At 47.2% G+C, this 122,263-nt stretch overlaps 3 protein-coding genes across 3 annotated transcripts in view; all 3 read left to right on the top strand.

Moving 5' to 3' along the window:
• The first annotated feature begins 1,452 nt into the window (after window positions 1-1,452).
• Window positions 1,453-25,157, top strand: LOC144487381 (SLIT-ROBO Rho GTPase-activating protein 2-like). The gene is made up of 7 exons (XM_078205469.1): window positions 1,453-1,577; window positions 3,778-4,002; window positions 5,253-5,332; window positions 16,387-16,567; window positions 18,330-18,476; window positions 19,314-19,647; window positions 23,990-25,157. The coding sequence occupies exons 1-7, from the start codon at window positions 1,546-1,548 to the stop codon at window positions 24,371-24,373; spliced, it is 1,383 nt and encodes a 460-aa protein (XP_078061595.1). The 5' UTR covers window positions 1,453-1,545; the 3' UTR covers window positions 24,374-25,157.
• A 17,775-nt stretch (window positions 25,158-42,932) lies between these two features.
• On the top strand, window positions 42,933-98,089 carry LOC144487382 (serine/threonine-protein kinase TBK1-like). The gene is made up of 21 exons (XM_078205470.1): window positions 42,933-43,033; window positions 51,588-51,706; window positions 53,789-53,929; window positions 56,011-56,140; window positions 57,104-57,285; window positions 57,800-57,960; window positions 58,654-58,764; window positions 59,522-59,701; window positions 66,156-66,352; window positions 68,718-68,776; window positions 69,855-69,946; window positions 73,200-73,301; window positions 77,280-77,343; window positions 78,157-78,269; window positions 87,496-87,572; window positions 88,546-88,585; window positions 90,290-90,391; window positions 92,411-92,507; window positions 93,962-94,065; window positions 95,767-95,838; window positions 97,231-98,089. The coding sequence occupies exons 2-21, from the start codon at window positions 51,620-51,622 to the stop codon at window positions 97,259-97,261; spliced, it is 2,142 nt and encodes a 713-aa protein (XP_078061596.1). The 5' UTR covers window positions 42,933-43,033; window positions 51,588-51,619; the 3' UTR covers window positions 97,262-98,089.
• Window positions 98,090-110,261: 12,172 nt separating this feature from the next.
• LOC144487380 (synaptophysin-like protein 2) overlaps window positions 110,262-122,263 on the top strand; it is a 23,582-nt gene continuing 11,580 nt past the window's right edge. The window contains exons 1-3 of the mRNA XM_078205468.1: window positions 110,262-110,473; window positions 110,577-110,648; window positions 120,762-120,880. Coding sequence (XP_078061594.1) covers window positions 110,450-110,473; window positions 110,577-110,648; window positions 120,762-120,880 — 215 coding nt within the window. The 5' untranslated portion in view covers window positions 110,262-110,449. The remainder of the gene's footprint in view (window positions 110,474-110,576; window positions 110,649-120,761; window positions 120,881-122,263) is intronic.

Genomic DNA, 122,263 nt, shown 5'->3' with positions numbered 1-122,263 from the left:
AGGCTGGGTTCGGAAGTCTAGGATCCAGTCGCAGAGGGAGGAGCCGAGTCCCAGGCCACAGAGTTTGGAGATGAGTTTCGTAGGAATAATGGTGTTGAAGGCTGAGCTGTAGTCAATAAATAGTCTGACGTAAGTGTCCTCGTTATCCAAGTGTTCTGCGGTTGAGTGAAGGGCCGTTGAAGTGAAGGACTGTCCCTAAACCTTGCCCTGCTCATACACTTCAGAAAGGCTACACTGCAGAGTGTGAGCACAATGCAGGCTGACGCTCCAGTGCAGCATCACAGGAGCACTGTGCAGTCAGAGGATCAGTACTGAGGGGGTACCACACTGTCAGAGGGTCAGTGCTGAGGGGGTACCACACTGTCAGAGGGTCAGTGCTGAGGGAGTGCCGCACTGTCAGAGGGTCAGTGCTGAGGGAGTGCCGCACTGTCAGAGGGTCAGTGCTGAGGGGGTACCACACTGTCAGAGGGTCAGTGCTGAGGGAGTGCTGCACTGTCAGAGGGTCAGTGCTGAGGGAGTGCCGCACTGTCAGAGGGTCAGTGCTGAGGGAGTGCTGCACTGTCAGAGGGTCAGTGCTGAGGGGGTACCACACTGTCAGAGGGTCAGTGCTGAGGGAGTGTCGCACTGTCAGAGGGTCTTGGTGCTGTGAGGCAGTGGTGCTAATGACTGGATTTCTGTTCTGAAATTATTCGCTCTGTGGACACGCTGTGCAGCCAGGCCTCAAAATGCTGGCATCTTCTCTCTCCAATTCTTTGTTTGATCTCACACACCGGTTCGCAGCCTCATCGACTGGAAGTTGAATCCTTTCCACCTGATCTCCATTCGACAGCCTCTCTGTTTTGGGGCAGTTCAACTCTCCTCACTGTCACCTCAGTGAGGAAGAGAAGCCGATGGCTCAGAATTCCTAATCACAACTGACCACCAACGTGGTGGTGTGAGTGTGTAGTGTGTGTGTGTGTGTAGTGTGTGTGTGTAGTGTGTGTGGTGTGTGTGTGTGTGTGTGGTGAGAGTGTATGTGTGTGTAGTGTGTGTGTGGTGAGTGTGTGTGTGTGTGGGTGGTGAGGGGGTGTGCGTGTGTGTGGCGAGTGTGTGTGGCGAGGGTGTGTGTGTGTGTGGGGTGGGTGGGTGGGGTGTGTGTGTGTGGCGAGTGTGTGTGTGGCGGGTGTGGGTGTGTGTGTGGTGAGTGGGTGTGTGTGTGGGTGTGTGGCGAGTGTGTGTGTGGGTGGTGAGGGGGTGTGTGTGTGTGTGTGGCGAGTGTGTGTGTGGTGGATTCCATGTGCCAAAATCCTGTCTGGCCTCTGGCATGAAGGATGTTTCTTGGACAAGGTATCCAGTCCTCATCGAGTCTTCTCTCCAGTATGAGTCAGTGTTCGAGAGGAGGGAGGGTGGAAGGCGGGAGTGTGTTGCCATCTTGTGCTCTCACAGGTGGAAGCTCCAGTTCAGTGACATGTTTTGTTCTCACTTCCTGCAGCGATTGAAAACCTGGCTGACCGAGCTCTTCAAATCCGGAAAGTTCTCCTGAGCTTGTCAAAGCCCACCATCATCATGATGCGTTACCTATTTGCATTCCTCAGTCAGTGAGTATCGATGGCAGCACCGGGGCGGGGGGGGTTGCTCGAGGTCCCGTGTGAGGACAGCCTCCCTCCTCTGAGAGCGAGGGGGAGGATTCAGTTTGGAATCTTGCTGACCCTATTGGCTGCTTGTTCTCAGCAATTTTGATTTGATTTATTATTATCGCGTGTATTAACATACAGTGAAAAGTATTGTTTCTTGCGCGCTGTACAGACAAAGCATACTGTTCATAGAGAAGGAAACGAGAGAGTGTAGAATTTAGGGTTACAGTCACATCGAGGGTGTAGAGAAAGATCAACTTAATGCAAAGAAAGTCCATTCAAGAGTCTGACAGCAGCAGGGAAGAAGCTGTTCTTGAGTCGGTTGGTACGTGACCTCAGACTTTTGTATCTTTTTCCCGATGGAAGGAGGTGGAAGAGAGAATGTTTGGGGTGCGTGGGGTCCTTAATTATGCTGGCTGCTTTGCCAAGGCAGCGGGAAGTGTAGACAGAGTCAATGGATGGGAGACTGGTTTGTGTGATGGACTGGGCTTCGTTCACGACTGTTTGTAGTTCCTTGCGGTCTTGGGCAGAGCAGGAACCATACCAAGCTGTGATACATCCAGAAAGAATGCTTTCTATGGTGCATCTGTAAAAGTTGGTGAGAGTCGTAGCTGACATGCCAAATTTCCTTAGTCTTCTGAAAAAGTAGAGGTGTTGGTGGGCTTTCTTAACTATAGTGTTGGCATGGGGAGGACCAGGACAGGTTGTTGGTGATCTGGACACCTAAAAACCTGATGCTCTCGACTATTCCTACTTCGTCTCCGTTGATGTAGACACAGGCATGTTCCCCTTTTACACTTCCTGAAGTCGATGACAATCTCCTTCATTTTGTTGACATTGAGGGAGAGATTATTGCCGCTGCACCAGTTCACCAGATTCTCTATCTCATTCCTGTACTCTGTCTCATCATTGTTTGAGATTCAACCCACTACGGTGGTGTCGTCAGCAAACTTGAAAATCGAATTGAAGGGGAATTTGGCCGCACGGTCAAAGGTGTATAAGGAGTCTAGTAGGGGGCTGAGGACACAGCCTTGTGGAGCACAGGTGTTGAGGATGATCGTGGAGGTGTTGTTGTTGCCTATCCTTCCCAATTGCGGTCTGTGGGTTAGGAAGTTCAGGATCCAGTCGCAGAGGGAGGAACCGAGCCCCAGGCCATGGAGTTTGGAGATGAGTTTCATAGGAATAATGGTGTTGAAGGCTGAGCTGTAGTCAATAAATAGTCTGACGTAAGTGTCCTTGTTATCCAGGTGTTCCGCGGTTGAGTGAAGGGCCGTTGAAGTGAGGGGCTGTCCCTAAACCTTGCCCTGCTCATACACTTCAGAAAGGCTACACTGCAGAGTGTGAGCACAATGCAGGCTGACGCTCCAGTGCAGCATCACAGGAGCACTGTGCAGTCAGAGGGTCAGTGCTGAGGAAGTGCCGCAATGTCAGAGGGTTAGTGCTGAGGGAGTGTCGCACTGTCAGAGGGTCAGTACTGAGGGAGTGTCGCACTGTCAGAGCGTCAGTACTGAGGGAGTGCCGCACTGTCAGAGGGTCAGTACTGAGGGAGTGTTTCACAGTTGGAGGTGCTGTCTTACAACCCCTTTGAGACCCTGACTGATTGCTTAAGTGAATGCAAAAGATCCCATAGGATTGTGTCGAAGAGTAGGGAAACTCCCTGCCTTTCTGGCCAGAATGTATCCCTCAATCAACATGACAAAAAGCAGATGCTGTTGTCATTTTCACATTGCTTTTGGTGGGATCTTGCTGTGCACAAGTTCATTGCCACGTTTCCGACATTTCAGCAGGGACTGTGCGGTGAGATTCTCCAGTCGCGCATACTCCGGAGATTCCCCCTGGAGCTCATTCGATCTTTGGTCCGCCGGATTTTCTGTCTTGCTCACTGCGATTCCCGCTGTGGGTGAGACGGGAGAATTTTGGCCAATATTTAATTGGCTCTAAAGCACTTTGGACACACTGCGATTATGAAAGACAATGTAAATACCAGTCATCGTCTTATTGGTTTCCCAGGTGCTGATAATACACGTTTAGTTGGAAAGTAAGCCTCAACTTTGAGCCAAGTTATCACAGGCCAGAAATTCCTTTCCTATTCAGCAGTTGGTTTTATTGATGGAGTGGTTTCATTTGAAGAAAGAATGAATATTTTCTGTGTTTTTCTGTGAAGCTTGTCCCAGTTCAGTGAGGAAAACATGATGGATCCGTACAACCTGGCCATCTGCTTTGGACCCACCCTGATGTCAGTTCCGGAAGGTCATGACCAGGTCTCCTGTCAGGCCCATGTCAATGAACTCATCAAATCCATCATCCTCCATCATGACACCATCTTCCCGGGACAGAAGGAGCTGGAGGGTCCTGTGTACGACAAGGGGATGGCAGCAGAGGATTACTGGTGAGTTCCCGCCCTACTTGTGCCCCCAGAGATTTGAAAATCCCCTGACCTGGGTTACTCGCTGAGTGTGGAACTGAACAGCACAAGAACAGGAATATCCCAGGCTGTGCTGAGCGCTCATTCTGGGGACTGTAGTTGGCCTCAGTGCTTGAGTGGGGGGGGGTGGAAATTGACCCTGTTTCGCGCTCCTGATCGCTGGGGAAAGTTCAAATGTATGAACCTTAGAGAAAGCAAAGGCCCTGGTTTTAACCTGTTGCCCAGTGGGGAATGGTGTGAGAGGGGGATTCTATCCCGTCCAGTCCAACGTACTGTCTTCTTGGATGTTTGTTATTAACCACCTCAATTTGGGCCATTGATGAGGCTGCCACACCGTGTCCTAGTTAACATTGGGACTCGCACCCAAATCACACTGATGTAGAATGAACTCGATGTTTCCCACGCCGTCAGTTGCCTGGCAACAGATCTGAGACAGGAGGTGTTGACTGGCCAAAACAAATGTTAAATATCTGCTCCTTTCAGCACTGCTTGTGGGTCAGGAATCACAGGAGCCTGGGACAATCTCCACAACTCTTGTTCCTGATGCGTAATTTCCACTCTCTCTCTCTCTGTCAGGACACGTGTCAGGTGAGAGTTGGAAAATAATTATTTGAGGTCAAAGCAGCCTCCACATCCCCAGCCTCGCTGAATTCCTCACCTGCTAAAGGACTCTCCCTCACCGCCCTCCTGGGCCCACACTCGCCCCACACCCACCGACACACCGAGACATAAGAACACAAGCACTAGGAACTGGAGTAGGCCACCTGGCCCGTCGAGCCTGCTCCGCCATTCAATAAGATCATGACTGATCTTTTTGTGGACTCAGCTCCACTTACCCACCCGCTCACCATAGCCCTTAATTCCTTTATTGTTCAAAAATGTATCTATCCTTGCCTTAAAAACATTCAATGAGGTAGCCGCAACTGCTTCACTGGGCAGGGAATTCCACAGATTCACAATCCTTTGTGTGAAGAAGTTCCTCCTCAACTCAGTCCTAAATCTGCTTCCTCTTATTTTGAGGCTATGCCCCCCGAGTTCTGGTTTTACCTGCCAGTGAAAAAACAACTTCCCTTATCCATTCCCTTCATAATTTTATATGTTTCTATAAGATCCCCCTCCCCTCATTCTTCTGAATTCCCCCCCCAACAAATGCAGTTACCTTGTGTGTGCACGTACATGATTTCCGGCTAATTCTGAATCTCTTTATGTTTCAGTGACAGTCCTCATGGGGACCCGGCCTCTGTGGAAGATGTTGTGCAAGATGTTGGAATTGAGCCTCACACCAGTGAAGATGGTACGTTGCCCTTTTTAAACTCGAATTCGCAGCGGGGGTGCTGGGAGAGGCGGGACAGGGCCCTGGGGTAGATCTGGGGAAGTGCACCGGGGAAAGCTGTGACCCGGGTAGTCGGCAGCAAGCTGTTGTAGAGAGAGATGGATATTGAGTCCTGAGTGAGTTTACCCTGCCTGACACCGGTTACACCAGGAAAAGCCCTGGTAACCAACCTCACGCAGTGCGAGTGTGCGAAGAATTTCAGACTATCGACCCAGTGACAGCGAAGCAGGAGATGATGGATATCCACACAGGGGCTGTGTATAAATTGAAGGTGAGAGGGTTCCCGTGACACTCGCTGCTTTCCTGCCTCTTGTACCAATGTACATCACTGGAAGGGCACAGTAAGGAGTCTCACAACACCAGGTTAAAGTCCTTAACCTGATGTTCTGAGATTGCTTACTGCACCCATCCCAGTCCAATGCCAGATTCTCCACGCCATCACTGGGAAAGATAAGGGCAGCAAGTACTCCCAGAGTCACACACCAGCAAAACTCAGAAATATCATCAGCGCTTCTCCATCAGAGAGTTAAAACCCTCCCTAACAGCACTGTGGCTGTACCTCCAGCACCTCCTGCAGTTCAGGAAAGTAGCTCGCCATCACCTTCTGAAAAGGAAGTTAAGACTAAACGCTCGGCTCATCATTCTGCTCACATCCCAAAAACAAATTAAAAACTGTAAAATGTGTGTGGGAATTGTATCACTGTTTTAATAGTGTTAGATTAATAATGATGTGGAGATGCCGGCGTTGGACTGGGGTAAACACAGTAAGAAGTCAAACAACACCAGATTAAAGTCCAACAGGTTTATTTGGTAGCAAACGCCACTAGCTTTCGGAGCGCTGTCCCTTCATCAGGTAAGTGGGAGTTCTGTTCACAAACAGGGCATACAGAGACACAAACTCAATTTACAAAATAATGATTGGAATGCGATTCTTGACAGCTAATCAAGTCTTGAAGGTACAGACAATGTGAGTGGAGAGAGCATTAAGCACAGGTTAAAGAGATGTGTATTGTCTCCAGACAGGACAGTTAGTGAGATTCTGCAAGGCCAGGCAAGTTGTGGGGGTTACAGATAGTGTGACATGAACTCAAGATCCCGGTTGAGGCCTTCGTCATGTGTGCGGAACTTGGCTAGCGGTCTCTGCTCAGCGACTCTGCGTTGTCGTGTGTCGTGAAGGCCGCCTTGGAGAACGCTTACCCAAAGATCAGAGGCCGAATGCCCACTTCAGCAGTCACGGGCATTCGGCCTCTGATCTCCGGGTAGGGTAGACTCTAGATTGTGGGAGAGGAGGGATTGTTGCCCAGTTCCTGCCCAGAGTAAATGTTGCAGCACAAACAGGGTAACAGAGACACTGTGTGAATGTCTAAGCTCCATAATATTTACTCTGCTTTCCCTCTGCTGAGCACTGGCTTCTTTGGGACTGAGCATACAAACTGCATGCCATTGATAAACGTAAATAAACTGCAGCTTCTGGCAGCAGAGAGGGAGTTAGTCAGATTCCCAGCCTCTGTTTATTTACATAGCTGCTGTACCTGGTGCCGATAAAGAATCTCCTTATTCTGCACAGGAAATTAATGTGGGATTTATCCACATTTCCCACTGTCCGCTGACCCCATCCTGCAACGACACATAACCCGGTTTAAGCTGTTATCAGTTTTTTTTAATATGGGACATGGGCGTTGCCGGCTGGCCAGCATTTATTGCCCATCCCTAGTTGCCCTTGGAGGGCAGGTGAGAGTCAACCACATTGCTGTGGCTCTGGAGTCACGTGTAGGTCAGACCGGGTAAGGACAGCAGATTTCCTTCCTTAAAGGACATAAGTAAACCAGATGGGTTTTTTCCACAATTGTTTCATGGTCATCAGTAGATTCCTAATTCCATATATTTTTTTATTGAATTCAAATTCTGCCATCTACCGTGGCGGGATTCGAACCCAGATCCCCAGAACATTAGTTGAGTTTCTGGATTAATAGTCCAGCGATAATGCCACTAGGCCATCGCCTCCCCTTCTTAGACAAGAGGAGACCATTTGGCCCTATGTGACTTTGCTGGCAATCCGGAATTGTCTTCTCGCCCTCCCTATCGCAGAGATTCTCAAACTGAGAGGTGGGAAGTGAGGAGGTTATTGGGGTTTTGGGGAATGCTGGATGGTGGCAGGGAGGACACCAGAGGGAGGGTGGGGAACAGTTCCGAATTGCCAGCAAAACCATGATGGGCCAAATGGCCTCCCCATGTCAATGGGCATCTGATAACACATGGTCTGGAAGTTCCTCAGATCTGCTCCTACTCTGTAGGTCTCATGTGCAGAGAGGCGGCAGATAATCTGAGGGTCTTTCCCAGTTTGTGAACTTTAATGTTCAAGCTGAGGTTCATTTTAGAAAACATCGAAACATAAAAAATAGCTACAGGAGAAGCCATTCGGCCCTTCGAGCCTGCTCCACCATTCAATATGATCATGGTTGATCATACACTTTCAGTATCCCACTCCTGCTTTCTCTCCATGCCCCTTGATCCCTTTCGCCACAAGGGCCACGTCCAGCTCCTCCTTGAACATATCTAACAAACTGGCCCCAACAGCTTTCTGTGGTAGAGAATTCCACAGGTTCACAACTCTCTGAGTGAAGAAGTTCTTCCTAATCTCAGTCCTGAATGGCTTACCCCTTATTCTGAGACTGTGACCCCTAGTTCTGGACTTCCCAACATTGGGAACATTCTTCCCGCATCTAGCCTGTCCAGTCCCATCAGGATTTTATATGTTTCTATGAGATCCCCTCTCATTCTTCTAAATTCCAGTGAGTACAAGCCCAGTCGATCCAGTCTCTCTTCACATGTCAGTCCTGCCATTCCAGGAATCAGTCTGGTGAGCCCTCGCTGGACTCCCTCAATAGCAAGAATGTCCTTCCTCAGACTTAGGAGACCAAAACTGCGCACAGTGCTCAAGGTGTGGCCTCACCAAGGCCCAGTATAACTGCAGCAAGACATCTTCACTCCTATACTCAAAATCCTGTTGCTATGAAGGCCAGCATGCCATTAGCTTTCCTTAAACTCAAATGTGAAAATGAGCAGAATTAAAACGTAAATTAACTCTGTCACACCACCCCGAAAGCTCATGTTCTCTGGAAATCAGTGAAGACTGAAATGATAGATTTTGTTGAGTAAGACTGTTGAGAGATATACAAATTTTACAGGTAATCTGGTATGCTGGCCTTCACAGCAAGAGGATTTGAGTATAGGAGTAAAGGTATCTTACTGCAGTCATGATGTGGAGATGCCGGTGTTGGACTGGGGTAAATACAGTAAGAAGTCTCTCAACATCAAGTTAAAGTCCAACAGGTTTTATTTGGTAGCACGAGCTTTTGGAGCGCTGCCCCTTCATCAGGTGAATGAAGGGACAACACTCCGGAAAGCTCGTGCTACCAAATAAAACCTGTTGGACTTTAACCTGGTGTTGTGAGACTGCTTACTGTTGAGTATTGTGTGCAGTTTTGGTCTGAGGAAAGACATTCAGCCATGATTTGATTAAATAGCAGAGCAGGTTGAGGGGCTGAATGGCCTTCTCCTGTTTGTTATGTTCCTGACCCATTCTCTTGATCAATTTGGGAATTACAAGTTCAGGTGAGGAAGGGTTAAAATAAGTGTGTGTTTCTTACCCCTTAAATGAGAAACACATTCGACTCAACAAGAGTCCACTCACACAGCAAAGACATCTTTAAAAATTGACAAAAACTAAAGGGAGAAACTTCAAACACAGGCTGCCAGCAGGAGGCTTTATTGATGCATTAAGTGGGGATGTGTGTGCGAATCAGCCATCGACAGACACTCAGCCTTCAGTGGAACACAGCCAAAAATCCAGGAGCTGTGGCTTCAGCCTCCTGCACACACAGGGAAAGGATTTAGTTTGTACGTTAATTTTAATCCCCTTTTTTCGGAGTGATCCTGTGATAGGACAACACCTCTGATGCTGCAGAACCCCTTCACTCCAAGAGGCTTTAAATCTCAGCCTAGGTTTTGGGAGTGAATGCGTATTACAATGAAAACAAGCTGTACATCAGTTCTAGACTGAAGTTGGTAAGTCATAAGGAAACTGGCAGGATAGCAGAGGTGGGATTGGACTGTGATAGTGCAGCCTAATGGCCTATTGCTGTAAAATGTTTATCAGTGCTCCCTGACCCCGCCATCTCTCTAACAGCATGTCTCAGTGTTACGGTGCTCTAGGTGTGATCCTGCTCTGGGGATTGCACCGTGGGGAACTTACAATTCCAATCTGCGCTAGGCTGGATCTTTATACATCCAGATGCCACCTGTAGTGTTATTTAGTTGTTTACCCTCACCACCGAACTGCTGGTAGAGAGCTCCAGAGAGGAGGATGTTGGTGTACAAATGGGAAAAGGTGTTGCTGGGAGGAACTTCCATTCATTAAGGCACCGAATTGAAGAGCCCAGAATCAGAGAGATGATAATGAAGGAGAGGGCGAGGAATGGGGGGCCAAGGGAAATGAGGGCTCCCATAGTTTTGAGGTGAGCAGGAAGGAGTGAGGCCATGAGGCAAGATGATATGGATTACGGTCTATTTAGAATCCCTACAGTGCAGAAGAAGGTCATTCGGCCTATTGAGTCTGCACCGACAACAATCCCAGCCAGGGCCTATCCCTGTAACCCCACATATTTACCCTACGAATCCCCCTGATACTAAGGGACAATTTACCATGGCCAATCAACCTAACCCGCACATCTTTGGATTGTGGGAGGAAACCGGAGCACCCGGAGGAAACTCACGCAGACACGAGAACGTGCCGAATCCACACAGTCAGTGACCCAAGACAGGGATTGAATCCCGGGTCCCTGGCTCCGTGAGGCAGCAGTGCTAGCCACCGTGCCGCCCACCTCGACAACATGACCTCACTCCAACCCTCCACATTCCATCTACTGAAACCATCATCATACATTTGTTATCTTCATCCTCAGTGATCCCAGTGTATTCTTGGCAGGCCCTTGTCTCTCTGTAGACTTGATCTAAACTTCTGTTGTCTCTCTCTCCTAACTCACACTGTCCCTTTCACTCATCATTCTGCCTCACCTGTCTCTGGGTCCAGTTTGAATTTAAAATTCTCATCCTTGTTCACAAATCACCTGTTGACCTCATTGCTCCTGATCTCCATATCCTCCTGCCGTCCTCCGAAATGTCTGTTTCTCCACTTCATGCCTGATTTTATTCACTTCTTCGTGGGTAGTTGGCTCTCCAGCTGTCTGAGGCCTAAGCTTTTGAGTTGCTTCCCTAAACGGGAGGCACGGTAGCACAGTGGTTAGCACTGCTGCTTCACAGCTCCGGGGACCTGGGTTCGATTCCCGGCTTGGGTCACTGTCTGCACATTCTCCTCGTGTCTGCGTGGGTTTCCTCCGGGTGCTCCGGTTTTCTCCCACAGTCCAAAGATGTGCGGGTTAGGTTGATTGGTCATGCTAAAAATTGCCCTTAGTGTCCTGAGATGTGTAGGTTAGAGGGATTAGTGGGTAAATATATAGGGATATGGGGGTAGGGCCTGGGTGGGATTGTGGTCGGTGCAGACTCGATGGGCCGAATGGCCTCTTTCTGTACTGTAGGGTTTCTATGATTTCTAAACCTCTCCGCCTCTCTTTTGCTTCTCCAGCAAGGTCATTCCTTCAATTTATTCTTTGCCCAAGCTTTTAGCCACTTCTTCTAATACCTCTGTAATGATCTCAACAAGGCCCATAAGATTGACCCTTGGAGTATGAGCTCCCTGATTGAGTAATGATTGATTTGATTTTTGATTTGATTTATTATTGTCACATGTATTAACATACAGTGAAAAGTATTGTTTCTTGTGTGCGACACAGACAAAGCATACCGTTCACAGAGAAGGAAAGGAGAGAGTGCAGAATGTAGTGTTACAGTCATAGCTAGGGTGTAGAGAAAGATCAACTTCATGCAAGGTAGGTCTATTCAAAAGTCTGACAGCAGCAGGGAAGAAGCTGTTCTTGAGTCAGTTGGTACGTGACCTCAGACTTTTGTATCTTTTTCCCGACGGAAGAAGGCAGAAGAGAGAATGTCCGGGGTGTGTGGGGTCCTTAATTATGCTGGCTGCTTTGCCGAGGCAGCGGGAAGTGTAGACAGAGTCAATGGATGGGAGGCTGGTTTGCGTGATGGATTGGGCTACATTCACGACCTTTTGTAGTTCCATGCGGTCTTGGGCAGAGCAGGAGCCCATACCAAGCTGTGATACAACCAGAAAGAATGCTTTCTATGGTGCAACTGTTAAAGTTGGTGAGAGTCGTAGCTGACATGCCAAATTTCCTTAGTCTTCTGAGAAAGTAGAGGCTTTGGTGGGCTTTCTTAACTATAGTGTCGGCATGGGGGGGACCAGGACAGGTAGTTGGTGATCTGGACACCTAAAACGTTGAAGCTCTCGACCATATATATAATATATAAATAAGAGTATCAGGGCTACTGACACTCCGAATTCTGACTTTGTACCTGAAGGAGGTACAGAGGAGTGGACTTAAAAGTTTGTAAATAAAAGGAATCTGGTGAAGGGACACTGGCCCCTGAGGAGTTATTTCAATCTCCGTGTTTGACTTATTCTCCTGAAAATTGCCTTTGGACTCTTTAACCACGTCAAAGGTGCTATATAAATGCAGGTTGTTGTTGCACTGGAAGAGTCAGGCAGGGTTACTGTGCGACTCAATCCCTGTCCCATCCCCCAGAGCCTCTTCCACAACTTGGCCCTGTCCCAGGGTGACAGGAGGAATTGAGACGATTCAGTATCTCGGAGCCACGGGGGGGCTCCTCTGCAGCTGTCCTGTCACAAAAGCCGAGAGGCGGGGGAGGGATTCAATCCGACTGAGCGGCTTCCTTTTTGTTTTAATGAAGCCGCGGCGTTTCGGAATTATAAATTCATCCTTTGTGAAAGCTGTCGGGAATAGTTGGAATTCTTCTCTCCGTCTTTGCTGTTCTTGGCACTGAGTCTGGGGTGGGGGAAGGGAATAGCGTGTGGGTACACGAAGTGCACAAGCAGGCGTGTGCAGTGGGATTGCAAGAGTGTCTGTGACGCACTGGCTCTCTCGGATTTCTCTCGTACACTGCGCTGAGAGCCATGTGACATTCTGACGTGCAGTACAGCAACAGGAACAAGGCTGTTTTTCATCTAGCTGACCCACTCTGAAAGAAAGGGTCACCTTCCTACAACATGGTTTGTGTCCTTTAGTTCCTCTGCTAGTGAATGAGTCACTGTAATCAGCTCTGTTCCCTCACTGATTGTCCACTCCCGTCAGTTGGCAGGCTGGAGATGTGTGTGTGTGTGTGTGAAAGTGTGCGTATGTGACTCTGTGAGCTTTAGTTCAACAGCCGGGCCTGACCTGGCCACTCCTTAACCCTCCTGCTCTCAGTAACAGGAATGTGGCTCATGTTCGCACTGATTTAACCCAATGGGTTACTGATGCAAGTGCATCAGCTGCTGTTGCTTCAATGGGATGGGTCGAATGGCCTGCTACCATGTTGTAAATGACTTGAATCAGACTGTAAATGAATGTATTCATAGAATCTCTGCAGTGTGGAAGAAGGTCCTTCGGCCCATCGAGACTGCATCGACCCTCTGACACATCATCTCACTCAGGCCCAACCCCCCCAAGCCTTATCCCCATAACCCCTCATATTTACCCCGCTAATCCCCCTAACCCACACATCTTTGGGACACTAAGGGACAATTTTAACATGGCCAATCCACCTAACCTACACAACTTTGGAGTGTGGGAGGAAACCAGAGCACCCGGAGGAAACCCACACAGATACGGGGAGAACGTGCAGGCTCCACACAGACCGTGACCGAGGCTGGAATCGAACCCGGGTCCCTGGCGCTGTGAGGCAGCAGTGCTAACCACTGTGCCATTGTACCCACTGTGCCATTGTACCATCCTGCCCCATTTTTACGCCAATTTAAAATGGGGGCCTGTTTAAATCAAGTAGCCAGTCTTATCTTTCCAGTTTCCCCATCAGGGGAGATGAGTTTAAATTACCCTCAAATATTTATAACTGAACATTTATATAAAAAACACAGTTCTCACTAAATATTTCTATTTTGCTCTATTTCGTGGAGACTTAGTGAATTTAGTTTTCCATTGCTGAGTATGATACAAAGTTCCAGTTGCAGTGGGCAGTGGTTACGTTCACTGAGTGAATGCAGTGCGTCGCTGCTCAGTCTGAGGTTGTGGGTAACAAACTGGGACAGGGGCTGAGCTGCTCACGGGACAGAGACGCAAGTTTTCAATTGTTAACTTAGCTGCTCCATCCATAGAGACTTATAAAATTCTAACAGGACTAGGCAGGGTAGATGCAGGGAGGATGTTCCCGATGGTGGGGGGAGTCCAGAACCAGGGGTCACAGTCTGAGGATCCGGGGTAGACCATTTAGGACAGAGGTGAGGAGACATTTCTTCACCCAAAGAGTGGTGAGCCTGTGGAATTCATTACCACAGGAAGTAGTTGGTGCCAAAACATTGAATGTATCCAAGAAGCGGCTGGATATAGCACTTGGGGCGAATGGGATCAAAGGTTATGGGGAGAAAGCAGGATTAGGCTATTGAGTTGGACGATCAGCCATGATTGTAATAAATGGTGGAGCAGGCTCGAAGGGCCGAATGGCCTCCTCTGGCTCCTATCTTCAATGTTTCTCTGTTTCTATCATGGATTAGTGTTAGGGATGTAAAGACCAACCTCGAGCCCTTGTGTTCGATAGGGGAGGAACCAGCCGGTGTCTCCATTCCCCTCTTCACCATCCCTGGCCTCCTGCTTATTAAAAGGAGATGCCAGGTGAAAATCGAATTCATTTTGGTTTTTGTGTCAGATGCACATCGAGTCCTCCTGCTCTCCAGAAACAAACACTTGTGTTCATATAGCGCCTTTCATGACCTTAGGGTGTCCCAGAACCAATGAAATACTTTGAAGGTATAGTCACTCCAAATGTGGAAAATGTTTGGTTTGATTTGATTTATTATTGTCACAAGTATTGGGATTCAGTGAGAAGTATTGTTTCTTGCACACCATACAGTAAAGCATACCGTTCATAGAGTACATAGGGGAGAAGGAGAGGGTGTAGCCAATTTTCACACAGCAAGATCCCATGAACAGCAATGTGATAAATCGCCAGATCTCCAGCCTGCTAACAGATGGGCCGAATAATAAGAAAACTGGAACTGGGTTGGTTATCGTAACTCAGTCACTGGGAGAGTAACTAAATCCTGAGGACACCTGTGTTTCAGTGCTGTGGGTTGATGAATGGATATTGACTTGGGATAAGGGTCTTTGTGTCACACAGGAAGATGTTTGCTGCATTCCCACAGAGGAGGGGAGGGGAGAGATTGGCAGGAAATCCATCTCATTGGGGGCAGGGTTTGAGCTGGCAGTTTCCCGCTCTGTCTGCCCTGAGCTACGCACACACACACAGACTTCACACACGTTCCGTCTCCCCCACATGATGTCATCTTTGTATTGCCTTCAGTGATGAGGAGAGGCTGGCTGAGAGAGTGAGCGCAGCCTGAAGGAATGTTCTTCACCAAACGCTGATGTCTGCTGTAATGCAAATCATTGTGCCAACATGAATATTGAGTACAGGAATGTTGAGACTCCTGAACTTGGTGAAACAATGCGTCGCTTGTAGCTGACAGCCCACACAGTGGAACAAAGCCTCTCGTTTTGTCCTGTGTCACCAGCATTCATTATTCCCGCCTCCCCTCAGAGTCTGATGGGAACATCGCTTCACCGATTCATCCAGTGACGTGTCTTTCCTACCCAGCAAGAACAAAGATCTTACAATGTTTTTTAAACGGGGCACCTTAAAGGCTAACAACTTTAAAACAAATCTCTGGATATGGGTGTTGCTGGCTGGCCAGCATTTATTTCCCATCCCTAATTGCCCTTGAGAAGGTCGTGATGAGCCGCCGCCTTGAAACGCTGCAGTCCATGTGGTGTAGGTACACCCACAGTGCTGTTAGTGAGGGGGTTCCAGGATTTTGACCCAGTGACAGCATTGGGACTGGAAGATCCTGTCGCCAGTCAATAGCAGGCCACCACTGCAAAACACGCCATGTGTGGGGGCGAGGAGTCCTACCCTACAACTGAAATACGTCAGCGGAAATGAGACATTGTTGTGGTTTTCCTGGCCCGCTGCGCTGCTCGAGTAGAGGGTCGGTGGGGATGGAGGGGAGGTAGGGGGGCTGGCTGGCCGGGGAGGCTGGAGATCCGAAGGAGAGGGGGTTGGCGTATGTGCAGTGACCCGCTCAGCGCGTTGATGCCAGCACCTCGGGCGAGATTAGGCCCCACCCGTCCCTTACTGGCGTGAATCCCCCGGCAGACTCTGATTCACGAGAGTGCGGGAAATCCATCCTGCAAAGTGCGTCCAAAAAATGGGTGGGAAAATCTTCTGTTTTCCCGCCCTGTGGCACTTGGTTTTTTATTTTTGGGAAAATCGCCCCCGCAGAGTGTAGTGGCAAGACCAGTAATCCATCCAGTCTTGCATTCACACCCCCCATCCCCGCGCTCCCCCCACCCCCGCCCGCCCTCCCCCCCCACCCCCGCCCTCCCCCCCCCGCCCTCCCCCCCCACCCCCGCCCCCCCCCATCCCCGCCCCCCCCACCCCTGCCCTCCCCCCCCCACCCCTGCCCTCCCCCCCCCCCCCACCCCCACCCTCCCCCCCCCCCACCCCCGCCCTCCCCACCCCCGCCCTCCCCACCCCCACCCCCGCCCTCCCCCCCACCCCCACGCTCTTTTCCCCCCCGCGCTCTTCCCCCCCCCCCCCTCCCCAAACCTCCACACTTCCCCTAATGCACCCGTGCGGGTATTCTATTGGATTGGAACCATGAGGTCAAGGTTCAGCGCTGTTGTTGGTCCCTGCAAGATTGTGCCCGGAAGTATTGGAATTTGGGATGAGGGACCTGTGGAACTGTGCCCCAGCCTGGGGGCAAGTGTTGTAAATAAAAATAAATCTTTTGCTTTCTCTTCCTTTTGCAGAAGGGGAGCCAATAGAAGCCATTGCGAAGTTTGATTACAGCGGGCGCACAGCGCGGGAGCTCTCCTTCAAGAAGGGTGCCAGTTTGCTGCTCTATCACAGAGCTTCCGACGATTGGTGGGAAGGTCGACACAATGGAATCGACGGCCTTGTCCCACATCAATACATCGTGGTCCAAGACACGTAAGTTTTCATTAAGCCTGTGATAGACGTGTGACAGAGCTGCGTAACCCTGGGTTACACCACACAAGAGACCATTTTCTCCTCTCGCCTGGCGTTGGCTTTTTGCTGAAGCAATTCTTGTTTTCTCCCTCGAGCCCAGAATCCTCCTCCACTGGCAATATTACTCCTTTTGCCTTAAAGCTGTGATGGTGTCTGCTTCCAGCACTCCCTGTGGCAGAATATCGCAGGCTCCAACAACCCTCTCTTTAAAAAGGAAAACTCCTAACTCCTCTCTGTGGCAATTTTAAAATAATGATCCATCCATCGACACTGGCTCCACAACCAATGGGGCACAGCCTTTCGCAATTCACTTTATCAAATCTCTTTGTGGTTTAATAAATCATCTCCCAACACCAGGTTAAAGTCCAACAGGTTTATTTGGTAGCACGAGCTTTTGGAGCGTTACCCCTTCATCAGGTGAATGAAGGGGCAACGGTCCGAAAGCTCGTGCTACCAAATAAACCTGTTGGACTTTAACCTGGTGTTGTTGGACTACTTACTGTGCCCACCCCAGTCCAATGCCGGCAACTCCACATCATGGTTTAATAAATGTCATGAAATCTTCAGTCAAACTTCTCTCCTCCGCTGGATACAGACCTCGTATCTGAAGTCCATCTTCAACTATCAGCCCTGGCATCATCCCAGTGAATCTGTACTTGATCATTTCTGTAACCGGGGAGTCCAAAGCTGCATCTATCGCTCTAACTGGAGCCTAACCATTGCTGTGAATAAATTCATCAGTAACCTTCACCCTTGTACCCTGTGCCCCGATTTACAAAACCCGGATGCTGGATATTCATACGGAATTCCGTACTTGAAACCCCGGGATCCCTCTGTTCATCCAAAGTGTCCGGTCTCTTTCCAATGAGGGCACATTCCCATTCCCGCTCCGGCCTCCCTCAGTATTTCGTCATGTATACATCCACATTTAATCAATTGTATTTGCCTCCAGCCTGTCCAGTTCTCAAATCCCTCTCTCACCCTGTGGGATTTTCACATCTCCTTGCTGCCCGAGTGTATCTGCGGCATCCGAGTGTCGGCTTTGAGGGAATGAAGGGAAATCAGACTGGAGCTTTGAGTGTCAGTTAGGGCGGCACAGTGGTTAGCACTGCTGCCTCACAGCGCCAGGGTCCCGGGTTCGATTCCGGCCTCAGGTGACTGTGTGGAGTTTGCACGTTCTCCCCGTGTCTGCGTGGGTTTCCTCCCACAGTCCAAAAGATGTGCTTGGTTAGGTGGATTGGCCATGCTAGATTGCCCCTTGGTGTTAGGGTGATTAGTGGGGTTACGTGGGGTTGTGGGGGTAGGGCCTGGGTGGGATTGTTGTCAGTGCAGGCTCGATGGGCCGAATGGCCTCCTTCTGTAGGGTTTCTATGATTCTAATCCTAGGTTAAAGCAAAAAAATACTGCACTCGCTAACCCAGACACTAGCAGAAATTGTAAGAAATATCACTCAGTTATTTTTATACTTTAAACAGTTTTAAATTGGTGACTTTGTTATGTGCAGGTGACGTTTATACTTATCTCTTTCTCTCTCTCTCTCTCTCTCTCTCTCTCTCTCTATTTCTTCTACTCTCCTCTCCCCCAACGATCCATCCTCTCCCCTCATCTTAAATATCCAACCCTCACTTTCCTTTTCCTCCCCTCCTCCCCCCTCCCTCTTAACTCCCTCCCATCCTCTTCTTTCCCATTCCCCCCCATCTCTCTCCCTCGCTCTCCCACTCAGCGATGATACGTTCTCTGACAGGCTCAGCCCAAAAGATGACGTTGAACCGAGCAGCGCGCCCCCCCTGGTGGAGCAGCCAGTGTCCAAGAGCAACGTCAGTTCGCCAACGGGTCACGTTGCTGACATCTACCTAGCAAATCTGAACAGGTCAGACGCAGTCTGAAAATACAAACACACGGGTCGGGATTTTACCAGCCCGCCCGCCACGGGAATCAGAGCGGGCGAGAGGCAGACCATGGGAAGGTCCACTTATATCGGGCGGGATTTTACTGTTTGGGACGAGCAAGGCCATGCTGTGACTGACAACTGTCTGACCTGGGCCAGCTATAACACCAGCCCTGAGAGAGAGAGAGAGAGAGAGGCTCCAGTGGTTTGGAACTCTGCCCAGCTACAGTGAGACTAGCAGGTTGCCACTGTGGGGCGGCACGGTGGCACAGTGGTTAGCACTGCTGCTTCACGGCGCCAGGGACCCGGGTTCGATTCCCGGCTTGGGTCACTCTGTGTGGAGTTTGTACATTCTCCCCGTGTCTGAGTGGGTTTCCTCCAGGTGCTCCGGTTTCCTCCCACACTCTGAAAGACGTGCTGGTTAGGGTGCATTGACCCGAACAGGCACTGGAGTGTGGCGACTGGGGGAATTTCACAGTAACTTCATTGTAGTGTTAATGTAAGCCTCACTTGTGACTAATAAAGTTTACTGTAGGCCAAAGGGCCGACTCTCAAAGTGCTGTTGAAGGCTGTCTACAGAGAGGGTTTCGTTTGGAGAATGATTTTGCGCTGGCAGTGTGCTGGGGATTGGCACAGTTCCAAGTGTAGATTTGACAGCGAATTAGATAAATCGAGGAAAGAGAGAACAGTTTCAGGGCAATGGGGAGTGGAACGAACAGAGTTGCTCTTTGAAAGAGCAAGCACCGGCATAATGGGCTGAATGGCCTCCTCTGCTGAATTCTATGACATTAAGCTGTTTCTCTTGTATCGTTGACCCAGGCAGAAGAAGAAGTCCGAGTCCGGGAGCATTCGGCGCTCGTTCCGATCCGGCGAAGGACATGGTGTGGCTGGGCACGGACTGCTATCCTCGCCTGCAGATGCTGCACCGCAGGCCTCGGTCAGTCCCCGGAGTTCTCCTCAAGCAACCCAAAATAGCAGCAAGGAAATAGCAGCGGACAAGCGGCCAACGGTGGCTCACGGCAGCCTGAACTCGGTTACCCGCCGGCCGTCAGCTAACCGGGCCGACAGTCCTCAGGTCCGGAAGGCGATGGCTGCAGGCAGATCCAGGAGTTTCAGTAACCACAAACCACTGGACCCGGAGTCTATCGCACAGGTACGGCACTGTCCCTCCACTCTCTCCCATTCAACTGCACAGGTTAGCTATTGACACAGGTACAGAGGCTGGGGTGTATCTCTGCTGCCTCTCTCGGTTGAATATCTTGCTGATACTCAGTCTCATCTCTCACATGGGGAGCAGTAACTTGCTGATGTTTTTGGGGACTGATCACTCTGAGCTTTACTGGGGATAACAGCCTTTATCCTGTTCTGAGAAGATAGGAACAGGAGCAGGCTGTTCAGCCCCTCCAACCTGTCGATAGAATAGACATGACTCCATTTATTAACAGGGGGTTGGAGTTTAAGTGCCGTGGGGTTATGCTGCAACTGTACAGGACCTTGGTGAGACCACATTTGGAATATTGTGTGCAGTTCTGGTCGCCTCACTATAAGAAGGATGTGGAAGCGCTGGAAAGAGTGCAGAGGAGATTTACCAGGATGCTGCCTGGTTTGGAGGGTAGGTCTTATGAGGAAAGGTTGAGGGAGCTAGGGCTGTTCTCTCTGGAGCGGAGGAGGCTGAGGGGAGACTTAATAGAGGTTTATAAAATGATGAAGGGGATAGATAGAGTGAACGTTCAAAGACTATTTCCTCAGGTGGATGGAGCTGTTACAAGGGGGCATAACTATAGGATTCATGGTGGGAGATATGGGAAGGATATCAGAGGTAGGTTCTTTACGCAGAGAGTGGTTGGGGTGTGGAATGGACTGCCTGCAGTGATAGTGGAGTCAGACACTTTAGGAACATTTAAGCGGTTATTGGATAGGCACATGGAGCACACCAGGATGATAGGGAGTGGGATAGCTTGATCTTGGTTTCAGATAAAGCTCGGCACAACATCGTGGGCCGAAGGGCCTGTTCTGTGCTGTACTGTTCTATATTCTATGTTCTATTATGGTATGTTGCCATCCTGGTGCCAGAGTCAAGGATATCACAAAGTGGCTACAAGACATTCTTAAGGGGAGGTGAACCGTCAGAGTCTGTGCATCGTGTTGGTGCCAACAACATAGGTAGACAGGGGGTGAGCTCCTGGAGGTGGATTTGAGGGAGCTGGGTAAGACATTAAAACGCAGGGCCTCATAGGGGCAATCTCCAGGTTCTCAACACTCCCATGCTGGTGAGCAGAGAAACAGGAGGTTCGAGCTGATGAACGTGTAACTGGAGTGATGGTGGAGGAGGGAAGGATGCAGATTCCTGGGAAATTGGGACTGGTTCTGGGGTAGGTGGGACCTGCATAGACCAGACTGTCTGCCCCTCAATGGGGCTGGGAACAATATCCTTGCTGGGAGGTTTGCCCGTGCTGTTGGGGAGGGGGATGATAGACTCAGATGGGGCAACATCAGAAATGGTAACGGGAGGCAGAGGGACTCTGGAAAACTGAGGAAAGAGAAGCAGAAAATAAAAGACAGAGTTTGATAGTGTTTAAGGGTCTATACTACAATGCAAGGAGTATAGGAAATAAAACTGTGGGCACAGATAGAAACGTGGCTGTTTGATATCATAGTCATTGTAGAAACATGACTTCAAGAGGGACAGGAATGGCAGCCCAACATTCAACATTTACCCCACTAATCTAGACATCTTGGGACACTGAGGGGCAATTTAGCATGGCCAATCCACCTAACCCGCACATCTTTGGACTGTGGGAGGAAACCAGAAGAAACCCACGCAGACACTGGGAGAATGTGCAAACTCCACACAGTGACCCGAGGCTGAAATACCACGTCCCTGGCGCTGTGAGGCAGCAGTGCCAACTAACCACTGTGCCACCGTGCCGCCCTAAAGTTATATTTTCACAAATTAAAAATCAAAATTATATTTTTACAAATAATTTACAGCGCAGGAACGGGCTGTTTCTCCCGATGGACTTTCAGCTCCACACAAACCTCTCTCCCCCACAGTGCTCCGTTTGCAGTTTGACGGTCTTGTTAACTGGTCCTGCTACTTGTAACGATTTGTGACTCCATGCCCCTAGATCCATCTCTGCTCTACCCTTTTCTAGTCCGGGGATGCAGCCTCCCCCAATGCTGCTCCCAAAATTCAGCGAGCAGTGCAATGGCAGGAAGGACCCAAGCTTTGCAGATTGGCGCGTCGCGGCTCTTTGTCAAGCAAGAGAGGGAGAGGCTTGGAGAGAAGCTCTGGTTATTGATGTGTCTTCACCACAGGAACACAATCGTGAGGATAGCGTTACTGCCTGGATGCTTCGAGTAACCGTTGAGTGATTTATGATGAGAGTGGAGAGGGGGAGCACAAGGAGTGGGGGGTGGGGGGCAGGGGGGATGATGCAGGTAGGGAGACATTTGCAGCTTGTTCCATGGGACTGTCAGTATTGACATCCTGTCAGTGTTCTCTGTGTGCATGATTCCTGAGGGGGGGCGGGGGGGGGGGGGGGGGGGGGGGAGGATGTGGAACTGGGTTTCAGGGAAATCTGTGCGCGATGCTGTGTCTGTTGATGGAGCTTTTTGATTTCCGAGTTTGTGAACAGCTGAACGCAGTGAGATTTGACCAGGAGCGCTGGGAGTTTAACTCTAATCGCTGGTTTCTAGAAATCCCTGTGTTGCTAAGGGCCCCATGGAACATTGTAATGTTATCCTCCGTTACCTCAAACCCTCAGCAAGCTCTTTCCAAATTACAATCATTTATTGTTTATTTTCCTGCTTCCAACAAAGCGTTTCCAAACGCTGACGGTTACTGCACGGAATCACAAGGCTCTGTTCTCCTTGTTGATTACTTGCATCTTTACTCCCCCCCCCCCCCAGCCCCCACACCACCCCCCCCCCCAGCCTCCAGGCCCCTGATCATTCCGTAACTCAGAACACAAATAGAAAACCAGGATCAGGTCTCCCACCATGTGGGCCTGAAAGGGAGGAGAGGGGCTGGGATCAGCAAAAGAAATGTTATACTGTGTGTAACTGAGGTATAAAAACACAGCACAGTGCTGTATATAACTGGGATTTGTAAACACAGCACTGTCCTGCGTACAACTGGGGTGTATAAACACAGCACTGTCCTGCGTACAACTGGGGTGTATAAACACAGCACTGTGCTGTATATAACTGGGATGTATAAACACAGCACTGTGCTGTGTATAACTGGGATGTGTAAACACAGCACTGTCCTGCGTACAACTGGGGTGTATAAGCACAGTGCTGTGTATAACTGGACTGTGTAAACACAGCACTGTGCTGTGTATAACGACTGTGTAAACACAGCACTGTGCTGTGTATAACTGGGGTGTATAAACAGTATACCATCCTTTGTATAACTGTGGTGTATAAACACAGCACTGTCCTGTGTATAACTGGGATGTGTAAACACAGCACTGTCCTGCGTACAACTGGGGTGTATAAGCACAGTGCTGTGTATAACTGGACTGTGTAAACACAGCACTGTGCTGTGTATAACGACTGTGTAAACACAGCACTGTGCTGTGTATAACTGGGGTGTATAAACAGTATACCATCCTTTGTATAACTGTGGTGTATAAACACAGCACTGTCCTGTGTATAACTGGGATGTGTAAACACAGCACTGTCCTGTGTATAACTGGACTGTGTAAACACAGCACTGTGCTGTGTATAACGACTGTGTAAACACAGCACTGTGCTGTGTATAACTGGGGTGTATAAACAGTATACCATCCTTTGTATAACTGGTGTATAAACACAGCACTGTCCTGTGTATAACTGGGATGTGTAAACATAGCACAGTGCTGTGTATAACTGGGATGTGTAAACACAGCACTGCTGTGTATAACTGGAATGTGTAAACACAGCACTGTGCTGTGTGTAACTGGGATGTGTAAACACAGCACTGTCCTGTGTATAACGGGTGTATGAACAAAGCACAGTGCTGTGTATAACTGGGATGTGTAAAACTGGATACTGAAAAGAGCAAAAAGAATGATTCCAAGTGTTAGGGGAATGACATAGTTTAATTTGTACAATCCCTTTCACACCCTCCGCATGTTCCAAACTGGTTCATTCTCAGTGTAGGCACCATCAGCTGGCAAAGCAAGATCCAACTGAAGCGAATTGAATGACCAGTTAGTCTGCTGAGGGAGCGGCCTTTGTTGTATTAAACAGTTTGGAAAAAGTAACCCTGAATATTGCTGTAAATTGAAGCAGCGCCATAAATGAGAAATGAAATCAGAACCCAGCTGTTCACACACACGGGAGCGATATCTGGGTTGGGTTGGAGTTCCAGATGTTATTAGGATGCTGGGTAGGTTTGTTGTTCCTCACTGGTCTTTGGGGTTTCCGGTCTATCTGTTGATTGCAGTGGGAAAGCCTCACCTTTAGCTTTGGTATTTCCTAATATTTTGGATCATTTTGTTTTCTAGGATATCGAGGCAACGATGAATTCGGCCCTTAATGAGCTACGTGAACTGGAGCGTCAGAGTACAGTGAAGCACGCTCCAGATGTAGTGTTGGACACTCTGGAACCGATGAAGACGTCTCCCTCGGTGGGTCCCACATCCGAACCATCCAGCCCCCTCCATTCCCGCATTCTGAAGGACTCGGAGTCCTCTCTCCAGAGGAGTGCCAGCTCATCGGGTGACATGCCGTGCACCTTCAGGCCAGTGAAGTCTGTGAAGATAGCCGCCCAGGTGAAGCCTCCCGCGCTGAGGCCCAAACCGGTGGTTTTTCCAAAGACCAATCCGACCGCCCCCAGCCTCGGATCCCCCACCACGCAGCAACCAACAGACAAGTCTTGCACCGTGTGAGGCCTTGCATGTGGGCCCAGGGATGTCTGAATGAGTGCTCTTTGATTGTTTATAAATGGGGAGAGGGGAACCAAAATGTCACCATCGATCAATGTTGAGCTCGAGGAATGATCTTGCTTTGTTAGTCGGCTTTTGGTCCAGTTCTCCGCCCAATCAGTCCTGACTCCTGAAGGACTCTAGATCTTCTTTCCATGCTGCTCGATGCATTAGACCAGCAGAGCCCAATCTAGCTTCCGTGTAATATTTCAGTCTACGCAATGAAACTGGGAAGATATCTACTGCAGACTTCACTCAGTCCTCGCAAGCCAAATAAACCTGCGCAGCGGTGTTTGTTCCATCAGTCTTCCCAATTTTCCGAATCCGTTGCTTCCCAGACCTTTGCCCGCATCCCCACTGGAATCGTCACTTGTTCTGTGCCATCCGCGTTTGGTCACTGAAGGAAAAACAAAACAGCGATGGAATAATTTGTTGCGTTGAGAGCAAAAATTGGAATGTTATTGCTTCTGTTCAATCCTCCTGACTGTTACGGCAACGCGGGTATTTTGGGGCCTTTGCCTTGGATCTGAGACTCGCCACCAAAAAGTCATATCCGTTGATGCAGGATATGCAAGAAAAATGTCAGTTCTTTAAAAAAAAAATGTAACCCAAGACTCGCTACGTCTCCTTTATTTTTTAATTTTATTTTTGAAAGCTGAGTACATTTGTAGTACTAAACTTAAAACAAGGCCTCCCCATTTGTGTGTCATGGGATTGAGGCCTAGTCAAAGGCTTCAGAGTTTAGCACAAAGAAAAAAAATACAATTGCTGCAATTAATTTTTAATTTTTTTAATGGACTTTTATTGTGAACAGTTCCGTGTAAATGGTGAATTATATTTTGACAGATTCATGGTATTGAAAACTGGAAATGTTTTTGTAGGTTAGCTGAAAAAAAAATATTTTTAGGGGATAGACACTTAGACGACCTCTAATGTTGTACTGTGAAAATTCCACAGCACAATCAACAAACTGGTTTTTCTAATTGAATCTCTCATTCATTTATTTGTGATCTTACTGTTTAAATTAATTTTGATTCTCAATAATTCCTTTTATTTTGTCATTGAAATGTCCCTGTTTAAGATATATCTGTGCTCAGTGATTTCCTAAAGTCCGAGAGAGAGAGTGATGTGTTCTCTTTAGTGTCTGAATGTGAAGGATCATTCAAACCATCACGATTATTGAGAGAGTCAGACATGACCCAGTGTTAAATTGATTGAAACAGTCCAGGAGCCGCTTTCCCCACCACGTCTGTGCTGAGTTGCCTGAGGCCAGGAGCTGTGATAGTGCCTCAGTGCTTCTGGGTTAGGGAAGAGAAATAAGACTAGCCTTAACCCACTCTTATTTCCCAGTCTTCCTCCCCACAGGATGTTTAGCTTTGTTACCTCGAGTGAGTGCAGGCTTGGGGCTGCCCTGTGACAGGAAGGCATCAGAATGCTCACTGTCCAAGCAGAGGACCCGTGGAATTCATTGCCCAGACACGGCCCGAGGATTGAAATGAGTTGCTGCCTCCATAGACCAGCTGAACCGAGTGTTTTCCCGTCTCCAGCTCCTTCTGTACATTACCACCTCCTTACTCACTCACATCAGTATCCCAAGCTGCCTTCTGTCGACCTGTCCAACTGCAATAGGCGGGAATTCCCTCTCGCTCTAAGTTATGGAACCTCCTGCAGCTGAAACCTCCCCCCAGCTTCTCTGCCTCAAACAGTGTTTAATGAGTGTCCGAGAGCAATCTTAAGAACGGTTCCCCACCCCCCCACCCCCGCCATCCACCCAATAAAAAGTTACGATATATAAAACAATCCCATTCCTCAACCAATAGGATCATTCATTTTAACCGCTTACTGATGGACCAATAGCTGAGGTGCTAAAGTCACAGCTTTGACCAATCAAAGCCAAACATTGGAGTTAACCAATCAAAAATGTCCTGGGTGTGTGTGGGGGAAGTAGTGACCCACAACAGGTACCTGTGACAGGTACCTCCTCCTGGCGACAGGTACCCCCTCCCCCGCCCCGCAACAGGTACCCCTGACCCGCGACAGGTACCCCTTCCCCTGAACCGTGACTGGTGCCTCCTCCCCCCTCTGCAGAGCAGTGAGTACACTTAAACCCTGATTGGAACTGATTGTACGGAGTGCTGACCCTGATCCTCCCCAGAGAGGGAGGTAGGTGCTGATGGGTTGGGCTGGGATTGCCAAGGGCCTGGGCACCCAGAGCGAGCAGTCACTGGCACTGAGGGTAGTCATTGGCGGGGCAATGGGAGGGGAATCGGGCCAATCGCGCACTATTTTGACGCGTGTCAATCCACCATCGGCCAGCTGTCCTGGGGGGGAGGGGGGTCATGGTTCAATGGGGGTCATGTGGCCCAGGTGAAATTGGCTTTGGGATTGGGCTGCTGTGGGACCTTTTGCAGCTCTTAAAACCTGCAATTTAAAAGGTCCACCACTGCAAAGTGCAGAGAGCTTGGAAAGTGAGAATCTTGCCCCCATTTTAACCTGCACAGGGTGGGCGGGGTAACGGAGGGTTTTAACACCAGGCTCACCAGCAGCAAGCCTCCCTCCAACCAGGAATTTATTCAGCGGGATTCGCAGGGAGAGGTTACTGAGGGGGAGCTGGCAGGATAAGCAACAAGGCAGTTTGAACCACTGTTATATGCAGTACACCCAACGGATAACCACCCCATCCACATGGTACTGAACCCACAAGCTAGGAAGGTGCCCAGATTTGAACCCTGGTTACAGAGTTAGGTCACCCCAACCAGGAGACTGAGGAACACTGGTGTTAATCTCAGTTCCTTGTACCAATCAGGCTGATCCAGGTGCTGATTGCTCCCATTGGGTAATGTGGAGGTGAAATGTGATGCTTCCTGTGGTGGAACAGCCTGTACACACGCACACAAAGAACAGCATTGGGTGAGATCCAGGATTGGTCATCATCCTATAGCCCTACAGCTCTCGGGAGGAGCACGGTGTCTGTATGAAACACTGTGCCGCTGTTGTTCATTGTCAGGAGTCTGGCTCACTTATGGCGAAGGAGTTAATACCTACAGTATTTATGTGTTCAAGCCAATGCATAAATTAGACTGTAATAATGAATTGTACAGAGTATTTGTGTATATGTAACTACACAGTGACTGTAAGGTACAGCATTTTCTGGTACAGTATTGTGCAGAATATTAGATGTTAGTCTGAAAACAATAAATATCATACTAGTCTCCACCTTGAGTGACAATGAATTATTCTTGGAGTTTGCTGTGTGCAAATTGATTCCTGCATTTTCTAGATTTCCAAAATTGGCTACACTTCAATCGTGCTTCATTGGCGTACTGAACTGTTTGCTTGTCCTCAGGTTATGAGTTTTGCAATGGAAGTGCCAATCCATCCATCCATCCATCTCAAAATAACAAGTGATTCTCACTACCTGTCCTCTCCACAGGCACAAGGAACTGTGTCACCAACAGAGACCCTTCAGCCAGAGAATTGGGGGAGGAGGTAAGGCTGCTTTTGTTAAAATGAAGGGAAACACACGTGTGAGTTGGATTTACTTTGAGGTGAAAGTTCAGTTGGCAAATTGGGCCTCAGATTTCCAAACCTTTATTCTGTTCAGTGTCTTGAGTGAGCGATAGAGGATACCTCAAAAATTCACCCAACTTAAACCTTTTCTTTAGAATATCTTTACTGGAACCTCGAATGAGAGCTCCTTCATTCAAACTCACCGAAACAGAGAGAGCATCAAGCCGGGTAGAACGGGAGCTGTCATTGGGTCTATTGGATCTTGGGATGTCTGTGACAAAAGAGGCGCAGCAAGAAGTCTCACAACACCAGGTTAAAGTCCAACAGGTTTATTTGGTAGCACAAGCCACAAGTCTTCGGAGCACTGCCCCTTCATTAGGTCCTCACCTGATGAGACTTCTTACTGTGCCCACCCCAGTCCAACGCCGGCATCTCCACATCAAAAGAGGCCCGACATTGCTAAGCTAACCCTAGTTACCGTGAGGGGGTTGTGACTTTTGGTCAGTTACCATTCCGCGAGTCCCATCCACCCTTGGGTGCCTCGCTAAGTGTCCATCCTGGTTACGAGTGAAGGTTGGGTATACGACTGTCCACTGTCATTGAGGTGAGTGAGTCCAGCATCATATTGAGAGGGGACCAGTTCCCAGTGAGCAGGGACTGGAGGTGGAACTGTACCCCGACATAATTCCACACACACATTTGGGAATGTCTCAATGGGGTCACAGCTGGGTTAGGGAGATGTTCCTGTGCAGATCCCAGGGATTGTAAGCAGGTGCTTCACTAACTGTGTCTGTGCGTCTGTGTGTGCGGCTCTGTCTGTGTGTTTGAAGTTCAGCACCACACCTGGCCTTTGAGAAAGCTGTCTGTCACAGAGACACTCTCTTTGTGCTTTGCTTTGTCTGATGTTCAGGTTCCAGAAGTGAATGTGGAGTCTGCCTTTAATCAGCGGTAAGTAGAGGCTGCTGTGGGGACTGTGAGAAAGAGTGAAGTGCGGAGATCTCAGCTTTTAGTGACCTGTTGGTGACAGATAGACATCGGGGGCTGGGAGAAGATCAGTCGGGAAACCGTTTGATAGAAATGATATTTTAGAAACAGATGGTTGAAGAAAGAGACAGGATCGTACACTTAATGCGAGAGTTGTCTTTCTTCCAATAGCAACTTCTTCTGTTTCCATTTTAAGTCAGCAAGTGACTGCCTGACAAGAAACACAATTTGTGTAACACCACATGTGTAAAAGGAATGTTCCTGAACATTAATGAGAAAAATAACAGGCCGTTAAGGAGCGTTATTTGAGCAGCTTTTGAAAGCAAACATGAAGATGTTATAGAGTCATAGAGGTTTACAGCATGGAAACAGGCCCTTCAGCCCAACTTGTCCATGCTGTCCTTTTTTTAACCACTAAGCTAGTCCCAATTGCCCGCATTTAGCCCATACCCATCTTACGCTTTTTAAAAGACAAAATTGTACTCTCCTCTACTACTGCCTCTGGCAGCTTGTTCCAGACACTCACCACCCGCTGTGTGAAAAAAAAATCACACCTTTTGTATCTCTCCCCTCTCACCTTAAACCTACGCCCTCTAGTTTTAGACTCCTACCTTTGGGAAAATATATTGACTATCTAGCTGATCTGTGCCCCTCATTATTTTATAGACCTCTATAAGATCACCCCTCAGCCTCCTACACTCCAGGGAAAAAAGTCCCAGTCTATCCAGCCTCTCCTTATAACTCAGGGAAAATGGTTCTGAAAAAGATTCGTGGTGGGGGGGCGGGGGGGGGGGTGGGGGGGGGGGGGAGGGATGGTAGGGAGGGTGACATTTGGGCAGAAATGGAGAAATCAGTCTCCAATGAAGCAACTGCAATTTGCACCCCAGGGTGGCAGAGAAGCAGGAATGAAGGTACAATGCTGTGGGGGAATGTGGGACTGTGGGGTACAGGGGGAATGAGATTGTGTGGGACAGGGAGAATGTGAGATTGGGATTGTGGGGCACAGGGAGAATGTGGGATTGTGGGGTACAGGGAGATTGTGGGGTACAGGGAGAATGTGGGATTGTGGGGTACAGGGAGATTGTGGGGTACAGGGAGAATGGGATTGTGGGGTACAGGGAGATTGTGGGGTACAGGGAGAATGGGATTGTGGGGTACAGGGAGATTGTGTGGGACAGGGAGAATGTGAGATTGGGATTGTGGGGCACAGGGAGAATGTGGGATTGTGGGGTACAGGGAGATTGTGGGGTACAGGGAGAATGGGATTGTGGGGTACAGGGAGATTGTGGGGTACAGGGAGAATGGGATTGTGGGGTACAGGGAGATTGTGTGGGACAGGGAGAATGTGAGATTGGGATTGTGGGGCACAGGGAGAATGTGGGATTGTGGGGTACAGGGAGATTGTGGGGTACAGGGAGAATGGGATTGTGGGGTACAGGGAGATTGTGGGGTACAGGGAGAATGGGATTGTGGGGTACAGGGAGAATGTGGGATTGTGGGGTACAGGGAGAATGGGATTGTGGGGCACAGGGAGAATGTGGGGTACAGGGAGATTGTGGGGTACAGGGAGAATGGGATTGTGGGGTACAGGGAGAATGGGATTGTGGGGTACAGGGAGAATGGGATTGTGGGGCACAGGGAGAATGTGGGGTTGTGGGGTACAGGGAGATTGTGGGGTACAGGGAGAATGGGATTGTGGGGTACAGGGAGAATGTGGGATTGTGGGGTACAGGGAGAATGTGGGATTGTGGGATACAGGGAGTATGTGGGATTGTGGGGTACAGGGAGAATGTGGGATTGTGGGGTACAGGGAGAATGTGGGGTACAGGGAGAATGTGGGATTGTGGGGTACAGGGAGTATGTGGGATTGTGGGGTACAGGGAGTATGTGGGATTGTGGGGTACAGGGAGTATGTGGGGTACAGGGAGAATGTGGGATTGTGGGGTACAGGGAGTATGTGGGATTGTGGGGTACAGGGAGAATGTGGGGTACAGGGAGAATGTGGGATTGTGGGGTACAGGGAGAATGTGGGGTACAGGGAGAATGTGGGATTGTGGGGTACAGGGAGAATGTGGGATTGTGGGGTACAGGGAGTATGTGGGATTGTGGGGTACAGGGAGAATGTGGGGTACAGGGAGAATGTGGGATTGTGGGGTACAGGGAGAATGTGGGATTGTGGGGTACAGGGAGAATGAGAGATTGTGGTGTGCAGGGACAGAGATAATGTGGGGGTGTGGGAGTGGGGACTATGGGGTACAGATTCAGTGTCAGGGTGTGGGGGATGGACAATATAGGCAGGGTGACAGTGTGGGGACACTGACAGTGCTGTGGGAACTGCTCCACTGAATAATTTTATTGTTTCACAATTGAATTATTGCTGCTGCTGAAGGAAACATTTCCACCTGAAGGTCACTTTCTGAATTACACACACACCCTGTATCTGTCCTGCCACAGCAGCCCTGGTGTAAAGCCGCTGTGAATCAGCAACGGGCCTCTTCACATGAACGGTGAACATGTATTGCAGGACAACAATTTTCCTTATGTTTGTAAATTTCTCTTTTATTGACATTGCGGCTCATCAAGAGAAATTATATTAAGTATAAAAGACAGAACAACCAATGGGCATTTACTTAATCTCAGCATCAAACACTCCCAGGACAGGTACAGCACGGGGTTAGATACAGAGTAAAGCTCCCTCTACACTGTCCCCATCAAACACTCCCAGGACAGGTACAGCACGGGGTTAGATACAGAGTAAAGCTCCCTCTACACTGTCTCCATCAAACACTCCCAGGACAGGTACAGCACGGGGTTAGATACAGAGTAAAGCTCCTTCTACACTGTCCCCATCAAACACTCCCAGGACAGGTACAGCACGGTGTTAGATCCAGAGTAAAGCTCCCTCTACACTGTCCTCATCAAACACTCCCAGGACAGGTACAGCACGGTGTTAGATACAGAGTAAAGCTCCCTCTACACTGTCCCCATCAAACACTCCCAGGACAGGTACAGCACGGGGTTAGATACAGAGTAAAGCTCCCTCTACACTGTCCTCATCAAACACTCCCAGGACAGGTACAGCACGGTGTTAGATCCAGAGTAAAGCTCCCTCTACACTGTCTCCATCAAACACTCCCAGGACAGGTACAGCACGGGGTTAGATACAGAGTAAAGCTCCTTCTACACTGTCCCCATCAAACACTCCCAGGACAGGTACAGCACGGTGTTAGATCCAGAGTAAAGCTCCCTCTACACTGTCCTCATCAAACACTCCCAGGACAGGTACAGCACGGTGTTAGATACAGAGTAAAGCTCACTCTACACTGTCCCCATCAAACACTCCCAGGACAGATACAGCACGGGGTTAGATACAGAGTAAAGCTCACTCTACACTGTCCTCATCAAACACTCCCAGGACAGATACAGCACGGGGTTAGATACAGAGTAAAGCTCCCTCTACACTGTCCCCCATCAAACACTCCCAGGACAGGTACAGCATGGGGTTAGATACAGAGTAAAGCTCTCGCTACACTGCCTCCTCAATGTGCCTCAGCCACACCTCTCCTGCTGCTCCATGAACAATGAGTTGGATTTTACAGCACCGCACTGGCCATGTTTGAGGCATGGGGTTGCTCGGCCAATCATCTTTCCGCATGCACCCAAACTGTCCCAGAATTCAGTGGACGGGTATCGAGTCTGACACCTTTGTGTATCAAACTGAAATAATGAATTAAAGGCCAACTAAGCTCGTTACCAAACCAATTGACCACATTTCTATGCTGTCCATGCCATAACAGGTGCAGTGGGCAAGTTGAAAAGAGGCAGGAAGGAGGCACATTACTCTGGGTTGGTCAGGAGGTGAGGGGGGGGGGGGGGGAGATTCTCTGTCTACATTGGTGGCTTTTAGGGTGGTGGTGAGGGTGATCCCCTCACCAACACCCTAAAAGCCAAGGACTTGCCTGCCTCTGACAGCCAACCCCCTCACTGCCTGTCGGAGTGAAATGAGCCATTTTTCCATATTCCAGTCAGTTTCGGTGCCCTCTGGAAAGTGGATCGAGCTTCCTCAACTCGTCTGACTTTGTTCTATAGTGACGTGACGGACGGTCATCTCATCCTCGGAACTAATTCTGAATCCAGAGTCAAAATGCCAAGGTTCTAATTTTATTTCACTTTAATAACTCTGGCAATTCACCAGCCTTTGTTTAACAGTATGGTTCACAGAATTTACGGCACAGAAGGCCATTCAGCCCATCATGTGCATCAATGCTAGCTCTCCAACTGGAGCTATTTATAACGAACAAAGTCCAGTCCATCACTCAAACCAGCCTCCCATCCATTGACTCTGTCTACACGTCCCGCTGCCTCGGAAAAGCAGCCAGCCTAATTAAGGACCCCATGTACCCGCGGACATTCTCTCTTCCACCTTCTTCCTTCGGGACAAAGATACAAAAGTCTGAGGTCACGTACCAACTGACTCAAAAACAGCTTCTTCCCTGCTGCTGTCAGACTTTTGAATGGACCTACCTCGCATTAAATTGATCTTTCTCTACACCCTAGTTATGACTGTAACACTACATTCTGCACTCTTTCCTTTCCTCCTCTATGAACGGTATGCTTTGTCTGTATAGCGTGCAAGAAACAATACTTTTCACTGTATGCTAATACATGTGACAATAAATCAACTCAAAAGAATTTAGCTCTGCCTTAAAAATATTCAAAGACTCTGCTTCCACTGCCTTTTGAGTTCAAGAGGTCCAGAGACTCTCCACCCTGAGAGAGAAAGAAATTTTCCTCATCTCTGTCTTAAATGGGTGATCCCTATTTCGAGATTCTCTGACTAGAGGAACATGCTCTCCACGTTCACCCTGTCGATACCCCTCAGGATCTTAAATGTTTCGATCAAGTCACCTCTTATTCATCTAAAAAAAAAAGCAACAGGATCATTAACATTCTCTTCAGCTGTAGAATCCAGCATCTCATTTTCCAGTCCTGGTTCGATACTGCGCTGGACTAACAGTCACAGTGAGGATTGTCCGATCTTCCGGAGCCCAGGCCCAGGCGGTCAGGGTTAAACCAGCAAGTGAACTGGGGAGAAGAAAGGAATAGCTTGTGTTTATATAACGCCATTTACAAACTCGGGTGCCACAAAGAATTTTACAGCCAACAAAGTATTTTTGCAGCTTGAGATAAGGAGTGGTGATTATTATGGTCTATTTCATGCTGTGTCGTCAGGGCTGGAATCCAACCACCACCCCCCTCCCCCGAGGAGATCGGAATTTCCCCAAAGCACTCAATACCTCAACATTCAGCAATTGGATAAAACTCTTCTGTAAGAAAAACAATTTTGATGGAAAGTCCACACCCAAAGCATCAACTCTTCTGTTCTCTCGGCAGATGTTGCCTGACCTGCTGCTTGTCTCCAGCAATTTTCTGTTTTTATTTCAAATTTCCCGTCTTTGCTTTTGTAAAGTTGTGAAAGACAGGTCAAGGGAGTCCAGGGAGAGGGCCAGACACAAATACAGCACACAGTGCAACGTGGAACAGTGACAGAGATTGTTTTGATCAGTTTATCCCTCTCTCTCTCTGCCTCTCTCTCTCTTACCTCACAATCTTATCAATCCTCCTATTTTCTGTCTTTCCCTCACTCATTTTTTCCTCTTGCCCCGTTTCTCGATCACACCTCGGGCAGAATGTTCCAGCCGTGCTCGCCCCAAGGTCGGAAAATCCTGCCCAAGGTCACGGAGCTTTGCACGGTCTGTGTCCCGCCCGCTACAATTCCCATGGCGGGCGGGATGGGAAAGTTCCGCCTTCTGTCTCTGCCTCTCTTCAACCCAGTTTCTCTCCGTCTTTAACTCACTTCCCTCTCAGCCTCCATCTCTCATTACCTATCTTTCTCTTTTTCCCTTTCCCTCTCTCTCTCGCCTCCCCCCCCCCCCCCCACCCCTCTATTTCTCACTTTAGCCTCAGTCTTCAGCTCCCATTAGTTCTCTCTTCCTTGTCCCTAACTCTTCCTCTCTGTTGCTTCGTCTCTCTGTCTTTCATTGTCAGTATCTCATTTTCAATTTCAGTCACCATCTCATTGTAGCCCTGTCTCTTTTCTCATCCTCAGTTTCCCTCTATCTCACTCTCTCAAACACTCTGTCACTCTCAGTCTCTCCTGCACAGTTAAAGTGAATAAAGGACTCACCTCAAGGGACCAAACTGGACAGAGCATTCCAGATGTGGGTCAACAGAGGTCCAGTACAGAGGGAGAATTTCACATTTCAATGGCCTGACAATGAAATGTAAGCATGTTATTTGCTTTCAGAACAGTCTTGTGAGCACTGGCCGTTTCTTTTCAATGAGTTAACCCTCTGATCTTTCCCCAACCCAGCAGGCAATTTCTAAACAGTGTTTGGAGTTGCCACCACCCGGGTACCTCACACTATAACACACACAGAGCAAGAGGGGAAGGTTTACAGGGAGGACAGAGTGGGGGTTAAAGTTAGTGGGGTGGCATTTCTTAAGATAAAAGCAAAATAATGCGGATGCTGGAATCTGAAACAAAAACAGAAAGTGCTGGAAAATCTCAGCAGGTCTGACAGCACCTGTGGAGAGAGAATAGAGCCAACGTTTCGAGTCTGGATGACCCTTCGTGACAGAGTCATCCAGACTCGAAACGTTGGTTCTATTCTCTCTTCACAGATGCTGTCAGACCTGCTGAGATTTTCCAGCATTTTCAAAGTAAAGTTTATTTATTAGTCACAAGTATGGCTTACATTAACACTGCAATGAAGTTACTGTGAAATTCCCCTACTTGCCACACTCGGGCACCTGTTCGGGCCAATGCACCTAACCAGCACATCTTTCAGATTGTGGGAGGAAACCGGAGCAGCCAGAGAAAACCCACGCAGACACGGGGAGAACGTGCAAACTCCACACAGACAGTGACCCAAGCCAGGAATCGAACCCAGCTCCCCGGCGCTGTGAGGCAGCAGTGCTAACCACTGTGCCACCGTGCTGTTTTTGTTGTGGCATTTCTTAAGGTCCTTCATGAAACTGGTGACCACCAGTTGGATGAAGAGGGGCAGGTAGGTAGTCAGGAAAGCCCCAGAATACATCTCACTCAAGAACTGTTTTTCTGTGTTGGAAACAGTGAGAGTGATGGTTCCTGTGGGGAGCGCAGCCAGAGTCACCTTCACAGCACTGGGGGTGGCTCAGGGTCACCTTCACAGCACTGGGGGTGGCTCAGGGTCACCTTCACAGCACTGGGGGTGGCTCAGGGTCACCTTCACAGCACTGGGGGTGGCTCAGGGTCACGTTCACAGCACTGGGGGTGGCTCAGGGTCACGTTCACAGCACTGGGGGTGGCTCAGCTGCACGAGGTGGGGGAGGAGTAAGATTGGAAAAGCAATAGTGTGAGGAGTAGCTTGGCCTTTTGGCTAAGATCAAGTGTAGTATGGTCGGCAGCCCATGGTCAGCCGCACTTGGTTGAGGTCATTGGGTTACATTGAAGCTTCATATGTTTCATATGAAGCAATTTTTTAAAGCGGCGTCTCGGCCTTTTGGCTAAGATGCAAATTAGCTCAGGTCTTGGAGGAGGAACCTCCCCCTTCTCCAATCAGCTTGGCTCATGTAGATCAGGCCCAGGACAGGGTGGTTTGGTCGCCTGCCCTGTCTTGTCAGCCTGGATCTGAAATGTCTCAACTTGTTGAGACTCTGAATTGGATTTGATTTGATTGAATTGGAAAAGTATAAACAAATTTTTTTTTAAAAATAGTGTGAGGAGTAGTCTTCTGATGCTGCACTTGGTAGTGGCCATTGGGTTGCATTTAAGCTTCATTTTCATATGAAGCAATTTTTTAAAAGCGGCATCTCGGCCTTTTGGCTAAGATGCAAATGAGATCAAGCCTTGGGGGCGGAGACGTCTGCCTACTCCAATCAGCTTGGCTCATGTAGATCAGGCCCAAGACAGGGTAAAGGGTCGCATGCCCTGTCTTGTCAGCCTGGATCAGAAATGTCTTAACTTGTTGAGACTCTAAATTGGACTTGATTTGATTGAATTGGAAAAGTATTAAAAAAAGTAGTGTGAGGAGATTCAACAGTGAGGGTAGGCATTTCAGTGGCTGCAAACGTGACTCCAGGATGGTGTGTCGTCTCCCAGGTATCAGGGTTAAGGATGTCATTGAACGGCTGCAGGGTATTTTGAAGGGAGAGGGTAAACAGACAGAGGTCATGGTTCACATTGATACCAAAGACATAGTTAGAAAGAGTGATGAGGTCCTGCAACAAGGATTTAGGGAGCTAGATAGCAGACTTAGAAGCAGGGGCTGAAAGGTTGTGAGCTCTGGATTACTCCCAGTGCCTGTGCAAGTGAGCATTGGAATAGGAGAGAGCAGACGAATGAGTGATTGAAGAGATGGTGCAAGAGAGAGGGCTTTAGTTTCCTGGATCACTGGGTCCTTTCCTGGGGACGGTGGGACCTGTACAAGTCGGACGGGTTGCAACTGAACCAGAACAGCACCAATAACCTTGCAGAAAAGTTTGATAGTGCCATTGAGGGGAGGGGGTGGTTTAAACTAATTTGACAGAGGGATGGGATATGGAGGGAAGGTACAGGAGGGGGTGACACACAGCGACATATAGAAGCAAAACCAAGTCAGTCTGGAGGGCAGAGCAAAGACACAAGGGAATATGGCAAAGCTTGGTGGCATTTATTTTAATGCAAGTAGTCTTATGGCTCAGGCAGAGGAATTGAGGGCATTGATTAGCAAAAGTAAAAAAAGTAAAGTTTATTTATTAGTCACAAGTGAGGCTTACATTAACACTGCAATGAAGTTATTGTGAAATTCCCCTAGTTGCCACAGTCCAGCACCTGTTCAGGTCAATGCACTTAACCAGCACATCTTTCAGAATGTGGGAGGAAACCGGAGGAAACCCACGCAGGCATGGGGAGAATGTGTATACCCCACACAAGACAATGACCCAAGCCAGGAATTGAACCTGGGTCCCTGGCACTGTGAGGCAGCAGTGCTAACCACTGTGCTACCATGCCTACGCCCATGTAGCACATGGGATATGATATTATTGCTGTCACAGAGACATGGTTGCGGGAGGAGCAGGATTGGCAGCTCAATATTCCAGAGTATAGAGTCTTCAGGCAAGACGTGGGAGTGGGGAGGTGTATAACAGAGGAGGTGGTGTTGCAATATTGATCAAGGAGTCAATTGCTGCAGTGAGGAGGGATGATATCTCAGCAGGGCCTCAATGGAGGCTGAATGGGTGGAACTTAAAAACAAAAAGGGGGCAATCACATTGTTGGGGGTGTACTATAGACCCCCAAACAGCCATGGAGGGATAGAAGATCAAATATGTAGGTAAATCTCAGAGAAGTGTAAAATTAATAGGGTAATAATAGTAGGAGATTTCAACTTCCCCAATACAAATTGGAATGGTCAATGTGGGAAACATGTAGAGGGGGTAGAATTCTTAAAGTGCATCCAGCAGAGCTTTTTGAACCAGCACATAGAACGTCCAACAAGATAGGGGATGGCACTGAACCTCATTTTAGGGAATGAAGTTGGGACAAGTGGTGGAGGTGCCAATAGGGGAACATTTTGGTGATAGTGACCACAACTCAATACGATTTAAGGGAGTTATGGAGAAAGACAAAGATGGACAAGAATTAAAGTTTCTGAATTGGGGGAAAGCCACTTTTAATCAGATAAGACAGGAAATGGTCAAAGTGGACTGGGAGCGGCTACTTTGGGAAAATCCACGTCAGAGCAGTGGGAGTCATTCAGAAAGGAAACTGAGAGAGTACAATGCAAACATGTTCCTGTAAAAGTGAAGTGTGGAACCAACAAGTTCCAAGAACCTTGGATGTCAAGCGATATGCGGCATTGGATAAGGAAAAGAAGGGAGGCTTATGACAGATACAGGGGGCTCACACAGGGGATGTCTGAGAGGAGTATAGAAAGTGCAGGGGGGTAATTGAAAAATAAATTAGGAAAGCAAACAGGAGTCAAGATAAAACACTGGCGGGTAAAATAATGGAAAATCCCAAGGTGTTTTATAAGTATATTAAGGGCAAGAGGGTAGCCAGGGAAAGAGTAGTGCCCATTAGGGACCAAAGCAGCAATGTGTGCGTGGAGCCAAAAGACATAGGTGACGTATTAAACGAGTATTTTAAATCTGTGTTCATTCTGGAAAAGGAGGATGTAGGTGTAGAAACCCGGGAGTGGGATGTGATATAATTGAACAAATTAGCATTGAAAGGCAGTATTAGTGAGTTTAGCAGGCTTAAAAGTGGATAAATCCCCAGGCCCAGATGAGATATATCCTAGGCTGCTGTGTGAGGCAAGGGAGGAATTTGCAGGGACACTGATGCTAATTTTCAGATCCTCTCTGGCCACAGGAGAGGTGATGTGGAGATGCCGGCATTGGACTGGGGTAAGCACAGTAAGAAGTCTCACAACACCAGGTTAAAGTCCAACAGGTTTATTTGGTAGCACAAGCTTTCGGAGTCTCGCTCCTTCTTCAGGTGAGTGCAGGATTTGTGTTCACAAACAGGGCATATATAGACACAAACTCAATTTACAAGATAATGGTTGGAATGTGAGTCTTTACAGGTAATCAGGTCTTAAAGGTAGAGACAATGTGAGTGGAGAGAGGGTTAAGCACAGGTTAAAGAGATGTGTATTGTCTCCAGCCAGGACAGTTAGTGAGATTTTGCAAGCCCAGGCAGGTCGTGGCGGTTACAGATAGTGTGACATGAACCCAAGATCCCGGTTGAGGCCGTCCTCATGTGTGCTGTCAGAGGATGGAAGACAGCTAATGTGATACCATTATTCAAGAAGGGAAGTGGGAAAAATGAGGTAATTGCAGGACAGTGAATCTAACATCAGCGGTAGGGAAATTATTAGAAAAAATTCTGTGGAACAGAATTAATCTCCACCTCTAAGTAGTCTCACAACACCAGGTTAAAGTCCAACAGGTTTATTTGGTAGCACGAGCTTTCAGAGCACTGCCCTTCATCAGGTGAGTATCTCAATATCTTGAGTATCTTGGCACTCACCTGATGAAGGGGCAATGCTCCAAAAGCTCGTGCTACCAAATAAACCTGTTGGACTTTAACCTGGTGTTGTGAGACTACTTACTGTGCCTACCCCAGTCCAAAGCCAGCAACTCTACATCAATCTCCACCTGGATAGGCAAGGCCCAATCAAAGATAGTCAGCATGATTTTGTCAGGAGAGAGATAATTTTTAACAAATTAGATTGAATTTTTTGAGGAGGTGACTAGGTGTGTAGATGAGGGCAGTGCAGTCGATGTAGTTCACATGGACCTCAGTAAGACTTTTGACAAGGTCCCACATGGGAGACTGATCATGAAGTTCAGAACCCATGGGATCCAGGGCAATTTGACAAATTGGATCCAGAATTGGCTTTGTGGTAGGAGGCAGAGGGTGATGGTCAAAGGTTGTTTTTGTGACTGGAAGCCTGTGTCCAATGGGATAACGTAGGGTTCGGTGCCGGGTCCCTTGTTCATAGAATCATAGAATCCTACAGTGCAGAAAGAGGCCATTCGGCCCATCGAGTCTGCGCCAACCACAATCCCACCCAGGCCCTATCCACACATCCCTACATACTTACCCACTAACCCCTCTAACCTATGCATCCCGGGACACTAAGGGGCAATTTAGAATGGCCAATCAACCTAACCCACACATCTTTGAAATGTACATGTATGATCTAGATGGGAATGTGGGATATGATCAGTAGTAGGTTTGCAGATGACACAAGAATTGGTGATAAATAGCGAGCAGGAAAGCCTTAGATTACAGGATGAGATAGACGGGCCGGTCAGATGGGCAGAACAGTGGCAAATGGAATTTAACCCTTAAAAGTGTGAGGTGATGCATTTTGGGAGGACTAACAATGCCAGAGAATACACAATAAGTGGCAGGACACTCGGAAGTACAGAGGACCAGAGACACCTTCGGGTGCAGGTCCATAGATCCCTGAAATTTAAAGTTTATTTATTTGTGTCACGAGTAGGCTTACATTAACACTGCGATGAAGTTATTGTAAAAATCCCCTCGTTGCCACACTCTGGCGTCTGTTAGGGTACATAATGGGCAATTTAGCACGGCCAATGCACCTAACCAGCATGTCTTTGGGAGCAAACTGGAGTACATGGAGGAAACCCACACAGACACAGGGAAAACACGCAAACTCTGCACAGGCAATCATCCGAGGTTGGGAATCGAACCGGGGTCCATAGTGATGTGAGGCAGCAATATCAACCATTGTGCCACCATGTAGTACAGATAGGTAAGGTGGTTAAGAAGGCATATGGGATACTTGCCTTTATTAGCTGAGGCATAGAATATAAGAACAGGGAGGTTATGATGAAGCTGTAGAGAATGCTTGTTAGGCCACAGCTAGAGCACTGTGTGCAGTTCTGGCCCCCACACTACAGGAAGGATGTGATTGGACTGGAGAGGGTGCAGAGGAGATTCACCAGGATGCTGCCTGGGCTGGAGTGTTTCAGCTATGAGGAGAGGCTGGTTAGGCTGGGGTTGTTTTCCTTCGAGCAGAGAAGGCTGAGGGGGACCCGAGTGAGGTGTACAAGATTATGGGGAACATAGATAAAATGAAAGTCACCAAGAGACCATAGACTGCTCCCCCCTTTTCTGAGAGAGAGCGCGCTGACTGGTGATGATTTAACCTGAGGATCCACACCTCAAGTGAGGGGCAAGGTTGAGAAAGAGAGACCTTCAGGAATAACCTCAGCCGGCACAGGATTTGAATACACACTGTTGGCATTGCTCCACATCGCAAACCAGCCGTCCATTCCAACTCAGCTAACCAGGGGAGGCAGTGGCGTAGTGGTATTGTCACTGGCCCAGTAATCTGGAAAGCCTGGGTAATGTTCTGGGGACCTGGGTTGAGATCCTGCCAAGGCAGATGGTGGAATCTAAATCCAATAAAAAAAAATCTGCAAATAAAAGTCTACCGATGACCATGACACGATTGTGGATTGTCATAAAATCCATCTGGTTCACTAATGCCCTTTAGGGAAGGTAATCTGCTGTCCTTACCTGGTCTGGCCTACATGTGACGATGTGGAGATGCCGGCGTTGGACTGGGGTGAACACAGTAAGAAGTCTCACAACACCAGGTTAAAGTCCAACAGGTTTATTTGGTAGCAAATACCATAAGCTTTCGGAGTACAGCTCCTTCGTCAGATGGAGTGGATATCCACTCCATCTGACGAAGGAGCTGTGCTCCGAAAGCTTATGGTATTTGCTACCAAATAAACCTGTTGGACTTTAACCTGGTGTTGTGAGACTTCTTACTGTACATGTGACTCCAGAGCCACAGCAGTCTCTGGGTTACAGTGTCTCTGTATAATATTACAAAGCTGACAGATTGTGTAAAACCTGTCCATGTCACCCCTTTTTTTAACCCCTAAGCTAGTCCCAATTGCCCACATTTGGCCCATATCCCTTTATACGCATCATACCCATGTAACTGTCTAAACGCTTTTTAAAAGCAAAATTGTACCCGCCTCTACTACTACCTCTGGCAGCTCGTTCCAGACACTCACCACCCTCTGTGAAAAAATTGCCCCTCTGGACCCTTTTGTATCTCTCACCTCAAACCTATGCCCTCTAGTTTTAGACTCCCCTACCTTTGGGAAAAGATATTGACTATCTAGCTGATCTATGCCCCTCATTATTTTATAGACCTCTATAAGATCACCCCTCAGCCTCCTACGCTCCAGAGAAAAAGGTCCCAATGTGGCTGACTCTTAAAAATGAATGCTGGCCCAGCCAGTGACACCCACATGAATGAGTAAAAGAAAAAAACAACTTTTTATATTGACAAACAGGAATAAAAGTTCAAACAGCCCCCGTGCTGGGAATGAACCCTCTCAGCCCTGGGGGAGCAGCTGATCTGAGTCTGAGCTGGACAGCAGCATGAGAATGAGTGGCTCTTTGCGCTGCAGTTCCCGAGAGACCCACACGGAGGCGGCGGAGATGCGGAAGGAGAAGGGAAACGAAAGTGAATGGGGCGAGTTTCGCTTTTTCTTCAGCTGAACAAACCTGACAGCGGAGACTCTGCCGAGAATTTGGATTTGACGGTGAGTTAACTTTCAAATAATTTGGGCGCCACTTGCCCCTGTCTCTGGGTAACCCCTCATTTCACAGCTTTAAGTGCTGGGATTCTGGTTAAATCGATCCCAGTTGTGTTTACATCAGCCATGTCTCTCTCCAGGATTCATGATTATTCATCAGAGTTAGGGAGAAATGTCTGAGAGGAGTGGAGGCTCCTGTGATTCAGAGAGAGTCACTCACTGAGTCTGTGTCAGTCTCGGGGTCAGTGTCAGTCTCGGGGTGAGTGGCAGTCTCTGGGTGAGTGGCAGTCTCTGGGTCAGTGTCAGTCTCTGGGTCAGTGCCAGTCTCTGGGTGAGTGTCAGTCTCGGGGTCAGTGCCAGTCTCTGGGTGAGTGCCAGTCTCTGGGTCTGTGCCAGTCTCTGGGTCAGTGTCAGTCTCTGGGTCAGTGCCAGTCTCTGGGTGAGTGCCAGTCTCTGAGTCTCTGGGTCAGTGTCAGTCTCTGGGTCAGTGTCAGCCTCGGGGTCAGTGTCAGTCTCTGGGTCAGTGCCAGTCTCTGGGTCAGTGTCAGTCTCTGGGTCTGTGTCAGTCTCTGGGTCTGTGTCAGTCACTGGGTTGCAGTGTCAGTCTCTGGGTGAGTGTCAGTCTCTGGGTCAGTGCCAGTCTCTGGGTCAGTGTCAGTCTCGGGGTCAGTCTCGGGGTCAGTGCCAGTCTCTGGGTCAGTGTCAGTCTCTGGGTCTGTGTCAGTCTCTGGGTTTCAGTGTCAGTCTCTGGGTGAGTGTCAGTCTCTGGGTTGCTGTGCCAGTCTCTGGGTTGCTGTGCCAGTCTCTGGGTGAGTGGCAGTCTCTGGGTGAGTGGCAGTCTCTGGGTCTGTGCCAGTCTCTGGGTCTGTGTCAGTCTCTGGGTCAGTGCCAGTCTCTGGGTCAGTGCCAGTCTCTGGGTCAGTGTCAGTCTCTGAGTCTCTGGGTCAGTGTCAGTCTCTGGGTCAGTGTCAGTCTCGGGGTCAGTGTCAGTCTCGGGGTCAGTGCCAGTCTCTGGGTCAGTGTCAGTCTCTGGGTCAGTGTCAGTCTCTGGGTTGCAGTGTCAGTCTCTGGGTGAGTGTCAGTCTCTGGGTCAGTGTCAGTCTCGGGGTCAGTGCCAGTCTCGGGGTCAGTGCCAGTCTCGGGGTCAGTGCCAGTCTCGGGGTCAGTGCCAGTCTCTGGGTCAGTGTCAGTCTCTGGGTCTGTGTCAGTCTCTGGGTTGCAGTGTCAGTCTCTGGGTGAGTGTCAGTCTCTGGGTCAGGGCCAGTCTCTGGGTCAGGGCCAGTCTCTGGGTTGCTGTGCCAGTCTCTGGGTGAGTCTCAGTCTCTGGGTTGCAGTGTCAGTCTCTGGGTGAGTGTCAGTCTCTGGGTGAGTGTCAGTCTCTGGGTGAATGTCAGTCTCTGGGTCCACAACCCACAACACACTCCTCAACACAACCCCCCCCCAACACCCCTCCCCCCAACACCCCCCCCAACACACACCCCCCAACACACACCCCCCAACACACACCCCCCAACACACACCCCCCAACACACACCCCCCAACACACACCCCCAAACACACACCCCCCAAACACACACCCCCCAACACACACCCCCCAACACCCCCCCCAACACACACCCCCAACACACACCCCCAACACACACGCCCAACACCCCCCCCAACACACACCCCCAACACACACCCCCAACACACACCCCCAACAAACCCTCCCCCAACAAACACCCCCCCAACACACCCCCCCAACACACCCCCCCAACACACCCCCCCAACACACCCCCCCCAACACACCCCCCCAACACACCCCCCCCAACACACCCGCCCAACACACCCCCCCCAACACACCCCCCCCAACACACCCCCCCCAACACACCCCCCCCAACACACCCCCCCCAACACACCCCCCCAACACACCCCCCCCAACACATACCCCCCCAACACACCCCCCCAACACACCCCCCCAACACCCACCCCTCAAAACCCACCCCCCAACACACGCCCCCAACACACGCCCCCAACACACGCCCCCAACACACGCCCCCAACACACCCCTCAATACACCTCCCAACACGACCCCCCCGACACAACCCTCCCAACACAACGCCCCCGACACAACCCTCCTGACACAACCCCCCCAGATGCTCCCGCCAGACGAACCCCCCCGACTCACCCCGCCCAAACGCACCCCACCGACGCACCCCACCGACGCACCCCCCCGACGCAACCCTCCAACGCACCACCCCGACGCACACCCCTTACGACGCAGCCCCCAACGCACACTCCCCTGATGCACGCGCCTCCTGACGAACACCCCCCCGACGCATGCACCCCTCTGATGCATGCACCCCCCTCCAGCGCACACCCCCTCCGGCGCACACCCCCCTCTGGCGCACACCCCCCTCTGGCGCACACCCCCCTCTGGCGCTCACCCCTCTCCGACGCACAACCCCCTCCGATGCACATGCCCCCCCCACGCACACGCACGCACCCCCCCCCCAACGCACGCGCACGCCCTTGACGCACGTGCACGCCCCCGATGCATACGCACACCCCAGACGCACGCCCCAGACGCACTCTCCGGACGCACTCCCCCAACGCACACACCTCCCCAACACACACACACCCCTCCAACACACACACACCCCTCCAACACACACACACCCCTCCAACACACACACGCCCCTCCAACAGACACACACGCCCCTCCAACAGACACACACGCCCCTCCAACACACACACGCCCCTCCAACACACACACGCCCCTCCAACACACACACACGCCCCTCCAACACTCACACGCCCCTCCAACACACACACGCCCCTCCAACACACACACACGCCCCTCCAACACTCACACGCCCCTCCAACAGACACACGCCCCTCCAACACACACACACGCCCCTCCAACACACACACACCCCTCCAACACACACACGCCCCTCCAACATACACACGCCCCTCCAACACACACACGCCCCTCCAACACACACACTCCCCTCCAACACACACACGCCCCTCCAACACACACACGCCCCTCCAACACACACACGCCCCTCCAACACACACACGCCCCTCCAACACACACACACCCCTCCAACACACACACACACACCCCCCAACACACACACCCCCCCAACGCACACAGCCCCCCAAAGCACACACCCCCCAACACACACACCCCCCCAACACACACACCCCCCCAACACACACCCCCCCAACGCACACAGCCCCCCAACGCACACGGCCCCCCAACGCACACAGCCCCCCAACGCACACAGCCCCCCAACGCACACAGCCCCCCAACGCACACAGCCCCCCAACGCACACAGCCCCCCAACGCACACAGCCCCCCAACGCACACAGCCCCCCAACGCACACAGCCCCCCAACACACACCCCCAACACACACACACCCCCCCAACACACACACACACCCCCCAACACACACACACACCTCTCAACACACACACACCCCCCCAAACACACACACCCCCCCGACGCACACACCCCCCCAAACGCACACACCCCCCAACACACACACACACCCCCCAACATACACACACCCCCCCAACACACACACAGCCCCCCAACACACACACACCCCCCCAACACACACACACAACCCCAGCACACACACACACCCCCCAACACACACACACCCCCCCAACACACACACCCCCCCAACACACACACCCCCCCAACACACACACCCCCCCAACACACACACCCCCCCAACACACACACACCCCCCCAACACACACACCCCCCCAACACACACACCCCCCCAACACACACACCCCCCCAACACACACACCCCCCCAACACACACACCCCCCCAACACACACACCCCCCAACACACACCCCCCCCCAACACACACCCCCCCCCAACACACACACCCTCCCCAACACACACACCCCCCCCAACACACACACCCCCCCAACTCACACACCCCCCCAACACACACACCCCCCCAACACACACCACCCCCCAACACACACACACCCCCAACACACACACCCCCCCAACACACACCACCCCCCAACACACACCCCCAACATACATTCCCTTTCTCTGTCAGCCCCACAATCCGATAATCCTCAGATATCAACATTCCTCTACCTTTGGTCTCTTTCACATCCTCGATTGGAATTGCTCCACCATTAGAAACACAGAAACTCGGAGCAGGAGTCAGCCATTCGTCCCTTTGAGCCTTCAATATGATCATGGCTGATCCTCTAACTCAATGCCGTACTCCCACTTTCTCCCCGTACCATTGAAATCTAAAAATTATCTCTCTCTTTCTTGAATACATTCAGCGACTTATCATAGAATCCCTACAGTGCAGAAAGAGGCCATTCAGCCCACCGAGCCTGCACCGACCACAATCCCACCAGACCCTATCCCCATAACCCTATGCTTTTACCGTAGCTAGTCCCCCTGACACTAAGGGGCAAGTTTAGCATGGCCAATCCATCTAACCTGCACATCACCCTCTGAGTGAAGAAATCTTTCCTTATCTCAGTCCTAAATGGTCTACCCTGTATCCTAAGATTGTGTCCCTGATTCTAGATTCTCCAACCAGGGAAAACATCCTCCCTGCACCCAGTCTGTCCGGCCCTGTTAGAATTTTCTATGTTTCAATGAGATCTCCTCTCATCCTTCTAAACTCTAGTGAATACTGGCCCAGTCAATCTTGCCTCACAGGACAGTCCCGCCAACCCTGGTATCAGCCTAGTGAACCTCTGTGGCAACCCCTCTGTGGCGAGTATATCCTTAGATAGGGAGACTAAAACTCCAGGTGTGGTCTTACCTTATAAAAGCCTTCTGAATGCCCAAATACATCACATCCACTGGCTCTCCCGTATCCAATCTATTCGTTACATCCTCAAAAAAGCTCCAGTAGATTTATTAAACATGATTTTCATGAACCCATGCTGGCTTTGTCCAATCCCAGCCATGCTTTCCAAATGTTCTATTTTGGTAGGACAAATTTGAATGTGGATTACAGGGTCAACGGCAGGGTTCTGAGGAATGTGGAGGAACAGAGAGATCTTGGGGTTCATATCCACAGATCTCTGAAGGTTGCCACTCAAGTGGATAGAGCCGTGAAGAAGGCCTATAGTGTGTTAGCGTTTATTAACAGGGGGTTCGAGTTTAAGAGCCGTGGGGTTATGCTGCAACTGTACAGGACCTTGGTGAGACCACATTTGGAATATTGTGTGCAGTTCTGGTCACCTCACTATAAGAAGGATGTGGAAGCATTGGAGAGAGTGCAGAGGAGATTTACCGGGATGCTGCCTGGTTTGGAGGGTAGGTCTTAGGAGGAAAGGTTGAGGGAGCTGGGGCTTTTCTCTTTAGAGCGGAGGAGGTTGAGAGGCGACTTAATAGAGGTTTATAAGATGATGAGGGGTATAGATAGAGTGGACGTTCAGAAACTATTTCCTTGGGTGTATGTAGCTGTTACTAGGGGGCATAACTATAAGGTTCATGGTGGGAGATATAGGAGGGATGTCCGAGGTAGGTTCTTTACGCAGAGAGTGGTTGGGGTGTGGAATGGACTGCCTGCAGTGATAGTGGAGTCAGACACTTTAGGAACATTTAAGCGGTTATTAGATAGGCACATGGAGCACACCAGGATGATAGGGAGTGGGATAGCTTGATCTTGGTTTCGGACAAAGCTTGGCACAACATCGAGGGCTGAAGGGCCTGTTCTGTGCTGTACTGTTCTATGTTCTATGTTATCACATCTTTATAATAGACTGTAGCACCTTCCCCATTGGTGACCTTGTGTCCAGCCCTCAGCCCAGAAACATGGGGATACTTTCTCTAAAACTTTCCACCTCTCTATCCCGCGTTCCTTCTCTCAAACACTCCATAATCCCACCTCTTTGTCAAATTTTGTTTGAGAATAACCTCCACTGAAGGTGGGCAAAGGTAATGTTTTTGTTCCTGTTACTCTGTTCATCTTGAAACAGAATATCTCAAAAAATGGATGGATTTCAGTGAAACCTAGTACATGGATAGGATATGACCCATATACGAACTCTGTCGCTTTTGGCAGAGATAAGGATCCAGATCGAGATTTTGGAATTTTTTTAAAGGATTTGTTAACATGAGGACATAGGGCAAATTGGCATTTATTCTGGAATGTGGGCGGATTGTCATAGAATGTTGTGGATAGTTTTAGAGTGTTGCAGAATGTCTCAGATGGCGTGGCAAAATTTTCACAGCTGTCAAAATGTGAGCAGAGTTTTCAGAGCAACTTGTTGGATGTGGATTGGTCTGAAGCCTCCTCAGTGAGATGGAAGTTCTTAAAAGATTTTCTTTTCAGCTTTGTAATTACAGAGCGTCAGTCAGGCAGGGAAGCACCTCATGGAAGAGCATGTAATTGTAATTGTTCTAGTATGCCTTTAACAGATAGCAGTATGCCATTCACTAAAAGGAAGTGTGTCCATTTTAGTTTATTTTTTCTTTCAGCAGCACACGTACAGCTCTGATATTGTCAAGCTTCATACCTTTCTAAGTATGTTTGCATGTGCCTAGAATTAATCAAACATCTTTACCCAATCCCTTATGAGTTGGCACTCATAGGAGCATAGGAATTAGGAGCAAGAGTCAGCAATTCAGCCCTTCGAGCCCGCTCCGCCATCTAAATGATCATGGCTGATCTCCCTCTCATCCTAACTCCACTTCCCTGCCTTTTCCCCACTGCCCTTTATCCCGCTTTTGATCAAATATTTATCTCGTTCTTGAACCCATTGATTGATTCTGCATCCGCTGCCCTCTGGGACAGAGTTCCATAGATTCACAACCCTCGGTGAGGAGTAACTTCTCCTTATCTCTGTCTTGAACCTCCTCCCTCTTACTCTACAACTATGACCTATTGTCCTAGACTGTTCTAGAAGGGGGAGCATTTGGTTAACATTTATTTTATCAATCCTGTTCAGTATTTTATATACCTCAATCAAATCCCCCCCTCATTCTTCTGTACTCCAGCGATACAAGCCCAAGCTACTCAACTGCTTCTCATATGAAAGCCCCTTAAATCTAGTGAACCGCTTTTGAACCACCTCCAGTGCCACCACATCCTTCCTCAAGGTGACCAAAACTGAACACAATACTCCAAGTGTGGTCTCACCAACGCCTTATACAATTGTAACAACACTTCTCTACTTTTATACTCCAGATCCTTTGCAACGAATGCCAAGATTCCCTTTGCTTTCCTTATCATATTCTGCACCTGCATACCCTCTTTCTGAAACTCATGCACAAGGACACCCAGATCCCTCTGCACAAGATGCCTTTTGAATCTGTTTCCCATTTAAATAGTAATTTGCCCTTTTATTTTTCTGGCCAAAATGGATAACCTCGCATTTATCCTCATTAAACTCCATCTGTCAGATTCTGGCCCATTCCCCTAACCTGTCAATATCCATTTGCAAACATGAACTGCCGAGGTTCAAGAAGGCAGCTCACCATCACCTTCTCAAAGGGCAATTAGGGATGGGCATAAATGCTGGCCCAGCTGGCAACACCCACAGCCTATGAAAGAATTTAAGACAGAATGTGCTAATGACCTTTGTGACCTCAAAAGGAATTGGAAACATACCCAAAAAGTGAAAAAAAGGTTAAGGGTAAAGAGCAGTGAGATTGGGTAATATTTATCCTTTAACGAACGTGACTACAAAGGTTATCTAGACTTTGTCATGTTGCTGTTTGTGTGATCTTACTGTGTAAAACTTTTCCATCTTGTAACAGTAACCATATTTCATTGGCTGCAAAACAATTTGGGACATCCTAAGGTTATGAGAGGTGTGATCGAAATGTAACTATTTGTCTTGACTATCCCATCCCATAAAAAGCAATTCGTAGATCCCTACAGTGCAGATGGAGGCCATTCAGCCCATCGATTCTGCACCAACGTTCTGAAAGAGCATCAATTTATCCCGCTAATCCACCTAACCTGCACATCTTTGGAGTGTGGGAGGAAACCGGAGCATCCAGAGGAAACCCATGCAGACACGGGGAGAACTTGCAGACTCCGCACAGACAGTCACCCAAGCCGGGAATCAAACCCGGGTCCTTGGCACTGTGGAGCAGCTGTGCTAAACACTGTGCCACCGTGTTGCCATATCAGCAGATAAGCTGTATTTTGGTGGTGACTGGTTAGTCACTGGTTAGTCTCTCCAGCTTTTTGTTCATTATCTTGCCAAGTGACTGTTGACCGTGTGTGAACAGAGTCAGCGTCTGATGATCAATGGACCAGAATCCAGCTGAGTCCAGTCCAATTCTTGCTGGGTGTCGGACAGAGGGATCTGGGCACTGATCGGAGTGGAATCCTGGGTGTTTTCACCTTGCAGAGTCCAGAGATTTATGAGTTAATTGTAATGTTGCTACCACTCTGCAAAAAATGTTAGGATTGAAATCTGGTTCTTTTCTGATCGATATAATTTCAATACTAGTTATTTGGTACATCAGTTGACCAATGGTCGAAGATTTAGTAGAAGATTTTGGGACTTAATTCCAGCCCTATCAGCTGACCTGCGTTATTCTTGATTTCAGCCAATCCAGAAAGATTTCCTCTCCGATCAGGGATGCAGAGCACAGCCAATTACCTCTGGCTACTCAGCGATGTCCTTGGACAGGGAGCAACAGCAAGTGTGTACAAAGCACGTCACAAGGTAAAGGACATTTTCCTATCAGCTGAAGTGTTAAAATTAGAAAGCTAGGATGAAGATGTGAAGTTGGGGAATCTTTGTGTCCATAGCGCAATATGGAAAGGTCATGGGGAATCGGTGTATACATTGGAGTGGAGAAAGAGTTGGTATGTTTGAGGAGGGAGAAGAGATTGAGTGACTGTGTTGCAGAGGTAGAGTTAAGGGATATGGTGAGAGGGTGAGGAATATAGTGACAGGGTGGATATGGTACATGGCAAGATCCCACTAATTGCAATGAGATGGTGGCCTGATAATCTCTCTTGTTTTTGAAGGATGATGGCTGGAATAGCACAGAGAACCTTCCTGCTTCTCTTCAAATAATCTGTTAGAATCTTTCACATTCATCCCAGCTATTCACAATATATATTAGTGATTTGGATGTGGGAACAAAATGTAACATCTCAAAGTTTGCAGATGATACCAAGTTGGGTGGGAGAGTGAACTGTGACGAGGATGCAGAGATCCTTCAGAATGATCTGGACAGGTTGGGTGAGTGGGCTAATCAATGGCAGATACAGTATAATTTGGATAAATGTGAGGTTTATTCACTCTGGAAGCAAAAACGAGAAGGCAGATTACCTGAATGGCTGTAAATTGGGAGAGGGGAGTGTGCAGCGGGACCTGGGTGTCCCTGTGAAACAGTCACTGAAGATATGCATGCAGGTGCAGCAGGCGGTAAAGAAGGCAAATGGCATGTTGGCCTTCACTGCGAGAGGTTTCGAGTACAGGAGCAGGGATGTGTTGTTGTAATTATACAGGGCCTTGGTGAGGCCACACCTAGAGTATTTGAGGCCACACCTAGAGTATTGTGAGCAGTTTTGGTCTCCTTTTCTGAGGAAGAATGTTCTTGCTCTCGAGGGAGTGCAGCGAAGGTTTACCAGGCTGATTCTGGGGATGGCGGGACTGATGTATGAGGAGAGATTGACTAGGTTAAGATTGTTTTTGCTGGAGTTCAGTCGAATGAGGAGGGATCTCATAGAGACTTTAAAAATTCTAACAAGACTAGACAGGGTAGATACAGGGAAGACATTCCTGATGGTGGGGGTGTCCAGAACCAGGGGTCACAGTCTGAGGATTCGGGGTAGACCATTTAAGACGGAGGTGAGGAGACATTTCTTCACCCAAAGAGTGGTGAGCCTGTGGAATTCATTACCACAGGAAGTAGTTGATGCCCAAACATTGAATGTATTCAAGAGGCGGCTGGATATAGCACTCGGGGTGAATGGGATCAAAGGTTATGGGGAGAAGCAGGATTAGGCTATTGAGTTGGATAATCAGCCATGATTGCAATGAATGGCGGAGCAGGCTCGAAGGGCCAAATGGCCTCCTCCTGCTCCTATCTTCAATGTTTCTATGTTTCTATCTGAGAGAGAGGGGGTGGGGGCAGGGTTTGTGGCAGGGAGAGAGCAGGTAGGGGAGAGAGGGGCTGTTGGGGGAGAGCGTGATGGGTGGGTGGTTTAGGGTGGGGGTTTGGGGTGGGGGCAGGGGGTATGGCAAGGAGAGAGGGGGGTAGAGGAGAGAGGGGGGAAGTTGGGTGAAAGAGGGAGGAGTGGGGAAGAGCTGATGGGTGGGTGGTTGGAGGTGGGGGATGTTGAGAGAGAGACAGAGAGAGGATCCAGCTGGTTGCCTCTCTGACTGGATAATTTATAACAAAATAGTTTGAGATGAGCTTTCCAGGTTACGTTTGCGACTGTCCAATCAGTGTCACCTTGCAGATAACAGAGAAAAATAAAATTAAATGAATGCAATGGAAACTTCCCTCAATTAGAGTTCAAATCCCACAGAACAGTTAAAATGAGGATACCAAGAATAAGGCAAGAGTTTAGGGATGAATTTTACTCAGAGGGTAATGGATGTGAGGAGTAAGTTACCAGGGAGAAGGCTGGAGCAGACATGATGAAGGGGGCCGTTGATTTGATGTGTTTTTGTACAGAGAGAAAGATGGTGAAAAGGTTGATTGACTTAATCGTGGAGAATTTATTGGACTCATTGCCGTTTCCTGTGTTCTTGTCTGATTTGTAACAAGTTTCAAAATCTACTTTTCAGAAAACTGGTGATCAGTACGCTGTGAAAGTGTTTAATCAAGTCAGCTATCTGCGACCTTATGAAGTACAGATGAGAGAGTTCGAAATGTTACGGAAATTAAGCCACAAAAATATTGTGAAACTGTTTGCAGTGGAGGAAGTGGTAAGTGTCTGATCCAATCACCAACGACCTTTAGCAGGTCATTGCAAACTCAATCCTCAGCAAGTGTGCAACATTTGCCATTCTCCAGTCCTCCGGTACCACCCTGTATTTCAGGAGGATCACAAGATTATGGTCAGTTGGTCAATTCCTCTGCAATTTCACCACAGTTAGAAGGCCAAAGAATTGGGAAGAAACTTGGTTTCAGTTTGAGTTTAACAAGGGCATAGGACATACTCTGGGTGGGGGGGATATCAATGTCCATCAAAAATGATTTGGCAGCACCGCTACTGACCAAGCCCCGAAGGACGCATCTGCCAGACTGAACCAGCAACGAGGGGGAAATCCACAAGACCGCCTTCTCATGAATCTCCTGTTGCCACTGCACCTGCCCTCTGGCAGCATTGATAAGAGTGAGCGAGAGCGCAAGACATTGAGGACACCCCTCATTGCCTTGTGTTTAAAAGAAGCATCTCAAAAGAGAGAACAGGAGAAGACCAGCTTGCCCAAACCTGTCCTGTACTGGTGTGATGTTAACTTAAATCATCACCCCCATTAGATACATGAATAGGCAGAGAATAGCTGGATACGGACCGCGTGGAGGCAAAAGGTCTTTATTTTAGAAAGGCATCATGTGTGGGTGCAGGCTTGATGGGCTGAAGGGCCTGTTCCTGTGTCGCACTGTTCATTATTTATTCCCCCTTCATGTCCATCCTCTCAGTCCCTGTCTTCCGTCCAACAGTCATGCAATATTTCTGTGAACAGCAAAAAGGGGAAAACAAATGAGGAAAATTGAGGAGCAAAGCTCTGAGCAAACTCCTCTCTGAAGGAAAGTTTAGCCTCTTGCTTTTAACAACTGGAAGGAGAGAGGAAGAGAAACAGAAAATGCTGGAAAATCTTAGCAGTCTGACAGCACCTGTGGAGAAAGAACAGAACTAACGAACGGTCATCCAGACTCGAAACGTTGGCTCTATTCTCTCTCCACAGATGCTGCCAGACCTGCTGAGATTTTCCAGCATTTTCTGTTTTTGTTTCAGATTCCAGCATCCGCAGTATTTTGCTTTAATATATAGGAAGGAGAGATGGAATGATTAAGTACAGTAGATAATTCATAGCAAATAATTAAGTGCAGTAGAATATTCTGCAGATTGAATCATCCTGTTGTAAGATTTTAGTCTGAGTGGGAGCTTAACTGTAGTTCTGTCAAAATTCTGTCATGGGATCTGGACAATCACAATCTTATTGGAGCTAAAATAAAGGTTGAGAGTTAACCACATTGTGACACCTTTCCCAATTTCCTTTCCTGATCCCTGAGCAGTTATTCCAGGAATTCAACTGCATCACAGATGTAATGGAGCACCACAGGATATTTAAAAAATCCTTTCATAATTGTGCTAAATAGGTTTCTCTGGCAAATTCTGGCAAAAACAACTTAGATTTATTAACAGGTGAATGTTTTATTAAAGTCTGGGGATTATTATCAGGGATACTGAGAGCAGGCGGGAAAGTGGAGTTGAGTTGAGGCCAAGGATCCAACCTTGATGGTATTGAATGGCAGGACATGCTCATGGGCTGTATGGTCTACTCCTGCTCCTAATCAATGTATTCTTACAGTAGAATTACCCCAAACCAACCTACACTCATTTGCTGGAGATCTGGCTGGCTCACACTTCCCCAAAACACTCAGTGCCTCCTAGAGCCATCAGATGTAAGAGGGACCTCTGGAGCAACACCAGATATATCCCAAGAATCACCTTACAGAAGAGACTCCACTTGGCTGGATGGAGTTAAGCTTCAGATCGGCTATGACTTAACTGAATGATGGAATAGACTTGAGAGGCTGAATGCCCTCTTCTTATTCTCACAATCGCCAATAGACACTGAGAACCATGAAACATCATAAAAGAGTTTAATTCTGTGAATTCCCAGGGCGTAGGCCTCTGTGCTGCTGATGCTCGGAGTCCTTGGTATCTGTGTACAATCACCGGATGTGGTACATGCACCGCTCCCTGCTGTCTTGTGCGCTGCTCTCTCGTTCTATGTATTGTAGGGTTTTGATGTTTCTCCGTGTGCCTGTCCTCTAGGGAGCCACCAAACAGAAAGTGCTGGTGATGGAGTACTGCGCTGGCGGCAGCCTGCTCAGTGTCCTGGAAGAATCGGAAAATGCATTTGGATTGTCGGAAGTGGAGTTCCTGATTGTGCTGGGAAGTGTTGGTGAGTTTCACGCTATCTGTACATTCACCGGATTACACTTAAGGAGGCATTTCATGGATCTGTGCTCCAGGAGGGAATTTGGCAACTATGTCCCAAACCCAACCACCAGGCAAAAGCCAGAAACCCTTTGGCTTTCAAGAACAACCATTTCAGGCCAGAGTCACTCACAGATCATTGGCTGAGGGAGGTTTGAATTTGGTTCTGGAGCTGCCATTCGTAAGTACCTGGCAAAGAAAGAACTTGCATTTGTATAGCACTTTTCACATTCTCCGGGTTGAAAGTACTTTACAGCCAATGACGTACATTTGAACTGTGACTACACCGTAGGTGGTGTTGATTGAAGGATAAATGATCACTGGGACGGGTCTATGCTTTGACCTAACAGCAACTTGTTAGCTGTTCCTCCACCTAGAACAGGCAAACTGAGAATGTAGGTGTGTGTTCTGCCACTAAGCCAAGCAATTGGAAAATCTCGGAGCAATTGCACTGTGTTCCTTTATACCAATTGGATTTTGTCCCCTTAAATGAATTGGCTAAATCACAAGAACAGGAGGAGGTCATTTAGCCCACCAAACCTGTTCTGTCATTCACTGAGATCAGGACTGATTTACATCTTAATCCATTTACCTGCCTTAGTTCCGTAACCCCTCATCACCTTTGCCCAACAAAAATCCATCATTCTCAGTTTTCACACTTTCTATTGACTCCCCCAGCCTTACAACCTTTGGGAAGAGAGTAGGAAATACGGCAGCCAATTTGTGCACAGCAAGCTCCCACAAACAGCAATGTGATAATGACCAGAATATCTGATTCATTTTTAGTGCTGTTGATTGTGGGATGAAGATTGTGGAGATGTCACTTCATCAGACAGGGCTGGATTGCGGTTCAGGCCCACAAACAAAAGGCTGACACAGAAATTCTTTTTCCTCCCCCATCGTTATTTGCTTATTCTTCTATTACCAGTTGGTGGCATGAACCAGTTGAGAGAGAATGGAGTTGTCCATCGCGATATTAAGCCTGGGAATATCATGCGAGTGGTTGGGGATGATGGTCAGTCAGTCTACAAACTGACAGATTTTGGAGCAGCGCGGGAACTAGAGGATGATGAAAAGTTTCTGTCGTTGTATGGGACTGAGGAATATTTGGTTAGTACCCTTCCAAAATTAATTGAACATGACTGTAAGACAGTGACACTCATCATTGGACATGGTGTTGCTGGAGATCCAACAGGAGATAAGGCAGGATAGTATTGAGAAAGAACAGGATTACATGTATCTCTGGGAGAGTTAAGGAGTTATACAGGTCAGGAAGATTCTAGATTCCACCCATTGTCTTTGCTGACTTACCTAATGTCAACTGACAGCCTCTGGAGGAAAAGGCTAGAGGCAAGGTGGGATTAAATGCTGGGGCAGTCTTGGCTACGATTTTCCGATGTCGGAGAGCCTGCTGACCAGAATGCCACTGGAAAACGTATTGAATAAAATTCCAGTGACAGTCAGTCAGTGCCTTAAGGAACACAGGATTGGTGGGAATCTGGTGGGGCGGGGGTGGGGTGAGGGGGGAGAGGTCGGGGTTGAGGGGTGGGGGGGAAGGCAGGGAAGCATTGAAATGAATTTTACAATCTCCAATGTTAACTGGTTTGTCTTGTCCCCTCGCCAGCACCCGGATATATATGAACGCGCTGTACTTCGGAAGCCTCAGAAAAAGGCGTATGGTGTGACGGTGGATCTGTGGAGTATCGGTGTGACATTCTACCAGGCAGCGACAGGCAGCCTTCCCTTCATTCCATACGGAGGACCCCGCAAGAACAAGGAGATGATGCATGTCACTCTCAGCAAGACTTTTGAATCTCACCTTCATATTAATTCATGCACTTTTCTAACTACTAATCTACCATCTGTCTGTCCATGTTTAGCTCTCTCCCCTATTCCACTTCATAACCATCCATTTATAAATCCCATCCCACATCATTTCACTCCGCCCACTCCATCTCTTCCATAAGATCATAAGACATAGGAGCAAGAATTAGGCCACTCGGCCCATCGAGTCTGCTCCGCCATTCAATCATGGCTGATATTTTTCTCATCCCCTTTCTCCTGCCTTATCCCCATAACCCCTGATCCCCTTATTAATCAAGAACCTATCTATCTCTGTCTTAAAGACACTCAGTGACCTGGCCTCCACAGCCTTCTGTGGCAAAGAGTTCCACAGATTCACCACTCTCTGGCTAAAGAAATTCCTCCTCATCTCTGTTTTAAAGGATCATCCCTTTAGCCCTGAGGTTGTGCCCTCTGGTTCTTCCATCTGTCTTCTCTCCCCGTTCCATTTCTTACATCTTCTGTCTCACCCTATTCTTTTATCCAATCTCATTATCTCTATCTCACTAAACTCCTTAATCATCCTTCTATCCTCTTCATCTCCCCTCCTCATCTCCTCTCTCTCTCCTAACTATCCCATCCATCTATCTCGGAAAATGGCCAGGTTTTTATCATCGCTAAATGCTTTAATTCCAGGTTTAAGATCACGACTGAGAAACCAGAGGGAGCGATAGCGGGAGTGCAGTGGAAAGACTGTGGCCCAGTGGAGTGGAGTTATGAATTCCCGGCCAGTTGCAGGCTCTCTCAGTAAGTCCTCCAAAGATGAGCCATAATGGGAGCAGTAAGTCCCTGACTTACTGCTGGCTGGATTTTGGTAGTTATGTGGTTAGATTGTCTGAAGTTGATCGTAATGAGAAAAAAAGGCAAGATGTAATCTTGCAAACAACCCACAAGATGCACTGTCCCAGTGGGAGAAGGAGGAGACCATTCAGCCCCTTGAATCTGATTCACTTGTTGATTGGATCATGGACATAAGACTCAGGAGTAAAGTAGGCCATTTGGCCCATTGAATCTGCTCTCCCATTCAGTGAGATCATGGCTGATCTGATATAATCCTCAACTCCACTTTCCCGCCTTATCCCCAAAATCCTCGATTCCCGTACTGATTAAAAATCTCTCTATCTCAGTCTTGGACATCCAGTCTCTACAGACCTCTGCGGTAAAGAATGCTACAGATTCACTACCCTCTGAGAGAAGAAATTCCCCCTCATCTCTGTCTAAAGGGTGACCCCCTTACTCTGAGATTCTGCCCTTTGGCCCTTGACTCTCCCACGGGGGAAAAGAACCTTTGGGCATCGACCCTGTCGATCCCCCTGAGAATCCGATATGTCTCAATAAGGCCGCCTCTCATTCTTTGAACTCCAGTGATAGATGTGACCAAAGAGTCTGATCTGATGTGTTGGCAAGGCTCAGTTGGCAATGAGGGCTTCTGTTTGGTTAATAAACTCTGTACCTACAATGGCCGGTGTAACTGATGTATTTTTCCTCTGCTGTTTTCCTCCAGGGGTGTGAAGGATCTGTTAACTCCCATCCTCACCAACATCCTGGAGGCGAATCAGGCCAAATGCTGGGGATTTGACCAGTTCTTTGCGGAAGCCAATGACATCCTCCACAGAACTGTGATCCATATCTTTTCCTTGCAGCAAGCTACCATGCTTAAAGTTTACATTCACTCCTACAACACGTAAGCCACCTTGTTTACCTGGAGCTTCTTAGACTTGATGGTCATTTGATTTGATTTGATTTGATTTATTATTGTCACATGTATTAACATACAGTGAAAAGTGTTGTTTCTTGCGCGCTATACAGACAAAGCATACCATTTGTAGAGAGGGAAACGTGAGAGTGCAGAATGTAGTGTTACAGTCATAGCTAGGGTGTAGAGAAAGATCAACTTAATGCAAGGTAGGTCCATTCAAAAGTCTGACAGCAGCAGGGAAGAAGCTGTTGTTGAGTCGGTTGGTACGTGACCTCAGACTTTGTATCTTTTTCCCAGAGGAATAAGGTGGAAGAGAGAATGTCCAGGGTGCGTGGGGTCCTTAATTATGTTGGCTGCTTTGCCAAGGCAGCAGGAAGTATAGACAGAGTCAATGGATGGGAGGCTGGTTTGCGTGATGGATTGGGCTACATTCACGACATTTTGTAGTTCCTGGCGGTCTTGGGCAGAGCAGGAGCCATACCAAGCTGTGATACAACCAGAAAGAATGCTTTCTATAGTGCATCTGTAAAAGATGGTGAGTGACTGGAACAAGCTGCCAGAGGTAGTAGTCGAGGCCGGTACAATTTTGTCCTTTAAAAAGCATTTAGATAGTTACATGGGTACGATGGGTATAGAGGGATATGGGCCAGATGCAGGCAATTGGGATTAGCTTAGGGGTTTAAGAAAAAAGGGCGGCATGGACAAGTTGGGCCGAAGGGCCTGTTTCCATGCTGTAAACCTCTATGACTCTATGATAGGAGCAAGAGTAGGCCATTCAGCCCCTCGAGCTCCTCTGCCATTCAATATAATCATGGCTGATCTACGATCTCAACCCCATTTTCTTCCCCTGTCCCTGTATTCTTTGATATCTTCAATATCTATCAATCTATTGGTCTCTATAGGAATGGGATGTGTCCGTTGCTGGCAAGTCCAGCACTGTTGCCCCTCATAAAGGCCTTTGAGAAGATGATGGTACCTTCTAGAAGCAGAGTGCTATTGAGAGAGTGGTTAGCAAAGCATTTGGGATCTTCAACTTAATTTATTGGAGTGAGTGACACAGAAGCAGGGAGGTTATGCTGAACCTTTCTAAAGATCTGGTTAGGTCAAAACTATAGTGCCTAGGTCACACTTCCGGGTGCATGTGAGGGTCCTTGAGAGGGTATAGAGGAGATTTACCAGAATGCTGCTAGGGATGAGAGGTTTTTGCTAAAAGGTTAGCTTGGAAAAGTTGTGGTTGATCTCCTGAGAGAAAATGAGATTGAGAGGAGATCTGATTAAGGTGTACAAAATCATGACAGTTTTAGATAAGGTAAACAGAAAAATCTGTTGTCGTCAGCTTAAACCATGCAGTGTAGGATTGGAATCATACGCAGAGCCTGATTGGGTAGACGTTTGATACATTCCCTTCTCTGACCAATATTAGTAATCCGATTGGTATTTCCAATGACCCGTCTGTCAGTTTTCCCGATTTTTCGATCTGGTTCCAGTGCACAGACAATCAAGTTTACGGAATTCAGTTTTTCAATTTGCCATGGAGTCACCAGGATGTGTTACCATCACATTGCAAAGTGGAACTCTTATTTATAAGCTTGGGCTGTCTATCAACTTATAAAAAGGAGATTGGAGGATTTGCCCTGAATGAGAATGTAATGATGGAAGATCAACAAATATTTAAATTCTACACTGGGAAGCAAGTTTGGAAAAGAGTGTAATTAACTGCTGAAATTAACACAGAGCTGGAATGGAATTGCCGCAAGCATCTCGAAGCTGGATTCAAAAATAAAGGCAAGGAAGAAAGGGTTTCTAAAGAGGCTAGTTATATGTAGAAGCTATCGGGCTGTTCGCTGTTGGAATAGTCTGAGGAAGAAAGATATTCTCATACCTTTATTTTCTCTCATTGAATCATGGAATTATTACAGAACTGAAGGAGGTAATTTGGCCTGTCATATTCATACTAGCTGTCACTTGGGGACAGTTCATGAAGGTGCTGACTCTCACTGGGATACAGTTCCTGAAGGTGCTGACTCTCAGTGGGATACAGTTCCTGAAGGTGCTGACTCTCAGTGGGATACAATTCCTGAAGGTGCTGACTCTCACTGGGATACAGTTCCTGAAGGTGCTGACTCTCACTGGGATACAGTTCCTGACGGTGCTGACTCTCACTGGGATACAGTTCCTGAAGGTGCTGACTCTCAGTGGGATACAATTCCTGAAGGTGCTGACTCTCACTGGGATACAGTTCCTGAAGGTGCTGACTCTCAGTGGGATACAATTCCTGAAGGTGCTGACTCTCACTGGGATACAGTTCCTGAAGGTGCTGACTCTCACTGGGATACAGTTCCTGAAGGTGCTGACTCTCACTGGGATACAGTTCCTGAAGGTGCTGACTCTCACTGGGATACAGTTCCTGAAGGTGCTGACTCTCACTGGGATACAGTTCCTGAAGGTGCTGACTCTCACTGGGATACAGTTCCTGAAGGTGCTGACTCTCACTGGGATACAGTTCCTGAAGGTGCTGACTCTCACTGAGATACAGTTCCTGAAGGTGCTGACTTTCACTGGGCTACAGTTCCTGAAGGTGCTGACTCTCATTGGGATACAGTTCCTGAAGGTGCTGACTCGCACTGGGCTACAGTTCCTGAAGGTACTGACTCTCACTGGGATACAGTTCCTGAAGGTGCTGACTCTCACTGGGATACAGTTCCTGAAGGTGCTGACTCTCACTGGGATACAGTTCCTGACGGTGCTGACTCTCACTTGGGGACAGTTCCTGAAGGTGCTGACTCTCACTGGGATACAGTTCCTGAAGGTGCTGACTCTCAGTGGGATACAATTCCTGAAGGTGCTGACTCTCACTGGGATACAGTTCCTGAAGGTGCTGACTCTCAGTGGGATACAATTCCTGAAGGTGCTGACTCTCACTGGGATACAGTTCCTGAAGGTGCTGACTCTCACTGGGATACAGTTCCTGAAGGTGCTGACTCTCACTGGGAAACAGTTCCTGAAGGTGCTGACTCTCACTGAGATACAGTTCCTGAAGGTGCTGACTCTCACTGGGATAGAGTTCCTGAAGGTGCTGACTTTCACTGGGCTACAGTTCCTGAAGGTGTTGACTCTCACTGGGCTACAGTTCCTGAAGGTGCTGACTCTCATTGGGATACAGTTCCTGAAGGTGCTGACTCTCATTGGGATACAATTCCTGAAGGTGCTGACTCTCATTGGGATACAGTTCCTGAAGGTGCTGACTCTCATTGGGATACAGTTCCTGAAGGTGCTGACTCTCACTGGGATACAGTTCCTGAAGGTGCTGACTCTCACTGGGATACAGTTCCTGAAGGTGCTGACTCTCACTGGGATACAGTTCCTGAAGGTGCTGACTCTCACTGGGATACAGTTCCTGAAGGTGCTGACTCTCACTGGGATACAATTCCTGAAGGTGCTGACTCTCACTGGGATACGGTTCCTGAAGGTGCTGACTCTCACTGGGATACAGTTCCTGAAGGAGCTGACTCTCACTGGGATACAATTCCTGAAGGTGCTGACTCTCACTGGGATACAGTTCCTGAAGGTGCTGACTCTCACTGGGATACAGTTCCTGAAGGTGCTGACTCTCACTGGGGGACAGTTCCTGAAGGTGCTGACTCTCACTGGGATACAGTTCCTGAAGGTGCTGACTCTCACTGGGATACAGTTCCTGAAGGTGCTGACTCTCACTGGGTCAATTCAGATTCCACCATTTTCCCAAAGCCTTTCACATTTTTTCCCTTCAGTTGTTTATCCAATTCCATTTTGGAAGCCATGATTTAATTTGCCTTCACCACTCTCAGACAGAGCATTCCAGATCTTAGCCATTCACTGTGTAAAATAGATTTTCCTCATATCATTTCTGGTTCTTTTGCTAATCACATTAAATTAGTAGCCTCAGTTCTCTTTCACCAATAGGAACAGTTTGTCATTGTCTACTCTGTCCAGACCCTTTTAGAATTGAACACCCCTTATCGAATCTGCTCTTAATCTTCTTTTCTTGAAGGCGAACAGCCCCAGCTTCTCTTCCCAATCCTCGTATCAGAAGTCTCTCATCCCTGGAACCACTTTTGGAAAATATTTATGCATCCTCACATCCTTCCTAAAGTGTGCTGTCCAGAAGTGGAACACGATGACTCTGGTGGAATCAGTGTTTAATAACAGTTCATTATAACTTCCACCTATTGTTACTGTCACTCACTCACCCCCACCCTTCCTCACTGACTGTTATTGCTGGTGTTACTTTCTTCGCCTGATGCATTTTGAATCCCCAGTGAAAGCTTATTCCTGCTATTAAACAGAAATCCTAGCTAAACTCCAGAATACCTCACCTTGCCCAACAGTACAAAATCCTCAGTGACTCTGCCTTTCATCCAACTCAATCCACGCAGTATCATTCACCACTGACCCTGTCACCCTCAGCCCTGCTGTTACTCCAAAAGTGATCACAGTTCAACAGGTTGTGCGGGTGCCAATGAACACAGCATTAACCCGAGCACATCACACAACAATCCCACTGACCCGCAACTTGCAAATGGCTGTACCCCTCTGCTCACAATTCCTTTAGATTAGATAGTCTAACAGTGCCTGTCTTCACAGTATTTCAGAAGTCTGTGTTAGATGTTGGGGGTCTGGTTAGCTGAATCGATGGCCTGCGTGTGGCATGGGTTCGGTTCCAGCTGAGCTAGGCTCGGGGCCTGCCCCCTAACCTTGCCCCTGAGAGTGGAAGGCAATGGCAACCCACCTCTGACACAAATGGCCCAGCTCAGCATGAAGCATCAGCAGACAATGAGATAAGGTGATCGTTAGCTCACCGAGGGTGGCATGGTGGCACAGTGGTTAGCACTGCTGCCTCACAGCGCCAGGGACCCCACGTTCAATTCCGGCTTTGGGTCACTGTCTGTGCGGAGTTTGCACCTTCTCCCTGTGCCTGCGCGAATTTATTCCGGGTGCTCCAGTTTCCTCCCATAGTCCAAAGGTGTGCAGGTTAGGATGATTGGTTGTGCTATAGTGTTAGCAGGATTAGGATTACGAGGATAGGGTCTGGCTGGGATTGTTGTTGGTGCAGGTTCGATGGGCCGAATGGCCTCCTTCTGCATTGTCGGGATTCTATTAACCAGAGCACACAAGGACGGAGGAATGAGCAGTGTGTAGTGTGTTCAGAGCCCTGAGTAAAGCTGGGACCAGGTTCTGGAGTTCTCTCCTCGTTCATACTCTCATTCTGATGGTTTCCCCTCTGCTGGGAGGTCGCTTGCTTTTTGTCTTTTGATGGAGAACTTGCTCCTGGTGTTGTTACTGTAGCTTTGGTCCCATCACAGACTTCACTCCTCATTAATACATGACTTCCCTCTGCTGTCACTTCCTTGTTCTCCATAATTGGGTAACTTTGTTCTCTATATATTGTGCAGTGCAGCTACTAAAGTCATCTGTTGTCTTTACTGCATTAAAGGTACTTTGTTGCAGTAGCTTTGATTATCTGTGATCAGAAACCATAAGCTTCCTGTCAGTCAGAAGGTCATACACCTAACCTGCACGTAAGCATTTACCAGAAGTTCTATTACATCATTGTCAGGATGTTGGGAAGGTCCCTTAATCACACCTCCCCTTAACCTCCTCCACCCATTAATGTCTTGTCAATTACATTGTTCAGGTTTGTTCATATTTCAATTGTTAAAGTTAAAGATGGGTATTTGTTGTCTTTGGGCAGATGTAAGTAGGGGATAGCTGGGACACTGGGCTGTGTGGGAGGTGGGCTGCAAGTCTGAACATCTGAATAGACACTCTCAATAAAGAAAAGCTCCACATCTTGGTTTCAGCTTCACCAACCATCTTGGTTCCTCCTCACACCGTCAACTTTTAGCATGTCCCAGCCTCTCGAATTACTCAGAGTTCTGAGATACTAAATCCAGAAAGAAAGAAAGCGGTTGCATTTCACAGAACCTTAAGGAAGTCCAAAGAGGTTTCACAGACAATGAAGTAACTTTGAAAGGTAATTACTGCTTGATGGAGTCAAGACTGAGATACGGATTGGGAAGAGTAGGAGAGGTGAGGTAATTGATGAAATATTGATGAGGAGATCCCAAATTTCCATTTTCAAGGTCCGTAGATTATAGAAGGGAAGTGAGAAATGCCACATGTCTGGGAAAGTCATAGAGATACAAAGCATGGAAACAGGCCCTTCAGCCCAACTGGTCCATGCTGAAGGGTGAGTTAAAGTTGAAGTGTTACAATGATTCTTCAGTTTAATACAGCAAGGACACAGAGAGAGACTGTACTTGTTAGAAAGTGGCTGCAATAATCATAAAAGCATTGATTTAAAATGTTTGGAGATGAGAAGCATTGAGACAGAAATGGGGAGGTTCGTGTCAGCCAGCTCATCATTTTGGCATCAAGATCCTTCCTTTGTTTTTCACAGAATCAGCATATTGTTGGGCGCCATCTTCAAACAGACAAAGATCTCCCCTCAGAATCAAGAGTTCATTTATGAGGGGCATCGCTTGGAACTGGAGCTGACTCAGGAGGTACAGTGCCTTCCGAAAACAACCGAGGACAGGCCTATCGTGCTGGTGAGCACAGAGCCCACGGTGTCAATTGGAGTCATTTACAAAGGGCGTAAGTAACTGGGTGACTGGTTTGAGGTTTAGCCCAGGTTCCTAGTTTGAGTGAGGTGGATAGAGCTCTTGTTTCAGTTCAGGTTACCATTGCAGCAATGATTACAAAACTCAAGTTATGGTTCCATTAGAATGTTCAGCATTGATCTGGATTCAGTGTAAACTTCAGAAACCTTTGCAGAAAGCAGTTCAATTTGATCAAAATTTTCAAAACCTTGTGGAAATAGATCGGGTAGATCGGGAGAAACTGTTCCCTTGCTGGGGAGTTTGGAACGAAGGGACATAATTGAAAATGGCAGCCAGATCTTTACGGAGTGAAATCAGGAAAACTTCTTTATGCAGAATGGCAATGTTAAAGCTGAGATTAATAAAGGCTTGTTAACCAGAGGTATTAAGAGAAATGAGGCTAAGAGGTTGTGTGGGGTTGGGTAGATCAGCCTCTCTCTGATTGGTGGGACAAGCTCGAGGATCTAATTGGCTCTTGTTGCTATGTTCAGAATGGTGTGGGTAAACAGAGCTCCATTTTACACTGAGCTGGTGATGAAGGGGCGGTGGCACGGTGATTAGTGGGGTTACAGGGATAGAGCCCTGTCAGTACAGACTTGATGGGCCAAATGGCCTGCTTCTGCACTGTAGGGAATCTGTGATTTATTCTTTGTTACTCATTTCTTTTGTTGAAACACTGCCTCCGGACTGTTAACTCAAAGACTCATCAGCTGTTCAATACCTGGCTTCCTATTGAACCTAATGAGGAAATGCTTTAGGATGAATATTGGCTAGGACACTGGGTGAACTGCCCTGCTGTGCCCGAGGGGGCAGATAAGGCTTTGCTTTACTATCTCATCCAAGAGTCAGCAACTTCCACAGTGCGGCACTCCCTCAGTACTGACCCTCCGATAGTGCAGCACTCCCTCAGTACTGACCGTCTGACAGTGTGGCGCTCCCTCAGCACTGACCCTCTGACAGTGCAGCACTCCCTCAGCACTGACCCTCTGGCAGTACGGCACTCCCTCAGTGCTGACCCTCTGACAGTGTAGCATTCCCTCAATGCTGAACCTCTGACAGTGTGGCACTCCCTCAGTACTGCACTGTCAGCCTAGGTTATGGGCTCAAGTCTCTACAGTGGGAAATTCTCAAGTCCCTAGATGGGAAATCATGTTGCAGCTATATAAAACCTAGGTTGGGCCGCATTTGGAGTATTGCGTGCAGTTCTGATCACCACATTACCAGAAGGATGTGGAAGCTTTGGAGAGGGTGCAAAGAAGGTTCACCAGGATGTTGCCTGGTCTCGAGGGTGTTGGCTATGAGGAGAGGTTGAATAAACTAGGATTGTTTTCACTGGAAAGACGGAGGCTGAGGGGAGACCTGATAGAGGTCTACAGAATTATGAGAGGCACAGACAGGGTTGAAAGTCAGGCTTTTTCCCAGGTTGAAAGTGTCAATTACAAGGGGGCACAGGTTCAAGGTGAGAGGGGGAATGTTTAAGGGAGATGTGTGGGGGAAGTTTTTCACACAGAGAGTGGTGGGTGCCTGGAACGCGCTGCCAGAGCAGGTGGTGGAAGCAGGAACATTAGCAACATTTAAGCGGCATCTGAATGGGTCCATGAATAGAGGGATATTGATCGAGTAAGAACAGAAGGTTTTTAGTTTAGTTAGGGCATCATGATTGGCGCAGGCTTGGAGGGCCGAGGGGCCTGTTCCCGTGATGTACTGTTCTTTTCTCTTTGTTATACAGGGCATTGGTGAGACCACATCTTGAATACTGTATGCAGATTTGATCTCCTTATTTAAGGAAGGCTGTAAATACACTGGAGACGGTTCAGAGGAGCTTGATTCGATTGATAACTGTAATGAGCGGGTTGTCTTATGAGGAAAGGTCGGATAGACTGGGCACTGTTTTAAAATTAGGCAACATCTTTTTAGGACAGAGATGAGGAGAAAGTTTTCTTTCAGAGAATTGTGCGACACTTTGGAAATGCTCTGCCTCAGAAGATGCAGGGGGCGGGGTCACAGAGGCGGAGGTAGATGCTTCTTAGGCAAAGGAATCGAAAGTTGTCGGGTTAGATGGGAAAGTGGAACTTGAAACACAAACAGATCAGCCATCCTCTTCAACGGCAGAGCAGGCTCGAGGGGCCGAATGGCCGAGTTTTATTAATTGTATACTGAAAAAAAACCATTGTGAAAATAGTGTTTGGGGAAACATTTTCTGTTTATTACCATAGTTCAGCAACATGCATCACGTGGAGAGACTTCAGCTTGTGTATAAATCAGTGGAATTTCACACTGAGTTGTCGTGATCAAAAGAATTATCGGAGGTTCCGCTCTTTAGTTTTTCACCTATTTTCTCTTGTTGCCTCTGTTCACAGCCGAGATTCCAATGTTCCCTCCAAAGTTTGATATAATCAACGATGCAAATCTTGCAAAGGTAAGAGTGGGTTTGTCCGGAGGGTGGGGGAGTGTTTGGAGGGAGGAGCTGGTGGGAGGGGGGTAGGGTGAGTGTTGATTTGGACACTGACAATTCATCACAGCGACCTGGATTTCAGTCCAGGTAGATGCCCCAGAGTGCGCTGCACTCAGGCTGTCTGTCTATACTTTTAGACTGGTTCCTTGTCTGACTCAGTCAGGTTGCAGAATGGCCCATGTTCTGCTCTGGGTTGGAATTGGCCTATGGATGATTGATATAATACATGGAATTGGGTGCACTTGCACAGAGAGAGAGAGGGGAAAGCAATCATGAAGAGTGGGACTGGGGCCAAGTAATGCACTGGTTCCAAACAACTGGTGTGCTGCGGCTCACTGCGGGTTTTAAACCGTGCACACCGCCCAAGAAAGAAATACCCAGACAGTGGGGTCTGGGAGTGTGGCAGTGAGGAGAGCAGGGGGAGGGGGAACCGGGAGTGTGGCAGTGAGGAGAGCAGGGGGAGGGGGGACCGGGAGTGTGGCGGTCTGGAGAGCGGGAAGTACATAATGATGGTAAGACAGAGAGCTGCTGCTTCTCTTTCACATCAGTGTGTTTTTGATTTAAGAAGCTGTGGGCTTTGAAATACTTCCGAGAACTAACTCCCCCTGTTCTCGAACTTATTGCTCCTGCTCTGCTCTGTTTGAAAGTGGAAGCTGACTTCTGCACAGCGTCTCTGACGGATCCCTGGCACTGAGCCCTGGCAGAGTTCTAGATTTTCACTGTGCTTTGTGCGAGAGGGGTTCTCCTGGCATGCTGCTCCTGCACTCTCCATTGAGCCAGGGTTGATCCCCTGGCTTGATGGTAATGGTTGAGTGGGGGATATGCCGGGCCATGAGGTTACAGATTGTGCTGGAGTGCAATTCCGCTGCTGTTGATGGTCCACAGTGCCTCATGGATGCCCAGTCTTGAGTTGCCAGATGTATTTGAAATCAGTCCCATTTAGTGTGGTTGTAGTGCCACACAACACGATGGAGGGTATTCTCAATGTGAAGACTGGCTCAGTCTATACTTGCTGAGTGTGTGTGGGTTTTTTTGATTTCAGACAGTGACCAGTGCTGTTCACCACTTGTTGAGGATCACAAAATCTCTGATGAAGTATCAGGACGTTATGCTGCGGGGAATGTACTGGATACTGTGAGTATCTGTGAAAGGGTTTCCCTGGTGGGCACAATTATCTTTTTGCAAAGTACTGTGACATCATTACCCATCTGAGACAGAAACTCTTCCATTTCACAGTCCGTGATTGGATTTCACAAGAGGTGTGCAGCCCGGTACACCCAACTCTCAAACTGCTGCAAGCCCAAATTTACAAACATCAAAACTAGAAGCAGGAGGTGGCCATTCGGCCCTTCGGCTTGCCTTTATAGGACGGGGTATAGAGTATAAAAGCTGGAGTCTGATGATGCAGCTGTATAGAACGCTGGTTAGGCCACATTTGGAATACTGCGTCCAGTTCTGGTCGCCGCACTACCAGAAGGACGTGGAGGCGTTAGAGAGAGTGCAGAGAAGGTTTACCAGGATGTTGCCTGGTATGGAGGGTCTTAGCTATGAGGAGAGATTGGGTAAACTGGGGTTGTTCTCGCTGGAAAGACGGAGCATGAGGGGAGATCTAATAGAGGTGTACAAGATTATGAAGGGGACAGATAGGGTGAACGGTGGGAAGCTTTTTCCCAGAATGGAAGTGACGTTCACGAGGGGTCACGGGCTCAAGGTGAGAGGGGCGAAGTATAACTCAGATATTAGAGGGATGTTTTTTACACAGAGGGTGGTGGGGGCCTGGCGTGCGCTGCCAAGTAGGGTGGTGGAGGCAGGCACGCTGACATCGTTTAAGACTTACCTGGATAGTCACATGAGCAGCCTGGGAATGGAGGGATACAAACGATTGGTCTAGTTGGACCAAGGAGCGGCACAGGCTTGGAGGGCCGAAGGGCCTGTTTCCTGTGCTGTACTGTACTGTTCTTCTCTTCAAGCCTGCTCCACCATTCATTTTGATCATGGCTGATCATCCAATTCAATATCCTGATCCCCCCTTCGCCCCATACCCCTTGATCCCTTTAGCCCCAAGAGCTATATCTAATTTCTTGAAATCAGACAACATTTTGGCCTCAACTACATTCTGTGGGAGTGAATTCCATCCATTCACCACTCTCTGGGTGAAGAAATTTCTCCTCACATCAGTTCTAAAAGGTTTACCCCTTATCCTCAAACTATGACCCCCTAGTTCTGGACTCCCCCACCATTGGGAACATTCTTTCTGAACCCACCCTGTCTAATTTGGAGTGTTTTTTTCTGATTCTGTGCCAGAATGGTTTCTGACATTTAAGGTGCTACCTAAATGCCAACTGAGGGGATGTACAACAACAGCTTTCATTTCTGTAGCACCTTTAATATGAGAAACATTAAGGAGCTCTCAGGAAGTTTTTTCAAACAAAGTTTGACACCGAGCTGCTTAAGGAAACATTAGGACAGAGGACAAAAAGTTTGATCAAGGAAGTAGATTTGAAGGGACAACGTAAAGGAGGGAGAGAGGTTAGGATGGAAATTCCAGAGGTTAGGGTCTAGGCAGCTGAAGGCACAGCTGGCAGTGGTGGAGTGATTAAAACTGGGGCATGTTCAAGAGGCCTGAAATAGAAGAATCCGGATTTCCCAGAGGGTTGGAGGAGGTTACAGAGATAGGGAGGGGGCTGAGGGCATGGAGGGATTGGAGAACAAGGATGAGAGTTTTAAAATTTGGGTGTTGATTAACCAGTAACGATCGTAGGTCACAGGTGTGATAGACGCACAGGACTTAAGAGTGTTGGAACACCCAGCAGAGTGTCAGGCTTATGGAGCGTGGAAGATTAGAGGCCAACCCGGATAGAATTGGAACAGTCAACTCGTTCCAACTAGTTTTGTGCCTTTTAACAATCCACATCTTCTCCAACAGGGTTCTACTACACTATCTGGTCTGTTGTACTGAACAGTCAGGTCAGACAGGGTCCAAGTTTGATATTCAACCCGCGCTGTGTTCACTGCTCTCGCCCAGACTCGTGACTGGGATGGTGACACTTGGTTTGATTTATTATTGTCACGTGTATTAGCGTACAGTGAAAAGTATTGTTTCTTGAGCGGTATACAGACAAAGCATACTGTTCATAGAGAAGGAAAGGAGAGCGTGCAGAATGCAGTGTTACAGTCACGGCTAGGGTGTAGAGAGAGGTTGAAAATCAGCCGGGCATTAAGCCCTCGATTGTGAAGCAGTGATCTCTGTGAGGAAGATTCTCTGGAGGTATTGTGAGAAGCAGGTTAGATTTGATTGTAATACTCCGCCATGTTTAACATAGAAACGTAGAAGATAGGAGCAGGAGGAGGCCATTCGGCCCTTCGAGCCTGCTCCACCATTCATTACGATCATGGCTGATCGTCCAACTCAATAGCCTAATCCTGCTTTCTCCCCATAACCTTTGATCCCATTCGCCCCCAAGTGCTATATCCAGCCGCCTCTTGGATACATTCAATGTTTTGGCATCAACTACTTCCTGTGGGAATGAATTCCACAGGCTCACCACTCTCTGGGTGAAGAAATGTCTCCTCATCTCCGTCCTAAATGCTCTACCCTGAATCCTCAGACTGTGACCCCTGCTGACAGTTGATAAACATCATGTACGTACACACTTGTTTGGATCAAGCTTACCATACTCTAGTTAGACCGTACCTTGAATAGTTGGCGCAGCTTTAGTTGCAAAGAAACAGGAAAGGCATTCAAATAGTGAAAACAGAGCAGAGCAAGAAAACATAGCCCAGAGTCAGGGCCTGAGGAAAAAGAACGAAATAAATTTGGAGTCTTCAGCCTGGAGATGAAGCTTCTGAGGGGATTCCATAGAGGAACTGAGTATGGAATAAGATAACCCAGAACATTGCTTTAAATGAAATTGTGGGAGTCAAACCAGAGAATACAGATTCAAAATGTTAGAAGGTAAAATGTTAGAGTTGGTGAAAGGAATTCCTTCTTCAGACAATGTGTGGAATGAATGCCTTCGTTTGGATACCAGGGGCAAGACCGAGACAACTGGATGTCACAATGAGGGGAATTTTCAGGGCCTGTCGGAGTGGATGTATTAAGATGGACGGAATTATATTCCTCAATTGACTGTCTTGTGATTCATAACTGAGCAATTTGGGTTTTCATCTGTTTGTTAAAGCCTACTTGAAAATGATAAACTTGTGCAATTAAAAATTAGACACTGACGGACTCTAACCAACTGGCTTTTTAATCCTTGGTTGGGGTGACTCGACAGATTATTGATCTGCAGAGTGATGACAAATTGGTAGATTTAGTAATAGACTGGCAATCACTTGATGAATTGACTGATTGATTGACAGATGAATGGTTATTTTTTTCCCCCAGTGTGATTTTGAAGGAAGATTGCAGGAAAACTCTTCAGCAACTTACAACTTCGAAACTGAAACTGAGTTTCTGTCAGAACGCCATGATGAAAATCCAAATGCTGTGAGTATTAATGATATTTCCAATCTCCAGCAAGAATATAGGAATTAGCAGATGATAAAGATTGGTATTTATCCAGTCCTCCTCCCACTGTCCTGGTAGTCACATGATGCAATGACAATGGAGTTATTGACTAATCCCAGTGATCAATTTCTATCTACAAGTCTCCAGCAGACCCAGACACGGAGCGGGATTTTCCAGCTATGCTCTCCCCGAAATCCCGCCTGAAGTCTCTGGACCCTTCCACGGTCCTCCCCTTGCCCGCTACGATTCCCATGGTGGACAGAACAGGAGAATTCACCCTATGGGTTTTATTTTACTAATTCAGGGGATGTGGGCGTGGCTGGGCCAACATTTATTGCTGGTCCCTAATTGCCCTAGAACTGTGGCTCTGGAGTCACAGACCAGGTAAGGATGGCAGAGATTTCCTTCCCCGAAGGAAATTAGTGAACCCGATGGGTCTTTACAAGAAAGAATTTTACAACAAACATTAGATTTTAATTCCAGATTTTTATTGAATTCAAATTTCATTATCCGCTCTGGTGGGATTTGAACCTGGGTCCCCAGAGCATTCCCCTGGATCTCTAGATCACTAGTCTGGTGACAATGCCACTGCCTCCCCAGTGGGTGAGGATTTTGGGAACCAAAGGCCCAAAGTCACCTGTGCCCCCCCCCCCACGCACATTGCACTCACTGCACGTCATGTCACATACTGGACCTCAGATTAGTCTTGTCTTCTGTTCCTCTTTGTACACAATAAGAAATCTCACAACTCCAGGTTAAAGTCCAACAGGTTATTCGGTATCACGAACTTTCGGAGCGCTGCTCCTTCATCAGGTGAGTGAGGAGTTAGGTTCACAGTTGCCTCATTACAGAAAGGATGTGGAAGCCATAGAAAGGGTGCAGAGGAGATTTACAAGGATGTTGCCTGGATTAGGTGGCATGCCTTATGAGGATAGGTTGAGAGAGCTAGGTCTTTTCTCCTTGGAGAAGCGAAGGATGAGAGGTGACCTGATAGAGGTGTATAAGATGTTGAGAGGTATTGATAGAGTGGATTCTCAGAGGCTTTTACCCAGGGCTGAAATGGTTGCCACAAGAGGTCACAGGTTTAGGGTGCTGGGGAGTAGGTACAGAGGAGATGTTAGGGGTAAGTTTTTCACTCAGAGGGTGGTTGGTGCGTGGAATCGGCTGCCCGTAGTGATGGTGGAGTCAGATTCGATAGGGTCTTTTAAGAGACTTTTGGATAAGTTCATGGAAGTTAGTAAGATAGAGGGTTATAGGTAAGCCTAGTAGGTAGGGACATGTTCGGCGCAACTTGTGGGCCGAAGGGCCTGTTTGTGCTGTAGCTTTTCTCTGTTCTATGTTCTATATAGACACAATCTCAATTTACAAAATAATTGTTGGAATGCGAGTCTTAACAGGTGATCAAGTCTTTACAGGTGCAGACAATGTGAGTAGAGAGAGGGTTAAGCACAGGTTAAAGAGGTGTGAATTGTCTCCAGCCAGGACAGTTAGTGAGATTTTGCAAGCCCAGGCAAGCTCGTGCTACCAAATAAACCTGTTGGACTTTAACCTGGTGTTGTGAGACTTCTTACTGTGCCCACCCCAGTCCAACGCTGACATCTCCAAATCTTTGTACACAATGGTTCAAATCTTTAGGAGATATTTTTCATTTTGGGTACAATCAGTGATTAGGCCACAAATTCAAGTGTTTTTTTTAAACTCGAGTTCCCACCGAAAGTTATTTGCATATCTCTGATTGCAAACCCACCATGAACCAACCTGGATAAAAGCAAATTACTGCGGATGCTGGAATCTGAAACCAAAAGAGAAAATGCTGGAAAATCTCAGCAAAGGGCCATCTGGACTCGGAACATCAGCTCTTTTCTCTCCTTACGGATGCTGCCAGACCCGCTGAGATTTTCCAGCATTTTCTCTTTTGGTGACGAGATCGGACAGTGTTTTAGAACTTTTAAAAATGTTGCTTGAAGAAGTATTCCGTGATTTTCCAGCAATAAATGTTAGAAGTACAGATTGAAAATGGGTTTATCACAAAAAATGAGCATTTTAACCAGCGTCACTTTCCACTTGGTGATCAGTCTGGGTTTAAATAATTGAAAGTGATTTGAATGATCCAGAATCATACCGAGTTACTGCATTCCATTTCTTAGTAAATCAAAAAGAGTTTATATTCATCAGCTTTTGAAAGGTTAGTGTCCTTGCACCTGAAAAAAACGATAAACTTAATTTGATGATGCGGTTTGATATACCACAAACACGCACAATGGCGGGAATGTTACCGGCACGCCCTCGCTTGCAGAATGGAATTCTCCCTTGGTCTCAGGCAGGATTTTACGACCCTCGTCTGAGCGAGGTCGTAAAGTCCCGTCAATTAGTGGAGACTTGCCATGGCGATTAATTTGATCTATGGGTGGTGTCGTGGTGGCGAGCTGATGTCAAAGAAGAACAATACAGCACAGGAACAGGCCCTTCGGCCCTCCAAGCCCGCGCCGCTCCCTGGTCCAAACTAGACCATTCTTTTGTATCCCTCCATTCCCACTCCGTTCATGTGGCTATCTAGATAAGTCTTAAACGTTCCCAGTGTGTCCGCCTCCACCACCTTGCCCGGCAGCGCATTCCAGGCCCCCACCACCCTCTGTGTAAAATACGTCCTTCTGATATCCGTGTTAAACCTCCCCCCCCCCCCCCCCTCACCTTGAACCTATGACCCCCTCGTGAACGTCACCACCGACCTGGGAAAAAGCTTCCCACCGTTCACCCCATCTATGCTTTTCATAATTTTATACACCTCTATTAGGTCACCCTTCATCCTCCGTCTTTCCAGTGAGAACAACCCCAGTTTACCCAATCTCTCCTCATAACTAAGCCCTTCCATACCAGGCAGCATCCTGGTAAACCTCCTCTGCACTCTCTCTAAAGCCTCCATGTCCTTCCGGTAGTGTGGCGACCAGAACTGGGCGCAGTATTCCAAATGCGGCCGAACCAACGTTCTAAACAACCGCAACATCAGGCCCCAACTTTTATACTCTATGCCCCGTCCTATAAAGGCAAGCATGCCATATGCCTTATTCACGACCTTCTCCACCTGTGCCATCACCTTCAAGGATCTGTGGACTTGCACACCCAGGTCCCTCTGCGTACCTACACCCTTTATGGTTCTGCCATTTATCGTATAGCTCCCCCCTACGTTAGTTCTACCAAAATGCATCACTTCGCATTTATCTGGATTGAACTCCATCTGCCATTTCTTTGCCCAAATTTCCAGCCCATCTATATCCTTCTATAGCCTCTGATAATGTTCCTCACTATCTGCAAGTCCAGTCATTTTCATGTCGTCCGCAAACTTACTGATCACCCCAGTTACACCTTCTTCCAGATCGTTTATATAAATCACAAACAGCAGAGGTCCCAATACAGAGCCCTGCGGAACACCACTAGTCACAGGCATCCAGCCAGAAAAAGACCATTCCACTACCACCCTCTGTCTTCTGTGACCAAGCCAGTTCTCCACCTATCTAGCCACCTCCCACCATGTCGGTGGTGCGGGTTTCCAGTGTAAACCACGTTATTTAAACTAATTGATGGTGGAATCCATGTTTAAACACTGGACGCAAACTGTGCTTTAAATTCCACAATCTTTAGTGTTGGTTTTTCTAATTTAGCCACAAAGTTAGAGCTCCTGAACTCCTGTTCTTTATACCCACCTATCTCAGTCACTATATATAGTAGGGGCAATTATGGATTGGATCCAGTGTGGCACTCCCTCAGCACTGACCCTCTGACAGTGCGGCACTCCCTCAGCACTGCACTGTGACTATTAGCCTAATTTATGAACTCAAGCCTTTCTGGTGTTGAGCTGAATCCATGAGCTTCTGACTCAAAGGTGATCATGGAGTGCACTGAGCTCTGACTGTCACTGATGCAAAGGCAGAACATTGATTGTTAAACCTTCCCTCCTAGATATGGGCCATTGGCTGAGGTGCATCTGCCGGAAGTGAATAATCTTCACCACAAGCTGCAATCGGTGAGTCACTCAATCTACTGCGGGATTTGGTATCAAGACAGGTGAATGGAGTTCATAAACAGATCAGCCAAGATCAGACTCAATGGCAGGAAAGGCTCAAGGGGCTGAATGGCCTTTTCTTGTTTCTATGTCTAGAAAGGTTACAGGGGAATCTCTTTGTGGGATTTAAATAATGAATTCTTTGATTATTCCTTCAATGTTCATCAGAAGCAATCGAGGTAAATGGAGCTGGAAGGAATACCAGTAAAATATTTTATTCTCTGAGAGAGATTTTTGGGGTCGGACAGAGGGAGGACATGTCCTCTTTTCCTCGTGCTCTGCCACTTTTCTTTTGGATCATGTCTAACCCTTGTTGCTCCCTGTGATGCTTTGTCCTTATCCTGTGGCTTGTTGTCTTCTTGCCTCCTGGGCCTTTTTTTCTTAAAACTTAGAGAGGGGGAGATCTGTTAGGTAGAAACAAAACCATACAGGCTATCCAAGTTGTAATTGGAAGCAGAATGGGAGGGATTTTCCAGCCACGCTCACCTCAAGGTTGGAAAATCCCACCTGAGGTCAACGGACCTTTGCATGGTCCGTGTGCCGCCCGCGAAAATTCCTGTCGTGGACGGGACAGTAAAGTTCTGCCCAATGTGTGAATTAAGACACCTGTGAGGTCTCCTGTACCTGTCTCCTGTTTGATGGGACAGTGTAGAGTTAAATTTCCTCTGTAGCTAACTCATGCTGCACCTATCCTGAAATACTGTCATGTAATATTATCTACAGTCGGAAAAACATGTGAAAATCGAGTGTAAGTTTAATTTTTTTCTGCTCTAGGCACTGGAATTTGTGACGACTGGCTCGCAGAGTGTTCAAAGCGGTCAGGAGCAACTGGATGTAATAGCAGCCGAGTGGTCCAACAGCAGTGACATACACCATGAGGACAGCACGTGAGCAGAGTTTATTCCAGCAGCTGGAACCATAGAGGATTATGGCACTGATGGAGCTCATTCGGCCCACTCAATCTCTACTGGCTCTTTCCTAATGCAATCCCAAACTCACCCCACTGACCTACTCTTCTCATGGTCCTGTGTTAACCCTAACCTAATCCCACGGTGGAAAAAGAAGAGTGAGGTTATTCACTTTGGTTGTACGAAGAGAATAGCAGAACATTTTTTAAGGGCATGAAACTTGTAAATGTTGATATTCAGAGAAACGTGGGTGTAACCGCACATGGAACACAAAATGTTAGCATGGAAGCACAGCAAGTCATTCGCATGGGAAATAGAGTAAGAACATAAGAACTAGCAGCAGGAGTAGGCCATCTGGCCCTTGAGCCTGCTCTGCCATTCAATAAGATCATGGCTGATCTTTTCGTGGTCTCAGCTCCACTTACCCGCCCGCTCACCATAACCCTTAATTCCTTTACTGTTCAAAAATCTATCTATCTTTGCCTTAAAAACATTCAAAAGAGATAACCTCAACTGCTTCACTGGGCAGGGAATTCCACAGATTAACAACCCTTTGGGTGAAGAAGTTCCTCCTCAACTCGGTCCTAAATCTGCTTCCTCTTATTTTGAGACCATGCCCCCTAGTTCTAGTTTCACCCGCCAGTGGAAACAACTCCCTGCTTCTATCTTATCTATTTTCTTCATAATCTTATATGTTTCTATAAGATCTCCCCTCATTCTTCTGAATTCCAATGAGCATAGCCCCAGTCTACTCAGTCTCTTCTCAAAAGCCAATCTTCTCAACTCTGGAATCAACCGAGTGAATCTCCTCTGTACCCCCTCCAGTGCCAGTATATCCTTTCTCAAGTAAGGTGACCAAAACTGTACACAGTACTCCAGGGGGTGTGGCTTCACCAGCACCTTATATAGCTGCAACATAATCTCACTATTTTTAAACTCCATCCCTCTAGCAATGAAGGACAAAATTCCATTTTCCATTAATTACCTGCTGCACCTGCAAACCAACTTTTTGTGATTCATGCACAAGGACACCCAGGTCCCTCTGCACAGCAGCATGCTGCAATTTTTTAATATATTAATAATATTCCATTTTGCTGTTATTCCTACCAAAATGGATGACCTCACATTTACCAACATTGTACTCCATCTGCCAGACCCTCGCCCACTCACTTAGACTATCTATATCCCTTTGCAGACTTTCAGCATCATCTGCACACTTTGTTCTGGCACTCATCTTAGTGTCATCTGCGAATTTTGACACACTGCACCTGATCCCCAACTCCAAATCATCTACGTAAATCGTAAACAATTGGAGTCCCAACACTGATCCCTGAGGCACATCACTAGTCACTGATCGTCAACCAGAAAAACACCCATTTATCCCCACTCTTTGCTTTCTGTGAGTTAACCAATCCTCTATCCATGCTAATACATTACCCGTAACACTGTGCACCTTTATCTTATGCAGCAGTCTTTGGTGCGGCACTTTGTCAAATGCGTTCCGGAAATTCAGATACACCACATCCACAGGTTCCCCATTGTCCACTGCACATGTAATGTTCTCAAAGAATTCCACCAAATTAGTCAAACATGACCTTCCCTTCATGAACCCATGCTGCGTCTTCCCAATGGGACAATTTATATCCAGAGGTCTCGCTATTTCTTCCTTGATGATAGATTCAAGTATTTTCCCCATTACAGAAGTTAAGCTAACCGGCCTATAGTTACCCGCCTTTTGTCTACCTCCTTTTTTAAGCAGTGGCGTCACATTTGCTGTTTTCCAATCTGCGGGAATCACCCCAGAGTCCAGCGAATTTTCATAAATTACCACGAGTGCATTTGCTATTTCCCCGCCATCTCTTTTAGTCCCTGGGATGCATTCCATCAGGGCCAGGAGACTTGTCTACCTTTAGCCCCATTAGCTTACCTAACACTGCTTCTTTAATGATAATAGTTTCTAGATCCTCACCTGCCATGTCATCAATTTTTGGCATGTTATTTACGTCTTCCATTGTGAAGACTGACACAAAATACCTGTTCAATGCCTCAGCCATTTCCTCATTTCCCTTTATTAAATCCTCCTTCTCATCCTCTAAAGGAGTAATGTTTACCCTAGCCACATTTTTAATGTATTTATAGAAACTTTTGCTATCTGTTTTTATATTCTGAGCTAGTTTACTCTCATAATCCATCTTACTTTTCTTTATGGCTTTTCTCGTGCCTTTCTGTTGATCTTTAAGGATTTCCCAATCCTCTAGTTTCCTACTAATCTTTGCCACTTTGTACGCATTTTCTTTCAATTTGATATCCTCCTTTATTTCCTCAGATACCCATAGCTGATTATCTCTTTTTCGGTAAGAAGTTTAACAACACCAGGTTAAAGTCCAACAGGTTTATTTGGTAGCAAAAGCCACACAAGCTTTCGAAGCTCTAAGCCCCTTCTTCAGGTGAGTGGGAATTCTGTTCACAAACAGAGTTTATAAAGACACAGACTCAATTTACATGAATAATGGTTGGAATGCGAATACTTACAACTAATCAAGTCTTTAAGAAACAAAACAATGGGAGTGGAGAGAGCATCAAGACAGGCTAAAAAGATGTGTATTGTCTCCAGACAAGACAGCCAGTGAAACTCTGCAGGTCCACGCAACTGTGGGCGTTACAAATAGTGTGACATGAACCCAATATCCCGGTTGAGGCCGTCCGCGTGTGTGCGGAACTTGGCTATCAGTTTCTGCTCAGCAACTCTGCGCTGTCGTGTGTCGCGAAGGCCGCCTTGGAGAACGCTTACCCGAATATCAAAGGCCGAATGCCCGTGACCGCTGAAGTGCTCCCCAACAGGAAGAGAACAGTCTTGCCTGGTGATTGTCGAGCGGTGTTCATTCATCCGTTGTCGCAGCGTCTGCATAGTTTCCCCAATGTACCATGCCTCGGGACATCCTTTCTTGCAGCGTATCAGGTAGACAACGTTGGCCGAGTTGCAAGAGTATGTACCGTGTACCTGGTGGATGGTGTTCTCACATGAGATGATGGCATCTGTGTCGATGATCCGGCACGTCTTGCAGAGGTTGCTGTGGCAGGGTTGTGTGGTGTCTTGGTCACTGTTCTTCTGAAGGCTGGGTAGTTTGCTGCGGACAATGGTCTGTTTGAGGTTGTGCGGTTGTTTGAAGGCAAGAAGTGGGGGTGTGGGGATGGCCTTGGCGAGATGTTCGTCTTCATCAATGACATGTTGAAGGCTCCGGAGGAGATGCCGTAGCTTCTCCGCTCCGGGGAAGTACTGGACAACGAAGGGTACTCTGTCCACTGTGTCCCGTGTTTGTCTTCTGAGGAGGTCGGTGCGGTTTTTCGCTGTGGCGCGTTGGAACTGTTGATCAATGAGTCTAGCGCCATATCCTGTTCTTATGAGGGCACCTTTCAGCGTCTGGAGGTGTCTGTTGCGATCCTCCTCATCCGAGCAGATCCTGTGTATACGGAGGGCTTGTCCGTAGGGGATGGCTTCTTTAACGTGTTTAGGGTGGAAGCTGGAGAAGTGGAGCATCGTGAGGTTATCCGTGAGCTTGCGGTACAGTGAAGTGCTGAGGTGACTGTCCTTAATGGAGATGCGCGTGTCCAAAAATGCAACCGATTCCGGAGAGTAGTCCATGGTGAGTCTGATGGTGGGATGGAACTTGTTGATGTCATCATAGAGTTGTTTCAGTGATTGTTCACCATGAGTGCTCAGCGCCAACAACTGCCAGTTTCCAGATGCAATTTTACAACTCATCCGCTTCATCCTGGACCACAATGTCTTCACCTTCAACAACCAGTTCTTCATCCAGACACACGGAACAGCCATGGGGACCAAATTTGCACCTCAATATGCCAACATCTTCATGCACAGGTTCGAACAAGACTTCTTCACCGCACGGGACCTTCAACCGATGCTGTACACTAGATACATCGATGACATTTTCTTCCTTTGGACTCATGGTGAACAATCACTGAAACAACTCTATGATGACATCAACAAGTTCCATCCCACCATCAGACTCACCATAGACTACTCTCCGGAATCGGTTGCATTCTTGGACACGCGCATCTCCATTAAGGACGGTCACCTCAGCACTTCACTGTACCGCAAGCCCACGGATAACCTCACGATGCTCCACTTCTCCAGCTTCCACCCTAAACACGTTAAAGAAGCCATCCCCTACGGACAAGCCCTCCGTATACACAGGATCTGCTCGGATGAGGAGGATCGCAACAGACACCTCCAGATGCTGAAAGGTGCCCTCATAAGAACAGGATATGGCGCTCGACTCATTGATCAACAGTTCCAACGCGCCACAGCGAAAAACCGCACCAACCTGCTCAGAAGACAAACACGGGACACGGTGGACAGAGTACCCTTCGTTGTCCAGTACTTCCCCAGAGCGGAGAAGCTACGGCATCTCCTCCGGAGCCTTCAACATGTCATTGATGAAGATGAACATCTCGCCAAGGCCATCCCCACACCCCCACTTCTTGCCTCCAAACAACCGCACAACCTCAAACAGACCATTGTCCGCAGCAAACTACCCAGCCTTCAGGAGAACAGTGACCAAGACACCACACAACCCTGCCACAGCAACCTCTGCAAGACGTGCCGGATCATCGACACAGATGCCATCATCTCACGTGAGAACACCATCCACCAGGTACACGGTACATACTCTTGCAACTCGGCCAACGTTGTCTACCTGATACGCTGCAAGAAAGGATGTCCCGAGGCATGGTACATTGGGGAAACTATGCAGACGCTGCGACAACGGATGAATGAACACCGCTCGACAATCACCAGGCAAGACTGTTCTCTTCCTGCTGGGGAGCACTTCAGCGGTCACGGGCATTCGGCCTCTGATATTCGGGTAAGCGTTCTCCAAGGCGGCCTTCGCGACACACGACAGCGCAGAGTTGCTGAGCAGAAACTGATAGCCAAGTTCCGCACACACGAGGACGGCCTCAACCGGGATATTGGGTTCATGTCACACTATTTGTAACGCCCACAGTTGCGTGGACCTGCAGAGTTTCACTGGCTGTCTTGTCTGGAGACAATACACATCTTTTTAGCCTGTCTTGATGCTCTCTCCACTCCCATTGTTTTGTTTCTTAAAGACTTGATTAGTTGTAAGTATTCGCATTCCAACCATTATTCATGTAAATTGAGTCTGTGTCTTTATAAACTCTGTTTGTGAACAGAATTCCCACTCACCTGAAGAAGGGGCTTAGAGCTTCGAAAGCTTGTGTGGCTTTTGCTACCAAATAAACCTGTTGGACTTTAACCTGGTGTTGTTAAACTTCTTACTGTGTTTACCCCAGTCCAACGCCGGCATCTCCACATCATATCTCTTTTTCTACAGTCCTTCTTTATCACTGGTGTATGCTTTTGCTGAGCATTGTGAAAAATCATTTTAAAAGTTCTCCACTGTTTCTCAGTTGTCCCACTATGAAGTTTTGATAAAATAACATTTCTCTTCTTACAGATGCTGTCAGACCTGCTGAGATTTTCCAGCATTTTCTCTTTTGGATAAAGTTTTTGTTCCCAGTCTACCTTAGCCAACTCCTCCCTCATCCCATTGTAACATGTTAACCTTTTTGAAAGGGGATTGGAGTACAATAATAAAGAAGTCTTAGAGTTATAGAGGTTTCCAGCAGGGAAACAGGTTCTTCGGCCCAACTTGTCCATGCAGCCCAGTTTTTACCATTAAGCTAGTCCCAATTGCCCACATTTGGCCCATATCCTTCTATGCCCATCTTATCCATGTAACTGTCTAAATGCTTTTTAAAAGACAAAATTGTACCCGCCTCTACTACTACCTCTGGCAGCTTGTTCCAGACACTCACCATCCTCTGTGTGAAAAACTTGCCCCTCTGGACCCTTTTGTATCTCTCCCCTCCCACCTTAAACTTATGCCCTCTAGTTTTAGACTCCCCTACCTTTGGGAAAAGATGTTGACTATCTAGCTGATCTGTGCCCCTCATTATTTTATAGACCTCTATAAGATCACCCCTCAGCCTCCTACGCTCCAGGGAAAAAAATCCCAGTCTATCCAGCTTCTCCTTATTGTTCAAACCATCAAGTCTGGTGACATCCTCGTAAATCTTTTCTGCACTCTTTCTAGTTTAATAATATCCTTTCTATAAAAGGGTGACCACAATTCTACACAGTATTCCAACTGTGGCCTTCCAATGTCTTGTACAACTTCAACAAGACATCCCAATTCCTGTATTCAATGTTCTGACCAATGAAACCAAGCATGCTGAATGCCTTCTTCATCACTCTGTCCACCTGTGACTCCACTTTCAAGGAGCTATGAACCTGTATCCCTAGATTGCTTTGTTCTATAACTCTTCCCAATGCCCTACCATTAACTGAGTAAGTCCTGCCCTGGTTCAATCTACCAAAATGCATCACCTCGCATTTATCTAAATTAAATTCCATCTGCCATTCATCAGCCCACTGGCCCAATTGATCAAGATCCCATTGCAATCCTAGATAACCTTCTTCATTGTCCACTTGCTAGAGTTGTACAGGGCTATGGTGAGATGACGCCTGAAATACTGTATCCAACCTTGCTCTCTATTACAAGGAAAGATATTCTTGCATTAGAGGTGATACAATAAAAGTTTATTTATTTGTCACAAGTAGGCTTACATTCACACTGCAATGAAGTTACTGTGACAATCCCCTAGTCACCACATTCCGGCGCCTGTTTGGGTACACTGAGGGAGAATTTAACATAGCCAGTGCACCTAACCAGCACGTCTTAGGACTGTGGGAGGAAACCAGAGCACCCGGAGGAAACCCACGCAGACACGGGGAGAACGTGCAAACTCCACACAGACAGTGACCCAAGCTGGGAATCGAACGCAGGTCTCCATTGCTGCGAGGCAGCAGTGCTAACCACTGTGCCACCGTGCTGAAGGATCCAGGTTCACTAGATTGGACCATGGGTTGAGAGTGTTGTCCTTTGACGAAAGGCCAATTACATTGGCTCTGTATTTTCTGATGTTTAGAAGAATAAGAGGTGATCTCATTGAAACATTCAAGATTGTGAAGGGGCTGGACAGGGATGACGGAGAGGATGTTTCCCTTAGCTGGGGAATCTAGAACAAGGAGGCATATATCAGGATAAGGGATCAATCAGGACTGAAATAAGGAATTTCTTCATTCAAAAGTTTGTGAATGTTTGGAATTCTCTGACAAAGGATTTGATGGATGCTCCATCTTTGAATATATTAAATGCTGGAGCAGGCAGATTCACGGTCTCTTGGGGAATCAAAGGATATGGGGAGTGGCCAGAAGTGGAACCCAAGATCAGCCATGATCGTGTTGAGCAGGCTCGATGGATCTATTTATTTTCCTATTTCTTATGTTCTGACTTAACACTCCCCATCTCTTTCCCTGTTGTTCTGTATCAATCCTGAGCTACTCTCACAGGTAGTCTGTCTGTTGCAGCAACCCTGTACCTTCCTCTGCTCCGCTCTGTTTGTTTCTGCAAAGGTGTAATGGTCCCTGCCTCAAACATTCCCTGTGGCCAAGCACGTTTCAATGCTGAAAGATATTTCTCCTCATGTCTATTCCATCCTTACTCTCTGTGACAGTTTTAAATTACTGTTTCTCACTGACCTCCCAGCTATAGGAAAAGGTCTTGCCCTGTACACAGTTTTTAAAAAAATCTTCAATAACTGTGAAAACTTGTCTTAAATCTCCTCTTGACTTTCTCTGTTGGTGTGGGCTCAGTCCCTGTGTCTCTTGTATAGTTCCACATCGCTGGCATCTTACGGAAGAATCCATATGGTGCACTCTCTGTAACGAGAATGTCAAATCGGCACAGTTTCCGGGGATTCAGATCAGGTTTTTCCCCAGTTGGAGGGATCTAGGGAAGGAATTCCAGTGAGCAGAGTTTAGAGACCAAGAGAGAAGTTTATCCACAATGAATGAGGTTATCAGAGAATCCCTATTCAGCCTATTGAGTCTGCACCGACTCTCCGACTGAGCATCTCACCCAGGCCCACCCCTGTCCTATCCCCGTAACCTCACCTATTTACCCCACTAATCCATCTAACCTGCACATCTTGGGACACTAAAGGGCAATTTAGCATGGCCAATCCACCTAACCTGCACATCTTTGAATTGTGGGAGGAAACCGGAGCACCCAGAGGAAACCCACACAGACACGGGGAGAATGTGCAAACCCCATACAGACAGTGACTCAAGGCTGGAATTGAACCCTGTTCCCTGCTGTGAGGCAGCAGTGCTAACCACTGTGCTATCGTGCCATTCTAGGTTATGATCTGACAGGTTCAACTTTCAGATGGATGTTAAAGACACCAATGGAATTTTATGGCCTCACTCATCCCGAAACTGGAAAATCCCACCCGAGATCAACGGACCTTCCCATGGTCCGCCCCTCGCCCGCTCCGATTCCCGTGGTGGGCAGGCCAGTAAAATTCCAGCCAAAGAATTCATATTAATCTCAGCAATGAAATTCTACTGAAATTGCTGCTTGATATTTGTCTCTCCCAAATTTACCTTCCAGTTCAAGTGAATCGAAGGTTTTATTGGTGGTATTGGATGAAAAAAGAAGTTGATAGCAGCCTTCATTACAATTACCCACAATTCTCTCAATCGGTTTGACATTGAAGAGATCGCTGTCACTAGCAACATGGGTTAAAGCCCCAACTGTAGATCAAAGTCAATTTCTTAACAACAATTAAGAGAGACTAAATTGGTTAGGATTATATTCACTGGTGTTTAGAAGAGTGCGAGGAGATCTCACAGAAACTTATAAAATTCTAACAGGGTTAGACAGGATAGATTCGGAAAGAATGTTCCCAATGGTGGGGGGAGTCCAGAACTAGGGGTCATAGTTTGAGGATAAGGGGTAAACCGTTTAGAACGGAGGTGAGGAGAAATTTCTTCACCCAGAGGGTGGTGAATGTGTGGAATTCACTACCACAGAATGTAGTTGAGGCCAAAACGTTGTGTGATTTCAAGAAGAAATTAGATACAGCTCTTGGGGCTAAAGGGATCAAGGGATATGGGGGCGAAAAGGGGATCAGGATATTGAATTTGATGATCAGCCATGATCAAGATGAATGGTGGAGCAGGCTCGAAGGGCCGAATGGTCTACTCTGCTTCTAGTTTCTGTTTCTAATGTGACTGATTCTAATTATTTTCTAGAATTGGAAAAGTGGAAGTTTTACTGGAGAAAGTATTTACCATTCACCAACTGCTCAGAAAAGACAGACTGAAAATGAGTAAGGACCCACTTCTTTATTAATACTCAGATTATACTGGAGATGTGAGAGTGTCAAACATGGTTCAGTGGCCCCGATTGGTCACAGACCCGGCTGGTGCCGATACCCTTCACTCTCTTCTCTAAGTCAGAAGGTTGTGGGTTCATGTCTCACTCCACAGATTTGAGCACAAAATGTGGACTGACATTCCCGGTGCTGTGCTGAGGGCGCACGATACAAACCGAGGTACCCGGTGAAAACCTCCAGCCTGGCCCGCGGCTGGGATTCTCCACGCCGCTGCAGTGAATGGAGCTTTGGCCGAGCGCCAAATTCTACGTTTCCACTGGCGATGGCTATGGACAAGATTGAAGAGTCACACCCACCTTTCAGATGAGATGTTTTGCACTTTCTCAAGTCAACATAAAAGACGCTGTGCAGCTTGAAGGAAAGCAGAGTTCCCTGCAGAATTCTCGCTAACATTTATCCTTCACCTAACATGACTAACACACCGACCTTACTGTGTGTAAACTGGTTTATGTGCGTCCTCCATTATAACAGTGACTGCACTCATTGGCTGTAAGTGTTTTGGGATGATTCAGAAGTTGTGAAACATGTGGAAATTGAGTCTTTTTCATAACCATTTCTCTTCTAGTCTTTTGCAAGAGTTACATCATTTCCTCCTCCTGCCCCCGCACCCTGCTCCTGACTCGACCCTAAAGGCCCGGACTGGAGTACAGTTCCACTGCACTGGCTTCCCATCCAAGTATCTCTCAGAAGAATGTTTGGGGGGTGGGTGGTGCAGGGGGAAAGGAGCAGGACATAACACCAAACCTAAAAACTTTGTTTTTATTCAACGTCCCTTCTCAACTGGGAGTCAATGAATGATCACAGTGAGAGCCAGGATTAATGATCCCTGCATATTAGATACAGGCTATGCTTGCATTAAGCATTGAAAAATCACAATGGTCTAACCATCCAATACTTTTTTTTTCAGAACTTCAATACAATGAGGAACAGATCCATAAATTTGAGAAGTAAGTTTGTTTTATAATTTGTCTCGCCTCAGTTTGAAAGCATAAGCTTGGCTCAATGGATAGCACTCCTGCTTCTGATTCAGAAGGTTGTGGGTTCAAATCCCACTCCGTGGCTTGAGTACATTGTCTTGGCCAGCACTCCAGTGGGTGTGCTGCACTGCCAGAGGTACCTCCTATCTGAGGAGGTGCTAGGCAGAGTTTGTGATTTATTCAAGATTGCGTGGAGTAATTGTTGTAATTGTTTTCCCTCAAACCAGCTACTTAAAAATTGATAGACTAGTTATTCATTTCATTACTGTTAGTGGAATCTTGCTGTATGCAAATTTGCTGCAATATTCACCTCCATAAGACATTACTGCAGTGAGATGTTGTATAAATGTAAACTCCTGCCCATTGCTGAAGCCATAGTTATTACCCATGGTCAGTGCAGAAAAGGTCCTTTGGCCCATCGAGTTGACACCGCAATAGCTTCCACTAAAGACACGCTAATCCCATTCCTGCAATTGTCCCATATCCATAGTAACCTTACCAACCTTCAGAGCTGGAGGCAAAGTGACAAAGATTCACAGAATGACTCAGCACGGAAGGAGGCCATTTGGCCCATCCCCCTGCCTGTGACGGCTCTTTGAAAGAGCTATCTATTTATTCCCACTCCCCTGCTCTCTCCCCATAACCCTTCAATATCTTTATTTTCAAATATTTATCCCATTCTCTTTTGGAATTTACAATAAAATCTGTTTTCAACAGCCTTTCAGACAGAACATTCCAGATTGTGGTGGTTTTTTAATATATAAAAAAAATTCCTCATCTGTTGGACTTTTTGCGAAGTATCTGAAATCTGTGTCCTCTGATATTCGACTGTCCTGCCAGTGGCCATCGATAAGGCGGCAATATCAAAACTTCTCATCATTTTGAACACTGTATTAAAGCTCCCTTTAACCTTCTCTGCTCTAAGGAGAACAATCCCAGCTTTTCCTGATTCTCTGCATTAACTGATATTCCTCATCTCTGGTCCCATTCGGGTAAATCTTCTCTGCACCCTATCTGACACCTTGATATCTATCCTAAAGTGTGGAGCCCAGAACTGGACACAAAGCTCCAGCTGGGACCTAACCAGAGATTTACAAAGGCTTACAATATCAGTGGCACAGTGGTTAGCACTGCTGCCTCACAGCGCCAGGGACCTGGGTTCAATTCCCAGTGCGGGTCACTGTCTGTGCGGAGTTTGTACATTCTCCCTGTGTCTGCGTGGGTTTCCTCCGGGTGCTTTGGTTTTTTCCCCACAGTCAGAAAGACATGCTGGTTAAGTGCATTGTCTACGCTAAATTCTCCCTCGGTGTACCCGAACAGGCGCCGGAGTGGGGGATTTTCACAGTAACTTCATTGCAGTGTTAATGTAAGTCTACCTGTGAAACTAATAAATAAAATTTTAAAACCAATAAGTTGCTTGGTCTTCCTTCCTTATGGGTATCTGAAAAATTAGTAAGAAGTAAAATCTAAAAAAACTAACCAGAGGGATTTAGATTAAATAAGGTCTTTAAGATTGCCAAACATAATACCTATTCAGTGTAAAATCCTTTGCAAGTATTTCAACACTTTCCAATTTTGTTGGTGTCCTGAACTCTGAACTTTTCAGTTACACCTAAGCGTATATTGCTTAACCGTTGCACATCTTGCATTCTTAGTATTCCTTTGATGTTGCAGGATCAAAATGGGAATGCACGCAAAGAAGGTACAGACGTTAGTCAGAGAGGAATGTGTGCAGAAATATCTGAAGCTCCTGGCTTCTACCAAGGACTGGATGAGGTATGTAACCAAAACTGTCTCACATATGGTGACTGAAGGCTGGTTTGCATCCATCTTAGGTGATGATGATGGACGATTTGTAGGTTGATGCCCAGATGTGTCTGAAAGTTGCTGGGATAGTTGGCCTAGGACTGATGTAAGGGACTCGGGACCAGTTGGTTAGTAACTGAGAACCATTTGTGGTTAGTGCCGAAGGATTAGTTTGGGGTTAGTTTCTGTGCGCTGGTCAGTAGCTGACGGTCAGTTAGATGACTAAGGGCTGTTGGGGGAAGAAACGGAACTGGCTCGGGTAAGTGGCCAACTCTTGCCGTGTGTCTGAGTGTTTCTTTTTTTCAGAGGATTGACAACTCACAGCTCAGAAGCTTGCGGACAGGAGAGAAGACATCTTCATCGACTCTGCAAAGCTGAGGATGAAACAGTAGCTAACCCGTCCAAAGATGTGCGGGTTAGGTTGATTGGCCAGGTTAAAAAATTGCCCCTTAGAGTCCTGGGATGTGTAGGTTAGAGGGATTAGCGGGTAAAATATGTGGGGGTAGGGCCTGGGTGGGATTATGGTCGGTGCAGACTCGATGGGCCGAATGGCCTCCTTCTGCACTGTAGGGTTTCTATGATTTCTATGATTCTATTCCCCACAGCTTCAGATTAGCCTGTTGCTGGGTAGATGTTGGGCCCTGGGCCTGAGGAGCAATAATCATAGAAACCCTACAGTGCAGGAGGAAGCCATTTGGCCCATCGAGTCTGCACCAACAACAATCCCACCCCAGACCCTATCCCCGTCACCCCACATATTTACCCAAGTAATCCCTCTAATCTACTCATCCCGGGACACAAGGGGGCAATTTAACATGGCCAATGCACCTAAGATGTATGGGTTGGGTGGATTGGCCATGCTAAATTGCCCCTTAGTGTCAGGAGGACTAACTGGGGTAAATGCATGGTGTTATGGGGATAGGCCTGGGTGGGATTGTGGTCGGTGCAGACTCGATGGGCCAAATGGCCTCCTCCTGCACTGTAGGATTCATGATTCTAACCCTCACATCTTTGGACTGTGGGAGGAAACCGGAGCACCCGGAGGAAACCCAGGTGAACATGCAAACGCCACACGCTGACCCAAGCCGGGAATCGAACCCAGGTCCCTGGTGCTGTGAGGCAGCAGTGCTAACCACTGTGCTACCCCATAATGTTGTATTCAAGACAAACAACAACAACTCATATTTATATATCGTCTTGACATGGTCAAATCTCCCAAGGTGTTTCATGTACAATCAGGCAAAGTTTGATATCGAGACACAAAGAGATATTAGGACAAGTGATCAAATGTTTGGTGTCAGAGCTGGGACTGGCTTGGGAACCAATCCTTGCCACAGGATAGTGCAGCAGTGGCATTGTCATGTTGTGTGTGCTCTGTCCAAAGGTGACTCCCTGGCTCTTTATCTGCTGATGTTTCATCGACAGCTTTTGCCAGTGGTGCATTTTCATTGCACCAAGACAGGGGGGTTGCTGGTGAAGATGCAGGTCCCACGACAACTCAGCCAGAACAGAAATCAAAGCTCTGCTATTGGTGTTCATCTGAGCCATATGTTAGCCATTGAGCCAACCGAGCTAACCTGGCCTCTTAAGGCGCAGGACTCAGAATCCAGAGAACATGAATTCAAGTCCCACAGGGCAAGTTAAGAATTTGAATTCAGTTTTAAAAATCTGTAAATGTGTCAGTAAAAGGGACCTTGAAGCTGTTGGATTGTCGCAAAAACCTGACTTATTCACTTGTGGGCGAGGACAGAGGGGATTTAAGGAAGGAAACATATCGTCCTTACCCAGTCCGTGGACATATATAAAAATCGGCCTTGCCAGCAACACAGATCCTGAGAATGAATAAAATGAAACGTCCCCTTGTTGGTGTAGGGTTTGGGAAGCTGGCATTGAGCATTTTAAAGGGGAGAGGGAATAACGAGATGGATAACAGCAAGAGTTTGTGAATGAACATTCAGATTGGAATCGTAATCACAATGCATTTTGCAGGAAAGCCTGTGAGATCCGCAAGCAACTTATGTCCTTCAATAACCAGAATGTGAACTGCGGTGAGGACCTGGAGAACTGTGAAGCTCATTTGAACAAGGTACATTTCCTGATCCTAATGCAATTGTTAACTTTAAAGACAAGTTAAAGGACGTCGCGTCTGAAGATGGCTGGGATGATTTATAGACAAAACATCGTTTTAGTACTTTTTGAAAAAAGATTGCCGAGTTGGAGAGTGAACGCAGGTGATATTGTGTGGTTCTGAGTCCTCCAAACTAGAAGGTTTCAGTTAAACTCTTGCTGATGCTGAGTACTGGACAGGGCAACAAATGATTTGGACACTGGAAATTAATAGGAGGAAGGAAAGACCGAGGAATCTGAATGATTCTTTTGAAGTCCTGGAAAATAATACAATCTTAGAATCCCTACAGTGCAGAAGGAGGCCATTTGGCCCATTGAGTCTGCACCAACCACAATCCCACCCAGGCCCTATCCCCATAGCCCCATGCATTTACCCTAGCTAGTCCCCCGACACGGAGGAGCAATGCAGCATGGCCAATTCACCTAACCACACATCTTTGGACTGTGGGAGGAAACTGGGGCACCCGGAGGAAACCCACGCAGACACGGGGAGAATGTGCAAACTCCACACAGACAGTGACCCAAGGCCAGAAATCGAACCCGGGTCCCTGGCGCTGCGAGGGAGCAGTGCTAACCACTTTGCCGCCCCAATGAGTGAGATTGAGAAATGGTGGGATGATTTGTTTTCTGCACAGTGTACACAGAAGGGGCTGGCAGGTAAAAGAAGCCTAAGAAGAATGAGGGGGGCAGTTGAGCACATAAATATCCCATAAAACATATGAGAGAGACACAGGAGTGGCTGCTGCGAGGGTTTAAAAGTCAAACAAATGGATTATCTGAAAATAAAATGTTGTATTTGGATTGAACATGCTGTCCTAGCAATGGAATGGGAAGTGGTTTGAGTATTTTTGAATTTCATAATAAAATCCTGTGTGCTTACTTGGAGTCCAGAAAACATTAAACATGAATTTGAACAGTGAATCCATTCAACAGCAAAAAAATAGCTGTCGTTCCCACATAACAGAAATAAGTCATGCCTTTCTGTGGAGCTGGGACTTAATAGAGCACTGTGTCCAAACTGGGGCTCAGTTGAGGTTGTCTTTCTTAAGGAATGATCAGAGTGTTACCCTTAGCAATGTTCCTATTTTCCTCAGGAATTTCACAAATTGAGTATTGTTCTTGTAACCCCTTCAGTTCCAGAAGCGTCATAACAAATGCATTCTGGGTAGCTGAGCCACTTTAGTGCCAGGATTTCAAAATGGCCACCTGCTTGAATTAAAGTTTGAATGAGTAAAATCATTTCCTTGTTCCAAATAGAAGAACTTCATACGGGCACAGCCTGGAGATCAGAACTGCAAAGAGCTAAGAGCATCTTTAACACTTTATTCAGATCTAATTTAGCTGCAGTGGTCAGATCTCCTGGACTTTCCAGGAATTACAAGCTATAATTTCCTTGTCCTTTCTGAATTTCAGTTATTAGACATGGAACTGCCAAAGCTCCAAGAAGAACAAACTGTGACCAAATTACCCACCTCTGCTGATTTCTCTGAGCAGAAATGTATGGATATGATAATCAGGTGAGTGTGACTGTTCAGGGGGAATTCCCAAAGTTGCCTGTCTAAGTTGTGTGTCTCTCTCCCTCTATCATAGTTGTGTATGGTCCCATTATGGACAGAGAAAGAGCAGTATAATAGGACAATTCCCGAGAGCAGTTCCTGATTGCAACCTATCCTAAGCCATCTAAAGCAAAAGTGCTTTGTGCTTTGGTATCGGTTTTGGTACACCTTACAGTGCAAGCTGAATAACATTGCAGCTTACAAAGCGCCTGAAAGACTCGAGTTTATAATTCCAAACTTTCCCATTGCTACTCACCAACATCAGAGCCAGTACAGCAGTGGAGCTGTTTCACATTCACAGATGAGAAAAGGAACCAGGGTACACATGCTTTACCTCCAGCTTTGGGAGCCATGGGTTCAAACAATGTGAAATTATTTGGAATGGTTGCCCTGTGGCGTTAGACAGAGGCTAAGCCCAATCTGTCAGGTCAATGGGAGGTCAGATTCCTGGAGGCAGTGGTAGAAAGAAGAAAATGTTGGTGTGATCATTCCTGTCCCAATTACATCTCCGAGACGCCACTGACATTACTTGTGGAGAAGTCATCAACTTGTCATCTCAAGCAAGTTGAGGCAGCAATGTGGTCATTGCAGCAAACAGGCATGGTTAGTAAGTTTGCAGATGACACCAAGATTGGTGGCATAGTGGACAGTGAAGGAGGTTATCTAGGATTTCAATCAATTGGGCCAGTGGGCTGATGAATGACAGATGGAGTTTAATTTAGATAAATGCGAGGTGATACATTTTGGTAGATTGAACCAGGGCAGGACTTACTCAGTTAATGGTAGGGTGTTTGGGAGAGTTATAGAACAAAGAGATCTAGGAGTACATGTTCATAGCTCCTTGAAAATGGAGTCACAGGTGGACAGAGTGGTGAAGCAGGCATTCGGCATGCTTGGTTTCATTGGTCAGAACATTGAATACAGGAGTAGGGACGTCTTATTGAAGTTGTACAAAACATCGGTAAGGCCACACTTGAAATACTGTGTACAGTTCTGGTCACCCTATTATAGAAAGGATATTATTAAACTAGAAAGAGTGCAGAAAAGATTTACTAGGATGCTGCCGGGACTTGATGGTTTGAGTTGTAAGGAGAGGCTGGATAGACTGGGACTTTTTTCTCTGGAGCGTAGGAGGCTGAGGGGTGATCTTATAGAGGTCTATAAAATAATGAGGAGCATAGACAAGGTAGATAGTCAACATCTTTTCCCAAAGATAGGGAAGTCTAAAACTAGAGGGCTTATGTTTAAGGTGAGAGGGGAGAGATACAAAAGGGTCTTGAGGGACAATATTTTCACACAGAGGGTGGTGAGTGTCTGGAACAAGCTGCCAGAGGCAATAGTAGCGGCGGGTACAATTTTGTCTTTTAAAAAGCATTTAGAAAGTTTCATGGGTAAGATGGGTATAGAGGGATATGGGCCAAACGTGGGCAATTGGGTCTAGCTTAGTGGTAAAAACTGGGCAGCATGGACAAATTGGGCCGAAGGGCCTGTTTCCATGTTGTAAACCTCGGACTCTAAACACATTTTTGTTTTGTATCTTCTCCGAACGCTGCTTTGAGCTTTGAATGTGAGCTGTGGAAAAATGTTTTTAGTCCAAATCATTGAAGTTGTGATGATGTGCAGGAACAGTGAGGAGCGCTGAATCTCTCTCTGTGTTAACAGGATGCAGCAGCTCAAACAGGAAATGGAAGGCGTTTTGCGGGAACTTGAGCATAACAATGTGATCATCGAAAGGTGAATAATTCCATTTTTCGATACATTAAAGATCGGGAAGACTAAAGCTATGGTTTTCAGTCTCCGTCGAGCACCAGCCCCAGGCACTGCCTCAGCTTTCACCAGAATCTTCGCAAACTCAGTGTCTTTGAGCCTGAGCAGAGCTTCCAATCCCATATCCTCTTCACCATAAACACTCCATCTACCCCTCTACCTCCATCACCTGACGCTGCCACACCTCCCCCTCCCCCTCCCCCTCCCCCCCACCACTTCAGCCCATCTGATGCTGAAATCCACACCTGTGCTCCTGTTATCTCCAGACTCAACTCATCCGGCCAATCTCTCATCTTCCAAGATCATCCAAAACCCTGCTGCCTGTATCAAGTCACTCATCAATCCTGCCCTTATTGGTTAGCTTTGACCCCCAGGTAAAGAACAGAACCATTGAATATTACACCCCAGAAAATGCTATTCAGTTTATCAATTTAGTTTTATGCCTCTGCTCTTTCACACTTCCCTTATGGAAGTTATTAAGAAATCCTCCAGTGCCTCAGATTTAAAATTCTCACCCTCAGGTTTAATGTCTTCCTTCCCAAAGCACCCTTCATCTCTAACTCTTAACATCTCCGGGCAACAAGGGTCGGACGTGGGCCGAAAGGAAAGTGGCAGAGCACAAAGAAAAGGGGGCATGTGCTCTCTTTGTCCGACCCCAAAAATCTTAACATCTCCATTCCTCCGATTGTGCCTTCAACCAGCTAGGCAGAATGAAGGCATCCCTTCCTCCACCTCCCTTCCTAAAACCCATTTCTTTGGTCACTCATACTTTTTAGGCTCGGTGATTCACTGAATGTGCATCAGTAAAGCACTTTGGGATATTACTCTACCTTAAATGCAATTGGCTGTTATTATATGCAGAGCAAACTGGGTTACAGGGTACTACACTCCTGTGTGTATATGTGTTACTGGGTATAACACTATATTGTATATAACACAACGTGTTTTATTGGGTTTAACATTATAACATATGTGTTGCTGGGTATAACATTGTCATATATAATAACACAGTGGCCGAATTCTACTGTCCCACCTGCCATGGAATCGGAGCGGGCGAGGGGCGGACAATTGAAATGGAATTGCCCGCCTGTTGACCTCGGGTGGGAACTTCCGGTCTCGCTCGAGCAAGGCCGTAAAATCCCACTAGTGTGTTACTGGGTATAACATTTTATAATATATGTAACACCGTGGGTAACTGGGTATAACACAAAAATAACACCATGTTTTACTGGCTTTAACACTATAATATATAACACACCGTGTGTTACTGGGTTTAATATTATATAACACCGTGTGTTACTGGGTGTGATTCTCCTTTGATTAATGCTGTAAAGTAACTAAGTGTGCTTTCCTCACAAGGTTCAGTGTTCAGAAGCCTCACGGTGTGTGAGTGAGTCCTGGCTCTTGAAGATGGGACGCTGGATGTGATGAGAGTGTGACTTTTCTGTGCTGTGACTTTATATTTCATTACCATGTCGTTTGAATGATCGCGCCATGGCTGAAATCACACCAAAAACTGGGTGGCCATTCATATTAAAGAGCAAAGAAATATCCAGATTCCCTGGGGTAGATTGTGACTCTGTGATTGTGTAAAAGGAGCACCAGTAAACCAGCAGCTCAGTTTACATCTCTCCTGAATTTTACTTCAACTTAATGGAAAGATAAAGCAGCTGAAATGTAGAACTGGCTATTGGCTCTGTAAGATCCGTGTAAATTAATTGAACAAAGGACCAATCTACCCCTTTGCACTCATTACCTCACTGGAAGCACTTAAACTGATTTCATTTTGTAAGTATGTGTATTTGTGACTCAGTTTCCCCAGGATTGGGATGTTGTGAAGTTCAGTCCATTTGGTGCAATACTCAGGGAAACAATGTCAAAGCCGCATGTGGCCTGTAATCAACAAAAGATTCTGCAATATCAGCACCTCTCTCTTGTCAACATTGAGTTCAGCTCAGAAATCCTCCCAACAAAACCAGCAGCTCCCCGTGTTTACTGAGGGACCTGAATCTTGCTGGACTATAGATTCAGTAAGAAGTTTAACAACACCAGGTTAAAGTCCAACAGGTTTATTTGGTAGCAAAAGCCACACAAGCTTTCGGAACTCTTAGCCCCTTCTTCAGGTGAGTGGGAATTCTGTTCACAAACAGAGCTTATAAAGACATAGACTCAATTTACATGAATAATGGTTGGAATGCGAATACTTACAACTAATCAAGTCTTTAAGAAACGAAACAATGTGAGCGGAGAGAGCATCAAGACAGGCTAAAAAGATGTGTATTGTCTCCAGACAAGACAGCCAGTGAAACTCTGCAGGTCCACGCAACTGTGGGAGTTACAAATAGTGTGACATGAACCCAATATCCCGGTTGAGGCCGTCCTCGTGTGTGCGGAACTTGGCTATCAGTTTCTGCTCAGCGACTCTGCGCTGTCGTGTGTCGCGAAGGCCGCCTTGGAGAACGCTTACCCGAATATCAGAGGCCGAATGCCCGTGACTGCTGAAGTGCTCCCCAACAGGAAGAGAACAGTCTTGCCTGGTGATTGTTGAGCGGTGTTCATTCATCCGTTGTCGCAGCGTCTGCATAGTTTCCCCAATGTACCATGCCTTGGGACATGCCTCGGGACATCCCGAGGCATGGTACATTGGGGAAACTATGCAGACGCTGCGACAACGGATGAATGAACACCGCTCGACAATCACCAGGCAAGACTGTTCTCTTCCTGTTGGGGAGCACTTCAGCAGTCACGGGCATTCGGCCTCTGATATTCGGGTAAGCGTTCTCCAAGGCGGCCTTCGCGACACACGACAGCGCAGAGTCGCTGAGCAGAAACTGATAGCCAAGTTCCGCACACACGAGGACGGCCTCAACCGGGATATTGGGTTCATGTCACACTATTTGTAACTCCCACAGTTGCGTGGACCTGCAGAGTTTCACTGGCTGTCTTGTCTGGAGACAATACACATCTTTTTAGCCTGTCTTGATGCTCTCTCCGCTCACATTGTTTCGTTTCTTAAAGACTTGATTAGTTGTAAGTATTCGCATTCCAACCATTATTCATGTAAATTGAGTCTATGTCTTTATAAGCTCTGTTTGTGAACAGAATTCCCACTCACCTGAAGAAGGGGCTAAGAGTTCCGAAAGCTTGTGTGGCTTTTGCTACCAAATAAACCTGTTGGACTTTAACCTGGTGTTGTTAAACTTCTTACTGTGTTTACCCCAGTCCAACGCCGGCATCTCCACATCAGGACTATAGATTCACAGACTCTGGCTGCTGTCCAATACCAGGTCCACACGGTCACTCTGCATTGATGCAGACAGTGACTGACAGAGCTATTTGTCACTGGATGCTATCACAGTCAAGTGCTGCCAGCTCACATACAGGAGTACTGCAGAGCAACATTAGACCAGTTGTGACTGCTTCCTTGGTGTTATTCAGATAACTCAAATCAGTAACCAAACCTGGCACCTCCCTGCTCCTTGTGGCTCAGTTTCACCAAGCAATGCACTGTGGAAGAGGAGGAGGCCATTCAGCTCTTACTCTCCCATTGTTAGATCCAGTTGATCTGTGTCTCCACTCTGCTTTCCTACCTTAACTCCAGTGGTGGAGTCTTGCCCATTATCTCACATTGTTTCACAGTTCCTCTGGTCCTAAGTGTGCAATTTGACGCTCTAAGTCAACGAACATCTATCCACCTCAATTTATGTTCTGGCTGACTCCCAGCACCCACCACGTTTGGTGAGCGAGAGCAGTCAAAATCCTGTCTGAAAGATTGATTCCTGATTTCAGTACTTTGTGATCTGATGCTAAGGGTCTGCCTCTGTGTTCTGGATTTGCTGTCAAAGGAACTAAACCTCAATCAGGTCAATCTTCCAAATGCAAGTGACGACCAACTTAGTCTCTGCAAGCTTATGTCTATAATTTAAACACATATCTGAACCTGCGCTGCAACCCTTCCCAAGGCTTATGCATCGTTCCCGAGGTGTGACCCCAGAACTGAAAGGCAGTTCTCCAGACTGAAACCGACCAAGGTTTTGTGCAGCTGAAGCATTAAGTTCCTCACTTTTACATTCCAACCTCTTTCAAATAAAGGCCATTGTTCTGTCCATTTTGTTTGGTCATTTCTTGGGACGTGTCCGTTATTGATTTTTGCGCACGACTGCCTAAATAACTGGTGTTCCTCCACTGCTCCTCATTTCTCACCAATAAAAAACACCTGACCCAAAGTGGATAATCTCACATTTCTGACATCGAACTGCATCTGGTTTGCACATTCATTTAAGTTGTCAATGTCCATTTATAACTACCTCCTCCATCCACATAGCTTACTCTACCTTCTCCTTTTGTGTCATTTATAAATGTGACTACAACACTCTCTTCCAAGTACACTTCCTGCAGCAATGGACAGCCGTCAGCCAATGAAGTGCTGTTGAAATATAGGGAAAGCCAGCACCCAAAAATACACAGCAATGATGTAAATAACCAATGAGAGAGAATTAGGCACCCAAAGAACGACGACATTTGGCCCATTGTTCATGTACTGGCTCTTTGAAAGAGCTATTCCATTTTTCCACTCTGTCCTCTTTAGATTTAAATTTGCCACATGTATTAGTATACAGTGAAAAGCATTGTTTCTTGCGTGCTACACAGACAAAGCATACCATTTATAGAGAAGGAAAGGAGAGGGTGCAGAATCTAGTGTTACAGTCATAGCTAGGGTGTAGAGAAAGATCAACTTAATGCAAGGTAAGTCCATTCAAAAGTCTGACAGCAACAGGGAAGAAGCTGTTCTTGAGTCAGTTGATATGTGACCTCAGACTTTTGTATCTTTTTCCCCGAAGGAAGAAAGAATGTCCGGGGTGCGTGGGGTCCTTAATTACGCTGGCTGCTTTACCCCATCACCCTGAAAGAAACATCCCCTCATCTCCCTCTTGATTCTTTTGCTAATGTTTTTTGTGATGTTGATTGACAGGTAAATGCATTGTTGAAACCTTTACATCCACCTGAGAGAGCAGAGAGACGTCACTTTATTGCTTCATTGTTAAGATACCAGCTCTGAAACCAAGATATATTACAAAGCCAGACTAGATCCGAACAATTTTTCTATTTTGGTAATGTGAGGATAGGATGTTTCACTCCAGGCACGATTCTACTGACAAACCAGGGAGCTTTTCTCAAAACAAACTTTATTCAACAACACAGTTTAACTATAGCAAATGAATTAGTTTAACTTTTAACAATTGAACAATATTTAAACATGACAAAATACTATTGTATCTCGGAGTTCCAATCAAGCAAAATTTCCCTTATAGACTTAAACCCCTCTATAAATATTTAGCAAAGTGCAGGCATACTTGCTTGTGACTTAGGTTAACAGTCCTGGAGCTTTCAGAAAACTTCTAAGCGGGAGGAAGAGAGAGACACACACTTGTTTCTTCTAGCTGGTTTAGGCAGCAACTGCTTGTACTTTAAGAATGAAAATGCAACTGGTCTTTTGTGCAAGATTAGCTCCTCCCATTAATCAAGTGACTCTCCCTGTCAATTAACTTAATCAAAACTCATATGGCTCTGCTACCTAGTCTAAAATCCGAGGTGAATCTAGGATTAACAAAAGGTCCATTTAGCAAAAATCAGTTGCTATCCTGAATTCTCAGCATTTGAGCTGCATGTTTCCCAGACAAATCGACTCCTGTAACAAAACATAAAATATATCAGAATAGCACATTATTATCACCCCATTCAAAGGATATTATCCAGCAGTGCTATGCTGTAGTGTGAATGAGATTATATCGTCAAGTGTTGGAAAGCAGTTTGAACCAGTAACCTTATGTCAAAGACAAGAGTGCTGCCACTGGGTCAAGACAAAATATCCTTTCCTATCACGAATGAACAGCCTGTTACTGTGTGTTGTGGAGCTCATTTCCTATCAACAGCCTTAGGCCAGCTCAGGCTGGGCTGATTACTCATGGATCAATGCCACAAAACACTCAACTTTAAAATATTTTAAAATGCTGCTTATTCCTGTGATGAACCAGATTGTTCACAACTTTCACCTGTTTTACTGATCTTGGTTAAGTGATTGGCCAGAACACTGAAGAGAATTCACCTGTTCTTCTTTGAAGAGTGTCATAGAATCAATAACATCCACTAAAGAGGCAGAAGATCCTCAGTTTAGCATCCTTCTGAAAGGTGGCATCTCTGGCAGTGCTGCATTCCCTCAGTACGAATACCAAACCCTATCAGTCCAGATCTTGTGTTTGAGTCTCTAGAGTGAAACCTGAACCAATTCCTTCTTGACTCCGAGGAATAGGGAGCTGTCACTGAGCCACAGCTGACATGAATCTTGCTCTCTCCCACTTTCCAGCTGTTTGTTCTCAGCTATAGTTCCCAACTCAAAAAACAAAACTGACGATTTGTCCCATTGGTGCTTCCAGCTGGAGTTAGCAGGGGCCTCCCTGCTAAGGAGAACAACTTCCTCTCTGATCCAATGAATAACTAGGGCAGAGAAGGGAAGAGAAACATAATGAAATAAGTAGGGATGAGGGGGTGGATTGGGATCAATGCCCGAAACCTATCAGTGAGATAGCTCAACAAGAACAGCCAGGTGTTCCAGTAGTGTTCCAGCTGTTACGTTAGTCTTGCACAAGAAAGGTTCTCCGGTTCACAAGCATGCAGAAACATTCTCCTACCTCGCCTGCAACTGGGATTTTCCAATCCCGCTGCAGGGAACAGAGATTTGGCTGAGTGCCAAATTGTCCATTCTCGCAGCATTGAAGAATTCTGGCCATTATCAAACCTTGCTCATTTCCTGGGAAGAAATGTTTACACCGTTAACAATTGTCCATGAATACTATTTGGAATTGGGAACTTAGTTCATTGTTATAACATTTCCAAAAAGAGCTGTCAGATAGGCGGTATTGTGGCACTTGTTGGCACCTCTATCTCTGCACCAGAAGCTCAGGTTCAAGTCTGACCCCAGGACTTGTTGGCCACTGAAGGAGCATTCATCACGCAGTCCAACGGGCTGATAATCAGCTCAGGAATCCTTTGCTCACTATTCCCCGAAGGGTAAAAAACAGTGCGAGTGTGAAGATACACTTAAAAGAAAGAGACGCATCTCTGACAGTGCTGCACTCCCTGGGCACTGCATCAGAATATCAGCTTAGCTTCTGAAAAACAAGAAAGAGCTGCCAAATGCTGTTATACTTTTGTGTTCCACTATGTGGCGCACTTTCTCCATCCGTAGGAATTTATGAACTGGAGCTGGAGGAGGTCATTTGAATCCACTCTGCCAATCAACAAGATCATGACTGATCTACCACCTTAATTCCACCCTCCCACACTATCCCCACATCCTTTCACTTCCTTAATACCCAAACATCTAGCAACCTGTGCCTTGAATATACTCCTCAAAATTCACAGCTCTCGGGGTAGGGAATTCCAATCACCACCCTGTGAAGAAATTTCTCCTTATTTCAGTCCTAAATGGCTGACCCCTTATTCTGAGACTGTGCCCCATTGTTCTAGTGTCCAGACTGCCCAGTCAGAATACCTACCCTCAGCATCTAGCCTGTCAAGAAGTTTGTATTTTTCAATGAGTTCACCTCTCATTGTTCGAAATATCAGGTGGGAACGGTGGCTATTGCTGAGACTACAGGCAATCTCACCATGCTGAGAAGCCAGAGTTAGTATGGGATCGGGAAACCCAGTGAGGGGCTTGGAGGAGAGGGTGGGGGGATGGATTAAAGGGAGGAGATTTTTGAAAAAAAAATGGGCGGCACAGTGGTTAGCACTGCTGCCAGACAGCGCCAGGGACCCGGGTTCGATTCTGGCCTCCGGTCACTGTCTGTGTGGAGTTTGCATGTTCTCCCCGTGTCTGCGTGGGTTTCTTTCGGGTGTTCCAGTTTTCTCCCACACTCCAAAGGTGTGCAGGTTAGGTTGGTTGGCCATGCTAAATTGACCCTAGTGTCAGGGGTATTAGCAGGGTAAATATGTGGGGTTACGGGGATAGGACCTGGGTGGGATTGTCGTCAGTGCAGGCTCGATGGGCCAAATGGCCTCCTACTGCACTGTAGATTCTATGATTCTATCGGGGAATATAGTTTACTCAATCTCTCCACATAGGACAATCCCAGAATGAACCAATTTAGTGAAATGTCATGCTGCACTTCACAAACCAAGTTTTATTTTATTAATTAATAGGATGTGGGTATTGCTGACTGGACCAGCATTTATCGTCCATCGCTAATTGCCCTGAACTGAGTGGCTTGCTAAACCATTTCAGAGGGCATTTAAGAGTCAATAACATTGCTGTGGGTCTGGAGTCACACGTAGGCCAGACCGGGTAAAGACGGCAGATTTCCTTCCCTAAAGGACATTAGTGAACCGGATGGGTTTTTACGACAACTGACAATGATTTAATGGTTATCAATAGACTTTTAATTCCAGGTTTTTATTGAGTTCAAATTTCAACATCTACCATGGTGGGATTCGAACCTGAGTGCAGCGAGCATTACCCTGGGTCACTGGATTCTAGTCCAGTGACAATGCCACTATGCCATCACCTCTCCTAATTACAGCAACACAATAGGCCATTCAGCCCAACTGACCCATACCAGTGTTTTGGCTCCACATGAGCCTCTTCTCACCCTCTCCATCAACATAACTCGCTTTCTAACCTTCTTCTTAAATGCAGCTATGATATTTTCCTCAGCTACTCTTCATGGCAGCAAGTTCCTGGATCTCTGGATAGAGCTGTTTCTCATGAACCCCCAGTTCGATTTCTCAGTCATTTATATTTATGAGGCCCTAATTTTGGTCTCTCTTCAAGTGAGAAAACCATTTTGACATCAACCCTATTGAACCCCTACAACACTTTAAAGAAAGACATGCATTTCTATAGCACCTTTCAGGACCTCAGGACTATGAAGTGCAGACACTTGTAATGTAGGAAATTCAGCAGCCAATGTGTGCACAGCAAGCTCCCGCACAGCAAGCTCCCACACAGCACTGAGATAAATGAACAGAAAATTCCCTTAATGATATTGGTTAAAAGATAAAAATTGGCTCAAGAATTTGGAGAAACTCCCATGGGATCGTTTACATTAGTCAGAGAGCCTTGAGTTAACATCTCACCTAAAAGGCAACACCTCTGGCAGTGCAGCACTCCCCCAGTACTACATTGGCAATGTTAGCCTGAATTATAGACCCTTGTGACTGGAACTTGATCCCACAGCATTCTGCATGGGGTCAGTCATATTGGGGGCCAAAATGAACCCTGTGGGGTTCTTTTATACCCCCATTTATATTATGAAAATACCTCTACCATTTGAATTCACTGAACCTGATGTTATTAACACTGCTTTTGCACAGTGGCCAACAAGTCCTGGGGGTCAGATTTGTCCCTTATTCTTAGACTGTGCCCCACTGTTCTAGTGTCCAGGCTGCCCAGTCAGAATACCTACCCTCAGCATCTAGCCTGTCAAGAAGTTTGTATTTTTCAATGAGTTCACCTCTCATTGTTTGAAATATCAGGTGGGAACGGTGGCTATTGCTGAGACTACAGGCAATCTCACCATGCTGAGAAGCCAGAGTTAGTATGGGATCGGGAATCCCAGTGAGGGGGTTGGAGGGGAAGCAGGTTCAAGAGTCGGGGAAGTTGTCGGGAAGCCCCCGGAAGTTGTTTTCTGATTCGTGGCAGCTGCTGCCATCCAATCCCTTGTCTGGCTGGTAGTTCATCGTCGTGGATCACATCCTGTTAGCTATTGGGAATGCATCACTGCCACATTTGATTTCATTGGATGGAATTTTACAGCCATGTCACGGTTGGAGTTGGTTCATCAAATGTGGCGAACTGTTCAAAACTCCATTGGCTTCAGCGGGAACGGAATATCCCGCTGGTGGGAGGGGCTGTAAAATTCCATCCACTGCATAAGAATATAACATAAGAACTAGGACCAGCGTGAGGTAATCCAGCCTCTCGAGCCTGCTCCACTATTTAATACGATCATGGCTGATCATTATCTTCTCCATCACCAAGACCTGCCTATTTCACCTAATTAACATCCTAATCTCTGTTTCAGCCCATCTGCCAATGGAACCCTCATCCGTTCCTTTGTTCTTCCCAGACTTGGCTATTCCAATGTTCTCCTGGTCAACCTCCAACCTTCCACTCTCCGTTAACTCACCCAAAACTCTGATGTCAAATTCTAATTTGCACAACGTTCCATTCTCCTGTCACCCTCTGGACTTGCTGAACTACATTCGTTCCCAGTCAAGCAATGCCTCAGTTTTAAAAGTCTCACCCTCATCTTCAAATCTCTCCATGCCTTCCGTAAAATCCCTAAAAATCTCAACTGTGCAGAAAGAGGCCATTCAGCCTATCGAGTCTGCACCGACTCTCCAAAAGAGCATCTATACCAAATGCCACCTTCCCCCCGTTTCCCTTCAACCCTGTGTACTTATCATGGCTAATCCACCTAACCTACACTAAGGGACAATTTACTATGGCCAAGCCACCTAACCCGCACATCTTTGGAGTGTGGGAGGGAATTGGAGCACCCGGAGGAACCCACACAGACACGGGGAGAATGTGCAAACTCCACACCCTTCATCCCGACAACCCACTGAGATACCTGTGCTCTTCTAATTTTTAATTCCCATGCATCCTCAATTTTAATCACTCTGCCACCGGTGTTATGGTTCAGGTCAGAAACTCTAAAGTATTGTATGGAGCCCGCCTGGATCATATGTTTTGCATCTTGAATTTGGTTAGGTTAAGCTTGATATGTTTCACTTCAGGTATGATTCAAATGACCCACTAGGGAGCTTTTATCAAACAAAGTTTATTTAAGAGTATAGTCAATATAACATAATAAGAAAATTAGCAAGAACTCTTATCAATTACAAACAAGAAACAAAACCATGACTATAATGTATAACCCTTAACAAATATATCTAATGTATTCCTATCAAACCAATCCCATAGACAAAAGACCCTTTTCACAGGTTTAACACAGCAAACACTAATGCGCACGTGAAACTGGACTTGAGACCTTTGGATGAAATCTGCATTTCTCTGGATAGACTCAGAATAGTTTGAAGTCAGACCAGCTTCCCAAAACACCAAGGACTCTCAGCAAGCCACCAACAGCAGATTCCCTCCTTCAGAAAGGCAAGACCTTGCTTTCAGCGAACCAGCAGAATTTCCAAAAACCAGGGAGAGAGAGAGACTTCTTCCAGCTTGCTGCCCCTTCTAAAACTCAACTCTAAGTGCAGCCAAACAGAAAAAAAACCTTAAACTCCTGAGGAAGGAAAAAAAACCTACCCAGAACCCATGATCGTATCCTAACAATGCAGGATGGTAAAACAACCTAGAGTTAAAATAAAGAGGCCCCATTTAAGCTGTTGAAGTAGCAACAAAAGGACATCTCCAGACAAGCCGGTGCCATAATGACATCAGCTAAGGCTGTGAGCTGAGAAACACTGACTGTGAGAGCTGCAGAGATCATGATTTTTAAAAAAATCTCTTAAAGGTACATTAGCATCACACCAGTGACCATGCCTTACTCCCTGGGTGTAAATCTCTAGAATTCCCTCCCTAAACCTTTCTGCCTTTCCATCTCTCTCTCCTCTTTTCAGACATACCTTCAAATCTAAATCTTTGAACAAACTTTTCTTCTTCCTGAGTGATTATCCCCTCGTGGTTTGATGTTAATTTTAGTTTGAAAACACTTTGGTCTAACATGTTGGGATGCCCGAATGATGTCACCGTGTGAGCAAAGCAGATTACTGGTGTTCTCTGTGGGGGAACCCAGTAGTTGACGAGGTCGCGGGATTTCATTCATTCTCAGTCTCTAAGCCTGGTATTTTTATGATGTGGACCATGAGGCTCCAGTTACTGGTTTTTACTCCAGTTACTGGTACGAGTGGATCTGGAAGTTCTGATTCATCCACCAATGAGGCAATAGGAACAACCCTCTAAAACGCTTGGAGCCGCAGAAGTCAAACAGGACGGACCAGTGAGTGAAATATAAACACAGCGCGCACTGAGCTGATACCATGTCAAATGCCAGGAGCAGACAGCAAGAGCTGCAAACCATACACTTACAGCGATTACTATTTCAAAATAAACACCTTATACAATGAAGGCAATTCAGTCCCTGGCACTGGCTTTTGGAACCTAATGTTGTGAATGTAAATCCTTGCAAAGTGAGGGTTCGAAGCAGATTGTAGATGTTTTAAAGGGCTCCACAGATGCACACATATTGACAGGGGTCCCTGGCTATGGTCCAATATATTCAGCATTCTCTGCTGGGGCAGGTATGTCAATATTGGCAAATAAACTTTTAAGATGGAGTCGAGGGGGTGGGGGGTGTGGGGGGGGAGGGGCAGTTGTTGAAAATGTAACAATATTTGCAAGGAACATCTGTAATGATTCAATATTTTTAGGGGGTCTCTGGACGATGTCAGTGTTTACAGGGGGTCAGATGGTCAGGACGTGAGTCTCTAACTTACGGGAAAATGGCTGTAAATTCCACCAGTTTTTTTAGCGTGATTTCCAGAATGAATCTCCCACACTCTGAGCATCACAGAATGCCTCAGGGGGATTAACTCAGTGGGCAGGGCCTATTCTCGCCTGAGAGACTGGCAGCATAGCGCTGCACGGGCCACTGCGCCAATCTGTCAGAGCGGAGATCGGTGACTGCGCAGTGGCCCCGCACTGCCAGCTTCCAGGTCACTGGCCAGCCCTGCAACACCACATCATGGGCCTTTCGAACCCCCACCCGGATCACTGGCCTCCCAGACCTCCCCAGGCCAGCCCCGATCTCCCGACCCCCCCACAACCACTGACACCATTCCCCACAACCCGGAAGGCCAGCCCCCATCACCTGTTCCCTCCCTCTTCTAGTCATCCCAGTGCAGAGTGGCAGTGGTTTCCCCACCCCCTATTGGCCCTAATAGGCCCCACCCCCTCTGGCCCATCGTCTCTGACCCCACCCCCTTGGCACTGCCCAATGCCTGCTGGGCAATGCCAGTTTGCCCGTTAGGCAGTGCTAGGGTGCTAGGCTGGCACTGCCCAAGGGGCACCCCTCTTTACCCCTGACCACCTGGGCAGCTTCAATGGCCTCTCTTCCCTCCAGTGGGATCAGGTTGCCTGTTCCCTATTAGTCTGGAGCCGGAGTAAATCCTGCTGGACTGAACCACTTCCGGCGGGGGTGGGGGGGGGGGGGAGACTAACGGGCTCAGAGCTCGCTAATAAATGGAAATCGCAATTTCAGAACTGACTACGCTGGAAATCCGAGTCTGGGAGACTCGCGGAGGTCGTGGCATCGAGCGGGAAGTCCTGTAATCTAATGCTTTCCTTCTCGCTCTTTACCACCACCAATTTTCGTGTCATCTGCGAATTCACGTCCGGATCATTAGTGTACACTGCAAACATCAAGGGACCCGGCACCGATCCCCGCGACACACCATTGGACACAGGCTTCCGGTCACAAAAAAACCTTCAGTCTCTGGACTGAGGTCAATGTTTACAGAGGCGGGGGGGGTGGGGGGGGGGGCAGTGTGTGGTAAACCATTGTTAAGCTTATTGCCTGTGTGTGTGTGTGACATGCCTGGGCATGCCCGTGCCGGCTCTGCCTGAGACTCCTCCCCCCCCCGGTCCAGGTATAAAGGTGACTGCTCCCAACCCCCCCTGCCTCAGTCACTGGACCAGTTCATCAGCATAGGTGTGCTCCAAGTCTTTTGCGAATAAAAGCCTATTTGTTCTTGCGTACTAAGTAGTCTTTGCTTGATTGATAGTGCATCAGGGTGTCTCTGGGATGGTGGGCGTTTACGAGGGGGGGAGTTCTCTGGGGTGAGGTCAGTGCTTACAGGGGGTCTCTGGGGTGAGGTCAGTGTTTATAGGGGGATCTCTGGGATGGTCAGTGTTTATGGGGGGGTCCCTGGGATGGTGGGTGTTTACAGGGGGGTCTCTGGGGTGATGGATGTTAATAGGGGGGGGTCTATGGGATGGTGGGTGTTTATGGGGGTCTCTGGGATGGTGGGTGTTTACGGGGGGGGTCTCTGGGAATGGTGGGTGTTTATGGGGGGGTCTCTGGGATGGTGGGTGTTTATAGGGGGGGGTCTCTGGGAATGGTGGGTGTTTATGGGGGGGTGGTCTCTGGAATGGTGGGTGTTTAGGTCGGGTCTCTGGATGGTGGGTGTTTATAGGGGGGTGTCTCTGGGATGGTGAGTGTTTATAGGGGGGTGTCTCTGGGGTGAGGTCAGTGTTAAGGGGGGGGGGGGGGTGGATTTGAAAGTTTTGTTTTATCCAGATGTGAATGTCGCCTGTTTGAACTGGGCTGGCTGTATGACTTGTACCGTTAAAGCGGGTTGATTGATATCCTGTTGGGACTCAGTTTCACTCTCTGATCACATGCTGCTGCGGTGCCGCTGTTGAATTTCTCTGCTGAATACGGAAGCGTCCTTATACCTGGAGTTAATCCTCGCTAAAGGAATCCCCCTCAGCCCCCTCTCTGTCTGTGTCCCGGAACTGGGATCTTTGCACAAGAAAATAACCCCACAGACAGTCGGAATGGAGAATGCGGCCCCGGTTCAGGTCTGAGACACTCTGCGGAAAGTTTGCAAAGTATTTGTTAAAGTTTTGTGGTGATGCGTTTCCTGTATTTGTTGATTGAAACTTTATTTCTTTGTAATTTCAGAAATTCCCCGCCTTTAAACTGGACATCGGTCCCCTTAAAGAGCCGCTGGGATTTATCAAAGTCTTGCAATGGGTGTGTAACAGGCCTTTCACTCAAACTGCTTAGAGAACTTGCAGAATTACAGTTGCTGCTGTGAATGGCTCCCCGGGCTGTGCCCAGTTAGTGGGGAGAACTTTGTTAATCTCAGAGCCGTTTGCATTAAAAAATTGGAACCATTGTTTATGTGCAGAGCAGCCCTGAGTCTGTGTGACTCATGTCTGAGTTTGGCTGGATTGGGAGGTTGCTGCATTTGATGTCTTTCAGAGTATGCCCTTAGATGGTAAAGTAAGGTTATTAAACCCCCCACAGCAGGAGGGCAGAACCCAGTCACAAAACCCCTTCAATGACAATGGGCTGGGCGCACTACTCAACCTCGGGTACCATCTTCCTCACCCTGAAGCAACTGCACCAAGTCCACTCCAATCACCCAATGATGCTCATCAAACACTCCAGGACACAGCATGTTGGTTCGTACTGCTGCCTCACAGCACCAGAGACCGGGGTTCAATCCCCGGCTTGAGTCACTGTCTGTGTGGAGTTTGCACGTTCTCACCGTATCTGCGTGGGTTTCCTCTGGGTGCTCCAGTTTCCTCCCATAGTCCAAAGGTGTGCGGGTTAAGTGAATTGGCCGTGCTAAATTGCTCCTTAGTGTCAGCAGGACTAACTAGGGTAAATGGGGATAGGGTCTGGGTGGGTTGTGTTCGGTGCAGACTCAATGGGCCGAATGGGCTCCTTTTGCACTGTAGGATTCTATGACAAGTATAGCACAGGGTTCGATACAGATTAAATCTCCCTTGACACTGTCTCCATCAAGCACTCCAAAGACAGGTACAAAACAGGGTTAGACACAGAGTAAAACTTATTAAAAACATGTTTATGGGATGTGGGTGTCGTTGGCTGGTCCAGCATTTATTATCCACCCTAATTGTCTTTGAGAAGGTGGTGGTGAGCTGCTTTCTTGAAATGCTGCAGTTCATATAGCCATATAGTGTAGGTACACCCACAGTGCTGTTAGCAAGGGAGTTCCAGGGTTCTGACAGTGAAGGAACAGTAAGCTGATTGCCAAAAACAACAGATGCAGCATGAGGGAGGCTTGTTTCTGCAGTGAGTGGTTAGGATCTGGCGTGCATTGAGTGTGTGGTGGAGGCAGATTCAATCGAGGCATCCACAAGTGAATTGGATAGTGGAAAAGCATTGGGGGCTATGGGGAAAGGCAGGGCGAGTGGGGCTAGCTGCGTTTCTCTCACAGGAGCTGACATGGACATGATGGTCTGAATGGTTACAGCACAGGAGACCATTCTGTGATCCTCCGCATTGTCCCTTCTCAATGGTGGAAGCACTTGGCTTATTAACAGAATCACATGACTGAGATCAGAAATTCGCTGGTGAACCTCTGTGACAGGCGAGTGTTTGGGATGTTCCGGCCTTGTGCATCAAATTGTTCTCAGTCTGCTGGGTGCAGGAGGATAAGAGGACAGTTGGAAGCCGCAAGGAATGATGCATCTCGCCAGCTCCGCTCATTGTGACTGGAATCTGAGATTGGGTGCAGCTGTGTACAGGGCAGAGGTTGGCACTGGCTGATGTTCACAGCATTCCCGATTTGAGAAGACGGCACTCCCGAGGGTTTGGAATGTGGAAGCGAGCATTCTTAACCCTCTCCTTTCCAATCAACTCTCATCATCCTTGCCACTCTTTTTCAATCCTGCAATAAATGACATTGCATTTATATAGCGCCCTTCACATAATAAAACAACCCACAGTGTGTCAAGATTTGCCATAAATCAATACTTGACACTGAGCCCATGTAAAGAGATGAGAAGATGGGTTTGGCCAAGGAGTAGGTCTTAAGGAGATCTCTTAAAGGAGTCAAGAGAGACTTGGGGATAAGGCAACTGAAAACAAATGATGGGATGACAGAAATCGGTGGTGCACAAGAGGCCAAAATTGGAAGAGCATAGATACCCTGGATGGTGGTGGGAATTGGAGGAGAGATGGGGAGGGGCAAGGTCATGGAGGGGTTTGAAAGCAAGGATGAGAATATTCTAATTGAAGCGTTGCTATACCAGGAGCCAGTGTCAGTCAGTGGCTGGATGGGTAAGTGCGATTTGGTGGGATAAGGACAATGACCTTAAGTGTATGGAGGCTGGAATTGGTTGTTGTGAACTTTACTTTTATCTCAGTTGTTAAATCTCCTCGTATCCCTTTCTATATCAAACTTCCTCATTCTGCCACTTCCTTCGCTCCGTCTTTGGTGGCTGTGTCTGCCGTGGCCTCAATGCTGCAGTTTCCATCCTGAACCTTTCCACCATGTCCTCCTACTTACGCCTTGCCTCTTTACCTGTCCTAACGTCTCATTCTGCTTGGTGTCAGTATTTCTTGGATTGACTCCTGCTGTGAGGCACCTTGGGCCATTGTTACGATGCTATAACAATGTGAGTTGTCATAACTTTTAAATCTGTGCCGCCTCATAGCTTGTGCCAGCTGTGGTATAGTGTCCAGTGCTTTCAGCTCCAAGTCCAAGGTTGTGAGTCCATGTCTCATTCCGGAAACTTGATACACGGAATGACATTGGGAGCAGTTCAGAGAAGGTTCACTGGACTGATTCCCGGGATGAGGGGTTTGTCGTATGAGGAGAGATTGAGCTGATACTCTTTGGAGTTTAGACAAATGCGGAGTGATATTAGTGAAACATATAGGACTCTGAGGGGGATTGACAGAATGGATACTGTGAAGATGTTTCCTCTTGTGGTGGAATCTGTACAGGGAGGTTCAGTTTAAAAATAATAAGTATCCCATTTTAAGATAGGGGTGATGAGGAATTTCTTCTGTGGGGGTTGTTAGTGTTTGGAATTCTCTTCCACAGCGAGCAGTGGAGGCTGGGTCATTGAATATATTCAAGGCTGAATTTTTGATTGACAAGGGAGTCAAGATTTGTGGGGACAGGCAGGAAAAGGGAATTAATTCCCCAATGAAATCAGCCATGACCTAACCGCTGTGAAAGGGAAGAGCAATTTGACAAGGCTGAGAGGTGAACTGGTGAAAGGGAACTGGATAAAGAAACTAGAAGGAAAAACTGTCTCACATCACTGGGAGGCATTCAAAAGTGAGATTCTATGGGTGCAGTGTAGAAATGTCCCCACAAAGAAAATGAGTAGAATTGCCAAACCCAGAACCCCGCCGGTTAGCCAGAAGCATTCGGGCTAAGATAAAGCAGAACAAGAAAGACCGTCACAAAAAGCCTAATACTGTACAAAACCCAGAGGAGCAGAGAAAGACCAGGCGTGAAGTCAAAATGGAAATTGGGAAAGAGAAGATGCAAAAAAATATTGACAGGTAAAATAAAAGAAAACCCAAATTGTTTTACCAATACATTAAGAGCAACAGAATAACTAAGAACATGGTAGGGCCTATCAGAGATGTACATGATAACTTATACATTGAAGGTGTGGGTAAGGTTCTTAATTTGTCTGTCTTCACTAACGAGAGGGATGGTACAATAAGCATAGTGAGAGAGGAAGTACTGGAGAGACTGACATCCTTTAAGGCGGATAAATCACCAGGGCTGGATAGATCGTACCCCAGGCTGTTAAAATAATTAGCAGAAGCAATTCTGAGAGACAGGATAACCTGCCACTTAGAAAGGCAAGGATTGAACAGGGATAGTTAGCATAGTTTTGTTAGGGGAAGATTGTGTCTTACTGACTTAACCAATTTTTTGATGAAGTAACAAGGAGGATTGATGGGAATGGTGCAGTGGATGTTGCCTACGTGGATTTTAGTGAGGCATTTGACGAGTTCCATATGGCAGACTAGTCAGAAAAGTGAGATCCCATGGGAGACAAAGGAAGATGGTGAGTGGATCCAAAATTGACTGTGTGAGAGGGAACAGCAGACAATGGCGGAATGATGTCTTTGTGAATGGAAAGCGGTTTCCAGTGGTGTTCCACAGGCCTCGGTGTTCAGGCCTTCCCTGTTTGTTGCATATATTAATGATCTGGATAAATGTGGGAGGTAAGATCAGGAAATTTGCAGATGACACAAAAATTGGCTGTGCAGTTGATAGTGAAGAGGATATCTGTCAACTCCAGAATAATATCAATGGTTTGCGTGAGTGCGCAGAGAAGTGTCAAATGGAATTCAGTCTGCAAAAGTGTGAGGTGATGCATTTGGAGAGGGCACACAGCAAGAGAACATTCAATAAACGGAAAGATATTGAGAGGGATTGAGGAAGTGAGAGACCTTGGAGTGAATGCCCACAGGAACCTGAAGATGGCAGGACAGGTGGACAAGGGAGAATATGGAATGCTTTCCTTTATTGGGAGAGGTTTTGATTACAGAAGCAGGAATGTAATTCTGGAGCAGGAATGTAATTCTGGAGCTGTATAAAACACTGGTTAGGCCACAGCTAGAATTTTGTATACAGCTCTGGTCACCACATTACAGGAAGAACGTTGCCACGGTTTGAAAATTGCAGATATGATGGAAACATTGAATAGGCGAGGGTTATTTTTCTTAGAACAGAGGAGGCGGAGGCGTGACCTCATTGAGGTGCACAAGATTATGAGGGGCCAAGACAGGGTAGACTGGAAAGATGAGTTTTCTCTTAGCTGAGGGATCAGTTACCAGGGGGCACAGATTTAAGGTGATTGGTAGAAGGATTAGAGGGGATGTGAGGAAAACTCTTTCACCCAGAGGGTGGTGAGCATCTGGAATTCACTGCCTAAGGTGGCGACTGAAGCTGTTCCTGGATCTGTATCTGAAGTGCTGGAATCTGCAAAGCCACACACCAGGTGCTGGAAAATTGGATTAAAATGATGGCTAGTTTCTTGTCTGGCCAGCACAGTCACTATGGGCCGAATGGTCTCTTTCTGAACCGTAACATTTCTATGGTACTGAATGGCAGAGCAGATTCGAGAGGCCAAATGGCCTCCTCTTGCTCCTATGTTTTACGTTCTTACGATGCTTTAGTGTCCGTATTAAGGGAGTGCTGCACTGTTGGAGGTGCCATTTTTCAGATGATACGTAAAAACTGTCATGTCTCTTGGGTAAACCTTAAAGCTGCACTGACACTATTGGCTGTAAGTGACTTTGGAGTCTTTCTGAAGTTGGAAAATCTCTGTGTAATCCAGGTCTTTAATTCTGCAAAGTCACAGCTTGACCAGGTCAGTTTTGACAAACGCTTGTTTCCAATGATTGGAATTTAGAACTAGTGGTCATAATTTCAGGGTGAGTGGTTGGCCGTTTTGGAGTGAGGGGAAATTTCTTGGAGGAATATGAGTGTTTAGAATTCTCCACCCCATTGAGTAGTGGCTGCCGAATCGTTGAGTAGATTCAGTCCTGCGATTGGCAGATATTTGAATTCTTAGGGAATTGAGCGACATGAGGATTGGACAGAAGAGGTTGAGGTAGATGATCAGCCATGATTGTGTTGAATGGCGGAACAGACTGGAGGGACCAAATGGCCTACTCCTGTTTCTATTTCTTGTGTTCTCATTGGACCACTCCTACCCAGCGACATCAACATCTGTGGACGTTAGCTAAACATTTGCAAGGTCAAACATCCCCCGGTTGTGGGAGTTTATGTGGATCCTGATCCCAGCGTGACTCTCGGCTAATTATTGGTGACATAACACCAGCTGTCCTTGCATCAGCCTACTCTGCCCCAGTAAGTACCAATCACCTCCAACAGCTCAGATTGGACACTGTGCTTCCCTATACGAGATGTTCTGCTGCTTGACTGACAGTTTCGGGATTTCTGCAGTCTTTTCTCCTAGTGTGTGAACTTGTGGAGAGTGTGTCTGACTGGCACCAGTGTGTTGTGCTCTCACTAGTTGCTCTGGCTATTATTAGCTACCGTGAGTGGACTTTATATAACGATAATCAGCACTCAGTGATTACGTTGGCTATAGATTAACCCTCCTCATCCTGGAATAGCTAGTTCAATTCCTGGCTCTATTCACTTTAGTCCTGACATTCCAGGATTTAAACAGGCCCAATAGTGTCACTGCACTGTTGTATTACATTTAAAAAATATTATTTCATTTTGTCTCTCTGCCTCTCTCCCTCCACCTCTCCCCCTCTGTTTTCTGTGTCTCCCTCCTCTTTGCGTGCTATTTTTTCCTCTGGCTTTGGTCCCTCTTTCCCAGGATTATGGTGCACTCTCAAACAGAAAATGCTGGAAAATCTCAGCAGGGCTGACAGCATCAGTGGAGAGAGAATAGAGCCAATGTTTTGAGTCTGGATGACCCTTGATCAGAGCTGAAGACAAACAAAATAGGATGAGATTTATATTGTTAGGGTGAGGGGAGGGGCTATTGTGTAATTAACCAAGATGTCATAGACAAAAAGAGAAAGGGAATGTTAATGGTGGTGATAAAGGCTGAGAATGGTGCTAATAGCGTCTACTCTCCACAGATGCATTTTCTGTTTTTGTTTCAGATTCCAGCATCCACAGTAAATTTGCTTTTATATTATGGTGCATCATTAGGGCAGTGGTAAGGCTACCCTGTACTCTAAACCCGCTGGTGTCCACTGGTGTAGTGTCGGCACTTTACATTAAATGATATTACATATATAATCTGTTTAAAACATGATCCTTCTTGTTGTGGGAGGACTTGCTGGTGGACACTGAAACTCGGTGTGATAATCTGTCCTGTGCTATGTCATAGAACATACAACATTACAGCGCAGTACAGGCCCTTCAGCCCTCGATGTTGCGCCGACCAATGGTACCAATCTAAAGCTCCTCTAATCTACACTATTCCAATATCATCCATATGTTTATCCAATAACCACTTGAACGCTCTCAACGTTGACGAGTCCACCACTGCTGCAGGCAGGGCATTCCACGCCCTTACTACTCTCTGAGTAAAGAATCTACCTCTAACATCTGTCCTATATCTCTCACCCCTCAATTTAAAGCTATGCCCCCTCGTGCTAGCCAACACCATCCGAGGAAAAAGGCTCTCACTATCCACCCTATCTAATCCTCTGATCATCTTGTATGCCTCTATTAAGTCACCTCTTAACCTTCTTCTCTCTAACGAAAACAACCTCAAGCCCCTCAGCCTTTCCTCATACGATTTTCCCACCATACCAGGCAACATCCTGGTAAATCTCCTCTGCACCCTTTCCAACACTTCCACATCTTTCCTATAATACGGCGATCAGAACTGTACGCAATACTCCAAATGCGGCCGCACCAGAGTTTTGTACAGTTGCAGCATGACCTCCTGGCTCCGAAACTCAATCCCTCTACCAATAAAAGCTAACACACCGTACGCCTTCTTAACAACCCTATCAACCTGAGTGCCAACTTTCAGGGATCTATGCACATGGACACCCAGATCCCTCTGTTCATCCACACTACCAAGTATCTTACCATTAGCCCAGTACTCTGTATTCCTGTTACTCCTTCCAAAGTGAATCACCTCACACTTTTCCGCATTAAACTCCATTTGCCACCTCTCAGCCCAGCTCTGCAGCTTATCTATGTCCCTCTGTAACCTGCCACTTCCCTCCGCACTGTCTACAACTCCACCGACTTTAGTGTCATCCGCAAATTTACTAATCCATCCTTCCACGCCCTCATCCAAGTCATTAATAAAAATGACAAACAGCAGTGGCCCCAAAACAGATCCTTGCGGTACACCACTAGTAACTGAACTCCAGGATGAATATTTCCCATCAACCACCACCCTTTGTTTTCTCACAGCTAGCCAATTCCTGATCCAAACCATTAAATCACCCTCAATCCCATGCGTCCGTATTTTCTGCAAAAGCTTACCATGGGGAACCTTATCAAATGCTTTGCTGAAATCCATATACACCACATCAACCGCTTTACCCTCATCCACCTTTTTGGTCACCTTCTCAAAGAACTCAATAAGGTTTGTGAGGCACGACCTACCCTTCACAAAACCGTGCTGACTATCCCTAATCAAATTATTCCTTTCTAGGTGATTATAAATCCTATCTCTTATAATCCTTTCCAAAACTTTGCCCACAACAGAAGTAAGGCTCACCGGTCTATAATTACCAGGGTTGTCCCTACTCCCCTTCTTGAACAAGGGGACAACATTTGCTATCCTCCAGTCTTCTGACACTGTTCCTGTAGAAAATGACGACACAAAGATCAAAGCCAAAGGCTCTGCAATCTCCTCTCTAGCCTCCCAGAGAATCCTAGGATAAATCCCATCAGGTCCAGGAGACTTATCTATTTTTACCCTTTCCAGAATTGCTAACACCTCCTCCTTATGAACATCAATCCCATCCAGTCCAACAGCCTGCATCTCAGTACTCCCCTCAACAACACTGTCCCTCTCCAGTGTGAATACCGACGAAAAATATTCATTTAGTGCCTCTCCTATCTCTTCAGACTCCACACACAACTTCCCACCCCTGTCCTTGACTGGCCCTAATCTTACCCTAGTCATTCTTTTACTCCTGACATACCTATAGAAAGCTTTAGGGTTTTCCTTGATCCTACCCGCCAAAGACTTCTCATGTCCCATCCTGGCTCTTCTTAACTCTTTCTTTAGGTCCTTCCTGGCTAACTTGTAACTCTCAAGCGCCCTAACTGAGCCTTCACGTCTCATCTTAACATAAGTCTCCTTCTTCCTCTTCACAAGAGATTCAACCTCCTTAGTAAACCATGGTTCCCTCGCACGTCTGCTTCCTCCCTGCCTGACAGGTACATATTTATCAAGGACGCGTAGTCGCTGTTCCTTGAACAAGTTCCACATTACAATTGTGCCCATCCCCTGCAGTTTCCTCTGACCTGCCCTCTGACCTGTGGCTCTGTACAAAGGAAGATGCTTGGCCTTTCGGTGATCCCAGTGACGAGATCATTTCTCCGTTCTGGTCTCCATGTATCTCGATGAAGTCAGTTGTGGCTCTCACCTCCTGAGTCACACAATCCAGGTTCAAACCTGACACTGCGGTGCAGCGCTGAGGGAGTGCTGCATTGTAGAGGATCTGTCTTTGGGATGAGATGTTAAACTAAGGTCCCATCAACATCCTTGAGTGGATGTAAAAAGATTCGCGGGGCACTATTTTGAAGGTGATCAGGGAATTGCCCCAGTGTCGTGGCCAATATTTATCCCTCAATAAACCCCTCAATCAACCTCTCAAAAATGGATTATTTGGTTATTATGGGCAGCACGGTGGCACAGTGGTTAGCACTGCTGCCTCACAGTGTCAGGGACTGGGGTTCGATTCCCGGCTTGGGTCACTGTCTGTGTGGAGTCTGCACGTTCTCCCCGTGTCTGCGTGGGTTTCCTCCGGATGCTCTGGTTTCCTCCCACAGTCTGAAAGACATGCTGGTTAGGTACATTGGCCGTGCTAAATTCTCCCTTGGTGTACCCGAACAGGTGCCAGAGTGTGGCAACGGGGGGATTTTCATAGTAACTTCATTGCAGTGTTAATGTAAACCTACTTGTGACACGAATAAATAAACTGTAAACTATTACAGTGTTGTTTGTGGGATCTTACTGTGCACAAATCAGAAGCTGAATTTAGTACCTTAAAATTCAAAGGTACTTCATGGCTGTCAAACTCTTGCAGGAGTTTGAAAATTGCTGTAATAAATGCAAGCATTTCCCTTCTTTAAGACCACACTTGGAGCTCTGTGAACAGTTCAGGTCTCCATATTAATAAACATCAAGTCACCAGAGAACCTGAAAAAAATATTTACAAGGCTACTCGCAGAATTATCCGGAAAGATTGAACAGGCTGGGGCTTTTCCTGTAGAAAAGAGAAGGCTGAGAGGTGCGAACTTATCGAGACCTTTAAAAACTATGGGAATATTAGGCAAGGTTGACATAGAGAAGACGTTTCCACCTGTGGGGAGGTCAGTATTGGGGCCATCAGTCACCAAGAAATCCGATCGGGAATTTGGGAGAAACTTCATTACGCAAAGGGCGGTGAGAATGTGGAAGTGGCTCCTACAGGGAGTGTTGAGGTGAATAATATCGACACAGTTAAAGGGAAAGCTACACAAACACAGGAAAGAGAAAGGGAAAGACGGATATCCTGATTGTGAGATGTAGGGGCATGTGTGGAACATAGACACCAGTATAGACCAACTGGGCCGAATGGCCTGTTTCTGTAAATGCTAAATCATTCTTGTTTGTTCTGTCTCTGCAGATTTTTGCAATATTTGCCTTTGCCACTTGTGGAGGTTACACAGGGACGAGTATGGCTTCAGTTAAGTGTCTGAATGGCGAGAAAGATCTGATCTCCGTCAATTTCAGTTACCCTTTCAGGTTAGTGGCATCGGACCCACCCTGTCTGGAGGTTTGTTGCTTCCATTGCTGTCCTCAGTATTCTTTCCATTGACTTCACTCTACACTGGTCTAGAACATTCTCCAGTACTGTGTTACTGCCTGCCTTTCACACAGGGTTCATTTCACTTTATGATCACTGACTGACAGAATCTTCCATTCCCATACTCACTACAACTCTCCACCTAACTCCTTACCCACTCACCATCCCTCTCTGCAAACCCTTTCTGTCTAGTTTGTCATCTCTCCAACATTTCTGAGGGAATTCTGGGGTTTAGGGTCCAAACAGCAATAGCGGTGTGAAGGAAGAGGGGACATGTAAGAGGTCAAACACACACGAGTTCGTTGGTTTATTGCCTTGTTTGAAAGACGGTGCCTCAGACAGTGCAGCACTCCCTCAGTGGTGCACTTGGCGAATGTCAGCCTGAATTATGTGCGAAACTCTTTGAAGTGGGACTTGAATCAGAGGTGGGATTGTTTCAGCTGAGCCAAGGCAGCTTGGATTGGATGAAGTGTTGCATGTCACAGGGATTATAGAGTTTGAGTTACCTGCAGCACCTGGAAGGACCAAAGCAGCAGGTGCACGGGAACATCCGAGCTCCTTTCCACATGATGGTTAGGTTGAAATCCTGGAACTCCCTAACAGCGCTGAGGGTGTACCCACAACACCGAAAATGCAATGGTTCAGGAAGGTGAGGCAACTAAGGATGGGCAGCAAATACTGGCTTTTCCCGGGGACATCCAACCCCAAGAGTGAATCCTGGGAAGTGAATGTTTATATTCTCAGTTTTTCCTCCATCCATTTTGTTTCCAAAAATTTTGCAATCAGTTCTTTGTGAATGGTGGATCTGATAGGACAGCAGCTGAGCACATACTGTGGTGATCTGGTTTTGTGCCCCTGAAGTGGATTTTACAGCCCCTCCTTCCCACCCCAGACATGTATTTGGCAGAAGGTGGGGTGGCATGTCGGGTGCGATGGGTGGTTGTTGCACCACCTTCCATCCTGCTGTGACCCAGTCCCCATATACCGGGGAAATCGGCAATCCATCTACCACTTTACAAAAATAATTAACGGCGATTGAGCTTGTTACCAAGCCAATTAACCCAACTGTTATGCTGCCAAAGCCCTGGAAGGAGGAATGGAGGCATAGACTATGTTCTAAATGGGGAAATGCTTAGGAAATCAGAAGCACAAAGGGACTCGGGAGTCCTTGTTCAAGGTTCTCTTAAGGTTAACGTGCAGGTTCAGTCGGCAGTTAGGAAGGCAAATGCAATGTTAGCATTCATGTCGAGAGGGCTAGAATACAAGAGCAAGGATGTACTTCTGAGGCTGTATAAGGCTCTGGTCAGACCCCATTGGGAGTA

This window comes from Mustelus asterias, unplaced genomic scaffold (genome assembly GCF_964213995.1).
Source record: "Mustelus asterias unplaced genomic scaffold, sMusAst1.hap1.1 HAP1_SCAFFOLD_761, whole genome shotgun sequence".
In the NCBI taxonomy this organism is placed as follows: Eukaryota; Metazoa; Chordata; class Chondrichthyes; order Carcharhiniformes; family Triakidae; genus Mustelus; species Mustelus asterias.
The sequence above is the reverse complement of the archived record's forward strand: the minus strand, read 5'-3'. Positions and strand labels throughout refer to the sequence as shown.

What these genes read in the sequence shown, in the direction of transcription:
- LOC144487381 (XM_078205469.1), top strand. Translation starts at nt 1,546, where the DNA reads ATGATGCGTTACCTATTTGCATTCCTCAGTCA. An exon ending in ATGGCAGCAGAGGATTACTG is followed by an intron (nt 4,003 to 5,252) that starts GTGAGTTCCCGC and finishes TTTATGTTTCAG; the next exon opens with TGACAGTCCTCATGGGGACC. An exon ending in ACCCGGAGTCTATCGCACAG is followed by an intron (nt 19,648 to 23,989) that starts GTACGGCACTGT and finishes TTTGTTTTCTAG; the next exon opens with GATATCGAGGCAACGATGAA.
- LOC144487382 (XM_078205470.1), top strand. Translation starts at nt 51,620, where the DNA reads ATGCAGAGCACAGCCAATTACCTCTGGCTACTCAGCGATGTCCTTGGA. An exon ending in TGGAGTCATTTACAAAGGGC is followed by an intron (nt 66,353 to 68,717) that starts GTAAGTAACTGG and finishes CTCTGTTCACAG; the next exon opens with CCGAGATTCCAATGTTCCCT. An exon ending in TCTACCAAGGACTGGATGAG is followed by an intron (nt 90,392 to 92,410) that starts GTATGTAACCAA and finishes TGCATTTTGCAG; the next exon opens with GAAAGCCTGTGAGATCCGCA.